The 144,179-nt window shown below is 41.0% G+C and overlaps 1 protein-coding gene across 1 annotated transcript; it reads right to left on the reverse strand.

Annotated features, from left to right (window-relative positions):
* Window positions 1–47,315: 47,315 nt before the first annotated feature.
* PCSK1 (proprotein convertase subtilisin/kexin type 1) lies at window positions 47,316–99,857 on the reverse strand. Its single transcript, XM_069592590.1, has 14 exons — window positions 99,614–99,857; window positions 96,391–96,495; window positions 92,302–92,412; window positions 89,993–90,139; window positions 87,936–88,012; window positions 81,720–81,808; window positions 78,339–78,511; window positions 77,090–77,302; window positions 74,523–74,623; window positions 58,423–58,656; window positions 55,980–56,137; window positions 54,528–54,661; window positions 52,626–52,787; window positions 47,316–50,414 (listed from the first exon to the last, which is right to left on the reverse strand). The coding sequence occupies exons 1-14, from the start codon at window positions 99,791–99,793 to the stop codon at window positions 50,037–50,039; spliced, it is 2,262 nt and encodes a 753-aa protein (XP_069448691.1). The 5' UTR covers window positions 99,794–99,857; the 3' UTR covers window positions 47,316–50,036.
* Between the last annotated feature and the right edge of the window lie 44,322 nt (window positions 99,858–144,179).

The following is a 144,179-nucleotide window of genomic DNA, read 5'->3' on the forward strand; positions in this document are numbered from 1 at the left end:
GAGCTCTGCGTGGTGGGGTCCTAAACTTCATCCCCCCAGACACTTGAAGTCTGGCTTGAACTCATGGCCTTTCAACCAGAAAAGCATTACAGAAAGACCTTATGACAACAGGCTGGGGAACGGAGAAGATGACAGGGTGAGACTTTGTGAGCAGTCAGTATGAGGAGAAAGAAGGAGATTCAGCCAAGTATTATCTTTATTGTTTGCTCCAAGGTTATTTTTTGCAACACATAATGACAACAGTTAAATAAGGACACAATATTATCTAATTTGTGCTGCTGTCTCCCAGGACCTGGAACATATTCTGCAGGAGCCCACTTTTATCTCGAGGGTCCTCTGGCTAACAGTTCCCTTTCAACTCAGGTCTCTGTGTGGAAGGAGCTTGATGCCGAAAACCACTGGTTCCTTTTGCCCTCACCTCCCCCTGGTGGTTACCATGGTTTTCATCTTTGTTCCAATTTATACCAGTCTGGTTCAATTTTTATTTCTGTTAATTTTTAATGGCTTAGTAACTCAATGACCCTGGCTTTGAATCTCTTGAATGTGGATTGTCAGTAATAAGGATTGAATCAGCCTGTTGGCTCCAAATAGACTCTGAAATCCAGTAACACTCATGGTGTGTTTATTTACTCAGGTGGCTATTGGATCCCAGAAGGAGAAATGGCCAAAGAGTAGAATCCAGTCAAAGCATCTTTGGTTGCCAAGAGAGTTCTGGTTGCATAAGCTCTGCCCTCATGGAAGCGTTCTCCCTTCCAAGGAGGATGTGACTGTCCTCTTTTCTTATCACTTACTTTATTTTACAGGAAGCTTTCATATCCTCCCAACCAGTAATCATATCAGATTTGGTTCCAAGCTCTACAAAGAAAATGCTATGATGATTTTCTGATTAGAAATTAACTTATATTACAGCTGTAACTCTATATGCTGAGCCTTATGCAGAATAATGGAAATTAACTAAGTAGTCATTAATTCATATCTAAGTGTTACCACATATGCTGAGGGAAGCGTTAGTGAGTGTACTTGCAATGTATGTACATGGAAAAAATCAAAACAGTGTAATAGAGAAATTCTAGCCCTAGGATTAATAAAATCATATTTTGTTAAACTCTACTGCCTAAACTATTACATACAAAAGGATACTTTGTTCATAGCATGTAAATAATCATGATTCTCAGTGGGAATTATTTGCATTTTAATTGTCACCAGTAATGAAGAGTTTGTATCTTACTCATCCCCTTGTCATTGGAAAAGATACGTTACCATAATTCACATTTTTATCATAAGAATGTTATCCTAAAAATTTTGGTTACAGTCTCCTTTTGTAGAATGATTTTCTATCTGACTCTGTTTTGTTTTGTTTGTTTGTTTAAATCAACTGTTGTAACAGTTGATTAAGCTCAACGTGGCTTTTCTGAAAGCCAGCCTGAAGGTTGAATTAGGGATAACAACTTTCACTTTGAGGAGAGGAGCTGAGTTTGAGTCCTCATTAGTGTAAGCGCCAGAATAACAACCCACGGTCTTCCTTAATATAGTGGTTCCATTTACATACCATATCCTCAGACTACCTCTACTGTGACTTTCTTAATGTTGTTCTTTAAAATGATGCATCTCTCACTTAAATAAACTTTCCTTAAGTGGAACTTTTAGATAATGACTTCAGATGAAAAACCAGAGTTCCCTGCCACGATAGAAGGTAACCATGAAAAGAAATAATGGTGAAAACAAGAAAATATTATTGAGTTCCAGCTAGAAACAGGAGCCTACCAAGGCACTTGAGCCTAAGGATTTCTATCTTTTGGTCTCTCTTTTATGTGGAGAGTTAAGGACACTAAACAGAGACTTTCTTTAGATGTAACGAAGAGTATAGAACAGCTGAGAAGAGTATAGGAAAACATTGTCACAATGTGCTTGAGTGGTGTTAATGCTGAAGCTCCAATACTTTGGCCACCTGGTGGGAATAACTGACTCATTGGAAAAGACCCTGATGCTGGGAAAGATTGAAGGCAGGAGGAGAAGGGGGCTGCAGAGAATGAGATGGTTAGATGGCATCACTGACTTCAACGGACATGCGTTTAAGCAAACTCTGGGAAATAGGAAAGGGCAGGGAAGCCTGGTGTGCTGTGGTCCATTGGGTCACAAAGTCAGACACGACTGAGCGACGGCGGAACAACAATACCTTCCCCTGGCCCTAAGTCATTTTCAGCTTAGAAAACAATACCTCGGTAAAAATGAATTAAACCCTATTAAAACCCCTATGTTTAACAACTGGGGGTTCAGTTCAGTTCAGTTTAGTCACTCAGTCGTGTCTGACTCTTTGCGACCCCATGGACCACAGCACTCCAGGCCTCCCTGTCCATCACCAACTCCTGGAGTTTATTCAAATTCATGTCCATTGAGTTGGTGATGCCATCCAACCATCTCATCCTCTGTCATCCCCTTCTCCCGCCTTCAATCTTTCCCAGCATTGGTGGTGTACAACTCTCCAAGTGAGATCATGTTGAACCTATGGCTCTTGTTCTCCAGAAGTCTCCTTCCTCTTGGGGATTCTCACTGCTGCTGCCATTGCCACCAAGGTGGCCTCGGGATGTGCCCCCTGGACATCTTGGCTCAAGTAGGAACAGAGCCTTCCTCCTTCACTCCTCTGGGGACATCTCAGAAGAGACTGGACATTTACATAAAACCACAAACCCATGGGATAACTGAAAGGAAATAAGCAGGATAACTTCCTTTGCCTTTTTATCTTTGGAGTTCCCTTGAGGCAGTGGTTCTCAAATTTTGCTTGCATGGAAATCACCTGGAGGGCTTGTTGAACCAACTGGAGGGCTTGTTGAACCAACAGCATGCGGGGCCCATCCCAACATCTTCTGATTCAGCAGGTCTGTGCTGGGATGTGAGACGCTCACCAGAGGCCCGAGGCTGCAGGTCTGGCGATCGCACTGGGATGAACCCCTGTCCAGAGGAGAGGAGACACTGTGTCCACCTGCCTTCAGCCCAGGCCACTGTTAGAGGTTATGTGGGCATGGATCCCAGTTCCAAAGTGGAGAGGCAGCCTGTCTCATAAATGAGTTTGAATCTAATTCTCTGTCTCAAGCTAGAACAGCTCTTCCCTCCTGGCTGCCCACACACCTCCCTTGCACTGAGGTCAGGCCGCCGTGTTTCTCAAGCCTAAGGTGCGCATTTCCCTCATTTTTGCGTTTCTGAAACTGACATGTATTTCACAGGCATTGTCGGTCACAGTGCAAATCCGGTCTTAGTTGTTCAAGTTATTTGCATGTATTTTGGTACTGCCTGAGTGGATTTCATTGTGGCTTAAAATGTTTTTAAAATGATGGTCCTGTGACTGAGTACCTAGTGGTTGTGTATGAAGAAAAGCATGGGAACAGGACACTGGGTCCTACGCTTGGTGCTGAAGCAAATATTTTCTCATGAGAAGAATGATAGCAGGTCTGTACTTCTAAAAAGCTATGATATTAAGATACTTTTAACTTAAAATAGTAACATTTATAAACAGCCATTTAAATGATGGTGAAAATGTTACTCTCAAAAAAAAATTCCTTTAGGGGAATACATAAGCAAAAAAAAAAAAAAATTGAAGACCTCAGTTTTACATTGCAGTTCTCTAAATGGTCCTCACAGAACCAACATCTGGCCAAAATGAATTCTTGATCCATGGAAAAATGTGAAAGTAAGGACAGTTTATTCATTTAAAAAGAGATGAAGCTTTTCAGTTAAAAGTTCTGAATTCTGAATCAGGTCCTTTCTACATTTTTTGGATTTAGAGGGAGTTAAAATATTCTTTAGTTTCAAAATAGTGATGTTAATACAGAACAGCTCCCCCCTTTTTCATATTTCCTTTTAAAGCAACAACCATGGGCTTCATAGAGCCTGTATGAAGAGGCTGTATGAATAAAACCAGATTTCATTTTGCTACTGTGACACACAAGTATGACCATAACTTGAAAAGTGTTGCAGTTGAAAGCAGAAAAAATTGCAAGATCCCTGAGAGTACATGGATAAATGTCCGCATCATGAGATGACTGTTTCAGGCATCGCAGCACAGCTCAGCAGACATGACTTTTCTTAGTGGGTCAGATGGAGAAGGCAATGGCACCCCACTCCAGCACTCTTGCCTGGAAAATCCCATGGATGGAGGAGCCTGGAAGGCTGCAGTCCATAGGGTCGCTGAGGGTCGGACATGACTGAGCGACTTCACTTTCACCTTTCACTTTCATGCATTGGAGAAGGAAATGGCAACCCACTCCAGTGTTCTTGCCTGGAGAATCCCAGGGACGGGGGAGCCTGGTGGGCTACTGTCTATGGGGTCGCACAGAGTCAGACACGACTGAAGCGACTTAGCAGCAGCAATGGTCAGAAAACAGTGGTGTGGCACACAGGTGATGATGCTTAAGGTTTGATCAGTCATCCCAGCACCTGGATGAACCCCGGTTCAATACATATGTGCTGAATGAATTGATCACTGAAGAACTTGGATTAAAGCTCCTACATGGATTATCACTTTGTATTTACCCTTGTGAACTTGATAGAGCTAATGTTGTTCAGTCACCATTTCCTCCTCCAGGGGCTCTTCCCATCCCAGGGATCGAACCCATGTCTCCTGCATTGGCAGGTGGATTCTTTACTCCTTGAGGCACGTGGGAAGCGCCTCTTCCTGTATAGCATGGTATATAGTTAGTGTTAAAATGTGTTGAATATATGAGCAATATGGAACAGTTGAAAATTTCTCCCAGTACGAATTTTTTTTCTCATTAGCTAATAGTTTAGCTTTTTTGAGTATTAATCTCATTATTCATCCAGGGCCAAACCTGAGTATCAATCAAACAGTGTGAGAAGGAAATCCCTTATTAACTATGAAAGCAAGCAGTGGTTCATATGCCATGAAGAGAATTCAGATTAGAGTGAATGAGAATCAGGTAGACAGCATTAATATTCTGACAACTGGACCATGATCTAATGAGAAATTAAACATAGTCTCCTTTTCCTTTATGTCCTCATTTATTTTTGTTGGGGAATATGCTGGCTTAATTTGCTTTTGTTGAGTGTATTTTTCTCGGGACTGGAATAAGTGACTAATACCTGGAAAGTGGATGGCAGGCACGCTGAAGTGAGAGGCAGAGCAGACAGAATTTCTGTGTCAAGCGCAGTTTCTCAGGCTGGATTATATTTGAGATTTGTTTGTATTGGTTCTTTCCTTTTCTCTTAACACAAACCTCTGAAAAACCACATCAAGTGGTTAAGCGTGGAATCACAGGATGCAACGTCTCTTCGACACAAGAGGTCAGCATTTCAACACAGATGAATGGGGTGAGGGTTTGCCTTCAGTTTGCTGCTTTTCATGGGCTTGATGTGCGAGGGTGTAATTTGTCTTTTGCACACCGCTTTCATTTCCAGTTTAGAATGTAGACGGCTCCCTTTTAATCAGTCTGCTAGTGCTGTGGGAAATGGTGTCTAACAGCGAGTCTTCCCAGTGTTACTGCCCCCCCGCCCCGTCATGGTTTCAGAAAGCTTCAGTCACCTCTTGATTTATATTAATTTTCCTTTCCCTAAAAGAGGTCCTTAAACTGAGAAGTCTTTAATCCGTGCTTGCTTAATAAATGTCTTGGATGATTTCCTAGACTGCACTATTTTATTGATGCCAATTTGCCAAGAAAAAGGGCTGTGGGATGAGTGAGACTGTATATTGATTCTGGGTTTATTTGGGACTTTTGACTTAGCATTGGGTTTCATGATCATGGCTCTTTTTTAAAAAAATTGAAGTACAGTTGGTTTACAGCACTGTGTTTCAAATGTACCGCAAAATAATTAAGTTATATATATGTGTATGTAGAAATGGCAACCCACTCCAGCGTTCTTGCCTGGAGAATCCCAGGGACGGGGGGAGCCTGGTGGGCTGCCGTCTATGGGGTCGTACAGGGTCGGACACGACTGAAGCGACTTAGCAGCAGCAGCAGCATATTTACTTTTTCAGATTATTTTCCATTACAGGTTATTATTAGGTATTAAATATAGTTCCTTATGCTATACAATAGATTCTTACTGATTATATGTTTTATATATAGTAGTGTGTATCTGAGAATGTTAAACCCCTAATTTATCCCTCTTGGCCTTTCCCCTTTGATAACCATAAGTTTGTTTTCCATGTCTGTAAGTCTATTTCTGCTTTGCAGATAAGTTCATTTGTATCGTTTTTTAAGATTCCACTTATAGGTGATACCAGATGCTATTTGTTCCAGTTCCTTCACTTAGTATAATAATCTCTAGGTCCTTCCATGTTGCTGTGAAATAGCGCTATTGCATTCTTTTTATGGCTGAGTAATATTCCATTGTGGACTTCCCAGGTAACTTGGTAGTAAAGAACCCACCTTTCAAAGCAGAAGACTTAAGTTCAATCCTTGGGTCAGGAAGATCCCCTGGAGGAGGAAATGCAGCCCACTCTTGTATTAAGGAAATCCTGGGAAATCCCATGAGCAGGGGAGCCTGGCAGGAAGGGGTTGCAAAGAGTTGACACAACTTAGTGACTAAGTAATGGAAAAGGCAATGGCACCCCGCTCCAGTGCTCTTGCCTGGAAAATCCCATGGACGGAGGAGCCTGGTGGGCTGCAGTACATGGGGTCGTGAAGAGTTGGACATGACTGAGCGACTTCACTTTCACTTTTCACTTTCATGCATTGGAGAAGGACATGGCAACCCGCTCCAGTGTTCTTGCCTGGAGAGTCCCAGGGACCGGGGAGCCTGGCTGGAGGCCATCTATGGGGTCGCACAGAGTCGGACACGACTGAAGCGACTTAGCAGCAGCAGCGGCAGCAGTGACTAAGTAGCAGCAGCACATGCAATATTCCATTCTGTGTGTGTGTGTGTGCGTGTGTGTGTGTGTGTGTGTGTGTGTGTGCATGTGTGCCCGCTTCCCGGGTAGCTCAGCTGGTAAAGAATCCGCCTGCAATGCAGGAGACACTGGTTTGATTCCTGGGTCAGGAAGTTCCCCTGGAGAAGGGAACAGCTACCCATTCCAGTATTCTGGCCTAGAGAATTTCATGGACAGTGGAGCCCGGCAGGCTGCAGTCCATAGGGTCACAAGGAGTCAGACACGACTGAGTGCCTTTCACATGTATATGTGGGTGTGTACCCACATCTTCTTTATCCATTCATCTGTCGATGGACAATTAGGTACCTTTCCTGTCTTGGCTCTTATGAATAGTGCTGCTATGAATGTTAGGGTGCATGTATCTTTTCAAATTAGAGTTTTCATTTTTTGCTAGGTATATGCCCAGGAGTGGGATTGCTGGATCGTATGATAACTCCATTTTTAGGTTTTTAAAGAACTTTCAGACTGTTGTGCACAGTGGATGCACCAATTTACATTCCCACCAATGGTGTAGGAGGGTTACCTTTTCTCCACATCCTCTAACATTTATTATTTGTAGACTTTTTGATGATGACCATTCTGATGGGGTGAAGTGATACCTCATTGTAGTTTTGATCTGCATTTCTTTAATAGCAATCTGAGCGTCTTTTCATGTACATATACGAGCATCTGTATGTCTTCTTGGAGAAATGTCTATTTAGGTCTTTTGTTCATTTTTTAGGACTGGGTTGTTTGTTTTTTAATATTGAGCTGAATGGCTGTTTATATATTTTGGAAATTAATCCCATTTTGGTCACATCATTTGCAAATATTTTCTCCCCTTCCGCGGATTGTCTTTAATTTTGTTTATGGTTTCCTTTATGCAAAAGCTTTTAAGTTTAATTAGATCCCATTTGTTTTTATTTCCATTACTCTAGGAGATGTATTCAAAAAATATTGCTGCAATTTATGTTAAAGAGTATTTGCCTATGTTTTCCTCTAGGAGTTTTATAGTATCCAGTTTTACATTTAGGTCTTTGATCCAATTTGAGTTTATTTTCGTGTATAGTTTTAGAGTGTTCTAATTCTTTCTTTTACATGTGGTGTCCAGTTTTCCCAACACCACTTTATTGAAAAGACGGTCTCTTCTCTCTTTATATTCTTGCCTCCTTTGTTGTAGATCAGTTGACCACAAGGTTCTGGGTTTATTTCTAGGCTGTCTATCCTGTTCCATTGGTCTGTGTATCTGTTTGTGTGTGTGTGTGTGTGTGTGTGTGTGTGTGTGTGTGTGTGTGTGTGTGTGCCAGGACCATACTATTTGATTACTATATGGTAATCAAGTCAAACTTTGTAATCCATTATGAAGTCATGGACTATGATTCCTCCAGCTCTGTTCTTTTTCAAGATTGTTTGACTATTTGAGGTCTTCTGTGGTTGCATACATATTTTAGTTATGTGAAAAATAGAGTTGATAATTTGATAGGCATTGCATTGAATCTATAGATTGCCTTGGGTAGCATAGTCATTTTAACAACATGGATTCTTCCAGTCCAAGGATGTGGAAGATTCTTCCATCTCTTTATGTTATCTTCAGTTTCTTTCATCATTGTCCTAATCGTTTTCAGAGAACAGCTGTTTTGCCTCTTTGGACAGGCTTATTCCTCAGATGATCATTGCTTTTGGATCTGCCCTTTCACTGCCGTTTCTAACTCAGTGTAAATGCTTGCTGCAGTATGTCTTGGGACATGCTATATGTTCCTCATAATTTAAAAAGAAATTGCAGTAGAGTTCACTCCATTTGGTGAAAATTTACATTAATTTTGACAAGTGAATAGTCATGTAGTGAAAGTGAAAGTAACAGTTAGAACTGGACATGGAACAACAGACTGGTTCCAAATAGGAAAAGGAGTACGTCAAGGCTGTATATTGTCACCCTGCTTATTTAACTTATATGCAGAGTACATCATGAGAAATGCTGGGCTGGAGGAAGCACAAGCTGGAATCAAGATTGCCGGGAGAAATATCAATCACCTCAGATATGCAGATGACACCACCCTTATGGCAGAAAGTGAAGAGGAACTAAAAAGCCTCTTGATGAAAGTGGAAGAGGAGAGTGAAAAAGTTGGCTTAAAGCTCAACATTCAGGAAACAAAGATCATGGCATCTGGTCCCATCACTTCATGGGAAATAGATGGGGAAACATTGGAAACAGTGTCAGACTTTATTTTTTGAGCTCCAAAATCACTGCAGATGGTGATTGCAGCCATGAAATTAAAAGACGCTTACTCCTTGGAAGAAAAGTTATGACCAACCTAGATAGCATATTCAAAAGCAGAGATATTACTTTGCCAACAAAGGTCCATCTAGTCAAGACTATGGTTTTTCCAGTAGTCATGTATGGATGAGAGTTGGACTGTGAAGAAAGCTGAGTGCTGAAGAATTGATGCTTTTGAACTGTGGTATTGGAGAAGACTCTTAAGAGTCCCTTGGACTGCAAGGAGATCCAACCAGTCCATCCTAAAGGAGATCAGTCCTGGGTGTTCACTGGAAGGACTGATGCTAAAGCTGAAACTCTAATACTTTGGCCATCTCATGGGAAGAGTTGACTCATTGGAAAAGACCCTGATTCTGGGAGGGATTGGGGGCAGGAGGAGAAGGGGACGACAGAGGATGAGATGGCTGGATGGCATCACTGACTCAATGGATGCGAGTCTGAGTGAACTCCGGGAGTTGGTGATGGACAGGGAGGCCTGGCGTGCTGCGATTCATGGGGTCGCAAAGAGTCAGACACGACTGAGAGACTGAACTGAACTGAGGCTTGTATAATGCTTTTAGTTCATTAAAAGAATTGTTACTTTTGTCATAACCTGTTCCTCCCTAGTTTTTCCCATCTTGGTTACCAACACCACCATTCATCCAATTACTCAGGCAAGAAACTTCATTACTGTCTCTGTTCTCAGCTTAGAAAATTTCCCATCACAAAGCAGACATTCAATAAACATTTGTGGAGAAAAAGAGCACTTGGACAAACATATACGCTTGAATGTCTGAAATCTGATTGGTCCGCACTGCTTTCACATCACAGGTTGTAAAGGCTTTCTCATGAACAGTCAGCCTCAGACATTTGGCACGTAAAGCTCGGCATGCTTTTTGCTTTGCTTCCTCGTGTTTAAGGTGGTTTGAAATAATCGACCATATTTTGTCATGCTGTGAGATGATTTATTTTTCTCAATTCGTGTGTCCATTGCTTCCCTTCACGAATAATCGATTTATGAGGTTGTTGTCATGTACCAAACCCTGTGTGAGCCCTGGTGATGAGGATGTGAATGATGGAGTTATCTTCTCTACCCTCAGGGCGTTTGCAGTTTGGCAGGAGAGGCAGACAGAACAAATAATGACAAATGTCCCTTGTCATGTTGGTGTGATGTATTAAGGGAACGTGTCACGGGCAACGCTCGACTTAGCCTGAGGTGGAATCAGTAAAGCCTTCTGGGGCAGGCGACGTCTGAGGCGATCTGAGAGCAGGGTGGCAGTGGGCAGGCGAAGAACAGGGGTGCGTGTTTCAGACGGAGGGAACAGCGTACCGAAGGGAGGAAGAAACGTTGCTTGTTAAAGACAAAACAGCAACAACCCCAACAATCTGGAAGAAGGCCTGAGGGGTTGGATCAGGGTGAGTGGATGGGAAAAGGGATGTGAAATGAGACCAAAAAAAAAGCCACCTAGAACCAGATCACAGGGGCCTCAAAGAGCAGAGTAAAGATTTTTGGCCTTAATCCCAACAGCAATAGGCAATTTGAGGGTTTATAAAGAAAGCAACACAATTGTAGGTTTCACTTGTAAAGTGAGACTTTGGCTTCAGTGGGGAGATTGATTAGAGAAGGTAACGATAAATGCACAGGTGGACACCAGTAAGATGACTGTGTTCAACCTGTTGAAAGTGAAAGTCGCTCAGTCATGTCAGACTCTTTGCAACCCCATGGACTATACAGTCCATGGAATTCTCCAGGCCAGAATACTGGAGTGGGTAGCCATTCCCTTCTCCAGGGGATCTTCCCAACCCAGGCATCGAACCCAGATCTCCTGCATTGCAGGCGGATACTTTACTAGCTGAGCCACAAGGGAAGCTCAAGAATACTGGAGTGGGTAGCCTATCCCTTCTCCAGGGGCTCTTCCCGACCGAGGAATCCAACCAGGGTCTCCTGCATTGCAGACAGATTCTTTACCAACTGAGTTACTGTTACCACATCATAAATCCCTCCAAAGCTTAGCAGCTTACAGCAAACACCCTCATCATTCATGATTTGGGACCCTGGCTTGGTTTGCCTAGAGACACTGGTTGAGACCTTACAGGGCTACAGCCCAGGTGTCTGCCAGGACGATGCCACGTCTCAGGCCCACGGGAGGGAGGGCCACATCCATGCTCACTCATGTGGCTGTTGACCAGAATCAGTTCCTCTGGGACTACTGGACTGGGGACTTCTGGTCCTTGTGTGATAGTTGTTGTTGGAGGCTTCTGTTCGGTTCTGTGCCATCCGGGTCTCCACGGGGCGGCTCTCAGCATGGCGGCAGCTGGATTCCTTCAGAACCAGCAAGTGAGAGAATGAGAAGGAAATGAAAGCTCGAGTAATCTTGTCACCCTCTCAGCAGTCGCATCCCATCGTGTTCACTGTGTTCTATTAGAGGTGGAGGGTGAGAGGGCCATACCACAGTGTGAATAGCAGTGGGTGGACGTCGCTGAGGGCCATCGTAGAGGCTGCCACCATGTGGCTGTTCTGATTATCTGACTCAGAAAGATGCAGTTTGACCTCAGGGGGTAGGAGATAGAATTGGCAAAACTTGATAGTTGCTTTGGATATGGTGGATAAAGGAATGAGAGATTTTAAAGACTGCAGATTTCAGGCTCAAGCACCTGAGGTGATGCCAGCACTGTTCACTTGCAGTGACATCCTGCAGGAACGGAGAGATAAGTTCAGTTTTGGGCATATTAGGTTTCAGGTGACTCTGCAGTATCTAATTTGAACATCAGGCAGGTGGTTCTGTATTCAGATTTGGAGCTCATGAGAAAGCTATGGGTCAGATGATTGTTGTTTAGTAGCTCAGTCATGTCCAGCTCTTTGTGGCCCCACGAACTTCAGCACGCCAGGCTTCCCTGCCCTTCACTATCTCCTGGAGTCTGCTCAGACTCATGTCCATTGAGTCAGTGATGCCATCCAACCATCTCATCCTCTGTTGCTCCCTTCTCCTCCTGCCCTCAGTCTTTCCCAACATCAGGGTCTTTTTCAGTGAGTCAGCTCTTCACATCAGGTGGCCTAAATATTGGAGCTTCAGCTTTAGCATCAGTCCTTTCAGTGAATATTCAGGATTTATTTCCTTTAGGATTGACTGGTTTGATCTCCTTGCAGTCTAAGGGACTCTCAGGTCTTCTCCAGCACCAGTGTGAAAGCATCAATTCTTCAGTGCTTAGCCTTCTTTATGGTCCAACTGTCACATCCATACATGACTACTGGAAAGATCATAGCTTTGACTATATGGACCTTTATCAGGAAAATGATGTCTCTGCTTTTTAATATGCTGTCTAGGCTTGTCATAGCTTTCTTCCAAGGAGCAAGCGTCTTTTAATTTCATAGCTGCAGTCACCATCCACAGTGACTGGAACCCAAGAAAATAAAATATGCCCCTGTTTCCACATCTATTTGCCATGAAGTGATAGGACCAGATGCCATGATCTTAGTTTTGGGATGTTGAGTTTTAAGCCAATTTTTTCACTCTTGTCTTTCACTCTCATCAAGAGGTTCTTTGGTTCTTCTCTTTCTGCCATTAGAGTGGTATCCTCTGCATTTCTGAGGTTGTTGATATTTCTCCCAGCAATCTTGATTCGAATGATAGAACTTGCATTTGTCAGCATGGGGATGGTAATTAAAGTCTGTCTGGGTCCCTGGAAGCACAAATTTTCCAAGAGACAAGAGGTCACTGGGAATGGGGTGAGTAGACTCTAATTCTACCCTGGTTCCTGGATTCATCCATTCTACATATTGGAGACAGAATAACACATAATGAACATTGGCATAAGGTACATGTTACATCCTGAAAGCAACACCCTGACCTCACTGGGTGTCATCTCCAGGCTGTAACCTTAGTTGTCCCTTCATGAAGCTATTCCAGCCTGTTTCAGGACAGTAGTGTCTGCATTATGCAGAACGTGAGAGACTAGCAGCAGTCTGTGTTTAGTTTGTACCAGTGTACCAAGCTGACCCACCTATGAACCAGACCTAGCTACTTTCTTCCTCCATCATTAGATGGGTTCTCGGGTATTATATAACAGGGCCATTCCAAAATGCCCACATCTTGGAGCCTTTAGATCTTCTCCTTGGAACTCTAATGAGACTGTCCTGGCATCGTCACCTCATTTAACATGAAGCAGTGTCTTTGACACTTATGTCCTAAGAGTCATCTCAGAAATGCATTAGAATCAGCTCCAAAGCTTGAAGGAAACTGGAGGTGCCACTGAAAGGAAAAAGACCCCAAACCAAGGGAAAGGCACACAGACTGGTGAAAGTGATTTGAGGGGACCAGCAGACCACCCTTGATGTCTACGGCAAAGTCATAGGGGCGGATGATGTGAAGAGAGTGTAGAGAGAGAAGAGCAAGGATTTCAGATAAAGCCCTCCCAACATTACCCCAGTAGTCAATGGTTAAGAAGAGATTGCCAACACATGAGACAGGAACAAAGCTGCATAAGAGATGATGCTCAGGTAGAAAAAAAGGATCATTCCATTGAATTGGCAGGTGCTAAGTCATTAATTTAGCTGAGAGCTCAGATACCTTCAATGGATGTAGCGTCAAGCGATAATGATGACCTTGGTGAGAGCAAGTGAGACAGTGAGCCCAGGAACCAGATTTCGAATGAAGAGGGGAAGAGAAGAAAATGAAGCCAAATTAAAAGAAAATAACACCAGAAGGAAGGAAATAGGGTGGTGGGTGGAAAGACTATGGGGTTATCTAGGGTTTTATTCTGTATTTGATTTTTAAAGAAAAAAATTTGCAGAGACATGAGCATGGCTAAATGCTAGTGGGAAGGAGCTAGGAGACACAGAGGGAGAGGGGGATGGTGGGGTAGGAGGGAGAGAGAGAGGCAAACTGAGATTCTTTTGTACAAAATTTTGGGGAAGAAAAATCTAGAAGAGAAGAATTTAAGCCTGGATGGAGAGATTGATTTTCATGGGAAGAGGCAACCTCTGCTTTGAAACAGGAGGGAGGAGGATGGGAGAATTTAGGAATTTGGTGTGAGAAGCTGAAATTATATAATTTCAACCTGATGACTTATTCTCCTTGAGTAGGAGTTAAGGCCCTTTGAGAAGAGTCTCAGAGTCAGAGGAAGTAGGAGGTGTGAGGTTGGTGGACAGTGTCTAAAAGGAAGCTCAGCTAGTGTGCAGAAGGTGGACAGATGACTTCAGCCATGAGAATTAGAGAATGGTCTTGCCAGGTAACACGCAGCTCACCAGGTTCAGGGTCAGCTCAGCAGGTCCAGGGTTGGCAGAGAGTAGATGATACATGTCTAAAGCATGGACATGCTGCCAACCCTGAGATACTTGGTAAACTAGAAAATAAGCAACTTTTATTAGAAGGGAAGTGGTATTAGCTTTAGTTAGAGGAAGATTAGAGGTTAGGTTAGAGGAAGTTGGGTTTAGTTATGAGCAGAAAGTAGAAAAGTGCTAAGTTTGAGGTTGTGGAGTTGTTTGTTGTAGAGCTGGGCCTTCTAGAGGGAAAACCCAAAGGGAGCAAAGATTAGAGCACATATAAGGTCAGGGGGAGGGCTTCCCTAGTGGCTCAGAAGGTAAAGAATCTCCCTGCAATGCAGGAGACCCAGGTTCTATCCCTGGGTCAGAAAGATCCCCTGGAGAAGGGAATAGGAATCCACTCCAGTATTCTTGCCTACAAAATCCCATGGACAGAAGAGCCTGGTGGGCTAAAGTCCATGGGGTTGCAAAGAGTCAGACACAACTGGGGCACTGATACCCAAGGTCAGGGAGAAGAAAGCAGAGCACTATACAAATAAGCTAACAAACAAAATACTTTAATTTTTTTTTTCTGGTGTCTTTTAACCAGTGAAGACACCGTTGTTTTCTATTCAACAGTATAACCTGTTTCTTAGCCAGTGTAACCAATTGGGATGATTTGAAAAATTGAATTAAATCTTACCAGGAACTGGAGTTAATAGTTGCTCAGGTCTAAACTAAGCTATTGGTTTTAAGGCTACATTCATGTTTGGGTATTAAAATACACCATTTTTGCTGTGATGATAACCAAGTATAATCATTTCTTCTTTCTATCCTTGACTTTATTCTGATATGACTGTTTTAAGATATTTTTTGTGATCTACTTTTTATTTTTAAATGCAACATATATAACTGTTCATCCAAAACTGGCTGCAGATATTCCATTTCTATCTGGAGGCCTGTTATCATGAGTCTTTCAAAGACCATTTGGGTCAGTGAAAAGTGAAAGTCACTCAGTTAAGTCCCACTCTTTGCGACCCTCTGGGCTGCAGCCTGCCAGGTTCCTCTGTCCATGGAGTTCTCCAGGCAAGAATACTGGAGTGTGTTGCCTTTTCTTCTTCAGGGGATCTTCTCAACCCTGGATTGAACCCAGAGAGACATACAAATTTATAGAGAAGAGCAGCTATACCTTTATCTTTCAAAATCAGGGCATGTTTGCAGCTGAGAAGTGTTCACTATTGTCAATTTCATACTGCATGAAACCTGAGTATTTTGGAAAATAAAGAATGAAAAGTAGGTTGGATTGGAACTGTTGGTAGAATGCTGTGCTTAGGGTCTCTGTAAGTAACTCTGCATTGCATTCTGTAAGCAAGAAGGTGCCACTAAACTCCTTGCTGATGGTGACTTTTACCATCAGAACTGAACTCCAGTAGGATAACTCTTGGCTGCTTTGTGGAAGTTGGAGTGAAAAGCGAAAGGCAGAGAGACTAGAGGCAAAAGAAAAGTGACATAGTCTAGGTAACAAAGATCGAATTGAGTCTATACAAATGACCACTATACAAAGTGGTTGGCAGGCAAGCGTTTTTTACCACCAGTGCCACCTGGGAAGATACCAAACAAAGATGGTAAAAGAACCAAACTCTTTTCTGTTTCTCCTCTAAACATTTCTGACACCAAGTGTCTTTTTTTTCCCCAACACCAACTAATTTTCCAACTTCCTGGACACCAATCAGATAGGTGCCCTACAACTCAGTTATAACACTGTCTGGAATCAGCTTAGACTCCGCAAGTTAAGAGCTCAGTCCCCAAAGGCTGCCCTCCCCGGAGGGTCAGACATCAGTCACAGCTCCATGCTGTCATCTGCGCTCTGGCTGACCAGCTATGAATCAAAGGTTTCTGTGACCCCCACTCCCCTTCAGTTTGACAGTGTGCTGGAACGGCTCACAGGACAGGACTCAGAAACAACAATTTATTTACTATATATCTATCTGTATATCTACTATATACTATTCAGTTCAGTTCAGTCGCTCAGTCATGTCCGACTCTTTGTGACCCTATGAATCGCAGCACACCAGGCCTCCCTGTCCATCACCAACTCCCGGAGTTCACTCAGACTTGCATCCATTGAGTCAGTGATGCCATCCAGCCATCTCATCCTCTGTCGTCCCCTTCTCCTCCTGCCCCCAATCCCTCCCAGCATCGGAGTCTTTTCCAATGAGTCAACTCTTTGCATGAGGTGGCCAAAGTATTAGAGTTTCAGCTTTAGCCTCATTCCTTCCAAAGAAATTCCAGGGCTGATCTCCTTCAGAATGGACTGGTTGGATCCTATTTATTTACTATATATTTATATATAATATTAATTAATAATTAATTGTTATTTATATATTTATATATTATATATTTACTATATCCTTTTATTATAAAAGGATATAACTCAGATGCAAGAAGGCACAAGGCAAGGTATGGGGAAAGGGAGGGGAGCTTCCATGTCCTCTCCAAGGGCACTGCCTTCCAAGTACCTCCATGCATTCACCAGCCAAGAAGTTCTCTGAGCCCCTTTGGTTGTTAGGATTTTCACGCAGGCTGTGTTACATTGGCACGATTGATCAGGTCCTTGGTGATTAACTCAGCCTCCAGCCATGTAAAGGGCAAGGACTGAAAATTTCAACGCTCTCAAGGCTGAGCCCTCTTGCATCCAGCCCAGCCATCCAGCAGTTACCACATTAGCATCAACACAGGTATGGTTGAAAGGGGCCTCTCATGAATAACAAAAGCTGCTCCTCTTTCCCTGCCGCTTAAGAAATTTCAAGGGTTTTAGGAGTGCTGTGCCAAGAACTGGCGACAAGAGCAAAATATTTCTTATTGTATCACAATACCACAGATGGGGATGGAGTAAGCTGTGGATGTACAACCCACACTTGATTGGCAACTGGGTAAACTGCCTGATTCATCCAATTATACTAGAAAGGTCATGATTCCTGAACTTCACTGCTCCTACTTCAATTAAATCCTTCCCCACATGCACCCAAATATCTCCCTGAGCCATGTAGACTCTGTCAGAAAGAACAGCACGTTTCCTGACACCCATAACATTAGGGAGAAGGGAGGGAAAACAGTTGCATAATTACTGCTGCACAATTGCAATTGAAACTGATTCTGCCAGCCTGAAATTGGCTCCTGGTCTCCCCTGCTGACATTTCAGACCTTCATTATAAGTGAAGAACCTTGGTAACCGTGTCACACATTTTCCTGTGGTCTGAAACATACTCATTTAATGAGATAATGACCTTTATTTATCTACAGAATGTGACACCATTAGCCAAACACACAGAGTGTGTTAGCCAAACACACAGAGTGACGTTGAGACAATGATTTGGAACTCACAATTTAGATGTTTTTCTGAAAAATATCTGGGCAAAAATGAACAGAAATGTCCTCTATTACTAGGGATTGTGATTTAAGATCAGATGCACTGTAACTCGGGTGTAGGGTGTGAATAATAGGGTGTATAACTCTTTACTCATATTCAATGCCCCTTTTGAAAAAACGTTAATGCTTATCTGACCCTTTGAAATGAGGTTTGGTCACATGACTTGCTTTGTTTGAAGAAATGTGATGGCAGTGATGCGCATGTCCTTTCCAGATGGACGTTTAAGAACCAGTGCATTTTTTTTCAGGGCTGCCCTTCTCTTCTGCCTTGGCAGCTGATAGTTGTAGCGTCTCCGGCTGGATCACTGGGTGAGGACGCAGTGGCATGGAGCTAGCATGTAAAGGGAATGTATTATGAGCGAGAGAAACCTTTGCTGCGTTAAGCCACTGGGATTTGGAGTTGTTTGTCACCAAAACGTAGTCAACCTATCTTGACTGATAAAAGGTGTGTATTTCTACTGCACACCTCTATTATATATATGGAGTCATTTTTATAAGAAAGAAACATTGGGGGGGAAAGGCAGTGTGGGTGTAACAAGAAAATTTGGTAGAAAATAGTCTTTAAATTGTCACTAGAAATTGGTGAAAATAACCTACTTGTTCTTTCATGTTTAACTATATACTGCTATAAAAATGATCAAATATTTTGTTTCAAGTGCTTAGGGGTAGAGAAGGAGGTGGAGGAGTTGGAACTTGAAAATAATAAATGTACAAAGAAATGGAAAGTTCTCCAGATTTTCTAAAAAGGATCAAAGAAGTGTGAACTAATAGAAATGTCTGTAACCGCAGAGAGCCAAAAAAAAAAAAAAAATGTTGGCTGCGTGTTTTTCTGACTCCTCATCTAGAATTAGCCTGTGAATGTCAACCCACTCTGCTTGGCTCATCTTAGAGGATCATTCCAATGCTTGGAATATTGAAGGGATCTATCAGATCTGCCCCTGACACATGAGGTAGGTCAAGTACGGCAGCCAAAAACTAGTCAGAACTCAAGAAAAGTCTTCAAAGAGCCTTTCTGTAATTGCTTAAGACCTTATCAGGTCAATATGTTTGTTTTCTTGTTTCAAAAGGATTTCTTTATGTCTCTTAAGAGTGTTTCTCAGAGTGAAATGTGAATTGAAAAGTCAGATGAGACGCATTTACGTTTCGCAATATGATTACCACCATAGCAGGGCTTCCCTGATCGTTCAGTTGGTAAAGAATCTGCCTGCAATTCAGGAGACCCTGGTTTGATTCCCGGGTTGGGAAGATCCGCTGGAGAAGGGATAGGCTATCCGCTCCAGTATTCTAGCCTAGAGAATTCCATGGACTATACCCATGGGGTCGCAAAGAGTCGGATATGACTGAGTGACTTTCATTCACCACTATAGCATTAGCTAACACCTCTGTTATATCACATAGTTTTTTTTGTGTGTGTTAAACAAAATATAATATGGAGAACAGTTAAGGTATAATCTCTTAGCAACTCTGAAGTTTATGGTATGGTTTTGTTGACTATAATCATATATGAATGTATCAAATCAACATGTTGCACATGTCAACTACAGCTCAAAAAAAGTCTGAAAAGATAAAAGCAGGACCGGACTATAGTGATCTTTGAAGAAAGTAAGCTTGAGTTGCTTCATCTGACTTGATGTAGTTATCTTTAATTGCTTTGCAGGGTGTGTATGTGTGTGTGTGTGGAGGGAGTGCCAAGAAATTAGACATGATATTATTGACCAGTCAGCTGTTCGCAGGGGATTCAAGCAGTTACTTAAGAGATGTGGCATCCATCATTCAATGCAGTAAGGAGCCCTGGTTTTAGATCTTTCTCCAAGCAGGAAGCATCCACTTTCACAAACAGGATTTACAGCATCCCTTTAAACACAATACCTAGAGTAGAATGATTCTGCCTAAAAGAACCAAAGTCTAAGTGAAACATGCTTACGTTTACTGGACAGGTATGCTGTCTTACTTGGCCGTAAGGTGCATTTGCTGAAAATGCCTGGCTGCGGTGGGGGTGCACAAGTGTGACGGTGGTGGCGGCGGCGGCGCACAAGTGCGGCCTAGAGGAGCTACCCCACACCCAAGTTCAGGGGCAGCCGTGAAGAGATACCCCACGTCCAAGGTAAGGGAAACCAAGTACGAAGATAAGCACTGAGAGAGGGCATCAGAGGGCAGACACACTGAAACCACAGTCACAGACAACCAGCCAATGTAGTCACATGGACCATAGTCTTGGCTAACTCAATGAAATTAAGCCATGCAGTGTGGGGCCACCCAAGATGGATAGATTATGGTGGAGAGGTCTGACAGAATGTGGTCCACTGGAGAAGGGAATGGCAAACCACTTCAGTATTCTTGCCTTGAGAACCCCATGAACAGTATGAAAGGCAAAATGATAGGATACTGAAAGAGGAACTCCCCAGGTCGGTAGGTGTCCCATATGCTACTGGAGATCAGTGGAGAAATCACTCCAGAAAGAATGAAAGGATGGAGCCAAAGCAAAAACAACACCCAGTTGTGGATGTGACTGGTGATAGAAGCAAGGTCTGATGCTGTAAAGAGCAATATTGCACAGGAACCTGGAATGTCAGGTCCATGAATCAAGGCAAATTGTAAGTGGTCAAACAAGAGATAGCAAGAGTGAACATTGATGTTCTAGGAACCAGCAAACTAAAATGGACTGGAATGGGTGAATTTAACTCAGATGACCATTGTATCTACTGCTACGGGCAGGAATCCCTTAGAAGAAATGGAGTAGCCATGATAGTCAACAAAAGAGTCTGAAATGCAGTACTTGGATGAAATCTAAAAAACAACAGAATGACTTCTGTTCAAGGCAGACCATTCAGAGTCATGGTAATCCAAGTCTATGCCCCGACCAGTAATGCTGAAGAAGCTGAAGTTGAACAGTTCTATGAAGACCTACAAGACCTTCTAGAACTAACACTCCCAAAAGATGTCCTTTTCATTATAGGGGACTGGAATGCAAAAGTAGGAAGTCAAAAAACACCTGGAGTAACAGGCAAAGTTGGCCTTGGAGTACAGAATGAAGCAGGGCAAAGGCTAATAGAGTTCTGCCAAGAGAATGCACTGGTCATAGCAAACACCCTCTTCCAATAACACAAGAGAAGACTCTACACATGGCCATCACCAGATGGTCAACACCGAAATCAGATTGATTATATTCTTTGCAACCAAAGATGGAGAAGCTCTATACAGTCGGCAAAAATAAGACTGGGAGCTGACTGTGGCTCAGATCATGAACTCCTTGTTGTCAAATTCAGACTGAAATTCAAGAAACTGGAGAAAACCACTAGATCATTCAGGTATGACCTAAATCAAATCCCTTATGACTACACAGTGGAAGTGAAAAACAGATTTAAGGGACTAGATATGATAGACAGAGTGCCTGATGAACTATGGATGGAGGTTCATGACACTGTACAGGAGACAGGAATCAAGACCACCCCAAGAAAAAGAAATGCAAAAAAGCAAAATGGCTGTCTGAGGATGCCTTACAAATAGCTGTGAAAAGAAGGGAAGCAAAAAGCAAAGGAGAAAAGGAAAGATATAAGCATCTGAATGCAGAGTTCCAAAGAATAGCAAGGAGAGATAAGAAAGCCTTCCTCAGCGATCAATGCAAAGAAATAGAAGAAAACAACAGAATGGGAAAGACTAGAGATCTCTTCAAGAAAATTAGAGATACCAAGGGAACATTTCATGCAAAGATGGTCTCAATAAAGGACAGAAATGGTAGGGACCCAACAGAAGCAAAGATGTTAAGAAGAGGTGGCAAGAATACACAGAAGAACTGAACAAAAAATATCTTCATGACCCAGGTAATCACAATGGTTTGATCACTCACCTAGAGCCAGACATCCTGGAATGTGAAGTCAAGTGGGCCTTAGAAAGCATCACTATGAACAAAGCTAGTGGAGGTGATGGAATTTCAGTTGAGCTATTTCAAATCCTGGAAGATGATGCTGTGAAAGGGCTGCACTCAATATGCCAGCAAATTTGGAAAACTCAGCAGTGGCCGCAGGACTGGAAAAGGTCAGTTTTCATTCCAATCCCAAAGAAAGGCAATGCCAAAGCATGCTCAGACTACCACACAATTAAACTCATCTCACACACTAGTAAAGTAATGCTCAAAAATCTCCAAGCCAGGCTTCAGCAATACATGAACAGTGAACTTCCTGATGTTCAAGCTGGTTTTAGCAAAGGCAGAGGAACCAGAGATCAAATTGCCAACATCTGCTGGATCATCAAAAAAGCAAGAGAGTTCCAGAAAAACATCTATTTCTGCTTTATTGACTATGCCAAAGCCTTTGACTGTGTGGATCACAATCAACTGTGGAAAATTCTGAGAGAGATGGGCATACCAGACACCTGACTTGCCTCTTGAGAAATCTGTATGCAGGTCAGGAAGCAATAGTTAGAACTGGACATGGAACAACAGACTGGTTCCAATAGGAAAACGAGTACATCAAGGCTGTATATTGTCACCCTGCTTATTTAACTTATATGCAGAGTACATCATGAGAAATGCTGGGCTGGAGGAAGCACAGCAGGAATCAAGACTGCTGGGAGAAATATCAATAACCTCAGATATGCAGATTACACTACCTTTATGGCAGAAAGGGAAGAAGAATTATAGAGCCTCTTGATGAAAGTGAAAGAGGAGAGTAAAAAAGCTGGCTTAAAGCTCAACATTCAGAAAACGAAGATCATGGCATCTGGTCCCATCACTTCGTGGCAAATAAATGGGGAAACGGTGGAAACAGTGAGAGACTTTATTTTCTTGGGCTCCAAAATCACTGCAGATGGTGATTGTAGCCATGAAATTAAAAGATGCTTACTCCTTGGAAGGAAAGTTATGACCAACCTAGACAGCATATTAAATGGCAGAGACATTACTTTGCCAACAAAGGTCCATCTAGTCAAGGCTATGGTTTTTCCAGTGGTCATGTATGGATGTGAGAGTTGAACTATAAAGAAAGCTGAGCACCAAAGAATTGGTGCTTTTGAAGTGCGGTGTTGGAGAAGACTCTTGAGAGTCCCTTGGACTGCAAGGAGATCCAACCAGTCCATCCTAAAAGAGATCAGTCCTGGGTTTTCACTGTAAGGACTGATGTTGAAGCTGAAACTCCAGCACTTTGGCCACCTGATGCAAAGAGCTGACTCATTGGAAAAGACCCTGATGCTGGGAGGGATTGGGGGCAGGAGGAGACGGGGACGACAGAGGATGAGATGGCTGGATGTCATCCCCCACTCGATGGACATGGGTTTGGGTGAACTCTGGGAGTTGGTGATGGACAGGGAGGCCTGGCATTCTGTGGTTCATGGGGTCACAAAGAGTCAGACACGACTGAGTGACTGAACTGAACTGAATCAGTAGATAAAAAAGAAAATTTTACTTTTGTTTGAGTATGTGTGCAAACAAAAACTAAAGGCTTACTTTATTACTATCTATAAAAGCAGGCAAAAAATTACCCTACTGTTAAAGGGGGAGATAGCAACATGAAGAAACAAAGCTACACTTTACCTTCGGTGTAGCTGGAACAGAGCTCCAGGTTTAGGCAGTCTGCCTGCCAACCATGCTCACTGGGCATCTAATGAGAGCCTGATGTGTCCTGCCTGCACTCCTGATGCTTTCCTCCTTTAACCTGCTTTCCCTGCAGACTTTGCATTTCTGGAAATGGAAACTTCGTTTTTCTGGCTGCTCAGCCTGAACACTTTGAGTTACATTTGACTTTCCTCTTTCTTTCACTCTGAATCCATGGGAAGATTTGAGCAGCTTTATTTTAAATATATATCCTGTATCTGGCCACTTATCACCACCTCCATTGTTTTCAGTCTAGTCCAAGCCATCACCCTCTGAACTTCTAACAAGCTCCTACTCATCTCCTTCTTCCCAGTCTTGTCCTCTTAGGGACACTTCTCCACAAGGCGGTTGAAGGAATTCTTTTTAACATATACTTTTTAAAATAATGTATGAAAAGAGTGAAAGTTTTTTTTCCCCTCAGTCCTATCTGACTCTTTGTGACCCCATGAACTGTGGCCTGCAAGGCTCCTCTGTCCATGGGATTCTCCAGGCAAGAATCCTGGAGTGGGTTGCCATTTCCTCCTCCAAGGAATCTTCTTGACCCAGGGATTGAACCATTGCCTACATCACTGCAGGCAGATTCTTTACCATCAGAGCCAACAGAGAAAATAATGTATACCTGGACATAATTTAGAGAGTTAGTTTCAAAAGTTTGTTACTTAAACAGTAGTTTCTTTCGCCCTCCCTCCCAATAACTGCTTCCCAGAGGCAGGCAGCCAGCCTTCGTCTGATTTTAATATTGGCCTCATTTCATTTAGTCACTAATGCCTATGATTATATGATGCTATAAAAGCTGCCAGTTACACTGTGTTACACCATGGGTTGAGACATATCCTGATTATGGATATGTTGAAATGCAAAAAGATGTCTCAGAATTGAAGAAATATGGTACTTTCATTTCTTTGAATAATATGGGGATATATACATATATTTTATTTCTTCTAAGGTTGTTCAGTCCTGTCCAACTCTTTGAGACCCCATGGACTATATAGTCCATGGGATTCTCCAGGCCAGAATACTGGAGTGGGTAGCCTTTTCCTTCAGGGATCTTCCCAACCCAGGCATCAAATCCAGGTCTCCTGCATTGTAGGCAGATTCTTTACCAGCTGAGCCATAAGGGAAGCCCAAGAATATAGGAGTGGGTAGCCTATCCCTTCTCCAGCGGATCTTCCCAACCCAGGAATTGAACTGGGGTCTGCTGCATTGCAGATGGATTCTTCACCAACTGAGCAATTAGGGAAGCCCCATATAAATATACATGTAATATATATTGGGTTTCCAGGCGGTGCTAGTGGTAAAAAAAAAAACCCTGCCAATGCAGGAGATGCAAGAGGCTCAGGTTGGATCCCTGGGTAGGGAAGATCCCTTGGAAGAGAATGGCTACCCACTCCAGTATTCTTGCCTGGAAAATGCCATGGTCAGAGGAGCCTGGTGGGCTACAGTCCATGGTGTCACAAAGTGTCGGGCACGACTGAATGACTGAGCAGCAGCATGATTATCTATATTCCTAATTCTTGGGTTTAGCCATTAAGCACTGACTTCCCACTATGGAAAGTGAAGGTCTATTATGCTTTTACACCTTCTCTCCCACTGTCATACCCCTCATCCACAGTAAGACAGCATTTGGTTATACTAGTCCCATATCTTCATAGTATGACTATACAATCATTTTCATAGCTGGACCGTATAATGCTCTTTAATTATCTTGTCTCTTTCCTCCCCATTCCTTTCTGTTTGCCACTGGAGTTTTTAATCATCTTTTTAAAACTTTCAGTTATTTACATAATTTTTTTAAGTCACTCAGTCATGTCTGACTCTTTGAGACCCCATAGTCCATGGAATTCTCCAGGCCAGAATACTGGAGTGGGTGGCCTCTCCCTCTGCAGGGGATCTTCCCAACCCAGGGATCGAACCCAGGTCTCCCGCATTACAGGCAGATTCTTTACCAGCTGAGCCACAAAGGAAGCTGAAGACTGGAGTGGGTAGCCTATCCCTTCTCCATGGGATTCTCCCAACCGAGCAGTCAAACTGGGGTCTCCCGCATTTCAGATTCTTTACCAACTGAGCTATTATATTTACTTATATTTCTGTGTAATTATGCTCAAGCTCACTCTCCTGTGTGTAAATCTCAGGCACTCAGGTGTCCATCCTAGAGTCTTCTGAGTTCTCTAGCCAGGTTGCAGAGTTGTGAGCTTGGCATTTCTTTTCACCACCTCCCTGGGATTCTTCTTCCCTCTGTCAACAAGCTCCTGTTCTTGGATCCTTTGTAAGCTTTCTTGTTTTGCTCCTTTGCATGGAACGTCTATTGTATTACTTTTCTGAGTAAGTTTTAAAGTAATGTTTTGAAACCTTGCATGTCTAAAAATAATTTTATTTGACTCCTGCGTTTAATTGCCTGGGTACGAAATTTCAAGCTTGAAAGAATTTCTCCCAGTCTGGAGAAAGTATTGCTTCATTTTCCCCAGTATAGTCCAGGATCATTGTGTGAAACCTGTCTTCTCCCCTTTCTGAAAATGCTCCTTTCTTTGTGCCCAGGGTTCTGAAACTTCACAATGATTTTGGCAACTCCTTGAATTATTTAAATGAAAATTTCATTCCCTCCTCCCCAATATTCTCTTCTCTCTATTTTAAAACTTTCATTATTTGAATATTGACCTTGTGGATGATTGTCTATTTTTTAACCTATATTTTTTTTTCCTATTTTTGATTTTTAGTTATTTTCTAGGAGATTTGTAACCACCTCACTGAGTTTTTCCTTCATCTCCAATATAGATTTGTTTATTTCTTAGAATTATTTTATTTTCCAAATTTTTCTTTAAACAATTATGTATCCATTTCTTCTCTCCTCTCTCTGAAGACATCAAAGAACTTTGACCTTTTCTTTTTGTGAAGTTTTGTTTCCTCTAAGTTACTATTGGTTGGCTTTGTCTCCTGACCTTAAGATGAGCAGTTATCCTCAAACATCTGTAAGCTCTTAAACATATTTAAGAGTTGTTGTTCAGTCACCCAGTCATGTCTAACTCTTTGCAACCCTGTGTACTGCAGCATGCCAGGCTTCCCTGTCCCTCACCATCTCCTGAAGTTTGCCCAAGTTCATATCTTTTGCATCAGTGATGCCATCCAGCCATCTCACCCTCTGTTGTTACCTTCTCCTTCTGCCCTCGATCTTTCCCAGCATCAGGGTATTTTCCATTGAGTCAGCTGTTCACATCAGGTGACCAAAATACTGGAGTTTCAGCTGTAGCATCAGTCCTTCCAATGAGTATTCGGGGTTGATTTCCTTTAAGATTTACTGGTTTGATCTCTTTGCTGTCCAAAGGACTCTCAGGAGTCTTCTCCAACACCACAGTTCAAAGGCATCAATTCTTTGGTGCTCTGCCTTCTTTACGGTCCAGCTATCCAAACCATATGTGACCACTGGGAAGACCATAGTCTTGACTATATGGATCTTTTTAGCAGAGTAATGTCTCTGCTTTTCAACACACTGTCTAAGTTTGTCATACTCTCCTGCCAAGAAGCAGTTCTCTTCTGATTTCATGGCTGTAGTCTCTATCTGCAGTGATTTTAGAGCTCAAGAAGAGGAAACTTGTCACTACTTCCACATTTTCCCCTTCTGTTTGCCATGAAATAATGGGACTGGATGCCATGATCTTAGTTTTGTCAGTATTTAGTTTTAAGCCAGCTTTTTCACTCTCCTCCTTCACCCTCATCAAGAGATTCTTTAGTTCCTCTTCACTTTCTGCCATTAGAGTGGTATCCGCATATCCGAGGTTGTTGGTATTTCTCCCATCTATCTTGATTCCAGCTTGTAACTTATCCAGCCCAGCGTTTCTGATGATGTGTTCAGTGTATAGGTTGAATAAACAGAGTGACAACAAATAGACCTGTAATATTCCTTTCTCAATCCTACAAATAAGTTGTTCCATACAGGGTTCTAACTGTTGCTTCTTGACCCACATACAGGTTTCTCAGGAGACAGGTAAGATGGTCTGGTATTCCCACTCTTTAAGAGCTTTCCATAGTTTCTTATGATCGACACAGTCAAAGGCTTTAGTGTAGTCGATGAAACAGAAGTAGATATTTTTCTGGAATTCCCTTGCTTTCTCTATGATCTAGAGAATGTTGGCAACTTGATCTCTGGTTCCTCTGTCTATTTTAAACCCAGCTTGGATGTCTGGCAATTCTTGGTTCATGTAATGCTGAAGCCTAGCATGCAAGATTTTAAGCATGACCTTACTAGCATGGGCGATGAGTGCAATTGTCCTGTGGTTTGAACATTCTTTAGCATTATCCTTCCTGCAAACGGTTGAGGATTGACCTTTTCCAGTCCTGTGGACACTGCTGGGTCTTCCAGATTTGCTGACATATTGAGTGCAACACTTTGATAGCATCATCTATTAGGGTTTTGAATAGCTCTACTGGAATTCCATTGCATCCACTAGCTTTATTGACAGCAGTGTTTCCTAAGGCCCACCTGACTTCACCCTTCATGGAACACTGCCTTGTCCTAGTGAAGGGGCTTGCATGACTCAATGAAACTATGAGCCATGTCAGGCCACCCAAAATGGTTGGGTCATAGTGGAGAGTTCTGACAAAATGTGATTCACTGGAGGAGGGAATGGACAACCACCCCAGTATACTTGCTGTGAGAACCTCATGAACTGGCTGCCCAGCAGTGTAGTGCTCCTGTTTTCCTATCTCATTGTGAAGAGTCGCTGCCAGCTGGGCACTCGTGTTTGGGTTGTCACGCAAGTTACGAATACATGAGCCCAGAGCAGCTGGCTGGCATTAATAAGTACAAGTACTGTGCTGTGGATACCAATCCACTCTCTCTGTATGTCATGCACCCATTTTGGAACACTGTAGTAAAGGTATTTCCTACTTGGCTGGCTCCAAATCTGATCACCTTCTCTGGCTTTCTGCTGGCTGTGTTCAATTTTCTACTTATGGCATACTTTGATCCTGACTTTTATGCTTCAGCACCAGGTCACAAGCATGTACCCGACTGGGTCTGGATTGTAGTGGGCATCCTCAGCTTCATGGCCTACACACTAGATGGTGCGGACAGAAAGCAAGCCCGCAGAACCAATTCCAGCACTCTGCTGGGGGAGCTTTTTGCCCATGGCCTGGACAGCTGGTCATGCGTTTACTTTTTGTCACGTGAGTTCCATTTCTGGATGAGGATAATCTGGTTTCAGTGTTTCTGTTCTTATCTCCTGCAATAGGTAGTTTGGTTTTCTTTCATCCTGTCCCACTGGGAAAAGTGTAACACAGGGATTCTTTTCCTGCCGTGGGGATATGACATGAGCCGGGTGACTATTTCTTTTGTCTACAGAGTGACTGCGGTTGTGGGAGTTGAGGCCTGGTAGGAACCTTCCCTGTTTAATTTCTTGTATAGAGACCTATTCACCGCCATGATCATTGGCTGTGCACTGTGTGTGACTCTTCCAATGAGTTTGTTAAATTTTTTCAGAAGCTATAAAAATAACACGCTGAAACACAATTCAGTCTATGAAGCTGTGGTTCCCGTCTTTTCTCCACGTCTGCTATTCATTTTGCCTACAGCATGGATCCTCCTGTCAGCTTCAGATGCTTAGAGTTACACCCTAGAGTGTTCTACTTAATGGCTGGAACAGCCTTTGCCGGCAGCACATGTCAGCTGATTGTTTGTCAGGTGAGCAGTACCCGGTGCCCAACTTTGAATCGGTTGCTGCTTCCTCTTTTTGTGATTGTCACGGTGGTGAAAGTAGGAGTAGCCCCTTAGGTTGAGAGCTAAATGTTCTGATGCTCGTGTTGACGGCTGCTTTCACGCTGGCCCACGTCCACCATGGAGTACGAGTGGTAAAGCAGCTGAGCAACCGTTTTCACATTTACCCCTTCTCACTGAGAAAACCAAACTCGGATTGACTAGGAGTGGAAGAAACGAATATTGGCCTGTAGTCTACAGAAAGAAGTACTGTAAATAAGATGCTTGTAAATATTCATCCATCATTGCTGAACTAAACTGATCTGCTTAACAGACATGGGAACTCAGTATGTGTGTGGTACTTGGGCAGCAGGAATGATACATATCTGAACTTGTGGAATATTGGACCTATTAACTCCCAGCTTACTTTATTTTTATGAAACCATGTGTTGTTTTGGTTAAACATAATAGCCCAGCAAAATGTTCCTTGTAGTTTGCTGCTGCTACTGCTGCTAAGTCACTTCAGTTGTGTCCGACTCTCTGCGACCCCATAGACGGCAGCCCACCACGCTCCCCCGTCCCTGGGATTCTCCAGGCAAGAACACTGGAGCGGGTTGCCATTTCCTTCTCCAGTGCATGAAAGTGAAAAGCGAGAGTGAAGTCGCTCAGTCGTATCTGACTCTTAGTGACCTCATGGACTGCAGCCTACCAGGCTCCTCCGTCCATGGGATTTTCCAGGCAAGAGTACTGGAGTGGGGTTCCATGCTCTTAAGTAATTCTCTGCCTCTTTATCCTATTTTATTTTCCTTCTTGGTGCCCTTCACTGCATGACTCATGATATATTCATTTGTTTGTTTAATCTTTGTCTTCTCCAAGTAGAATGTAAGGCCAGTGTCTCTTTTTGTTTATTACTGAATAACCAATATCTGACAACCAAATGTTGTATGTAGGAGGAGATCAATAAAAATTCATGTAATGAGATAGGCTAAATCATATGAAATTTCTGCTATTCAGCTGTTTTTGACCTTCAAAATGCAACTTCATATAGTTCAAATGAAATAAAAGAGCATCCTCATGGCTAAGAGTTCTTAGTGATTGGGAAGCGATTATAGGAGATGTTGAATATCTTTTATATAGTGTACTGTATGAAAGTAATTAATAAGTAGTAAGTGAGGAAACTCAAGCCCAGAAAAGTTAAATGACTTGCTCAAGACCACACTGTATCAGGCAGTGTGGAACCAAGACCAGAATCTTATATGTACCAGCCACCGTTGGAGGCTCTGGGGACAAAGCACTGACTGAAGTAGACATGGTCTCTGCTGGGTGTTTCTGGGAGTGAGAGAGGCAAATGCCAAGCACACAAGCATACAAGGATATTGAGTGGAATTGTTCTCAGTATCTTGTGATTTCAGCTAAAGGCCCCAAGCAATAGACCATGTGAGCCCTCATAAACTAAGAAAAGCAATGTGGAGCTGTCACATGCTCCTCCAGGGCCAGACTGGTCCTTCAGCTCTCACCCTGACAGCCGCAACCAGCCTGGACACTCAGAATGCAGAATACAGGGAAAGGGCCCCGGATGACGGTAAAGGATAGTTCTCAGAATCAAAAGCACTGTGGCTTTATCTGTACTGTCTCTGTATTCAGACTGGGGATATGGTAAGGAGTGCCCAGGCTGAATGCTTCTACAAGGGGGTGCAATTATGACTCCAGAGAGATTTAATGTGCTGAAATTATGAATGTATATGAACACTAAGTGTTTAAGCAAAATGACAGAATAAAAGTACATATCATTCCTGTTTCTCCCGGAGAAGATCAATGAGAAATCTTGAGGTGCTGAGTTAAAGATTCCCCCGTTCACGACGTAAATCAAATAGGAGGGCTCTCCAACCATCTGGGCCTGAAAGAAGCAAGGTTGATGTCCGTCACACTTCCAATTCTTGGTATCTGTCTGCATGTTGAAAGGAAATGAAAACCATTCAGTGAGCAGATGGCAGTCTGCATCAGGCCCTACTAAGTACACCTGTGTGTCGCAGGCCACAGTTACAATGGAAACAGCTGTTGACCTGGGCCAGCATGTGTTAGTTTTCCATTAGCTCACCTTGTTCGCCAGGCCATTTGTAGCTCAGAGCTAAGTAAATGGAGTCATATTGCCATGACTGGCTTATTTCCATAGGTCGTTATGTAGAAAAACTGATAAAGCATGATTGCTTCAGAGCGGGGGCAAAACCTGCTCAGAGATTCTGGCAGAGTTTCCTGGAAGTTCATCATTAACAAGGCTATTCGGTAAACGCCCCGCCACCTGCAGGTACTTTACTGATCCCATGGCAGCTGGTGGGGGAGGGGAAGTCCATTTGGATTGCTGTCAAATGTCAATGAAGTATGGGCCAGAAGCTTAGCATATCCAAGTTTATGTTATTTTTCAATGGTGCACTTCCTCCTCTCTCTCCCTTCCTTTTCCCTTCCTTCTTTCAGGAATATTCTGGCCAGTAATGTGGGAATGAAGTGTTTTATAAGGTGAATGGACTCTCAAGGGGTGAAACAACACTTTTCTTTACTTATCTTACAATAGGAATCTCTGTGTCCCTTTTACCTGTTGAAATATACTTTCCAGGAAGGAAGGAACCATTCTGAGTATCAGATCCTCATTGCCTGCCGTAGTGCCTAACATATAGTAGGTGCTCAATAATACCCACTGGTCGGAAGTATGGATGAACTGTGTATGTATGTTGGGAGGAATTTTGGTCATGAGCCTAGATGGCCAATCTATGGGAGTCTTTAAATAGCACACTAGACATATAGCCATGGGCTGAAAATGGAATAAAAAATAAAGACAAGCAGGAAAAACCCCTAAACACAACAGGATTTGTAACCAATATGGAGGCAAATGGCACTTGATAATCTAATACTTAGGAAGTAATTTGTTATTTGGCTGCCTTTGTTATCACTGATAGAAATTCCCTAGCTCACTTTCTGGTTTTCCTTCTAATATATTGACTTTGATTAAGATTCTTTTCTTGAAATTTACATTTATTAATTACAGATACTCTGCCAGGAATGCTTCATCTTTGTTTTGTCCTGTAAATTACAGGAAGCGGAATCTATCACTATTTTTGAGATAAAGAAATTGAGGCTCTGAGAGTTTAAGTAATTCTTCCCACAGGTCATAAATAGAATCGCTAAGATTTGAACCCAGGCTTGCTTGACGGCTATATCTCACTGTCTATTAAACATCAAAAGGCCCCTTTAGGGCTCCCTAGGCATACCTCATCCCCTTGAATTCTATCTAGGATAGAATTTCCTGACAGCTTTGTTCTTCAGTCTTGCATTTGTTTCTTTGACCCATGAATTTGATGACCCTGAAGATGCACCCATGACCTTTAGAATTTGACCTGACTTGGGGTAGAGTTGGCTGTTCTAGCCAGTGAGCCCTGTGGTAGCTGCCTTCAGAAGCCATGAGAAACTAACCCTTAGGGAAGATTAACTCCACTTGCTCAAAGACACACCAGGAAGCGTGGCATTGGTCACAAATGTGGATATCATGGACTTGGGTAGAAGATGAACCAGTCAGATGCCAAGGTGAAGGGTGAACTGGGAGGTCCTATTTCCAGATTTAAATGTTGCTCTTGCCTCTACAAAAGCAACACACCCTGCTGGGGCTTCCTTCACTCCATCCTGGCTGAAGTCTGCCATCTCTCTGCCTTTCCTGGGGCTGTTCTTGGGAACCATTCTCTCATTTCCTCTCTCTTTTGTGGTCTTTCTTCCTTGCTTCATGGATGCCCGCCCCAGACCCCATCAGTGCACACTAAAGAGAGCACCTTCGTTGCCTTAGAAGATTAGCTCCTAGATGTCTTTTCATCAGTTTATACTGTAGCCCAAAGAAACAGAGCTTCACTGACTTCCTGACAGCCTGTCTCTGCCCAGCATTTGGAACAGGCACGGAGCCACACCACCATTTCTGAAAGGCAGGGTTGCTTTCTGGTCCTCACATCACTGACACCTTGCTTTCAGCCTGTCCCTCTCTCTGTTCTTCCTGATTGGGCTCCCAAGCTGAACTGCAGCAGTTCTTTTCTCAGGGGCTTTGGAATTTCTTTAGTGCAGAAGTTGTTTATGAATTAGGACCTGCAGCCCCTCTGTTTTGAGTTGCTCCTCCATTTTCTTTGCTTGCTTTCTATGAGAGAATCTGTAGCATCTGCTTGAATGCAGGCAGGCCTATCTTTCCACTGTGATACTTGCTCTTCATTTGACAGGCAGGCCTGTCTTAAGGCAGAGCTGAACACTCTGACAGCTGATAATGTTAGATGCCTTTTAAAATTTTGTTCCTTAAAGAGCGTTGGATGACAGTGATGATGACCTATGGAAAGCAATTAAGGCTTCAGGATCATTTCTACCTGTGAGCTGGGAATGAGATGGCAGGGATCACCAAGGGACTCTTCATAATGAGTAATAGCTTCTCTGGGTAAGGTAGCTTCTGTAACAGTGAGGTTTTTTTTTCCTGCTAAAATAGGTAGATAAATGCACCTGAACTCTCAGATGCTGGTAGATCAACTTAATCTTCTCTATTTTGCCAAAATATTCTACAGAGACTGTAGCCACTTCCCTCTCACCCCGCCCCCAGGAACACCAAATTTTCCTCTCTTATTAAGGCTTTCAGAAAATTGCTTATTATCCCAGAAGATTTATAGCCCTGTAGAAGCTTCCCTAGGGAATAAAAGCAGCTACTGCTTTGAAGACTTGTGAATAGCTTCACATCTAAGAGTGGAACTGTAGTGTTCAAAGGCACAGCGTGAGCAGTTTTGTCATTGATGAGGCTGGTTTTTCTGGATATGGAGCATGTGATTTCCTGCTGGTAGAACCTGAGTTGTTGGAGCAATGGAAAGTCTTGTCATTCTTTGAGTCACTGGCAGAAGCACCTTGCCAAACTATTGGCAGGAAGAAACCTGATTGAGATTTCTCAGTCTACCAGGAATCCAAAAATCTTTGGGCTTCCCTGGTGGCTCTGACAGTAAAGAATCTGCCTGCAATGCAGGAGACCAGGGTTTGATCCCTGGGTTGGGAAGATCCCCCGGAGTGGGGGCATGGCAACCCACTCCAGTGTTCTTGCGTGGAGAATCCCATGGACAGAGGATAGCCTTGTGTGCTATCTTAAACTGGTTGTTTTTGCTGAAAAAAGTTGACATTTTGCCTATTACGAATGTGGGCAGTAGGACTTGCTGTTGTTCATTTAGCATTTGAAGTTGATGTAAAACATGTGTAAAAACATTAAGATTGGGCACCTTGTGTAGAGAACCTCTTTTGCACCACTGAAAATTGGATAATTGCCGGCTATTTAGATATACTTGGTGGAGAACAGATGTTTCCATGGCACTGAAGCAATGTCTGCCTGAACCATATGTTTTCCAATACAAATACAAGGTTTTTGTTTTTCTTTAATTCAGAATGTTCTCATTCTTTATTGGAGTTTTGCTATTATGACAAATTAAAAGACAGCAGGAAATGTTTAGGACCGTGTAACACAGATCCATTTCCAGAAAACAGGTCAGTCCTTTAGGAAAGGACATTCCAGAAAAAAAATCTGTTCTATGCCCATAGTAAGTTTCAGAATAGATTAAGCACTTTGGACATAGAGAAGGTATAGTAGAAAGCATTGTGGACTGTAATAATTTGATTTCCATTCTCCAGGCTCAGGTTGAGGGAGGTGGGAATGCTAGACAATGAGAATACCATCCCGAGTCGTCTTTGTGGCTCAGCGTATTATCAACTCCAATCTGAATAATTATGTGTCTGTGGGTACAGTGGGCACCTATGGCTGTTTAACGTGTTTTGAAAATACTCTTGTTTGTCTTGATCATGTCCCCATTTTGTTGTTGTTGTTGTTGTTCTGCCTGTTGAGATGTGATGCAGAAGTCTGCACCAGAATCCCTTGCTGCTTCAGATACAAAAAGAGCTCATAACCTAGATTTCCTCATGTGGACACACCTGCACCAGAGACAGCTGAGGAAGGGACAGGGCTGGGATGTGTTCCCACATGGACTCGTCTCCTGGCAAGCGAGGTGGCAGGCGGGTTCTTGCTCGTCTGACGCCTGGGCCCAGGTATGCTCAGTGCTGGGCACTGGGGGTGGCAGCAGTGGTATCTTCATTAGGATGCTTCCCCATGGGTGGATGGGTGCTGTTCTCGGGCACTTGATGACTCACTGATTCTCCCTGTACGTCTAATTCTCTGCTCTCCTTGAGATTCTGGACACAAAACACAGTAACAGAGAAGTCGTTTCACTTCAGCAGAAATAGATTAGAAGTGCTTCGGAAAGGAAGAGTCAAAACGTCCATAGAATAGGGAGGTGGGAGGGAGGTTCAGAATGGGGAACACATGTACACCCGTGGTGGATTCATGTCAATGTATGCCAAAACCAATACAATATTGTAAAGTAATTAGCCTCCAATTAAAAGAAATAAATTTATATTAAAAAAGATGGTGAGAAAAATAAAAAACCTGGGCAGGTGGATTTCATCTGCCTTCAAATTTGAAGGTTCTTTTCTTAATTAGGTATGAGATTTTCTCCTTTAACTTTTCCCATAGCTGTACAAAGAAAGGCACTACAAAAAAAGATCTTGAGTATTTTCAAGGGCTTGTAAAATAGAATGAAGGAAATAAAAATTCTCTAAATTCATCATTTGGGATAATTTATCATTAGCTTTTTTTTTATGCTACAGGTTTATTGAGATATAGCTGACTTACAATGTTGTAAAAGTTTAAGGTGAATAGCTGATGATCTGATACATGTTATCTTAACATATCCATCACTTCATAGGTATCTTTGTGTGTGTGTGTGTGTGTGTGTGTGTGTGTATGTACAGTGAGAACTTTTAAGATCTACTACCTTAGCAAGTTTCACATATAAAAATACAGTATTGCTAACTGTAGTTGCCATGTTGGATATTAGATCCTCAGAACTTATTCATCTTGTAGTTGGAAATTTGTACTATTTGTTCGCTTTTATCCGTTCCCTGCTGCCCGCCCCTGCCTCTACCTTATTTCAGTTAACATAGTGCTCTCAAAGTTCATTCATATTGTCACAGATGGCAGACTTTCCTTTTTATGGGTGAATAATATTCTATCTTTCATCTATATTATCTATCTATCTCACCTTTTTGCTATTCATCTGTCAGTGGACACTCAGCTAACTTCTCTTGGTTATTAAAATAATCCTGCAGTGAATGTGAGGATACAGATATCTTTTTGAGATAGTGGTTTCATTTCCTTCAGATATATACCCAGAAGTAGAAATACTAGATTATGTTATAGTTCTGTTCTTAATTTTTTTAGGAACCTCCATACTGTTTTCCATTGTGCCTATACCAATTTACATTTGCAGTAACAATGCACAAGTATTTCCTTTTCTCCACATCCTCAACAGCACTTGTTATTGTTTGTCTTTCTGATAATAGCCACTGCCATTTAAATAGGAATGAGGTGATACTTAACAATGGCATTGATTTGCAATTCCCTGAGATTAGTGATGCTGAGCACCTTATCATGGATCTGTTGGCCATTTGTATATCTTTGGGAAAATGTCTGTTCAGTTTCTTTGTCTATTTCTTAACTGGATTATTTGGTTTTTGTTTGTTTTTGCTATTGAGTTGTGTGAGTTTCTTATGTATATTGGATATGAACCTCTTATCAGGTATAGGATTTGTAAATATTTTCTCCCATTACATAGTTTGCCTTTTCCTTTGGTTGATCATTTCTTTTCCTATGCAGAAGCTTTTTAGTTTGACATAGTCTCACTGGACATTTTTTTTTTAAACTTTTGTTGCTTATGTTTTTGGTGTCATATCCAAAAATTTATTGCCAAGACCAATAGCAAGAAGATTTTTTCCCCTGTGTTTTCTTGGGAATTTTTTAGCTTCAAATCTTACATTTTAAGTCTTTAATCCATTTTGTTTTAATGTTTGTGAGTGGTATATGATAGGAGTCCAGTTTCTTTCTGTTGCATGTGAACATTCCTTTTCCAACATCATTTTTTGAAGAGGCAGTCTTTTCCGCTGGAGTATTCTTGGTCCTCTTGTCAAATATTAGCTGACTGTATATGTGTGGGTTTATTTCTGAGCTCTCAATTCTGTTCTGTTGGCCTATGTAAATGTTTTGATGCCAGTATCATACTGTTTTGTTTATTAGAGCTTTGCATATAGTTTGAAATCAGAAAGTATGATACTGCCAGTTTTGTAGTACAGTTTGAACTCAGGAAGTGTGATACTGCTAGAATTTCAGTAAAATACTAGCAAGCCAAATTCAACAGTGCGTTAAAATGAGCATATACTATGATCAAGTGGAATTCATTCCTGAGGATGCAAGGCTGGTTAAACCTATGCAAGTCAATAAATATATGAAGCATCACATTAATAGATGGAAAATCAAAGATCAAAATTAGATGATCATCTCAATTGATGCAGAAAAAGCACTTGATAAAATCAACATCCTTTCATGATAAAGGCTCTCAACAAATTTGGTGTAGAGGGCAATGTACTTCAACATCATAAAGACTGTATATGACAAGTCTACATCTAACATGATACTTAGTGGTGAAAGGTTGAAAGCTTTTCCTCTAAAGTCGGGTTCGCACCAATTTGTCATAGTGCTGGAAGGCCTAGAGGTCTTTTTAAAGTATAGTCCACCGACCTTTGGAGGCTCCCAAACCCTGGAAACCCTATAAGGGTGTCTGCAAAGACAAAACTATTTTCGTAATAGTCCTGACATCATTTGTCTTTTTCCCTTTAACATTTGCACTAATGGTGCAAAAGCAATGAATAATAATTGCTCATTATTGCTAAATAATTCAGCTTATTTAGGCTGAATTCATCTGGATAGACCTGCTTCAAACTGTGAGTTGACTGGATTTGGTTCCAGAATGTGAATCTGCTCCATATACATTTGTTTTGGAAACAGGCTGAAGGGGCTGTAGCTCCCAGGAGCATACTCTTCTCATAGCACTGACACACTGAAAAGCAAGAGCCAAGCCAAACTGTGGGAACAGATTTAAGACCTTGATTGTATCATGTCCACTGATAGACCAAAGCAGATCAAACTTAGCACCCATAGGCCATGAAAGTACACTGTCCACTGGGGCAGAGAGAGTAGCATGAATACTAATGATCAGCAGTGGCACCAGCTACATCACTAGTCGTTATATTCTTCACCATCATGAACTCTTGGGTAAGAAAACCCCCTAAATCCCATGACACTCAAGACTACCTTCAGTGGAGCACTTTGCTGTGTACCTCATAATCATGGTTATCTTGTGGAAGAGCATTTGTGAAGTTTGAGTTGCACATTGAATGAGCTGTTTAGTTTTTTTTTTTTTTCATGACATATCATCTTTACTTAAAAAAGAGTGACTGGAAGACGAGCTAGATATTCTGAATTGGATATTTGGCAGAAATTTATTGATAATGAATAAAGTGAGCCTGCTACTTCATGGCAAACCCCACTGGCAGTATTTGTGGCAAATGATACAATTTTAGCTTTCTGGTGAAATTAAAATTTTGAAAAATTTGTATCTACCGTCATGAGCTTGACAACTTCTTAATACTTAAAGACTTTTATGAGTTTGTAATCATAATAGCAAATGTGCTTTTAAGAAATATTATATGATAAAAATGTGTCAACAGTTGAAAGGTGTATATGACTCATTGAATCAATATTTTCCAAATAACAGCGCATGGTCTTAGAAAATTATGTGTGGGTGAAAATTCTACTTAAAGTTTAAGATAGACCAATGGATTTTAGCCTTAGAGAGTGCAAAAAGTTGGATACAGTTTCAGAGTCTACTTGCTTCTACTCTTTAAGAAGCTGCTGGTTGGGTTTTGAAGCAGCATCAAAGAAGAATATCCATAAGTATATTTCTTCCTTTCTTCCATTTTCATGTATATTTCTGTGAGACTACATTTTCTTTATATTCTTCAAGCAAAACATAATTTTGTAGCAGGCAGAATGCTGAAGTAGGTAACAGAATCCAACCTTCTATTAAGACAGTAAAGAGATTTGCAGAGGTATAAAACAATGGCATTCTCACTAACTTTTTGTTTTGGAAATAGTTATTATTTTTTAAAAATATGTCATTTATGTTAGTATACAATGACTTTATTATTGTAATTCTGGCATTAACAGCTTAAACGTTTTTTAATTTAAAAAAGTTTCAGTGGATATCACCCACATTAACAAAAGCTATTTGAGGTCCTTAGTAATATTGAGTATAAAATAGATTTGGTTCCAAAAATTTTTTTAATTGCTACCTTAATAAATCATTCTTGGGGAATTTTGCATTTCAGTTTTATGAGGCTATACCAAGCAAGTTATATAGTCAGCAGTAGATTAGGATGACCTCCCAATTTGGATAGGAAACAGAGAATAACAATCAGTATCAGTCACATAAATAATTAAGTCCAAAAGAAAAACAAAGCTTTAAAAAGCCTGACACTTTGTTCACACGCACTAAAGACCGATGACCTTGGTTACTGACACAAGATGGTAAATGCAGCTCTTGGTCTCCTAGGGAAGCTCTTTGCTTTGCCACGTCATATACATGCTCTTTTGATCTCAGATACTGGTTTTCTGTCTGCTTTCTTTGTGTTTAATACCTCCAACATATGGCTTGTTTCTCTGACTACCTTTTATAATGTCATTTCACTGAGAGCTTTGAGACTAGTATGAGGAATAATCAGAAGACTACAGTTTTAAGTGGGTTTCCTTATCAAAAATACATAGCATTATATGACATTCTTAGGATTCAGGATGGCATATAATACAGAGTTGAATAAAACTATTCAGTTCGACATAGTCAAGTGTATTATTACCTGATTTAGACCATAAAAACAGAAGAGGGAAAGCAGCTGGGTGAAAATAGCCAGAGAAAGAAAAGAAAGATGTTTTCCTGCTGCTTTTCTGATGTCAGCACTTCTTTTTCTGAGCTTTGAATGTATCTCTTCATTTCCTGTCTCCCTGGGACTCTGGCTTCTCAGCTAGAGTCTGATAGAACTTGAAGCGTGCCGTCGGTACAGTGAAGTCACCTGTGCGCAAATGTGTCCTCGCCGCTTATTAGCTATGTGACCTTGATCAAGTGACTTCGCCTGTCCGTGCTCTAGTTCCCTTTCTCTATGATGGAGATAATAATTGAGTCTACATCACTGAATGAAGATTAAGTGACACAATCCATGTGCCTGCTGCCAGTGAGTCCTCCATGGGTATCAGTAATGACTCTTGTTTCCTCATTGGTGCTTTTATCTCAACTGTACTTTAGATGAGTAGGAAAAACAAAAGAACTATATTAGATACTTCAACAAATGCATGTTAAATTAATATATACCAGGCATTGTTCTAGAGTTAGGAGATACAAGATGAATGAAAACAGTGTTCAGAAGGGCAGACGCCTTGTCCAGGTAGCATGTTATTTTATTCCTAGCCCCTATCCAGCTGTCTGACATAGAGTAGGTATTTTAAAAATGGGTGCCAAAATCAAATAATCAGCCTATGAAGTAACTATAATTACTCTTATCATTTTGCAGGTAAACTAAAAGGTAGGAAGATTCATTTATTCTGTGTCACCTAGCTAGTAAGTGACAATCAGAACTGAAATCGTCTCAGCTTGACTCAGCTTGGAGTTGGTATGCTGCGTCTCTAGGAAGGCAACGCTAACACTGGCTATCATAATGCTTGAGAGGTATGCATTGGGATCCTTAATTTCTAGTTTCTAAAGAGGGTCATCACCCTGCAGGTAATCCAGCTGTTCCAAAAAACATATCCTAAGTATTTACTGAGTATTCACCTTTGCTAATAGGACACTGTACTAATGTTTGCAGACCTATCAGTTGACATGAAAGATGTTAGTAAAACTTATACCCCATCCAGGGGGACAGCTGCTAATTAATTAATTATGTGATTTGCCTTTGTGATGAATGCTGTATGCAACTGTTTATCAAAAGTTCTAACTTAATCTGCTCGAGTGACCAGAAAGTCTATCCCAGTGAAGGGATTTTCAAATTGAGCTCTGAAGGGCAAATAGAAAATAATTAACTAGACAATAAATTGAGAACCTTTCTGGCAGAATAGTAGGAACCCAACACGGACTCAGGACATTGCAGTAGGGAAGAAGGCCAGTGTGCTACACCCAGGGGGTGAGAAAGGCAGTAAGACGCATGAAGCTGTAGAGACAGGATACGGCCAGGTTATCCAGAACTTCAGAACCAGGTTAAGCATTTTGGTCTTCCCCTAACTTCAGCAGGATTTATAGAAAAGTGTGTTGTGACAAGATGCACAGTTTAGAAAAATCACAGTGTGAAAGGACTCACAGGTGAACTCTGTTGAAAGATGGCACTGTAGACCAGGATAATAGACTGGAGGTGGAGAAAAGTGGGTAGATTTGAAAGATATACCTGTGGGATAGACTTTATAGACTCAGTAACATAGATCAGGTAGATGAGAAGGAGGCTGACCCTATTTTGTGGGACCTGAAGCTTATGGAACTGGGAAGATCCTCCAGAAATTGATTTTCTGTAAAAAGGGAGGTCCAGAGACCTTGCATGCAGAACTCAATGAGGTCGAGATGATTAAGGGAAGGGGCTTCCTTTCCTGCAGCTCATTTTATTGAGGGACAACCCTTTCCCCAGAATCTTTTGCAGCATTTCTCTCAAGCGTAGGAGGTTGGATAGAAAAATAGATGATCCATTTCAATTTCAAGACTCTCTGACTGTGGCGGGTAGAAAACAATTTCGGCAGGCGCATTATCTGTGAGACAAGAAGGCAATCCACACCCATGCTCTGGTAGCAAAATACAATTATTTAACAAGATATTTTTGAAAGAATAATTTATGCTTGGACAACAGAGATAAACTGAGTGGTATTCAACAAACTGGGACAACGACCACTCTGTCTATTATGGACGGGAGTGGCTGGGTGGGTACCCTCTTTTCTCTTCCTTCTCAGTTGTCGCCCCTCATGGAGATGAGTTCCAGCTCTTCCTGGGATCACTGTGGGTGGACTCTGACTCATCCCCTTGTTGGTAACGGTTGGCACCTGTTTTCTGTCAGCTAATGTGTGCTGCAGCATTTTGTACGGAGGCAAGGAGGAGGCACGAGCTGTACACGCTCAGAAATAATCAGGCATGTGCTGGTTGTAAGCCTTACTTGTGATAGAACCCAGAATCATGCTGGGAAAGTATTAACTGGAGATGGTTTGCTGGAGGATCACATCTCTCCACATGAGCTGAGAGAACACTAATCCTGGAAGATGGTCCAGGAAACAGGGATTATGTCTGGAGAAATGAACATCCCTCTTGAAGAGTGAGGATGCAAAGCATTGTTTTGAGAGGACTTCTGAGAACTCCTATACAGTAAAGGAATACAAAAACTCACTTGCTCATTCACTTTTTCACTGCTGTGCGTGACCAGGGAGTCCCTTTTTAAGACACCTACCCACACACACACACACACCACAGATTAAGAATACACTTTGGGGGATAAAAAGATACATTAGCATCAAGGCAGGATGGAGGAGCCTGGTGGGCTGCAGTCCATGAGGTTGCTAAGAGTCGGACATGACTGAGCGACTTCACTTTCACTTTTCACTTTCATGCACTGGAGAAGGAAATGGCAACCCACTCCAGCGTTTTTGCCTGGAGAATCCCAGGGACAGGGGAGCCTGGTGGGCTGCCGCCTATGGGGTCACACAGAGTCGGACACGACTGAAGTGACTTAGTAGCAGCAGGAAGGGCAAGGAATGCGGAGAAAAATTAAATGGCCCACCATAGTAGAAAATGCCTAGAGTTTATGCCCAGACTAGCGACATCCTGGTTTTCAATCTGTTTTGGTAGCCCTTGGGCTGGACTACACATAAATTCATGTGGAGCTGATTCTTGATCCAAAGGATGCTAGTGGGTTTGTCTCTTGGTCCTTTAAGAAAAGGGCTTTGGTTCATTTCAAAATAGGTCAAAGTGATTATTGAGAAGGACAACTGCCTCTCTCATTTTTCAGTATATTCAGATTTGAAATTTTGAGTAAAGAAGCAGCATAAAACTATCTAGCTGTTCCTGGAAGAGTAAGATTGTCTATTAAGGTATCAGTTTGAAAAGTTTGGAGCTACAACTGAAAAGTCAAAGAGGATGACATGGTGAAGAGTTAGGGTCAGACAGACCAGTTTTAAAATTCTGCTTGGCTCTGTGATCTTGGACCAGTGACCTCACCTCTCTGAATCTCATCTTCAGTATCTGTGAAAACATTTCCCTTGTAGCATAATGCAAGGATTAGAAATAATACATCCATTCTCATGAATTATCTCATCACTGACAAAATATAGAACCCATATGCTTAATATGCAATAAATGTTCACTTAATAAAAAGCTATTTCTAGTCATTCTAATAGCAGAAAAGAACTGATAGTATAAGACACATTGTATTCATTTGATTCCCATGCTATAAATGTTTTCTAAAATGTACGTCCTCTTTTTGTCTTGCTAATGTAAGGCAATAGCCTGAAATTTCTGCCAAGTTAAAAATCTCATTTCTACTGCTTGTTATCTATGTGACCTTGAACAAATCAGAGCAGGTCTCTCTGCCTCAATTCTCTAATCTAAAAATAGGGACATATATTATTTATCTCCTATTTCTTTTGCAATTCCTGGGTGCCTTCAGCTGAGCAATGCACTGTGCTGCTGATACAATTAAGGACTCGTTATTTTTAACATCAACATTTCTCAATATTTTATAAAATGCTTGCATTTGAAAATTCCCAACTCATTGCACACACACAAAATGATTGGCCATGAGACAAACTTAGCTCACTATTTCCTTTCTTCTTCGACTCCTTTCTCTTCAGTTGTCACCTCTAGCTTTCCTTGGCTTTGAGTAGCTCTTCTTTGATACTTCCGTTTCATTGTGGTCTAGTCTTCACTGACTACAATTAAATAGTCTCCAGTGTGACCCTAGGGGAAATTTCCCATTGGAATGACAATTCTCAAGGCACCATCACTTTGACCAGCAATAATTTATGGTATTTCCATCTTCTTTATTGATTCTAATTTTTTTTCTTAAATTTGTAGATAAGAACTACAAATTCACATCTATTTGACTCTCTTTTCACAGCACCATGATAATAATATGAGCAGTAGTTTCACTAATAATAAAAACTAACATTTATTGAAAATGTATTAGGCATAGGAACCATACTAAATAATTTACCTGCATTATCTTATTTAATCTTATGAGTGGTAGACTTCATTGTCATAAATGAAGAAGCAGAACCGAGAAAGGTAAAGTAACCTTCTCAAGGGCACACAGCTAGAATACAGTAGAGTCAGAATTCACATTCACTTGCGGCTGATGGAAGAACCTACACCTTTAGCCACTTTGTGTTGCTGTTGCATTTTCAGACTTTTTTTTTCCCTTGAATAATAATGATGCAAGAAGTAAGTGTCAAGGATATAAGGCAGAACCAGACATAGAGGCTACTCTCCTCACATCAAAACGTCATCTAGAATTATAAGTCATCTGTTGCTGGGGCTGCAAGAGACAGGGGTAGAGATAACAGTAGAAGGGAACAGTCACAACAGCCTTGGAGGAACAGATCTGAGGTTGTTTCCCCCTATCTTCTCCTATGAACAAGAACCCTTTTTGAGCCTGTGGGCCCTTCCCCAGGTAGGTAAATGTTCAACGAAGATACCTACAACATAGGCTTCTATGGAGGTGGAGGGTATGTGGCTGTGGATGAGAGTGAAAGTGCTTTGTGGAGTTTCAGGCAAACTGTTTGGAATACAGTGGAGGCCGGTTTTAGAAACCAGGAAGTGATTTTTGCCTCCTTTGTACATGCCTTGGGAATGGTGGACACATAATGGCCATAGTCACCTTTTTGTCATGCACTGATGATAAGAGTATGTGTGTTAGTCACTCAGTGGTCTGACTCTTTGTGATCCCATGGACTGTAGACTGCCAGGCTCCTCTGTCCACGGGATTTCCCAGGCAGGAATACTGGAGTGGATTGCCATTTCCTGCTCCAGGGGATCGTCCTGATCCAGGGATCAAACCCAGGTCTCCTGCACTGAGGACAGGTTCTTTACCACTGGTGCCCCTAGGGAAGCCAAGAATAATGCTCACTTAGGAGAAGGCAATGGTGACCCACTCCAGTACTCTTGCCTGGAAAATCCCATGGACGGAGGAGCCTGGTAGGCTGCAGTTCATGGGGTCCCGAAGAGTCAGACACGACTGAGCGACTTCACTTTCACTTTTCACTTTCCTGCATTGGAGAAGGAAATGGCAACCCACTCCAGTGTTCTTGCTTGGAGAATCCCAGGGACGGCAGAACCTGGTGGGCTGCCGTCTGTGGGGTCACACAAAGTCAGACATGACTGAAGTGACTTAGCAGCAGCAGCAGCAGCAATATACAAGCAATACAAATTATACAAGTGTACAAATTGCAGGCTAAAACCGAAGTGAGCAAAAGCTTCTTCATTATTTTGTAACAGAACTTTATTTCTGCTAAAAGTTGCTTTTCTAATAAGTGGTATGAGCTTGATCTCAGCCAGTCATGTTTTCTTTCCTTACTCTGGGGTTTCATCTAGCTTCTGAGAGAGGCTGGTGGACTGTGACAGTATTGGATGAGGGAGAGAGGGTAGCATGGATGTCTGCTCTGAGCATCCATTCTAGTCTTTGGGAAGTCTCATGCTGATGATAAGTGTGGCTTCATTGTGTGACTCCTTGCAGGTATGTGAGAGTCATTTTTTTCTCTCTGCTTTTGTTTACCTCCTAAATAAACTGCCTGTACCCAGTCATTCATTGTCTAAGGCTCTGCTTTTAGGAGGAGCTGAACCAAGACAGATCTTTAAAGATGAAAATTTCAGAGCTTGGGCAGGGTCTCTGCTTATCCTTGGGATCAGTATTAAGAGGTTTATGGCTTAATATTGGCTCTTTTTTTGTACTCTAGGCTCAGGAAGGCACAGTTTGAAAGGGATAGAATTGGTAGTGGAATGAACACATGGAACTTTTTCTTTCATTATTTTGTGATACACTCAGGCTGTGTAACCAACTACTCGGAGACTGTTGTCAAGGTGACAAGTTCAGTTTATTTAGGCTGCACTCATCTGGACAGCTCTGCTTCAGACTGTGAGTTGCCTGGATTTAGTTCCAGAATGTGAGTTTGCCTCGTATACATTTGTTCTGGAAACAGGCAGAAGGGGCTTAGCTCCCAGAAACATGCTCTTCTCATAGCAGTGATGCACTGAAAAGCAAGATTTAAGATCCTTGATCAGCTCCTGTCTGCTAATATTTCAGCCAATGACCAAAGCAGATCAAGCTTAGCATCCATAGGCCACAAAAGTACACTGTCCACCAGGGCAGAGAGAGTAGCGTGAATAATAATCACCATCATGTGTATTAGTGCTATAGCCTTGCAAAATTATCATCAGGCGGTTAGGGAATGCTCTTCCTTCTTCTGGGTTTAAATTTATATTTAGGAATTAATGTCTGTCCTTGGGACATGTGTGTGTATTTGTGTTTATACTTGCAGCCTGCGCATGGTTAATCCAGGACTTACTAAGTAGACATTCCAAAGAAATCAAACTATCTTTAATCCCCCTGGTGGAAAGACTTTGAAGATGGCTAGATGTGGAGAACAAAAACCAGTTGAACAGTTCTTCTGGAATTCTTGAGAAATCGTTTTGGTTTTACTGAGTATTTATAACTTAGGAAGGGGTAATGTAGTCTGGGGGGAAACCAACCTCTGCATAGGAAGGCGTCACATTCTGAAATGGTGGGTGGAAAATCCTGGAATAAGGGTTTGGAGCAGGAGAGAAAATGGGCTGAGAATAGGAAGTCAGAATTAGAAATTGGGGGGCTTCTGACAAGGGGCCCCTGGGAAGAATTTAATGCTGAGTTGCTGTAATCCGGCCGATAAACAAAGTCACAATTAGTAGACTGTTGCAAATGACTGCTCTCACATGCTGTCCCTGTAGGTTTTTTTTTTTTTTCCTCAGCACTTCAGCTAATGCTCAGTCACACAACTTTGTGTGTTGTCACCAAAAAAAAAAAAAAAAAAAAAAAAAAAAAAGTGAAAGACTGGCCTATAAAGCAAGGTGAAATATACCTATTAAAGTAGATTCTTAAATTGTCTTTAAGAAAGCCCATTGAACTTAATGTAAACCTTCGCCTTTTAGTTTTTACAGTTCATTTAGGAAATATAATAAGAGAAGGAGATCCTGTTTTTGTTGGAAACATAAGCTTCTATTTTCTTTTTGACTTAGTGAGGAACCATTTATTCTTCAGATTTATAAGCATATTGTACATATTCTGGTTAATACATCAAGCGTATAATGTGGGAGTTCCTTTAAAAATGCTAAGACCACACATGTTAAACTCAGCTACACATTATATTAGGTTATGAGACAAATGTCATTTTTAATACCACAACATAAACATATTACACCTTTTATTTTTCTCACTGACAGAGGAACATGCTTTTCAAAAATATTTTATTGGATGAAATGTTCTTACTCTCAGGAAAATTTTGGTTTTTAATATAATTTATTATGCCTTTTAAAATTCTTTTGATAAAAGCATTTGGTAAAGCATTACAAATACCTGTAAAGAAAATATAGTTTAAAATTCTGAGGGAAATATTATATAAGTTTCCTCTTTTTACATTTTCACAAAAATCCACACAGGCACTAAGAAAGACTGACGAAAATATTTCAAGTCTGAACAATATGTTCCAGGTTGGAAACATTCAAACATGACTTTATTTAACTATTAAAGCTTCTCTTGATTGAACCTTTGGCTATGGTCCAATGGTTGGTTGGGGTTTTAACCAGAAAAAGATACTGTTAGAAGGATGAAAAAGAAAGCTTCATACAAATTAGCACTAGTTTGGGAGTTTTCATCTGTTATTTTTTTATTGCCCTCTCTGGGCTTTAGCTATATTTTTTCATTGGTTTATTTTTAACTCATTGAAAACTTAGTTATTTTTTTATAGTAACTCTCTGATGCTTTTCAGCTTCATGCAATACCTTTGGATGTGCTGCAATTTTCCAAAATTCTATTTAACACTGTGAATCATACAACATCTAATACCTCCATGATAGAGAGATACTGCTATTCCTTCAGGGGGACATACTCAATACATCGTGCGTATTGCTCTCGAAATACCCTCATTCTGCACAATCGGGGGTGAAAGTCTGTCTTACCAAATTCACTTTAAAGCAAGTGACAGACGCTAGGGCTCTCCTGATCTAGTTCAATGGAGTTCTCTTCCTGGTCCAGCGGCCTAAGGAAGTTCAGACTTCATGGAAGGATCGCAAACAGCCGACTGAGTGGGAGAATGCAGGTACTGTCAGTGACTGGAGCCTTTGTGAGAGCGGGAAGCTAGGGGCTTGGCAATTTGTGAATTAGAATAAGTGAGCATCTGGGTGAGGTGAGATAAAACATGTACGTCAAACAAGATTTCAGAGGTATTTTCAAGGGTCTAAAATACCTTTTCTTTTTTGGCCAATAAATTAGATCGTGACAAATTCTTGTAATTATTATCACACAGTTCCTATCTGAAAGAAGTTGGGGATATTTTTTTCCTGATGCTTTTACACTGTGCATGTTCATTTAGTGCAGGAATAGGCAAAATCAAATGCCTATTGAACGCGCGCCGGTCAGGTGGCCGTGATAAGAAGCATGGGTGAGGAGGGCACCATGGGGATGTGCGTCCAAGTCTGTAACTGCTAGGCAGCTGCTACTCAGCTCCGGCCAGCTGTTGCTGAGAGGGAAGATGCACTAACAGTCAGGTTTTATGTGAAATCCCATAGTTTCAATAATCACTCCCATTTTTAAAACATTTAACTTGACAAACAAAATCTAGCTGAGGGTCAGATGCTGCCTGTGGGTGGCCAGCCTGTGTCCTCCGAGTTGAAGCTTGGAAACAATTTGAGAATTTGGAGACTATTATCCGTAAGACTGGAGAAGCGCCTTCGGTGTCAAGGAAACTCAAAGATCCAAAAAAAAACTGCTCCAATGAATGCAGTTTAAAACACAACAAAACCTTCCATTGGCTCTCCCTGGGATCAACACGTTCCTGTTATTACATTCCTTTTCCATGTCAGGAGTGGTGGTTTCCTGTTATGACTATTTAAAAAAAAAATTATGATTAGAAATTGGCCAAGTCCCTAATCAAGTTTGTTCTAAGAAAGCGGTATCAATAGCTCTCTCAGTATTTAGTTTGTGGCTGAGAAAGGAGAAGGCAGGGGGGAAGAGAGGAAGGCCAGTGCTCACAGCCTGAGTCGCAGTCACCTTCAGATCCATGGAGGCCTCTCCATGGTACACCAAGCAAAGAATATTCTGAAACTGCTCACACCAGCCAGTGCAGGGTTTGAGGCCTGTTTCTGGATCTGAATAACCCAGCCTTTCCCCAAAATGACCTAACGGCCTCTTCCTGAATGAGCAGCACTTGGGAGCAGAAAAGCCTGGGATATGAATCTAATTAAGAGCTCCTTCATTAGAGGCTTTCCAAGCCCTTCTTTGGCATCAAAATTTGAAGAACTGTATGGCAAAGACAGGGAACAAGCTATCAGAAACTGTCTTCCTTCCTCTAATTTTTTTTGCAGGTTGCTTTTTCAAAGTAATCTATTGCCCTGTGTACCTTTTATTTTGAGACATGAAATAGGAGGCCTGAATAGGCGTTCTCGTGTGGTATGAGAACCAGGTGTGAACTGTGGCCCCAGAAAGAACAAAACATTTGACTTGTGCAAGCAGGGAAGACGAGCTTTGTGCAATCAATTCAGGAAGTTGGATTTACTGCATGAGCTCCTAGCTTTCAAATATCCAGTTTAGGGAGAAAAAGAAAAAGTACTGCAAAGGATATTAGAAGCAGAAGAATCAAGGACAAAACACCCACTTCAGACACAGGCAAAATCTAAGGGGGGAGGAAGAAGCGTGACTATCTCCAGCTTTGGACCAGCACATATTTTAATTTTCCTCCCTCAGAAGGTCCACCAGGGCTTGGAGCAGCCGGTCGTCCCTGTGCTTATAAGGTTTCGTGTTGTAGAAGCCATCGACATAGTCGTTATACAGACTGTCCTCAGAGTCTTTAAGCTGGGAAGGTTTGTTCAGCCTTTCCAGGGCTTCATAGAAATTTTCGTAAGGGATGTTGGGCTTCGCACTTGGGGGCTTCTTTGGTGATTGCTTTGAGGGTGAGTTTTTGCTGAAAGCGCTCTGCAGGAGTCTCAGCATGGCCTCAGAAGGCGCGCCCTCTGCCAACTCATCCCTTCTGCCCCCGACTCTACTGCCGCTGGGGCTTTGGGATGCCTGAGCGTTCTCATTCGGGCCCTCTTGTGTAGGCTGCTCCTGAAACACAGAAAGCCACCAGGCAGGGGGAGAAAGCTCATTATTTAGGAGCCAGCAAGGCAGCTACAACACACATCCACTGCCTGTGTCTCGCAAGGCCATCTGGGGAATAGAGAGGGTGCAAAGCTTGGACTCACACTAACTGGGGTTTCAGTCTGCATTTTCCCATTCACTAATGCATCTTTGAAGTGAAGTGAAGTGGAAGTCACTCAGTCGTGTCCAACTCTTTGTGACCCCATGGACTATCCAGTCTATGGAATTCTCCAGGTCAGCATACTGGAGTGGGTGGCCTTTCCCTTCTCCAGGGGCTTTGGCACCTTTTTAATCTCCCTGAACTTCCCCCGTCATATGGCAGGAAGAATTCCTCCGTTTCTTGTGGGTTTTGAAGCCTGAATGGAATGATGTATGTGAGTGCACACACCTGTTGGTTTCCTTTGCTTTTCAGCCTGCTATAGTAGAATGCATGTTAGGAAATTTGATAACGTTGAATTCATTCACTTTAATGTCTTAAGTTCTGGATGGAAAAGTTAATTGTAAAAGATAGTATGGTCTTATCCTATGGAAAATCCACAGTTTGCCACTTCCTTTCCTCCCGTCCGTGTTTTGGGAAGGAGCTGCTGATAAGACAGGCAGGAACTTCCTGCAGAGGCATCAGTAATGCTGTCGTGTGGCAGCTCTCTGGAGGCCTCTTGCTCTGTTAGGAGCTGCCCTTTCAGCCGCTGAATTGTCAGAAAGGGTCTGGGAAGAGACTTGGGCAGTGGTCCAGGAAAGGGAGACACTGGAGAGATCAGAGAAATGTTTCTTGGTCACCTGTTGTGGAAGTATTTCACTATTTTAACAATCAAAAGAAAAGTGAAAGTGAAGTCGCTCAGTTGTGTCCGACTCTCTGTGACCCCATGGACTATAGCCCACCAGGCTCCTCCGTCCATGGGATTTTCCAGGCAAGAGTACTGGAGTGGGTTGCCATTTCCTTCTCCAGGGGATCTTCCTGACCCAGGGATTGAACCCAGGTCTCCTGCAGACATTTTACCATCTGAACCACCAGGGAAGTCCTAAACAATCAAAGGGTTCTGTTAATACCCCTTAGGGAATCTTGGAGGAAAAAGTTCTGCAGGGCGCCCCCTGCCTCCAGGACTGTGCCGAGGAGGCCTCCGGGATAGGGCCCCAGCGGAAGCTATTTTGCAGAATGTAAACGGGGCCAGAATATGAGCTGAGGCCGTCACACAGCTAGTTTATACATTTCTTGAATAAAGAATGTCTTTGTATCTTCCAAAACACCCGTCACAGAGCCAGGCCTGTTCAGGGAAGGTTGTCCTGGAAACTCTGATAACCTACCTGCTACAATCTGAGGCACAGTGCCAGAGGCCTGGGGGACACATAGATAAAGAAAATGTGTTTTCTGCCCACCATCTGATAAGGGAAAAGCCAGTGGCTTCTGGCTGAGACCCGGGAATGTAACTGACTGACTTCAGCTTTCCTCAGCAAGTTTCTGAGAAAAACCGAGATTCTGTAGCTCCCCTTGGAGTTGCCAAGAAGCATCAGTTAAGGAATTAGTAAAGAGAAGCATGCATGATTTGGTCACTTGACCTTTGGTCTTCTTTCTGTAAAATGGACATACTGAGATCTATCCTTTTTAGGTTATAAGCATTATAAGTTAAATGAGACAGTGTAGAAAATCCTTTAAAGCTAGGTGCAATACAAACATTAGGTATATGTGAGCATACAAAAAGATAGCTTTCTTTAAAATTTGATACTGTTGTAAATGGAGAAAATTCATGTTCGAGAATTGAATAATATTGAATTCATTCATTTTAATTTCTAAATTTTGGATAAAAGAGGAGGTGAGACAATTTTCTATCAAAAGTAAAGTTCACTTCTACTCCCTTTCCTCCCAACCCATTTTTTAACTCACGTCCTGCCTAAAAGTTAGAGGCAGGTTCACCCACTACACTGTGATTGTGTGTGTATATTAAGTCGCTTCAGTCATGTCCAAGTCTTTGTGACCCTATGGACCGTAGCCCACCAGGCTCCTCTGTCCATGGGATTCTCCAGGCAAGAATCCTAGAGTGGGTTGCCCTGCCTTCCTCCAGGGGATCTTCCTGACCCAGGGATTGAACCCACTGCACTGGCAGGCAGGTCCTTTACCACCAGCGCCACCTGGGAAGCCCAGTTCAGAGAAGAGCATGCCAGGAAGAACAGAGCCACACAGACCTCCCTGGGATCCACCACCTTCTCCACCCCTCTTCGGTCATTCTGCACAGTGTTATAGGACGTGTACACCCGGGGCTCTTTCATGTGCTCTGGCTGGGAAGAGGTCCCGTGCAGGATCAGCTTCCAGTTCACGATTCTTCCTTCGTTTTGCATTCTTCCAGACTAACGAATAAGCATATATAATGTTAGTGTGTGTTCTGAGCAGTATAAAACACACGGCTTCAAGATAGCTGAGAGATTTTATAGTGAAAATCTAATTTTCAAATTCTGTGCATTCCGTGTGTAGAGCTCTGTGTACAAAGACGTAAATCACTAGACTCACTCTTGCTATGAAAATGAGTAGTTGACAGGTTCAGAGATTTACAAACTGGTTGTTTTTAATTTGAAAAGGAGAACTCTCTGTGTGAACCTTCTTTTCTATATTGGGTGTGTTCTTGAAAAGTTGACAGTCCCTTATATAATTCCCTTATATTGGAATTATATTTACCAATTATCAACTTGTAGAAACATTCCATTGTAATGAAAGTCTGGAATATTATAAATAGCCTTCAACACTGAGCAGTCCTTAGGAACTGTATATTTGTGGGAATAATAATTTTTACAGGCTCAACAATTATGTTAAAAATAATATGCTAAAATCTAAAATATTTTTTAAAAAACTACTCTAAAACAGTAGTCAGATTTTGCAAACTTGATATAAAACAGTCCCATCTTGGTTAACAGATTTTCTTAGTTTCCTTGTGGTGACGTTGAGTTAAAGAATGGAGGCCAACTTCAGGAACAGAACCATCAACTAAAAACGTTTTCTTCTTCCCCCTGTGAGAGCAGAAATTTTTACCACTTCCATAGCTAAATCACAATTTTAACAGTCTTTAGGTGAAAGCTGTTCTCAGAGAAAAAAGTAAAAATGACTGTAGAATTTGTATTAATTTAATTGACATCTTCAAGGATTTAAAATCATTTATTTTTGAAAAGTTATCTAGACATTAAATCTGGTGCTACTAATCTTTATAACACTGCTAGCTCTGGAGAGCTTGAACCCGAAACACCATTCATCTATATGCTCACCTATAGAAAATGCTGGAGAAATGATACAAAAATAAATGAGTCAACTGAATTTGAATTTTGCTCCGAAACTATTTTTAGGGACTGTGTTACAATTATAGAAGAATATCAGAGTGTTAGCAAACAAAGAAAACTGAGAAATACTTTTGCTTTTTCATAACTGAAATAAAACAAAAAAATCATATTAAATAAAATATTTTGTCTAACAAGTAAACTACTTCTAAATAACCAGTGTAGTAAATATTGTTAAGAGCTTCTTTATATGACCCCAGCAGATATTAGTTGCTCAGTCATAACTCTTTGCAACCTCTTTGCAACCTCATGACCTGTAGCTTCCCAGGCTCCTCTGTCCATGGAATTTTCCAGGCAAGAATACTGGAGTGGGTGGCTACTTTCTACTCCAGGGGAAGCTCCTGACCCAGGAAATGAACCCCCATCTCTTGCATCTCCTGCGCTGATAGGCAGATTCTTTACCACTAGCACCACCTGGGAAGCCTTGACCCCAGCAGAGTATCATAGTAAAGCTGGTGTAGCATTCACAACCACGCTTATGAATATAGCTGATTCTGGTGTCTGAGTAGCTCATGTGGCTGGCTGTGTTCTGACATGTAAACATTTGTCCCACAGTCTGTCATGATGTGTATCAAAATGTTTTTTCTTCCTTCTTACATGGCTGGTGCCTAATTTTTTAAAAAAATTATTATCTTTATAGCCAAGTGGGCATAGCTTAAAACATATATACCTTCTCCTTGAGTGATCAAAGTTCCTTTGGGTCCTTACTGATGCACTAACTTTAAAAGTGAGCTTGTGGTTCAGTATCCTCTCATTCATACTTACCATGTCTGTAATTCTCAAAGTCCAAGTGCCTATGGGATTCTCTCCCCATGTGTGAACAGACATGAAGTCCCAGTTCTTAAAGCCATTGGGAGATGTGTCCCGCTCTCTTTCAGCCAACAGGACGGTGCTGGTTCCTGTTTTCATGCAAGAAACACAAGCTAATGAGTGTCCTGAGAGAACGGATAGCAGGACACACTCCAGTGTTTGATAACTGAAAGTGAGAGGGGGAAGACATAAGCCTTCCTAATTCCCCTTTGAATATAATGCCAGGATGGCAACATGCCCAAGGGAAAAAAAGTTTTATTCACAGTACTTAGTGCATTGCCTGGCATATAATAAGTTTTCAGTAAATATCCTAGAAAAATACATAATGAATGGATATATTGAATAAGGTTTATTTGAATAAGGAGAACTCAGAGAACTATGCTTATGAACTACATGAAAGAAGAGAGTCAGAGACCTAACATACATATTAATGGAACTATCACTTTGAAATTTAAGAGAAAAATTTTAAAATGTAATAGGTTCCTGAGTCTATAATGCAGCATAGACATAACAAAACCATGTATAATTTACTAATATCTTTTGATATAAAAATTCCCAGTAAGAGTTACTGTAAATTTTCACATCCAAGTTCTCTATAGATCAGTAAATAATATTTTCAAGAGAAAATGTCAATGAAAAAGCATTCTACCAGTATTTGGGGCCAGTTTCCAGATATTAAGAAAGCACATTTCCAAAATTAACAGAGCCAGCTCCAAACCTCTAGTAAGTTCATATTCTAGAAGGATGTTATAGAGATAGCTCATCTTTTTCATACATCATTTATGGGAATTGAATTTAGTCAGTTGAATCCTATTAAAGTATAAAAAAGGATTGGGACAGCTTCTCCTAGTTGGATTGTAGCTTATATTTCACAAACTCTTTACCACCCATGATCTTGTTTGATTTAGTAACCTTTCAGGAAAGGACAAATGTCAATATATCATACCATATACCCTTAATCATGTAATTGTGGAAAATTTCTGTAGTCTTCTCAACTCTCATAGATCAGAATTCTTGGTTTTTTAATTAATTCCTTGGATGTGTCTGATGTATCTGTCAGTTTAATTATTAGACTAACTTTCACTAATGAGAGAAATGAATGATATAGATCAGTGACTTGGGAAAATGAACACAGTTTGAAAATGCATAACTCAGAGGGTTTATTAATTGGTATTATTTGAGTAAACGTCATTCTTTGCTTATCTAAGGATCAGTTGAAATAAACAAAGTAGATAGAGTTCTGATGCCCAAAAAATAAAGCATATTTTTTAAGACCTGAAAGTATTTATTGAAAGACTTAGGCCTATATAGAAGCAAATATCAATCATTGATTTGAAATCATTTAATTTATGCTTAAAATTTTAAACACATAGTTTAGAATAAATTGAATTTTTTTTTTAAACTTACCAGCAGCCGAAGTGAGGGTGACATGAAGGTCTCCTCTGCGGGAATATTCAATTGTTGCTTCAAATTGCACATGTTCCAGTGACTTGATAGCATTTTCTTGACCTTCACAAGCTCTTGTTGGAATTTCTATGATGACTTCTCCATTAGCTTTCAGGGCTCTAAATACATTAAAGAATCATCAGTGAACAAAGTTGTATCTCTTCCTTACATTTTATGGAAATGTATACACAGCACTCTTAAGTAGATACTCAGCTAGGCGTGTTACCTCTGTTATGAGAAGAACCCCATGAAGACAGGCTGATAAATCCCTGGAGGAGGAAATGGCAAGCCATTCCAGTAATCTTGCCTGGAAAAGTCCAAGGACAGAGGAGCCTGGCGAGCTATAGTCCATAGGGTCTCAAAGAGCCAGGACTGGCATGCAAGCACGCATACATACAGATAAACAGAACAGAGTGGAAACCCAGAAATAAACCCACCCATTAGACCTGAAACTGCAAAACTTCTAGAAGAAAACATAGGGGGAAAGTTTCATGACATTGGTCTTGGCAGTGATTTAATGGATATGACAATCAAAGCACAGGAAGCAAAAGATAAATAAAAATAAGCAAGCAGGACCACATGAAAGGAAACAAACTGAAAAGGCAATCTAAGAACAGTAGACAATATGTGAGAAACGGTTAATCTCTAAAATACATAAGAACTCCTATAACTTAATAGCAAAAATCCTAACAATCTGATTCGAAACAATGAGCTGAGGACCTGAATAGACGTTTCTCCAAAGAAGACATACAAGTGGCCAATTGATATATGGGGGGTGGGGACGAAGTTCACCATAATTAATCATCAGGGAAGTTCAAATCAAGACCCAAATCAAGATACCCATCAAGATCAGGATGACTATTACTTTAAAAAAAAATAAAGATAAAAAAGATAAGAAAAGACAAGTGTTGGTGAGGATGTGGAGAAATTGGAGCTCTTGCACAATTGGTGGGAATGCAAAATGGCGCAGCCAGTATATAAAACAATATAAAACTTCCTTAGAAAATGAAACTACCATATGATCCAGCAATGTCACTTCTGGATATTTATTCAAAACAATTGAAATTGGGGTCTCAAAGAGTTACCAGCATCCCCGTGTTCATTGCAGTATTATTCTTAACAGCCAAGATAGGGGGACAACCTAGGTATTCCTCAATAGATGAATGGATAAGGAAAATATGATATTTATATACAATGGAACTTTAGCTTTAAAAAAGAAGGAAATTCTGCTATATGTGACAGTATGGATACAATGGGAAGACATTATGATGGGCAAATGAACCAGTCACAGGTAGATAAATATTGCATAATTCTATTCATACAAGATGTCTAAAATAGTCGAATTCATAGACTCAGACAGTGGAATGTTGGTTTTCTTGGGCTTGTTGGGGTGGGAGATGGAGAGTTACTAGTCAGTGAGCATCAAGTTTCAGTTAAGCAAGATGAGTAAGTTCTAAAGATCAGCTATACATTGTAGCAATAGTTAACAGTTATGTATTGTACACTTAACAATTTAAGGGGGTAGATCTCATGTTGAGTTCTGAACATAAGGGGAGAAAAGCAAATGGTAAGGAACACACACACAGATATTTGAATGCAATAAACCATTTGTTATGGCATCAAATTCAAACAGGTTTGTCTTATATTACTCCAAAAATGGTCCATTACTGAAACATAACTTTTTCAGAAATGATTTTATCTCCCTAATGCATGCCCTCCAAGCCTCCCACCCCTGGATATTTTGTGTGAGTGTGCCTTCAGTATAGTTGTGGTTGTCTTGATACCAGATTCTGCTTCTGCACCTAGATGTAGTGGGACAAGTATATTCTAAATGAAAACCTTAGGGCATAAAGCAGGGTTCTTTTGGAAGTCGGTTTTGGGTAACACTGGTTGGCAAGTGCTGCATCTCATCAATTCGAAGATGCGTTAAAGAAAAACAAACTTAACATCTTTGAATTTGGGATGAATTTTAATAAACTGATGATTTGAAATAGTTTAATTGGCAGTGATTTTTCTTAGTGGTCTATAGGACAGTGGAGCACATTCAGTTCGGTTGCTCAGTCATGTCTGACTCTTTGCGACCCCATGAACTGCAGCATGCCAGGCTTCCCTATCCATCACCAACTCCAGGAGCTTGCTCAAACTCATATCTACCGAGTTGGTGCACATTAGCTTACTGCCATATTATTGGAGATGGGCTATGAAAGGAAAATACAAGTGTGTTGTTAACATGATTTGCAAATCTTTGGTCTCTGTGACCTCTCATGGAGCCATGGGGAACACTGGAAAATGCCATCCCCATCTACTTCAGAAGGGTAGGGGAGAAAAATTAGGCAGAGTGACAAGCATCATTCTCAAATAGTGCCATGGCACACAATTGTTTAAAATTCCTGGAGACACTTACCTGGGCTCAAAGTCATTGTCCTTGACAACACATTCCTTCTTCTCAGGCACACTGCTCCAGGTGCTGGGATCAGCCAAATCCACCAGAGCTTTGGCATTTAGCAGCCCAAATCCAAATCGACTGTTCACCATCAAGCCTGCTCCGTTCTTTTTCCATCCAGGGTTATTGGCCAGTGGGTCATACTCAGAGGTCCATACAACCAAGTGCTGCATATCTCGCCAGGTGAGATTTGGACTGGACAGGAAGTGACCGAAAGAATGTTTAGGGACAAAAAGGAGTTTCCTTGCAAAAGCAAGTGTTAAAAACAAGCATCTCCATTCAGAGATGGCAAGGTGTCTTTTGCAACTGTGCCTCATTATTTTAGTGTGTATCACTATTGGTATATCTTTCATTCAGAATTAAAAATTCAGTCTTATAAATTATTAAATTTTGGTTTTCAGTACTGTAGAAATGTAGGACCAAGTTCTAATGACTTACACTTGACTGGAGCAAAAACTAAAAATGATGACACTTCCTTTGTGCCCTCCATTCTTATGCAGTCCATTAACAACCTTAGAATTTTTGACATTATGAACCCACAGTTGAGGTCTTGACTTCCTTCTTAGGAAGACTCAGATTTAGACATGGACTGGTTACCCACTCCTAAATATTTTTTTGTCTCTTTTTTTTATATGGCAAAAGTGTCAAGAAGCTCTTAGCGACTTGAGCTCATTCTTACAAGGCAACTTGCTGAACAGAGTGGGAATATGCAAGGAGTTCATGTCTTTAAGAAGCTTCAGTCAGTTCAGTTGCTTAGTCGTGTCCAATTCTTTGAGACCCCATGGACTGCAGCACACCCTGCTTCAAATCCAGTAAAAGAACTAAGTCTTTTTAATAACTGTATCTATTGAATCCTGTATTCATACCATAATGTATTGTTGGACTTTGAAGGAGAAATAATTCTTTGGGGATGGAAGGGTTCTAGGGAGGCTCTTCTAGGAGGAAATATTTTGAGATGAACTTTAAAGAATGGGTAGAACATTAAGAAGTGGAGAGCGGGAATGAGAGAGATTAGTCAACGAAACAAAACCTCTGAGCAGGGGAAGTATAGGATATGCCCAGAGTACGGTAACCATCTGGTTTACCGGAGAAAGGAAGAGGGAGGCGAAGAGGAATACTGAGCCAGGTGGTGAGGACCTTGAATGCCAGGAAAAGGAACTTATACTTTATCCTTTGTGCAAGGGGGCGCCATAGAGGATTTTTGAGCAATGAAATGGTATAATCAGAAGTCTTGGTAAAATTAATTTAATAGCAATATAATGATACATCAGAGGTGTGTGGGCGTGTTGGGTCTGTTAATAATGAAGACAAAGCCTTCCCTGATCACCTTAAGATTTCAACTCCCCCATAATACTCCTGTGCTCTCTTATCTTGCTGTACATTGTTTTTCTTTTATACTGCTTATCATCTTCTAACATACTGAGCAACTCATTTGTTTTGTGTGTTATTAGCATCTGTCTCCCGTCCTGGAATCAGCAGTGAAAAGGGCTGAGATTTTTATCCTTCTTGTTCTCTGATGTGCACCAACCACTCAGAAGAATGCCAGGCACAGGGTATATGCTGGGTAAATATTAGCTGGTTGGATGGTTGAACGTGTCTAAGTGTTAACTAGCCTTAAATACAATTTTAAAACTCATTCTAACATGTATACTATCATGTGAATTGAATCGCCAGTCTATGTCTGACGCAGGATGCAGCATGCTTGGGGCTGGTGCATGGGGATGACCCAGAAAGATGTTCTGGGGAGGGAGGTGGGAGGGGGGTTCATGTTTGGGAATGCATGTAAGAATTAAAGATTTTAAAATTTAAAAAATAAAAAACTAAAAATTAAAAAAAAAATAAAACACATGAAAATAAAAAATAAATAAATAAATAAATAAAAAAAATAAAACTTACTACCGTTAGTCATTAGAAGTCTTTCGTGATCTCAGGCCTTTCCTTAGCTCTGAGACCTGCATTGTTCCTATCAGGCCAGTCAAGCCTTATTTACATAAAGAAATGCCTAAGTTGCATCCTCCAGGGTTCTATCTTGCCACTAGGTTGTGAAACAGCCAACAGGGGAGTCTGGCTCAGTTGGGTGTTGTCTCCCCAGAGCTGGTCATGGACTGGTTTAACAATCCCTTAGTGACAACAGGGGGCAGTGCACACTCCTAAACATGGAGGAGTCTGCTCCTTGTTGAAATCCCAGTCCTCACAAGAAGCTTTACAAAGTCTGTAGCTGGTGGCCACATGGGCACGCTGCCCTCTGCATGCCAGCCTGGGTGCCAAGCCCACGCATCACCCTCTCTGAAGGAAGCTGTAGTAGTCAAGGACTCCAGTCCTCCTCTCCCAGCAAGCTCTTTGCATATTTACATTCCTGGGCCTTCTTATCTGAGGTCATGGGCACCTCGGCCAAGGCTTCCTGATGGGTGGAAGAGAGGGAAACCTTGAAAATACCTCTCCCCACTCTGACTCAGTGCCCAGGACTTCTCCACTCCCAGCCTCCCCCCTCACCCCCACCCTATCCCAGAGTCCAGGAAACTATCAGAGGCTTGCATTGGCTCCCTCAACAGAGAGACAACAAGCCCCCATGTCCATACTTTTAACCTGACCTTCAGCTGGTGCACCTTTCCATGGGAGAGGGTGGGGGGAAATGGAACAGGGAAAGTTGGTGTTTTCTCTGGCTTATACCATCGTGGTAAGTGATTGAACGCTTAACTCTTTCATTTTTGGTGTGTTACTTTAAAGCTGCTCTGACACCTAGCAGCTTAATATGCCCTCTCTCTGCTCAGCTGAGCTCCTGGCAAATGGCATGCTTCAACCCAGGGATTGGAAAGACTCTAGTTCAGTGATTCTCCAAGGTTCAAGGCTGCTTGCATCATAATCACCTGGCGCACTTGTAAATAATGAAAATTCTTGAGTCCCACTCTGAACTTACGGAGCCAAAATACCTGAGGGTAGGGAGGGATTTTATATCTGAAAAAGCTGTCTAGCCAGTTTTGTGTTACAGCTATAATAATAGGAGTTGAAAGAAAGAATACAAGTATCTGCCTAATTAAGGTAATTAGAAGTCACTGGGGTCAGAATCATGGCGTCAGAATAGGGAGTAGTAAAAAGCACATTAAATTATATTCTATTACCAAGGACCTGTGTGACCTTAAGCAAGCCACTTCATCTCCCTGGGCCTGAGTGGACTCACCTCTAAGATGAGAGGTCAAGTATGACAGTCTGACGTCCAATCTGCCCAGGATCATATATATTATCCTTCATTGTAGATCTCGTATCCACACTGGCCATTCCACGCTGACGAATAATTAACTAGCTGAGCGGAAATGGCTGTTTTCTCCATGTGGAAACTAATTCTGGCCTATATAGCATGTTATTGAAATTCTTGCTTCCTTCTAGTCTTTTAAAAGGAGTTTTAGGTAAAAGCTTCTTACCAAAGGTGGACACACTGAGGTAGTCTGTGGGCCACATGCCAGTTTACCCCTTGGACTCTCGTGTGTGTGTGTGTGTGTGTGTGTGTGTGTGTGTGTGTGTGTGTTGGGATGAGGGTAGGTACCAAGGAGGTAAAAGTCATGGTCTTGATAATAATTCTAATCAAACACGAAGCAGATTTCTATAGTAAGAGCTTGGTTTTTATTCACTTGCAGGTTTTGTTTTATTTTTGATTATTTTCTTTTACCTATTCTTTGCAAAATATCCAAAGAGGCTTCATTGTCAGGCAGTTAGGAAAATTAAGGCTGTTTCTCTAACAGAGTTATTTTTCATTTGAGTGATTGCATTTCATAACGTGGAAAGGACCTTCTTCTAGCAGCAGTGCATCTCTTTCCTGACAGCCTTCCTCTGTTAATTAGCATCTCGCTCATCAATGGCATCCGCAATAATTAAATTTTTAAAAATCTGCATTGGGTTGCTAATCAAGGATATGTTTACAGAAAATAACGGCTTTGGAATTAAACATTGAAATTAAGCATTGCTTCTAATTAGGAAAATGTAGGTAAAGTATTCTGGAGACAAAATTCTAAAATGAAAAAGTCTTAGAGGCTACCTGGTTTAGCCTCTAATCACAACTAGGTAAGCCTGGCCGTTAAAGATTTTAGTCATTTCTTGGTTACATTTCCCAACCTCTCTAAGCCTCAGTTTCATCCTTAATAAAATGCAATTAATAATTTATATGTCACAAGGATGTTGTAAGAATAAGAGTTAGCATTGTATGTAAGGAGATTAGCACAGGTTATGGCCGATAGTAGTAGCCTGATAAATGCTGAATGCTGTTATTGATGATAAATTTAGCCCAGAGTCGTTCTTCATTCTCCACAGTTGTTACTTAAGGAAGAACACATGGTTAAATGATTCTCCCAATCATGTTTGTCTAGCACTTTTCTAGAAATTCTGGCATTCAGATTTTCTGAAGTAAAATTAGGCATCTGGTATAGACAACTGAATAGAGCAGAGCAAACTGTCCATCTGAGAACAGACATCTCAATATTTGTATGTACTTTGGCAGGAAGTTTATAAATGTTAAGATAGATTATACCCATCTTACTGATGACTGAATCAAAATTAAAGGAATTAAATTCTTATTACATACACCAGGGAGATCATAGACTCTTAATGTCTGTTAAATCATGAGCAGCATAAGAATCTAATGGAACCGCAAACGATTCTCCCCAAAATGCCAGACACACACTCTTAAACATTTCTGCATCTAGTTGCAAAGAAGTTCTTGGACCTCATATGTTTTGTAACAATCTGTGGAGCCCCTGCTTTATAAAGTGATCCATTAGGAATTAGCTGAGATTAATGAGGCTAGATCATCCTTAGATAATTTTCTCTTTATACTGTAAGAGGAGGTTTGAAATTTTAGAAATCAGATATGACAATTTTAAAATTTCAGTTCTTAGTCAAAATAACATTACATCTGTTCAGTTAGATGAATGTTTCTACTATTCTGGTCACTAGACAAGATGGTTAGGTCTGGCTGGCTATATTTGTAAGCATCTGATAGGTGTTGGATAGGGAAGACAAGATTTTTAAGGATAGTTTTGGCTCCCTGGAGCTAAAACTTATATCCTAAAGTCATAAATGACACGATCTTTTTTCACCACCTGTGTAACTACTTGCCTTCATAAGCTCTTACTTCTTCCACTCTGGACCTCTTCCCACCAATCTCAGCAATTCATGTTAGATGATCTGTATAAGCTGACACCTTCAATTTCAAATTGGAGGATCCTTTTAAAAGGAAAAGGCTAGAAAAAGAAAGACCTGATCTGGCCCCTCTATTTTATAAATGATAAATTAAGCACTCAATTGGAGGTTAATTTGCCTAAGGTCACATAGCTAGTGGCATGCCTGGGACTTGAGGCCATGTGTTCCCTGCCCTCTTCACTGCTTAGATGATCTTCCCTTACGTGTGGTTTGGGGCTGCCGATGCTAGTCTTCGCTTGTGCCTGTAGACTTTGCTCCCTGTCCATCCTCTACCTGTTAAAACTGAGCTCAGATTCTGAGCACAGCTTTTCTGCTGGACCCAAGAGCTTCAGATTTGCTTGCTTCTGACTGAGCATCTGGATTTGCTCTTCCCTAATCAGATACCTTTCCAGCTCCTCCAAGTAGGTAGGCTTTGGTACGAGCCTTACTCAGCCTGTCTTGCTTAGCTGCCATGGCATCATAATTGAGATACCAGAGACTAAACCGCAACTCCACAGGTGGTCCCAGGGCTCCTGGAGTGATGCTGGCTCTCTAGCAAGTGCGCATCTTTTCCAGCTATGGCCCAGGCCAAGGCGTTCTGTTCTTCTGCTACCGCGAACCTCATCTACTGAACATGGCTTGAGGGGACTGCTTTGTCTTCTCTGTAGAGAAGATGGATGGTATTCTAGGATAACCTGCTTATTAGGAAGGATAACAGTAATCTGTAAGTTACACTTCCTCTATCACTCAACCATAGCACCCGACTTAACATTTAAAGATTTCTCACCACACAACATCAGAAAGCAGAAATAAGGATGAATAAAAAGGTGTGGGCATACAGTGTGAGACAGACGATTTTTCCTCTGTCTTAAGTATTAGACTATTGAATAACTATTTTGAAGGGGAAATGTTGCTAAATCCCTATTTGGTAGCATACACTAAGATAAATTCCAGGGGGATTTAGAAAATAAATATCTAATAAAAGACACATAAATGTATATTTATATACTTTGGGGTTGCAAGGATTTTCCTGAGCATAAAAAAAGGAAAAAAAAAAAAAAGAACTTAGAGACTTATAATGGTAACTGTATACATAGTAACTTCATTAAATTAAAAATTACATGTAAATAAAATTAAAAGGTAAATGTCAACTAACTGAGCATCAGTAGCTTTTCTAACTAAGACCATAAAACAAAATCAAGGTCATAAACAGCAATCACAGATGATAAATGGCAAAAGAACATAAAATATTGAGCTTCATTAGTAATAAAATAAAAGCATATAAACATGAGATGCCATTTTCACCTATCAAAGTAGCAAACATTTTAAAAGATAATAAATATAGGTTTGATAAGGCTTTAGGAAACTGACACTTTCACATGTATATTGCTGATGGGAATATAAAATGGTACAGTCTTTCTAGACTAACTTGACAATATGTATCAAGATCATTAAAGCATGCATTCCCTTTGACACCAAAATTTCAGTTGTAAATGTTTATCTTAAGGAAATTATCAGAAACAATAACTGATATCAATGGACAAGGGTTTTTAAGCATGAATGGCTTTAGTAAGATTTGCATTTATATAATGGTATATATATGCAGGACAGGAAGCAGCAGTTAGAACTGAACATGGAACAACAGACTGGTTCCAAATAGGAAAAGGAGTACATCAGGGCTGTATATTGTCACCCTGCTTATTTAACTTATATGCAGAGAACATCATGAGAAACGCTGGACTGAAAGAAACACAAGCTGGAATCAAGATTGCTGGGAGAAATATCAATAACCTCAGATATTCAGACGACACCACCCTTATGGCAGAAAGTGAAGAGGAACTAAAAAGCCTCTTGATGAAAGTGAAAGTGGAGAGTGAAAAAGCTGGCTTAAAGCTCAACATTCAGAAAACGAAGATCATGGCATCCGGCCCCATCACTTCGTGGGAAATAGATGGGGAAACAGTGGAAACAGTGTCAGACTATCTTTTTGAGCTCCAAAATCACTGCAGATGGTGACTGCAGCCATGAAATTAAAAGACGCTTACTCCTTGGAAGAAAAGTTATGACCAACTTAGATAGTATATTCAGAAACAGAGACATTACTTTGCTGACTAAGGTCCATCTAGTCAAGGCTATGGTTTTTCCAGTAGTCATGTATGGATGTGAGAGTTGGACTGTGAAGAAGGCTGAGCGCCAAAGAATTGATGCTTTTGAACTGTGTTGTTGGAGAAGACTCTTGAGAGTCCCTTGGACTGCAAGGAGATCCAACCAGTCTATTCTGAAGGAGATCAGCCCTGGGATTTCTTGGAAGGAATGATGCTAAAGCTGAAACTCCAGTACTTTGGCCACCTGATGCAAAGAGTTGACTCATTGGAAAAGACTCTGATGCTGGGAGGGATTGGGGGCAGGAGGAAAAGGGGACGACAGAGGATGAGATGGCTGGATGGCATCACTGACTCGATGGACGTGAGTCTGAGTGAACTCCAGGAGTTGGTGATGGACAGGAAGGCCTGGCGTGCTGTGATTCATGGGGTCACAAAGAGTCGGACACCACTGAGCGACTGAACTGAACTGAACTGAACTGAATGGTATACTACAAAAAAGATAAAAGTCCTGTTTTTAATTCTTATGTCCCCTGATGTGTTTTGTCAGTTCTACGACTGGGCTTATATAACCTAAAAAGAAAAGGGATAGTTTTTAAAACATGTTATTCCTAATACTACCCACAGGAGACTATCTGGACAAAGTCTGTCTCGGTGGGAATAACCAGAAGTGAGAAGGCCTTAAAGCTGAGTGGGAGGAGGGCATGTGTTTCTAAAGGTCAGGGAAGATTGATTTCGATGTGAGAAAGTGCTCTTAATATAGATGGACTAAAAAATTTAGAGCATAGGGGGCGGTCCTAAGATGGCGGAGGAATAGGACGGGGAGACCACTTTCTCCCCCACAAATTCATCAAAAGAACATTTTAATGTGAGTAAATTCCACAAAACAACTTCTGAATGCTGGCAGAGGACATCAGTGACCCAGAAAAGCAGCTCATTGTCTTCAAAAAGAGGTAAGAAAAAATATAAAAGACAAAAAAAAGAGACAAAAGAGGTAGGGAGGGAGCTCTGTCCCAGGAAGGGAGTCTTAAAAAGAGAGAAGTTTCCAAACACCAGGAAACACTTTCACTGCCGAGTCTGTGGTGAGCCTTGGAAGCAAAACGGCAACATAACAGGGAGGAAAAATAAATAAATAATTAAAACCCGCAGATTACAAACCCAGCGGTAACTCCCCCAGCGGAGAAGCAGCGCAGATGCCTGCATCTGCCGCGAGCAAACGGAGGCTGGGCAGGGAAGCTCAGGCTGCATTGCTTTTTAAGGATCGGCCCGAATGCCCCGAGGGTAACCAGAGCGAACTAACTTGGGCTAGCAAACCAGACTGTGGGATAGCTACCACGAAAAGCTCTAACAGAAGACACCACCAGGACCACGCACAGAACAAAGGATGGAACAGAATTAGCCAGCTGCAGATCATCCCCCTCCAGTGACAGGCAGCCAGAGCTGGAAGGGCCGGAAGGGGGCAATCACAGCCCCAGAGAGACATTATCTACCAAACTGCAAGCAGGCTTCTTTGCTAACTAAGACTTCTTGGGGTTTTGGACAGTCATCATCTGCCTGAGAAGTTGCGGCAGTTGTATACCCAGAAAACTGAGCAGCAGGGACGGGAGAGGCAATAAGTCACAGCGACCATGCTCGCCAAACACCTGAGCTACTCGGACCTGGCAAGGGCACAAAACACAGGCCCAGCCGAGTCTGCGCCTCTGAGGGCTACCTGAGTGCCAGAGCCTGAGCGGCTTAGACCTGGGAGGTGCATGCAGCCCAGGGCCAGCCTCAGACAGTTCCCAGAGGAGCAACCTAGAGCCTGAGCTGTGTACACCATGAGCAGGGGCAGGCCCAGCGTGGCTGGGACACTGTGAGCACATGCTAGTGTTATTTGTTTGCAGCATCCCTTCCTCCCCACAGCGCGACTGAATAAGTGAGCCTAAAAAAAAGTGTCCACCACCGCCCCCCTTGTGTCAGGGTGGATATCAGACACTGAACAGACCAGCAAACAGAAGAAGCTAAAACAGAGGGAACCACCTTGGAAGTGACAGGTGCATTAGATTAAAACCCTGTTGTTAGTACCGACTACATAGGAAGGGGCCTATATATCTTGAGAAATATAAGCCGGACCAAGGAACTATCCGAAAATGAACTGACCTCACACTGCCCAAAACACCAGAGAAAGTCCTAGATATATCTTTACTATTTTTACAATCACTTTTTCTCTTTTTTTTAATTAAAAAAAATTTTTAAGTCCTCTATTACTCCTTTAATTTTCATTTTTATAACCTACTGTTACTTTTCAAAAAAAAAGACTATTTTTAAAGCAAACTTCATATATATATATTTTAATAATTCTTGTGACTTTTTTTCCCTTCTTCTTTTCTTTAATATTGTGTTTTTGAAAATCCAACCTCTACTCTAGATTTTTAATCTTTGCTTTTTGGTATTTGTTATCAGTTTTGTACCTTCAAAAACCCAATCTTTAGTACCTATTTTTACTGGAGAGTGAGATTACTGACTTGACTGCTCTCTCCTTTAGACTTTCTGTTTTTTCCCACCAGGTCGCCTCTGTCTCCTCCCCCACTCCGCCGCTTCTCTTCTCTACCCAACTCTGTGAATCTCTGTGTGTTCCAGATGGTGGAGAACACTTAGGGAACTGATTACTGGTTGGATCTGTCTCTCTCCTTTTCATTCCCCCCTTTTACCCTCCTGGCCACCTCTGTCTCCTTCCTCCCTCTTCTCTTCTCTGTATAACTCCATGAACATCTCTGAGTGGTCCAGATTGTGGAGCGCACATAAGGAAGTGATTACTGGCTAGCTTGCTCTCTCCTCTTTTGATTCCACCTCATCTCATTCGGGTCACCTCTAACTCCCTCCTCCCTCTTCTCTTCTCTATGTAACACTGTGAACCTCTCTGGGTGTCCCTCACTGCGGAGAAACTTTTCATCTTTAACCTAGATGTTTTATCAATGGTGCTGTATAGAAGGAGAAGTCTTGAGACTACTGTAAAAATAAGAATGAAAACCAGAAGCAGGAGGCTTAAGTCCAAATCCTGAGAACATCATAGAACTCCTGACTCCAGGGAACATTAATCAATAGGAGTTCATCAAATGCCTCCATACCTACACTGAAACCAAGCACCACCCAAGGGCCAACAAGTTCCAGAGCAAGACATACCATGAAAATTCTCCAGCAACACAGGAACACAACCCTGAGCTTCAATATACAAGCTGCCCAAAGTTACTCCAAAACCATTAACATCTCATAATTCATTACTGGATGCTTCTTTGCACTCCAGAGAGAAGAAATCCAGCTCCACCCACCAGAACACCAACACAAGCTTCCCTAACCAAGAAACCTTGACAAGCCACTGATACAACCCCATCCACAGCAAGGAAACTCCACAATAAAGAGAACTCCACAAACTGCGAGAATACAGAAAGGCCACTCCAAATGCTGCAATATAAACAAGATAAAGAGACAGAGGAATACCCAGCAGGTAAAGGAACAGAATAAATGCCCACCAAACCAAACAAAAGAGGAAGAGATAGGGAATCTACTTGATAAAGAATTCCAAATAATGATAGTGAAAATGATCCAAGATCTTGAAATCAAAATGGAATCACAGATAAATAGCCTGGAGACAAGGATTGAGAAGATGCAAGAAAGATTTAACAAGGACCTAGATGAAATAAAAAAGAGTCAATATATAATGAATAATGCAATAAATGAGATCAAAAACACTCTGGAGGCAACAAATAGTAGAATAACGGAGGCAGAAGATAGGATTAGTTAAGTAGAAGATAGAATCGTAGAAATAAATGAATCAGAGAGGAAAAAAGCAAAACGAATTAAAAGAAATGAGGACAATCTCAGAGACCTCCAGGACAATATGAAACGCTCCAACATTCGAATTATAGGAGTCCCAGAAGAAGAAGACAAAAAGAAAGACCATGAGAAAATACTTGAGGAGATAATAGTTGAAAACTTACCTAAAATGAGGAAGGAGATAAGCACCCAAGTCCAAGAAACCCAGAGAGTCCCAAACAGGATAAACCCAAGGCAAAACACCCCAAGACACATATTAATCAAATTAACAAAGATCAAACACAAAGAACAAATATTAAAAAAGCAGCAAGGGAAAAACAACAAATAACACACAAAGGGATTCCCATAAGGATAACTGCAGATCTTTCAATAGAAACTCTTCAGGCCAGGAGGGAATGGCAAGGCATACTTAAAGTGATGAAAGAAAATAACCTACAGCCCAGATTACTGCACCCAGCAAGGATCTCATTCAAATACAAAGGAGAAATCAAAAGCTTTAGACAAGCAAAAGCTGAGAGAATTCAGCACCAGCAAACCAGCTCTCTCCAACAAATGCTAAATGATATTCTCTAGACAGGAAACACAAAATGGGTGTATAAACCAGAACCCAAAACAATAAAGTAAATGGCAACAGGATCATACTTTTCAATACCTTAAATGTAAATGGGTTGAATGCCCCAACCAAAAGACAAAGACTGGCTGAATGGATACAAAAACAAGACCCCTATATATGTTCTCTACAAGAGACCCACCTCAAAACAAGGGACACATACAGACTGAAAGTGAAGGGCTGGAAAAAGATATTCCACGCAAATAGAGACCAAAAGAAAGCAGGAGTAGCAATACTCGTGTCAGATAAAATAGACTTTAAAACAAAGGCTGTGAAAAGAGACAAAGAAGAATACTACATAATGATCAAAAGATCAATCCAAGAAGATATAACAATTATAAATATATATGCACCCAACATAGGAGCACCGCAATATGTAAGACAAATGCTAACAAGTATGAAAGGGGAAATCAACAATAACACAATAATAGTGGGAGACTTTAATACCCCACTCACACCTATGGATAGATCAACTAAAGAGAAAATTAACAAAGAAACACAAACTTTAAATGATACAATAGACCAGTTAGACCTAATTGATATCTATAGGACATTTCACCCCAAAACAATGAATTTCACCTTTTTCTCAAGTACTCATAGAACCTTCTCCAGGATAGATCACATCCTGGGCCATAAATCTAGCCATGGTAAATTCAAACTTTGAAATCATTCCAAGCATCTTTTCTGACCATAATGCAGTAAGACTAGATCTCAATTACAGGAGAAATACTACTAAAAATCCCAACATATGGAGGCTGAACAACACGCTTCTGAATAACCAAAAAATCACAGAAGAAATAAAAAAAGAAACCAAAATATGCATAGAAATGAATTAAAATGAAAACGCAACAACCCAAAACCTGTGGGGCACTATAAAAGCAGTACTAAGGGGAAAGTTCATAGCAATACAGGCATACCTCAAGACACAAGAAAAAAGTCAAATAAATAACCTAACTCTACACATAAAGCAACTAGAAAAGGAAGAAATGGAGAACCCCAGGGTTAGTAGAAGGAAAGAAATCTTAAAAATTAGGGCAGAAATAAATGCAAAAGAAATAAAAGAGACCACAGCAAAAATCAACAAAGCCAAAAGCTGGTTCTTTGAAAGGATAAATAAAATTGACAAACCATTAGCCAGACTCATCAAGAAAGAAAGGGAGAAAAATCAAATCAATAAAATTAGAAATGAAAATGGAGAGATCACAACAGACAACACAGAAATACAAAGGATCATAAGAGACTACTATCAGCAATTATATACCAATAAAATGGACAATGTGGAAGAAATGGACAAATTCTTAGAAAAGTACAACTTTTCAAAACTGAACCAGGAAGAAATAGAAAATCTTAACAGACCCATCACAAGCACAGAAATTGAAACTGTAATCAGAAATCTTCCAGCAAACAAAAGCCCAGGTCCAGACGGCTTCACAGCTGAATTCTACCAAAAATTTCGAGAAGAGCTAACACCTATCCTCCTCAAACTCTTCCAGAAAATTGCAGAGGAAGGTAAACTTCCAAACTCATTCTATGAGGCCACCATCACCCTAATACCAAAACCTGACAAAGATGCCACAAAAAAGAAAACTATAGGCCAATATCACTGATGAACATAGATGCAAAAATCCTTAACAAAATTCTAGCAATCAGAATCCAACAACACATTAAAAAGATCATACACCATGACCAAGTGGGCTTTATCCCAAGGATGCAAGGATTCTTCAATATCTGCAAATCAATCAATGTAATTCACCACACTAACAAACTGAAAATTAAAAGCCATATGATTATCTCAATAGATGCAGAGAAGGCCTTTGACAAAATTCAACATCCATTTATGATAAACACTCTCCAGAAAGCAGGAATAGAAGGAACATACCTCAACATAATAAAAGCTATATATGACAAACCCACAGCAAACATTATCCTCAATGGTGAAAAATTGAAAGCATTTCTCCTAAAGTCAGGAACAAGACAAGGGTGCCCACTTTCACCACTACTATTCAACATAGTTCTGGAAGTTTTGGCCACAGCAATCAGAGCAGAAAAGGAAATAAAAGGAATCCAAATTGGAAAAGAAGAAGTAAAACTCTGTTTGCAGATGACATGATCCTCTATATAGAAAACCCTAAAGACTCCACCAGAAAATTACTAGAGCTAATCAATGAATATAGTAAAGTTGCAGGATATAAAATCAACACAGAAATCCCTTGCATTCCTATACACTAACAATGAGAAAGTAGACAAAGAAATTAAGGAAACAATTCCATTCACCATTGCAACAAAAAGAATAAAATACTTAGGACTATATCTACCTAAAGAAACTAAAGACCTATATATAGAAAACCATAAAACACTGAAAGAAATCAAAGAGGACACTAATAGATGGAGAAATATACCATGTTCATGGATCGGAAGAATCAATATAGTGAAAATGAGTATACTACCCAAAGCACTCTACAGATTCAATGCAATCCCTATCAAGCTACCAGCGGTATTTTTCACAGAGCTAGAACAAATAATTTCACAATTTGTATGGAAATACAAAAAACCTGGAATAGCCAAAGCAATCTTGAGAAAGAAGAATGGAACGGGAGGAATCAACCTGCCTGACTTCAGGCTCTACTACAAAGCCACAGTCATCAAGACAGTATGGTACTGGCACAAAGGCAGACATACAGATCAATGGAACAAAATAGAAAGCCCAGAGATAAATCCACATGCCTATGGACACCTTATCTTTGACAAAGGAGGCAAGAATATACAATGGATGAAAGACAATCTCTTTAACAAGTGGTGCTGGGAAAACTGGTCAACCACTTGAAAACGAATGAAACTAGAATACTTTCTAACACCATACACAAAAATAAACTCAAAATGAATTAAAAACCTAAATGTAAGACCAGAAACTATAAAACTCCTAGAGGAGAATATAGGCAAAACACGCTCAGACATAAATCACAGCAGGATCCTCTATGACCCACCTCCCAGAATATTGGAAATAAAAGCAAAAATAAACAAATGGTTCCTAATTAAAATTAAAAGCTTCTGCGCAACAAAGGAAACTATAAGCAAGGTGAAAAGACAGCCTTCGGAATGGGAGAAAATAATAGCAAATGAAGCAACTGACAAACAACTAATCTCAAAAATATACAAGCAACTCCTGCAGCTCAATTCCAGAAAAATAAACGACCCAATCAAAAAATGGGCTAAAGAACTAAATAGACATTTCTCCAAAGAAGACATACAGATGGCTAACAAACACATGAAAAGATGTTCAACATCACTCATTATCAGAGAAATGCAAATCGAAACCACAATGAGGTACCATTTCACACCAGTCAGAATGGCTGCAATCCAAAAGTCTACAAGCAATAAATGCTGGAGAGGGTGTGGAGAAAAGGGAACCCTCTTACACTGTTGGTGGGAATGCAAACTAGTACAGCCACTATGGAGAACAGTGTGGAGATTCCTTTAAAAACTGCAAATAGAACTTCCTTATGACCCAGCAATCCTACTGCTGGGCATACACACCGAGGAAACCAGAATTGAAAGAGACACGTGTACCCCCAATGTTCGTCGCAGCACTGTTTATAAAAGCCAGGACATGGAAGCAACCTAGATGTCCATTAGCAGATGAATGGATAAGAAAGCTGTGGTACATATATACAATGGAGTATTACTCAGCCATTAAAAAAATACATTTGAATCAGTTCTAATGAGGTGGATGAAACTGGAGCTGATTATACAGAGTGAAGTAAGCCAGAAAGAAAAACACCAATACAGTATTCTAACACATATATATGGAATTTTTAGAAAGATGGTAATGATAACCCTGTAGGTGAGACAGCAAAAGAGACACAGATGTGTAGAACAGTATTTTGGACTCTGTGGGAGAGGGAGAGGGTGGGATGATTTGGGGAAATGGCATTGAAACATGTATAATATCATATAAGAAATGAATTGCCAGTCTAGGTTCAATTCAGGATACAGGATGCTTGGGGCTGGTGCACTGGGATGACCCAGAGAGATGGTAAGGGGAGGGAGGTAGGAGGGGTGTTCAGGATTGGGAACACATGTACACCCGTGGCAGATGCATGTTGATGTATGGCAAAACCAACACAGTATTGTAAAGTAAAATAAATAAATTTTTAAAAGGCTTTAAAAAAATTTACAGAATAGTGTGTGAATTAAGATCCCAATTTTGTAAGACAAGTGTGCATGAAACCTACCTCGAGATGTTAACTGGAAGAGAACTTATTATTTTTGGTAGTTTTCTTCTATAACCATTATTCAGAAAAGAATATATGCTATTTAAAAAGAAGAAGTAGCTTTTTACAGGTGATTAGAAGCGTTCTGGGCCTTACTTTGCTTCCAGGGCTAGAGCGAAGATGCCCGCGGCCAGGGGTGCAGAGGCTGAGGTGCCCGTGTGGGTCTCCGTGCAGTCGTTGTGCAGGTCAGCGCTCGTCTGGGGGGTATCAGGAGAGAAAGAAACGTGGGAGAACATGTGAGGCGTGTGATCCCGTCCCTGGGGGTTAACCCTACCAAGGGCTGCATCTGCTCTGATCAGGAAGGCCAGCTGATTCGATTCGCTACTTCCTCTTCTGGGCCACAGGCGGATGTTTGCCATCTGCTGATATTTTAGCTCCCTCTCCTCTATATGCAACTTGTCTATAATTCTGGCATCAGAATGCCTTTTCTGGGGATGAAGTCCTCCCACTGTGAATTTTTTTTTTTTTTTTCTCTACTGAGATTCCCAAATGAAATGCTGTCTGTAAAAAAGGGACTGTTTCAGAATCGCTGTGAATCATGCTGGCCCATTAATCATCAGGTCCATTGTGTTTGGCCTGGCATATTTAGAAATTTTGCCTCATGCCCAATTCCCCATTACCTTCAGATTGACATTTGACTGCCTCTTCAGCAAAAGGAAGTTGTGCTGATTTTGGCCACTTGAACTACTTGCACAAAACGTGTTGAGTGTGTTTCGCTTGCACTCACTGTTGATGTCTTCTGATGGCCGGGAGTTAGCATCATGTTTTTACTTTGAAAATGGCGAGTTTTTCAAATGAAAGTGTGCTAGACACAGATCAGGGCTCAAATTCTAAACCTGCCACTCAGCAGATGTGTCCCATGGCAAGTCACTTGGTTGTCCCTGTCTGTCAAGTGAGGTTGACATTTCTTGACTCATATTCTGAAGCTGAAATGAGATCCTGTCTGTGAAAGCAAATTTTCACACAATGGCATTGCACGTAAGGAATTACCCGGGCTAATTTTAGCTTACTGAAGAGGTTGCTGAAACGAAGGGAAGAAACCCAAAAGACTTCCAATTAGTCTTCCTTAAGGACCACAGTATTGTTGGTTGAACCAGCAGTTGGGCCAAAGGATTGCTAGCAAGACACCCACCCAGGCTCTTGCACTGTGATTTTTAGCTAGAGATTTCAATGTGTGGGAGGGAAGTGTAAAAAAATAATTTGTTCCATTATCACCTCCTTTAGCTTCCCACTTGGAGTCACTGAATATCTCCAGTGATAGTGGCTCTGTTCCTCTGAGGGCTACAGAAGCAAGTTTGCCCTTTTCACCTGCTGACGTAAGTAAGCCCCCAGAGATGACTGTGCCGAGGAAAAGGTCTGCGTAAGACAAAGGCTGTGTTACTGCGACTGTCTCAAATAGAAGCCACCAGCTGTCTCTTCTATGGCTGGTGCACCTAAAAAGAGGGATCTTTACGAAGATGCAAATTCTTCCTCCTTCTTCAGAGCAGAGCAGCTCAGATGAGGTCTGTCTATGAAATGGTGACTCTGAAATGGACAAGAGGCCATTTTTTTTGAAAAGCTACTCTGGACACCCTTGGGTTTATTAAGAGCTGGAGGCTGTGCATGCAAGCTGGACACATGTCTCATAGGCTTCTTTCAAAGGGTCTAAGTTATCTCTGCTGTCAAGAGTCCATGGGTAGAATGTCACTGTCTCTCTGAGTAATTGAAACTACCAGAATGAGAGGGAGGCCAGGGCTTCCAAGTTGAGACCCCAGTTTTACTGTCTTAACTAGAGTAGGTTGCAGAGTGATCCTGCATGAAGATCTTAATTCTGACAATTGTGTTGAGATGTCATTAATATGAATTTTACACACATTCCAAAGGCTAATTATTAGGGGGTTGACCCACAGCCTAATTAGATCTTGACCTATTATTTTATTAAGATCTACATGCTTTAGCTAGTTGATTCTTCTCTGTGTCAGGAGTTAAGTTTGAGGCTTTCCATTTTAAAATTAAAAGTGCCTCTCTTTGTTCTCAAAGCCCCCGAATGGCCCTTCATCATCGTGCCCTTGAAGGGAAATCCAATAATTGCCCTTGGCAGTCTGACTCATGGAAGAGAAGGCACAGCCAAGCGTGGGCTGGAGATGCTCTCTGAGCATATAACCTTCCTAAGCTGCTTATTCGGATGCTGAGAAGTTCACCTCAGGGGAAACTTAGGCTGTTATTTTCCTGTAGGTCATCCGTTCTTAGGAGACATAGCTGGTGCATGCTCCATACTTTTATCATCCACTAATGGGCAAGTCAGGCATTCTCCCTGCTATTAAAGCATCAACAAGTACCAGGGTGATAAGCCCCCACAACCCTAAAATCTCCTTTAAGGCTGTTTGCAGGGAGGCATTACACAAGCTGAAGAGCCATTTGGAGTCTCGGTCATTGAATGACAAGTTGGTGGCTTCTCAGGGCTGAGTTTAGACATGACCGAGGGGTAACAGCATCTTAGCAGATGTATCATTATCCCTGAGAGAGAAGACTTCCCAATACACACCCACCCTTCAGGTGAGTAACGTGTGAGTCTCCCCAACTGAGAGAGGAAGCTTAAGCAAATCCATCTGACCCAAGGATCCTTTGGAAGGCGAACCGTGCTCTCCTACCTAAGCAGAGAGAGGCAGACAAAAGCAGCTTACAATTCGCTGGTCAGTGTAGTCCCCGCTGCTGTACGAGGTGGCCAGCGTGGAGGAGCACTTCTCTGCGTACCAGGGGGATAGGCCTTGCTGCGAGGCACTGCTGATGGAGATGGTGTAGATGCTGTCCGTGTACCCATCACAGTCACAGTTGTCTCCCTGACGCCCCCCGTTCCCAGAGGCCCAGACGAAGATAGAGCCCTTTCCTTGTCTGCCCTAAAGGAAAAGCCAAAATTTACCATGTCTGTTATCATCTGCTGAGATCGCTGTCATCTCCTAATAAAATCCCCGAGAAGTATATAAATGCATGCATGAAGTTCTCAGAGACAGAAATTTGTGATCAGTTTCGTCTCCAGGTCCTCCAGCAGGAGGACTCTCCCGAGACTGTGTGTTACAAGCCCCTGGTGGGCTCTGGCGTGCTGGTCCTCCTCCATCCTCCTCTCTGGGATGGTGTGAAGTGAGGACTTTTCTTTTCTTTTTTTTTTTGTTTTCTTTATTATGTGGATTCATAATCTGGCCTTTAGCACTCATTCATTATTATTATTATTATTATTTTTTTTTTTTGGCCATTCCCTTGGCTTATGTCACTCCATTTGAGTCTTTGAACTTCCTCTCTTCATTTCTGGTTGAATCTTCTGGCTGACTGATAGCGTGACAAAATCAGGCATTATTCAGATCTGCTTTGCAGCTGCGTTAAAAGGGACTCTTCAATTGAATGGAACTCGTCAAGGCTACTCTTTCTATGGTTTTTCAATTTGTGCTCTCCGAAGTTTCTACTTTTGTTTCATCCTGTGCAGAACTGGGCCTTAGAATCTTGGCAAGGATGCCCTCAAACCCAGTTTTAGAGCAACACAACCAAGGCACAAGTGTCCACCAGGCACGTGTAGAGAGGGAGGTGGCACGTTCCTGAATTAAAGGGTGCCTTTTCAGAGTATCTGAAAGAAGTCTGGGGAGTAGTTTACCTAGTGTAGACATTCAGAAGCAGCCGGAAAATGAGAAAGGACCTATCCAGAGTACTTTTAAGTAAATATTCTAAGAGGAATGAATATCTGTTGAATGTCAGGCCCAAATGGGGAAAACATTAACTTCCATCCCTCTGAAGAATGATTTGGCCCCTAAATGCAGCTCAAATCATTAACAGCAGCAAGAGATTCACAACCATTTCTTTGCACATAAGCTAAGCGTTCTTCCCTTCTTTTCCTTTTCCAGTGATCAGGTTTCATTTCACTTGGGTCTGTGTTAAGCATCTCACCTGTTTGACACCATATTCAAAAGCCTTCTGGGCCAGTCGGCCAGGCCCCTCCACAGTTTTCCCATCATCGTTAGGGCCCCAGCTCGCACTGTATATATCCACATGCCCAGGATTAAATCCAATTGAGCTGGCTTCAATAGCATCGGTCACAATGCCATCTAGCATTCTTATGCCTGAACAGCAAAACAGACAAATACAAAATATGTTGATGTCAGTGTATGCATGCAGGATGGCACAAGGCTCTTAATATTTTATTCTTCAAAGGACTCTCCAAAGAGTCAAAAACAGGGTAACTATTGTATGTCCCAAATGCCTGTGACCCAGCTGCTAACAGCACCATGGGAAGATACAAGTCACTGCCTCCAAAAGCTTTCTTTATCTGCCCTTTAGAGGTAACTATTTGTGCTATGCAATGGGCACGGTTGTTGTCAATTATAAAAATGTCATAGGCATGTAGACACTGCTGTATTTAAAATGGGTAACCGACAAGGACCTACTGTGTAGCACGGGGAACTCTGCTCAGTGTTATGTGGAAGTCTGGGTGGGAGGGGAGTTTGGGGGAGAGTGGATACATGTATATGTATGGCTGAGTCCCTTTGCTGTTCATCTGAAATGATCACAACATTGTTTGTTAATTGGCTATACCCCAATACAAAATGAAATGTTTTTCAAAAAGCTAAAGTATAATCAATAAGAATAGAGGTTTATTTTTCCACTGGGGAAAAAAAAAAGTCTCCCTTCCCCCTGCTGACCTAATAACCTGAAAATGATGGGATAGTTTTCAGGAAGAGGCATCAAACAACCCTCTGTCAACATGCCTGCTCATGGCTATACCATGAACGGCTGTGGCCCAGCCAGCGCTTTACAAAGGGCTCTGTATGGGAACCCGGGCAGCTTGAGAAGACCTACCTACAAAAGGAGACTAACAAATAGGGAAAGAACTCCTGTTTCTAAGCACTGATTAAAAATAACCCAGAGGCCATTCTTTTATGTGTTTGCTAAGAAACATTTGCAAAGGAACATGCTTCCTTTTCTCCTAAATAATTTCAAGGATGAAATCATTGCCGTGGATTTCACTCCTGAGGGGGAATCGTTTTTCATCAGGAGAAGGCAGATGCAGTGGCTCATTGTGCTTTCCAACAGGCTGTCACCCATCATCAGACTCATGGACGCAAGAGCCAGGAAGGCAAAAGCAGTTTAGACAGATATCGGCAGCTACCTAGTTATTGCTGGCTTCAGGCTAATGATGCGATGGAGTGCACAGCCTTAGGTTTTCACACTACTGTTTACGATGGAGCATGGGTAAAGGAACGTGGAGCTGACATGACTAATAGAAGTCATATTTATTTTTTTTTTAATTGTTTAAAATGCATTTTGGGGGAAAAAAAGTCCCAGCTTTACTCTTTGCTAGCTCTGTGATCTTGGGCAAGCCACTTCTTTGTGCCTCAGTTTCTTCAACTGTAAAATGGGTTTGATCACAATGGCACCCCACTCCAGTACTCTTGCTTGGAAAATCCCATGGATGGAGGAGCCTGGTAGGCTGCAGTCCATGGGGTCGCTAAGAATCGGACACAACTGAGCAATTTCACTTTCACTTTTCACTTTCCTGCATTGGAGAAGGAAATGGCAACCCACTCCAGTGTTCTTGCCTGGAGAATCCCAGGGATGTGGGAGCCCGGTGGGCTGCCATCTATGGGGTCGCACAGAGTCGGACACGACTGAAGCAACTTGGCAGCAGCAGCAACATGTGCATTGAGGATATACTGTATGCAGCTACCATTACACAGGCCTTAAGTGTGTGAACTTATCTATCCATATGAGAACCATTTGAGGTGGATGCTGTAATTTTTCCCAGGGAGAGAGACTGAGGTCAGAGAGGGACGGGGACTTGCCCAAGGCCACATGGCTTGCAACTGGGGAGCTGGGATTTGAAGCCCAGAAATCTGGCACTCAGCTCCATCCTGTTAACTTCCAGGATGTGGATCCTGTCTTGGGAGTTAAATGATGGACACACAGTAGGTGTGTTTTAGTTTCCTTGAGGATCTTGCTTCTGATTCCTCCTCTGTAAAATGAAAGGGTGAGATGATTTTCTCACAGACTATAGCTACTTTGTTCATCACGCCTTAGAATGTGCTTTCTTTTTGTAGGTGATTATGTAATTTGTGCTCCTGCCTTCATTTTCTGTAGATTAACGTGTCACTTTGACAACACTGGCATCAAAGGATTCAGGAAAGACCCCTAAAACCTAGGAGTATGTGCTGTGTTAGTGAGAGATGCATTCTGTATGCTAGGATTTATATTTATTTGATTTCTGAAAAGGATTACAAAACCACATTCAAGGTATGCTCATGTAGAGCTTGAAAGAGTCTCACCTTCCTGGCCATATTCTACAATGAATCTTTTTTGTTGTGGTTTTAGAAAACAAATTAAATGCAAAGTTAATAGTGTATCCATGAGCTCCAGAGAAAGGGCTAGTGTGAAGAGAAGAGGCAAGTGCTTTATTCTCTCTGACCCCCTGCAGATCCAGAGGAACGTGGATGGCAGCAGTGGGCTCCCTTGTCTTCAAGTTGGTGTCTGCCGACTGACACGGCGGCAGGAGGCTGAGGGGTGAGGGGAGAAGGAAGTGCTCCTTTCAGGATCCTCCCTGCCTCGAAGCAGCTCTGCTGTTGTGCTCCAGGCCCCAGCTCTTGTCCTATGGCTGTCTCGTGTGGCCACAGCTTTCTCTTCCCAGTTTCCATGACTACTTCCTCCCATGGCTCCACTAGGTCTGAAGGTGGTAACATCTGCTTACAACAGTCACATGGCTGTTCAGTTCCCTTGAACTCTTGTAAATAGTTCCTTTATCAAATTGTGCTGATGGAACTTACCATATGCTTACCCATAAAAACATTGAAACAACCAGAGATTCTAAATTCTTGCTACTACAGATAACCTTTGTCTTCTTTCTGTAATACATATGCATTCTTTTTATTTATTTTTTGACTGTTCTTTGTTGTGAACTGAAGGACTACAGAACCCAGAGGCAGGGAAAGTCTTTGCCTAAATTTACCTTTTTCCTTCTGTTCTCTTAGCCAGAACTCAGTAACAAGCCCTTCTAAATCAGAACACAGAGAAAATCAGATTTGCTTTGAAAGCGATTCAACATTTCCATCCTCCCCCTCCTCCCCCAAAAGAGATGTATGGGCTTTATCCAGGTATCATTTTCTGAGAACCCAGATCCATTGATTTGCACATTTCAAATCACACTCAAGTTCTGTAGCAAATTTTGCATGGGGTTCACTTCTTCCTCTGGTTGTTGAAAAGTCCCCTCAGCCCACCCCATTTACACCAGTTTACACAAGACTCAAAGCACAAATCTACGGGAACAACCCTCTGCTTTACCTCCAACTTTGGAATTGTATGCAACTCCGACCCCACACTTGTGATTATTTGCTTGCATCGCAATTTCTCCTGCACATCTGGTCCCATGTCTGAGGATGAGAAAATAGAATTTATAAAATGTAAATGAGGGCAAACATTTGTTTTGCATACAAATCAATGGTCCATGGATATACTACTTTTTGTCAGCCTTGTTGCCAATTTTCATCCCATCAGTGTTAGATGACATATAGATAGGTGAAGGGAACAAGTACCTGAGCCCAAGTATATGAGTTTAAATTCTAGCTTCTGCCACTAATTAGGGATATGACCATGGGAAAGTGACTGTTCCTCCAAAAGATGTGGTATCCCATGAAATACTAAGTATGCAGAACACTTAGAACAGTGGCTGGTATACAGAAAGAACCAGGAAGTGTTAGCTATTAATACTTACTATGAGCAGCTCTGACAGTTTCAGAAACCACATGAAGGAAATGCTTTCGGTCCCATGTTTTTGGTGTTGAAGTGACCCCTTCCCTCCCCCCTCACTGGTGACTTCCTTGGATCAGGTTAATCTGGACCAGTCTTAGGGGGATATGTAGAACAGAGCCCCCTCTCAAGCCCTCCTCTCCTCTTCTAACCATACACCAGACTAAAACATCCAAAGGTTTCCTGGTCCCAAGGGGATTTCAAAATTTTTAACAAGGCACTCCAGGCTATTTGGGATGCCAGGGTGCTCCTGCAACTCTAATTGGGACCAGCAGCCTGAACAAGACTAGTTTTGCAACCAGACAATGAGGGTAATTTATGACTTCAGAACATTTGGGGGAAAAGAAAATCCATCTCTTAAACAGACCAAAGTCTACTGTTAAAGTATCATTTCTGAAATTCTAGAGATAGTGATTGTCTTTTCCTGTCACCTTCCTGACCTCAGGAAGGTCAATAAGCTGAGGGAACTTTAATGTGAATTTGGTTGCTTCATGCCTTTATTCCATTGTGAAAGCTCCCAGGAGCAGCATGAAGGCTGTGGACGCCTTTGGAGGAGCCGCTGACCACATATGCTGACACAGAGGGAAAAGAGCAAGGGTTAGGTCTGAGCAAATGTCAGCCAGCTCCTTCTGATTACTACTCTACTGGACATCTATTAATTTAGGCCAGAATGAAATAGAAAAATTCTTAATTGACTGGTCTTTTAAAATAAACCTGTTTCACTTTTCTTTTTTTACCTAAAATACCAAAGATGATTTCCTGGTCTCCTTCCACTGAATGATGGCCTCCTTTATTTTAATACTGAATAGGAGTCCTAAGTCAGAACAATGCAATTCACAGTCTTCCCTGATGAAGCAGGCACCGACTTCTTTTTGGTTTTCCAGCATTTTCCCTTTTGGGGAAGTAACCCTCAGCCACTCATTGTGAGTCTCTATCATGAGATTTGTCCTCCCAGACAGCTTTCAAGAACTGATGCTTTAAGTTCCATGTGAGCCTTGTGGATCTTGCTATGAGGCATTCTCTGTTGAGAATGAAGCTAAGTAGAGGTGAGCAGCACTAGGAGATGGAGATAGAGTAATAGGTGTCCTCAAGGCATATTATTTGAGTTTCTGGATCCTGCCATGCTTGCAGCTGATCATCTCTTGGGTAAAAAATATTTTAAAATCTCCATTTTCAAGTTAGGATTCTCTCACTTGCAACTGAAGCTGTCCTGACCAATATACATTCATTCTCTGCAAAATGCATGCATATTGAACATGAAGAAGGCATCTTATGCTTCTTTGGGGGCTTAGCCCTCTCTACCTTTGTAGAAGGGAAAATTCAGTTGCCATCCTCTGAGAAATATGCTACCAGAAGTCACCACCACCTGCATTTCTGTTCATACAAAATGGAAGACAGGGTCCAAGATAGCAAGGTCTCCAGGTGGATAGATAGAGCTTATAGAATCAGCCTGTGGGCAAACATCTCTAGCACTATACCTCTGTCCTAAAAATGATGCAACATGACACTACCCATTATTTATCTCTCTTTACATGCTAAGGACTATTTTCTTTAAAAAATGTAGGATCATGTACAAATAGGAATTGATATCTTTCCCTCCTCTTATCCTCACTTCTCACCTCCGTACCTTGAGAAAAAGAAGACTTTATCAAAGTGCTTCCATGTCATTCTTTTTAGACATATGGCTTTCTTCCCTTAAATCAGCCTCTGGGGTAAAAGCAATCTCTATTATCTTAGAAGACAATGGTTGTAACTGGCATTTAAACACATTTATTTTTGAAAAATTATTTCAGATGGTAATTTAAAGACTACCATGGCGCTTGTTAAAATATCCTTGCCATATATGTTACATAGCTAGAAAAATAATCTGAAATTTTGGTTGAAATATTGATTACAAATTCATGCTAGATTACTAGTAAGAGTTACCTGCACTTTTAAGATTTTGTTATTTAGTGATGCATCTCTTGATTTGCAGAGAAGAATTCAAATGCAGCTTTTATTAACTTCATTTACATAGTAATAAAGAACAGCAGCAACACAGATAGTTTGGAGAGATAAAGCCCTTGGAACTGGGAGATAATAGGTCTCTAACTGCTATGATAGCCAAAACAAAATGGGGCAATTCATTTTCTAAACCTAAGGGATTTATTTCTGACACTATGCTGGAAGGGTAACTAACTCTATTTTTTATTGTGCCTTTTGATAAATGATGGGGATGTTAGCTTTTTTGTTGATGATCAAGAGGACCCTGAGATATAGTTGCTTTTTGTGTAATTTTCAAATAGCAGATTCTGAATTGGCTCAGAAAATTGACTTGTCTCTGCTTCTGCTCTTATCAGATGATATTATTCTTGTCATGCTTTTTTCCTCACTGAAAGGAGTTCTACCTTAGTTGCTAAATGAGAAGCCTTAATCATTATCATAGTACATGTTTAACTTGTTCTATGTACCAGACACTATGCAAGTGAATTATATATATAAACCTATTTAATCCCCACAAATCCCCAATGAAATAGGTACCATCATTATCTCTTTGGTTGTTTTTCAGTCACTCAGTGGTGTCTGACTCTTTCTGACCCCATGGACTGCAGCACACCAGGCTCCCCTGTCCTTTACCATCTGCAGGAGTTTGCTCAAACTCAAGTCCATTGAGTCGGTGATGCCATCCAATCATCCCGTCCTGTGTCATCCCTTTCTCATCCTGCCTTCAGTCTTTCCCAACCCCAGGTCTTTTCTAATGTGTCAGCTCTTTGCATCAGGTGGCCCAAAGTTTTGGAGCTTCAGTATCAATCCTTCTAGTGAATATTAAGGATTGATTTCCTTTAGGACTGAGTGGTTTGATCTCCTTGCAGTCCAAGGGACTCTCAAGAGTCTTCTCCAACATCATAGTTCAAAAGCATCACTTCTTTGGTGCTCAGCTTTCTTTATGATCCAACTCTCACATCCATACAGGATTACTGGAAAAACCATAGCTTTGACTATACAGACCTTTGTCAGCAAAGTATGCCTTTTAATATGCTGTGTAGGTTGGTTATAACTTTTCTTCCAAGGAGAAAGTGTCTTTTAATATCATGGCTGAAGTCACCATCTGCAGTGATTTTGGAGCCCAAGAAAATAAAAGTCTGTCACAGTAGAAGATAAAACTAGTCGCAAAGAAGTTAAATAATTTGCTCACAGTCACTCAGCTATTAAGCGAAAGATCTAAGAATTGATCTAAATCTAACTGCAAAGTCTGTGCTCTTAAGTGTTTGGCTATGCTACCCTAACCCTATACTATGCGCATGGCCCATAGTCTGCTATGCTCTGGAAGCTCATAGTTTTCAGGCACAAATTAAATAAAATTGTATAGGCTGCTACCTTGGGGCCTTTGAAACTCTGTGAATTGGCTATCATCAGTACCATGAGTTGCAAGTCTCTTTTGTTTGGCAGTGGGAAAGAAGGACATCTGAGTTCCCCTTTTCACAAGTACAAAACTCCAAGAATATCATTTCACCAGGTATTCACCTATCATGCATCTGCCACATGAATCATCACCCACGTTGGATCCTGGACCAGACCCAAGGCACACTGCCTAGGAAAGAGGCTGGCCTGACCCCTCCAGCTAAGTCTCCTCAGCTAAACCCATGTGGGTGGGAGCGGATTTCCCTCTTAGTCTTGACCAAGGGAAAGGAATGAGAGTTGTCACTTCTAGTTCATTCTAGGAAGAATGCCCTTTTCTTCTCAGCACTTATTGCCCATTTCCTTAGGTTGTTTCTTTTAGGAGAGTAGGTAAACAGGGATCTTGTCACCTTGTTTTGAGACCAAAAAAAAAAAAAAATAGAGGCAGAGTGAGGTGAGTGACTTCCTCAAAGCCATCCTCCTTTCTGGTGATTGGCAAAGCTCTCATTACCAGCCAGGCTAACATTGCAAGGTACTGCTGTAAAAGGATAGAAGTTCCTCCCAGTCCCACACTGCTCTCAGTCAGAAATATGGCTGAACATTTTTCTGGGGGAGTCCTGCTCTAAGTTTCTGGGACATCCCACTTTCCTCCAAGCCCCCCCCCCCCACCTCATGGCTCCTATTGTGTTGTTACTGGAATATTCTAGCCTCTAGGGCTGCTTGTGGTTGACCCCTTTAAAAGATAAATGCTAGAAGAAATAAATGGTACTGAAGGAAAGTAAATGGTACCTCCCCAAGCCTCCCCTTTCCCCCGAGGGAAGAAATATCCACCCAGAAGTTGAAGCCAAGTCCTGGAGCTCCAGACTCCCTTCCTGGGGTTTGTTAGCCTTCTGGCGGAGGAAAATCCAATGTAACAGCTTTCGGTCAACAGTACCACACCAGCCACGTGGGAATTCTGAGACAATCAGGGAGAAACTGGGAGTGAAAGTGAAAGCGAGAAAGAGAGAGAGCTGATTGACCCAAGTTGGATACTAATCCAAGAGGGAGGAAGAAAGGACAGGGAAGTACTTTATATGACAGCCACAAAGAGCTTGTCCCTGCCTGCTTTTTTCCCCCACTTGTAGCCGTGCTCATTTTGCCTTGACCTTCTCTCTTGGTGTGAGTTTCTTTTGGGTGAAGCAAATGAAAAGCAAAGAGTGAAATGTCTCTTTCAAGTCTGTGAGAGATGTCTTTATGCATAAAGATGAGTTTTCCCATGGGCATGGACACGGGGCTGTGTGACTAGAGGGTGAAGTTCCTTTGGGGCTAAGAAAAAAGGTTAAAATGTCTCCTGCCTTTGGGTCTTCATTTGCTTTGTTGCTTTGCCAAGTCTGGCTCTTAGCCTCACTCATTACCCAGTGGATACTATGGAGAGTTAGTTTAGGAGTCAGAAGATGTCCTTTGCCTCTTCCTTTTAGCTTTAAAATACCCAGAAGAAACTCTGGAACAGACTAATTAGCCCAATGCCCTGAAGACTGTGATGGATTTGAGTGCCAAGCCTGACGGTATATTTCTCTTGTCTGGTGCCTTGCCATGCTCTTCTGAGGGGACTAGTGAGCATGGTTGTGGCTACCATAGGAAGTCGTAGGGATTTGTTATTTTGGCCATCTGTATTTCTCTTCGTGGCTAGCAACAAGCTTGTTGCTAATAGTGAAAGATTCATAGAGGAACTAGGCGCAATGGTAATGGAGTGAAGATTTTTATTCTTTAATGCTTTGGACTGAAAGCAAATAAAACCAATGAATCCTAAAGGAAATCAGCCCTGAGTATTCATTGGAAGAACTGTTGCTGAAGCTGAGGCTTGAATAAATACTTTTCCACCTGTTGGGCAGCTGACTCTTTGGAAAAGACCCTGATGCTGATAAAGACTGAAGGCAAAAGACTGGGGCAGCAGAGGATGAGATGGTTAGATAGCATCATCAACTCAGCAGATGTGAGTCTGAGGAAGCTCTGGGAGATGATGAACGACAAGGGAGCCTGGTATGTTGCAGTTCATGGGATCTCAGAGCTGAACACGATTTAGCAACTGAACAACAACAATAAATGTCCCAAATATTTCTTCTAAAGCCATAGATATTCAGTAACATTTTGAGGGGAACATTTCATAGTATAAGAAGAAAGTTTAATTGAAATATAGTCCTGTAAGCCAAAAGGAATATAAAAATAGAAGCTTCTGTTTCCTGTTTTAAAAGCAACAAAATGTTGTAGTATGGATGGTGTACATGAGCATTTTCTGAGAGCAAAAATGTGGATCATATTTATAGTGTAATTTTCTCAAATAAGATGAAAGCATTTTAAAGCACTTACCCCACCCCCAAATCCACATTTACTTACTTGTTCTCATTTGTGGGATCATATCGGGGAAATGGATCATGGTCATTATCGTTAAAATCATAGCTGGCCTCCGGATCCTAAAGAGAAAGCAAAAATAACACTGTACCATCAAAAAAAAAAAAAAAAAAAGGCAGTGCTTTCCAAGTCTTCTTCAGTTCAGTTTAGTCTCTCAGTTTGTGTCTGACTCTTTGCGACCCCAATGAACCACAGCATACCAGGCCTCCCTGTCCATCACCAGCTCCCGGAGTCCACCCAAACTCATGTCTATTGAGTATGTGATGCCATCCAACCATCTCATCCTCTGTTGTCCCCTTCTCCTCCTGCCTTCAATCTTTCCCAGCATCAGGGTCTTTTCAAATGAGTCAGCTCTTCGCATCAGGTGGCCAAAGTATTGGAGTTTCAGCTTCAACATCAGTCCTTCCAATCTATTCCCATCCTGGCTGATGGCTTGAGACTCTGCAGTTTAGAGTTTCTGGCCCCATTTTTGATCATTCATCATAGCCAGAAACCAGGCAGAGATGACGTGCACAGAGAAGTGAGCCAACAATTCTCAGTGAATGTTTCCAAACCTATAGAATCTCATAGGCTATTAGAACAGGAGGAGTCAGAGTTTATTTAGTTCAACCATGTCATTTTCCAAATGGGAAAATTGAGATCCAGAGAAGTGGAATGGTTCAACTGGCTGTAGAGCTAGTTAGTAACACTTTGACACTCATCTTTCCTAAGGATACAGGTGCAAAGAGCTGGCTGTGGGGTGGGGCTCAGGTCTACAGTGAGCTCCTTCAGCCACTCCAGTTACACTAAATAGACTTAAAACAGACTGCTATTCTCTGTATTTCTCTGCTGCTGCTGCTTAGTCACTCAGTCACGTCCTACTCTTTGTGACCCCATGGACTGTAGCCTGCCAGGCTCCTCTGTCCATGGGATTCTCCAGGCAAGAATACTGGAGTGGATTGCCATTCCCTCCTCCAATAAAGAAGGCTGAGTGCTGAAGAACTGATGCTTTTGAACTGTGGTGCTGGAGAAGACTCTTAAGAGTCCCTTGGACTGCAAGGAGATCCAACCACCTTTTAATAATTGTGTCACCACTCGGGCTGTTCTTTATGTTTCTCTGTCTTAATAATTGCTAATTGTTTTCGTGTCTTCTTTTCCACCCCATTTCCTTTGTTCTTTAGCTTTGGAACGTTGGTTGAGTAGAAAGGCTGGGATAAAAACAGGAGGTAGTATTCAAGATAAAACACAGATCTGTAAATCAAGACCTGAAATATTTTTAATTCATTAGTTTGCTGGGTTTCAGGTGTGGCTCATTGGGTCTTCGATCTCTGTTGTGGCGTGTAAGAGCTTTTAACTGTGGCCTGTGGAATATTCAGTTGTAGTGTGCGAGCTCTTAGTTGTGGCATGTGGGATCTATTAATAGTTCCTTGACCAGGGATTGAACCCAGGACCCCTGCTTTGGGCGCATGGAGTTTTATCCACTGGACCATCAGGGAATTCCCCTAAAGACCTAAAATATTATGGAGAACTTCATAAACAAGTAAATAATTTACTTACTTCCCATTTTTGGTAAACTTTTCTCAGCTTGTTATTTTTGCACTATGAAGTACATGCTCTGATTTGCATGGATGGAGTCACATTCATATAACTTCACAATGTGAGAGCTATTGACCCACAGGGAATGTGAGGAGGATGACTGTGCAAATGACCTCAGACGTGAGGCTTGATCTGATTGCTTTCATGTCTCTTAGTACTGAGTGGCATAGAATTTGAATGGCTTTTTAATAATCTAGCCGGTGTAAGTGCTTCCTCCAACCACAACACACATAACTTTTGTACAGTTCTGGCTTCAATGAATCCTTTCAAAGTCTAGTGATACAAAAGAAAGAAAGAAAGAAAGAAATTTATGTGCACTGGCAGAGGGGTGAAGGAAGTAACTAAAGCTTGGCTCATCAACCCCAGGGCTCACTCAGAGCACCTCCTGCTTAAGGGAAGTGAAGCCCTAACTGTATGTCTGTGTAGACAGCTCCCTAAGCTGCAGCAATAGGAGGGCTTAGACTCACATAGTTGGCATAGATGTCTGTGTGGTTCCACTCCAAGCCATCATCCAGTACAGTGATAACAACGCCTTTGCCTGTGATGCCTTTTTGCCAAACAGGTATCACATGGAGATCCAGCTTGGGCAGGGTTGCAGTCATCCTTGTATCTTGCTGGTAAAAAAGAACAAAGAAGCGTTGGTAAAATCATAATTTGTTTGCTGCACAATGAGAACTGAAGCTCCAGTCTTGAGACCCATCTTTCTTTTTCCTGGGGTCATTCTATTCTTTAGAAGCAGACAATTAGGTGAAATAAAAGACAAAGTTGAGGGGAGGACCAAGTGAATCATCACAGTTCTGCTCTTTTTCCAGTTGTTCCAATGGAAAATCACTCGAAAAGATGAATCACCCTGTGCCCCTTGTCTTTGAGCTGTGTGGCTTTGAAGAAGTTTATCCCTAAGTTGCTTTCATTTATAATTACATGCTCAAGCTTTTCATCTACTGAAGCTTTATATGCTGCCCTAAGTTTCTGTCTCCCCCAAATCCTAAACCTTCACTGCCACATTGAACATACTTTATTTTGTCTGGTTCACAGTTACTCGTGGATTTTTTTATATATATATAAATTTCTAAAAGAAAAAACAGAACCTGGAATGCCCGCGAAGCTGTGGTCTTACCAGGACTTGGAATTGAACTGCCTGTTTCCAAATATGAGTGATTTAGGGAGTCAGTATCTGTGAGAGGTGATTTAGGATTTTTTTTTCCAGGTAACTTTTCTGAGAGTTACAGTATGTGGGGCTGTAGGGAAGAGAAATTGGACAGCAAAGGAATACAGATATGAGCACATCCCCAAGCATTCAAGAGAGATGCATTAGAAGAGAGCCAGGCTTTTAGTGAAGGGATCAACAGGAAACTTACAAATGACAGCAATCAAAAGTATCAGTGAATGCATTGCCCCCTGGCTGATGCCCATCAGAAAGAAGAGGAGCAAAACCAGAATTTTCTAGGCCAACATGAAGCCAAGTCCCGGGAGGCTGGAACTGCACACGGATTGTTGGCCAAAGCCAGAGAAGGACTCTCTGTCAGTGGGAGGAACAATCAAAGACTGTGGCTGTTAAGAGTATGGTCTCTGGAGCTATGAACTATGGTCCCACCACAAGAATCATGTGATTTGGGGCAAGTTATTCAACTTGCCAATGTCTCTGTTTCTTCCTCTGTTAAAAGGGAATACTTATTATATGAACAACAAAATGTTGCGTGAGAACTAAATGAGTTAATTCGTGTCAAACAGGATAGTATTAATATTTGGCACATGGTAGATGCACGGGTGTTAATGAGTGTCTTCTGCAGTGAGCAAGTGTCGCTTAGGTTAGGAGAGTTTCAAGAGGAATTGATCTCCTTTCCTGTCAGTTCTGCAACAAGGATGTCTAGCCCTCAGCTTATGGCTCTCATGAAATTTTATCTTTTACAATATTCTCGACAATAAGCACATCTATTCCCATGTGTTACTACAGTAGAGGCTTAATGTGAAAACAGAAGGGAGAGCACTCTGCAGGCAGGCAGGCAGGAGCATGGGCAGTTTCTCCACTCACTGCCCACATTCCTGCAAGGATTTGGTAAACGGTCTTCAAGGTAGACTAAGTGTGTGTTAGTTGCTCAGTCGTGTTTGACTCTCTGCGACCCCATGGATTGTAGCTTGCAAGGCTTCTCTGTCCATGGAATTCTCCAGGCAAGAATACTGGAGTGCGTTGCCATTTCCTTCTCCAGGGGATCTTCCCGACCCGGGGATCGAACACATCTGCACTGCAGGCAGATTTTTTACCGTCTGAACCACCAGGGAAGCCCCTTGAGGTAGAACTGGTTTGTAAGTCTAGACATTCACAGATAGATGCCTTTTGCCTTTCCTCATGTTCCTTCCTTTAGCCTAGTTCAGAGATTCTCACCTGGGAGCATGTAAGAATTATCATTCAGGGCTATATATACTGAATCACGTTCACTGTCCTCTTCGGGTAATTTAAAGGGTTCTCAGGAGTAACCTTGAGCAGGTCTGATTTTTGCCATGAATGCTGTTTTGCAACCCTACCCTTACAAGACCCGATTCTTCCGTACTTATTCCAGATAAATATAAGGAGACTTCCTCTTGTAGAAGCTAAAGATCTGTGTTTTCAGACGTTCTCACACAGAGCCAAACAGAAGATCCAGATCATGGAAGGTCCCATTCACCCTGATCTCTGGGTAACACAGCCCTGTACTGAATTATCTGTTACTTAAAAATATCTATTGTTCAGAGATAACAAGTAGCCCAGGGCCTATGCAGTCCTCATGCAAGTACTTACCAAGTACCACTGCTGATTCCACATCGGATCGTTGAAGAGATCTAGTGCTGAGTCTCTTAGAACTGAACGTTTACTTCTTTCTTTTTCATACTGTTGTTCTGCCCATATCACCTACCAGGAATTTCATAGCAAGAAAATCAACAGTTAAACAGCCACCTCTGGTATAATCATCTTCCCTCTAACTAGCTCTAGTATTCTCTCCATCAGTGTTTTCACCTGACTGCAGATCACACTGGCAGCTCAGTGAGAACAAGGGCTTGCCCTCTGCGGAGATCACCATTTCCTCTATTATGGTAAAGTGTGCCTTTACGAGGAGGAGAAGTAGTCAGTGAAGTGATGGTTCCCTCAAATTATTGACACTGTGATTCCAGTGGAAGTAAAAGTTCAGCCTGCTTTCATCAGCAAATGGACCATAATACCCGTTTTTATATTGAGGTTCCAGGGTTCCATAGCTGAACATTTGTCCATTTGCACAGAATGAGTCAACAAGCTAAGAGATCTCAGAGACTGCTGTTATGTTGCTCTTACAGCCTAATTTCTTTCTTTATTCACAAAAATAGAAATTGCAGATGTGACAAAAGACGAGAAAGGTGCTGTGTCTTTGCCGATTCAAAATTCTGGCTCCCCTGTGCTTCAGCCTTCTGCTTAAGAATATTTAATATGAGAAACAGATCTGGGATGATGGATGAGCCCTGCTGACCATGCACACTTATCATTAATTTCATTTCATGTATTATGCAAGGAGATCTGACAATACAAAAATTACCTTTCCAACATTTATAGCTTAATCCTATTACACTTGAGGCCCCAAGAGGTGAGGGACTGCCTTGTGGTTATATTCATTATGAGATGCTACCGTGCTCTGAGTCTGCTGAGCAACATGACTGTTTTCTACCCAAAACATATCCTCTCTTTCGTACACATGATGATAGTCCAGTGTGTGAGAGGATATTGCTAATGTGAGAATACTAATGAGTCAGATCCAAAAATAAAAACTGAGAAATAAGTTGCAGCTAAAGGATAAAACTGTCCAGTAAGACCATCCTGAATTTCCAATTAGAAAACATACTGCAAAACTATTATAAACATTGGGAGGGACTTGAGGGTTGAAAATTAGTCATTATAATTTATTTTTAAAGTGCCTGTATTTTCAAGCTTAATTTTTTTGGCTCAAAATACCTCAATGCTTGGAATATACTGCCTGCCATCTGAGTTGGTTTTTGGAAGCTGGCTGCTAGAGAATAAGTACTAATCTTTGAGGGAAAGAGTCACTTACAGTTAGAGGTTTCATTAACAGACTTACGGATAGTGTATTGGTACACTTCAGAGTGCTAATTTGGAAGAATATTATCCCTATCAAAAAAAAGAGCAATAAAATGAAAATCAAGAGCATTTTTTAAAAAGTGGAAAAATAGAAGAGGCACTCTGCCATCTGATCAGGTAAACAACCAATTGGTGGAAACAGAGTTATGATTAATGTCATTAACCCCAAGTCTCATATTAGTCTCTGTAAGAGCAGACCAAATGGAAGAGAGCAAATTGTATATATAGTAAGTATCATGTACTTACGGAGAAGGCAATGGCACCCCACTCCAGTACTCTTGCCTGGAAAATCCCATGGATGGAGGAGCCTGGTGGGCTGCAGTCCATGGGGTCGCTAAGGGTCGTACATGACTGAGCGACTTCACTTTCACTTTTCACTTTCATACACTGGAGAAGGAAATGGCAACCCACTCCAGTGTTCTTGCCTGGAGAATCCCAGGGATGAGGGAGCCTGGTGGGCTGCCGTCTATGGGGTCACACAGAGTTGGACACAACTGAAGTGACTTAGCAGCATCATGTACTTAATGGTAAATAATCTTTTGGGGACTTAATGCCCTTTGAAAAGGTCATTAAAAAGCATCTAGTCCACCTTCCACTTCAAGCTTCAATGGGTTCTAGAATTTTTCCTGAAGTTAAATTATTCTGGGGATAACTTTCATAGGATTATATAGACTCCCTTCTAATGAAGTTATGCTAGAGAGTAAATTCTTAGCTCTTCTTCATTGTTTTGCGATTTCTCCCCCAAGTCAATTACTAAGGAATTACAAATCAATTATCTAAAGAATAGAACTGGGCCATCTGTTCATTTTAGTGAGATACTTTGAATAATAACAGTTATATCTGCTTCACTCTATCCAGTTCTCTCCTGTGAAGATGAGAAGGGAGCTCAGTTTGACTTCCTTGTACATTGATGTCAGGCATGGATTTAGGCAGACAAGGAAATAGTTCTTGTTTTTTTGTCCAAAGACTAAGCCTAGCTAGAGTACTGGAAGTTGTCATACTTTCAGAGTCCATATACAAGTAACCATCTGCCCTGGGACAGTGAAGGGAAGATTTTATTGGACAAGAAACTTTAAAAGTGATGTTAAGGGCCTCTGCTTAGGTCTGTCCCTTCTAATCCATTCACTTGAGTAGAAGCCAGCAATGGTTGTTTCTGAGCTGCAGGTTGCTGCCCATGGTCCTGATACAACGTTCTTGGTCTGGGTTAGGTTGCTGCTTTCATGTTGGGACACTGGTAACCCAGGCCCAGTCATTTCCTACTCTCATAATTTGTCTTCCTTTTCCTCTTTTTTAAAAAATTCTATCAGATGCAAAACAAAGTAGCAAATTATTTTACAGCGATTGTGAATTCCATGAACTTTCAACAATTTTAGCCCTGTTTTGTCACTTTTACTTTTCTTTATGGGAAGTTGAACATGTATGTTTTATCTCTCACAAAGCTTTCATAATTCTTGAGAATGTCCTAAGCAACAGAAATCATGTATGTAGATATCAGGCTTCCCAGGATAAATTTTCATCAGTATGTCATATTATTGGGAAAAGGCAAATTTTTCTCAAATTTTACTTCAAATTTTTATTTCATATCAGCCTTTCTATTGATGTTTATGACCTCAAAAACAGACTTCAAAAAGACCCTGAGGGATGGGATGGGGAGGGATGTGGGAGGGGGGGTTTAGGATGGGGACCACATGCACACCCGTGGCTGATTCATGTCAATGTATGGCAAAAGCCACTGCTGCTGCTGCTGCTGCTAAGTCGCTTCAGTCGTGTCTGACTCTGTGCGACCCCATAGACGGCAGCCCACCAGGCTCCCCCGTCCCTGGGATTCTCCAGGCAAGAATACTGGAGTGGGTTGCCATTTCCTTCTCCAATGCAAGAAAGTGAAAAGTGAAAGTGAAGACGCTCAGTCCTATCCGACGCTTAGCGACCCCGTGGACTGCAGCCTACCAGGCTCCTCCATCCATGGGATTTTCCAGGCAAGAGTACTGGAGTGGGTTGCCACTACAATAGTGTAATTAGCCTCCAATTAAAATAAATTAATTAATTAAAAAAAATCAAAGGTACATTAGATATACATGAAATTAGCCCCACAATTTACCTGTGTTCATTCTAGACTTTCCCTGCTGGTGCCAAATCATTGAATATGTATACAAACCAGAATAAAAGGAGATCAAATACTCTGGGTCAGATAATACAATACTTATGGAAACATTTGCCTATTGAAGATATCGATTTAAAACTCTCTCAAAAACACTAGTTCCCTATCTAACCAAATCAGATAGAAACAGCAGAATGTATTTTCAGATAACACTGAAATGTTATTAAGAATGGAGTTTCTGTATTATATTTGTTTGGCATCATTACATTGGATATCAAAATGCTTGGTACATAGATAGCCATATAATAAAAGGATGTTGATTGATTGTATTGCCAAACAGTTCATTAGTGCTGCCACTTGATTCTCAGGATTCATTTTCCTGCTCTTAGACTGAATTTGTGAACTGGTATTATGTAGTTCATATATATGTGTGTGTATGTGTGTCTGTATGTGTCTGTACGTATATACACGCATATACCACAGCCAACCAATTAGATTCAGTTATTATTAGGTGCATTTATAACCCTATGGAAATGATAAGAAACATTACAGATAAATAATTGTGAGAACAAGAAAAAAGAATAATACTCGCTTTTGTTCTTGTTAGCAAGCACAAAGAAAGCAGATAAGTCAGATTACTGGCTTGAAGACAAATGTACAACACTTACACGATCGTCGTCAGACAATCTCTTAGTGATGTGAAGGGCACTCCTTCGAGACCTCTGAGGGTGGTTTCTGTGTTTGAATAAGTAGTGATTTTCAAGTGATCCAATCTATAAAAGAAAAAATTAAAATAAACATCCTCTTTCCAAAATAAGTGTGTATAGGTCAGATTGAAACCCAGCTAAGTTGCAAACAGGCAATTTTTATTAAGTGCATTTCTTGTACTTGAAGATAACCTTTTTCTTTATGAGGAAGACAGTGTTAGAAGCCTTCCCTTTCTTCTTAGTCTGTTCAGTGAGATGAGCTTCCCAATATTATCACTTGGGGTCACAGCATTCTTAAGGGCTGATGATGCTTCTGTCTTTCATATGTCAGAGAAACCACATTTTCTTTTCTAGGTGATGTTATTGTGTAGAAAGACATTTCTAAAAAATATATTCACTTTATAAAATGTATCCTGTCAGAGAACGATACTGTGTAGAAAGCAGGAAAACTCTTCGGTACTATACATGTGTAATGCCACACTCAGCTAGAACAATTTGTTGTTATAAAATACAGCGATTGAATCCATAGTGATGATTGTTATAAGCTACTAGTAATGACTACTTGACTTTCCAGTAGTTCAAAGCTTTGAGCTACATTTAGGACAGGTATTCCATCTTAGAGTGTGTAAATTTCTCTAGATGACTATTAATACATTTGGTATCAATACAAATGGTCCATTTAGAGTTAAGTTCATTATTCTTTTAAGATAATTTCCCTTTATTCCAAATAGTATTTAATTTGAACCTACTAAATTCTGTAGATGCCCTGTATTTTTTTTTAAATCGAAACAAGCAATTGACAATGGGTTATTTCAGAATTACTTTCTTTAAATTAATGTTTCTCATCACCTAGAGACTTTTTTCATGAGATGCTTAGGTCCTGCTCCAAGCCTGAATCTCTGGGAGTGAATCTGCTATAAGCTTTACGTGGAGTTGGGGAGAGAGAACAGCAGCCTTAAGAAAGATCACCAGTGCTTAGCTCTGTTTCTACTATCAGTTGGTTTTGCCTTTTGTCATCCCCTCCCTATCCTAGCTTTATCTTGAGGCCTTAAGAAGTTCAAGATGGTGATGCATCTAAGTGTAAACAAAGGAAGAAATAAACAGAACCAGGAAAACACCATCGGTCTTTTATAAGGAATTATTATTTTAAGAACATTTAATAGTAATGTCATTTAACTGGAAATATGTGTATACAAGTCATATGCAATTTTAGGTAGATTTTCTCACTCTTTTCTAAAGTTTCTTGTAACTATGCCACCCCTTCCTTGAAGATCCTACCAACAGTACTGATTTATTATTATTTATTTGTTTATTGGGACTTGTGATTTTAAAAAGCAGTTCCCACAATGAATGGTCTGGGTTTTGATGAATGTCTGAGGCTAATAGGTAAGAAAAGGAAGAGGGAGTTATTTTTTGCTCTCTCCTCCAGTCTCCTTCCACAGTTACCAATGTTATTTAGCTTCAGCCCAAAGGATTAAGTTCCCAGGTTTATTTTTCCCTTCATAGAACACGTAAGATGTCCATGGTGCCCACAGTACACACCAGTACAATTCTACCCACCACTCACTCTCTTTTTAGACTCCAAGAATTCCTTGCAGTTTCCTGACTTCTAAATAAGTCAGTTTCTTTGTATCTCCCTGGTTTCCCACAAGCTGTTTTCTATGCCTTGAGTGCCTTCCCCAATCTCATAGTATTCCCACCTTTGACTCTTCTTCCTAAACCCTGTGCAAATGTTTCCTCCTTGGATTGTCTTCTTTCCCCTCTTCCCAATTCCCTTTCATCTTCAATCTTTCAATCAAGACTCCAGGAACAGTTTCTGTTGCTATACCAATTACTTGCAATTGCAATCATTTATTTTTAAATCAGTCTCTAGACTCTTGGTTCCTTGAAGGTTTGTTTTCCTCCTATTATTCCTTAGCCCCCAACACGGAGCCTAGCACAGAATAAGGACTTGGCAAAAGCAAGACTATTGGTCTGCTACTGGTACACAGAGAAGAGAAGTCAATATGGGCATTGACTTTCGTGCTGGGCATTTCAGGCAGTTTGGCTCATAAAGTTGGAGCATGAAGCCTCTGGCAAGGGAAGCGCATTCTCCAGAGGATTTGAATCTATGGAATCGCAACGCCCACACCGATTACTCATCCCTGACTTCAGCTGCATCTCTACCACCACCTCTAGAAAAAACGCGCCAAAATGTTTTACAACTCCCTCCTCCCTCATTTCAGCGGAACAACTTACAAGGCAAGAAACAAGGGCTTGATTCTGAGCCAAGGGAAAGGAAAGCTTCCATGAGAACTCACAGCCCCCTACATAATGGCTCAATGCCCGTACCTCCCAGATATTTATTAACCCAGTCCTCACTTGAGCAGGCAACAGTTTCTTTCCCCCCATCCCCCCAAATGGAAACCCCTGGGAAGCTAAAATACATTTGGCTGAGGAACAGAAAGAAATCCTTTCCCCACCGTCACTTCGGCAGCCTGACCCTTCAGGTAAACTGACCGACCGAAGTTGTGAGGCTCGGACTTTGCAAGTTTCCAGTGAGAGCCCGGAGCTTGCAGTAGAGGGCTGGAGAGTTGGTCCCATCCCTCTCACCCACCTCATCTACCACTCCGAAACCCCCAGCCCCGGGTTGTGAGTCGAGGCCACTGGCACTCTCCAGAGAGAGCTGAGCCGTGGGCGTATCTGAGAAGGCTGCAGCGAACATCTCCAAGCCTACTTGGCCCCTTGCAGCAGGACTTGGATCTGATGCTGCCATATTGAAAAGAAGGAAACAGCCGGCTCCTGACGCAGACCTGCTGAGACCCAGGGGGACTGAGCGCACTGCCTCTCCCAGTCCTGGTGCTGGTTGGTACGAGCCTGCACGCATCTCAAGTTGCGTGAATGACAGTGGAGGGATTTTTCTTCCAAACTGCGCGGGAAACGGATTTCAGTTCCAGAACGGACAACAGCCAAGACTAAGCTGTACCCAGCTGCAGCGGCTGGGTTCTGCCTGGCTGCGCCCAGCCCAAACAATAAATAATGCAAGGCTTCTGCAAGCGCGCCAGGGGCGAGAGCCGGAAAAGCTCCTGCTCTTTGCCACTGGGCTCAGGAGAGTGCAATCTGGGACTCCCACTTGGGAGATGGCGCTCCAGTCCCTCCAGTCCCTTCGGGCCCCAGAAAGTTTCTTGAAAGTGCAAACTCTTACCTGACCCAAAAGGTCATAGCCTAGCTCCTGGGCTATCGCCGAGGCTGCCTCAGGTCCCCCGGGGATCTCCGCCGCCCATTCATTCACAAACTGCCTCTTCGCTTTTACACTGTTCATTGCACACCAAGCGCAAAAGAGAGTGAAAGCAGTGCACTGCAGAGTCCAGGCTCTTCGCCCCATGGCTCTCACACCAGCTCGCACCCAAGTGGGGAGGGAGGGGAGCGAGAAGAAAGCCAGAGAAGCCAGAAATGACCACCCCTTCCACTTCGGGGCTCGGGACCACTTTAGCCCGGGCTTGCTCTGCGATGAGATAAGAGACGCGCTGGAGACGCTGGGCGGTGGCGAGCGCTCAGCGCAGCGTTTCGGTCTCCCTGCCGAGTGGAGCCCCAGCCCTTCCGAGGAGGAATGGAAATGAGTGTTTACACGTCAAATCTACGAAAGCCATCTCTTGACGTCAGATCTACCTGGACTGAGATCTGGATGGTATTCCCGGCGGGGTGGAGAAGCTGCTAAAATAAGCAGCGAGGGATTAAGAAAAGGAAGAAACATTTGCCGGTATTGGTTAAGTCGGCTCTCTTTCCGACTGTAAATTTTGCAGCCGCGAGAAACACCTTCACTTCTCTTTGAGAAGTGCCCCTCATTTGAATATAACCACCAAGAATCAAAGACCTGGAGCGCAGCACACTTTCCTTCCCTTTTGTCCCTTTTGTCCCTTTTCTTGACCTTTGCTTGATTATCTCCTGTGTGGGGGAAGGGAGAGAGGAGGATTTTTATAACGACCCTGTCGATATCAGCACCTGCTATGAGGAACAGGGCCTTTCCGTCTTTCAAATGGGACAGTGGCTGGGAAGGCAGAGACCAGAAGGGAAGCTTCTGACCTAATTTGCCCAAGAGAATGAACAGCTCTGGGAAGACAATGTTAAAGCAACATTTTAAAGAACATATTTTTAACCATTCAAGACACCTTAGTTAACAAGTTTACATCCTTCTCCCCTCTGTTTCTTAACCTCAGTAAAACAATATCTAAAATTCTGTCTCAGATATTGCAGCACCCACTACCACCCACTTTACAGTCTTTATCAGAAAAAAAGATTAATCACATTATTTTAAATTTTTATTTATTTTTATCATACAATTTTTTAAAAAAAATTCCTTTATTTATTAACAAGGAAGTGTACCCAAGTAGTATTGTGTTAATTCAGAGAGAGAGGAAGAGTAGGTTTCATTGACTCTGAAATTTCCATTCTTCCTTCAGGAGACCTTTTCACTTTGGTGTTGAACTGAAACTCTGCCATTACTTTCCCGTAAGAGGCACAGTTTCTTTTGGTGGATGAGTGTTTTCTTATGTAAAGAGAATAAGAAGATGTCTAAATGGTCCTCTATCCCAGAAAAGGGAAGTGGGTGCAGTGTCCTGTGGCTGAACCTTTTCTGATCCTGAGAAGTTGAGCCTGGTGGTAAATGCTAGGGTCTCTCTGCATTCAGCACCAAGGAGTGGACAGCGCCACCAGCTCTTGCCTGCGGGAGCTCGGCTTCTGAGTTCCAAGAATCGCCGTCTCCCCAAGAATCAAAATATTTCCGTTTGACTGGTACCATCCCCCTCTTTAAAAAGGAAAAACAGGAACTTGACCACAAGGGGAAAGTATGGTTAGGTCATGATCGTGACTAAATTGCACTGGAATTCTCGGGAACACAATGCACTCAGCCCCAAAATAAAATTGCAGGGGATTCAAAGTCTTGCCCGAGAAAGGTTTTTTCTTTCTTGTTTTTCTTTTTAAAGCTCCCAACCGCTGGGGGGCGCAGCCTATTCTAGAGAAAAGAGAAAAGTATTAAGAGTGGGAGAAAGCATATGCGCTTGTGGAGAAAGGAAGCAAGAAATAACTCTTGACAGAAAGCAAATGAAATGGAGGCTTGGTGGAGGATAAGGTTAATAATGATTTTTCATTTGCCTCCATGTTTTCAGAAATGTGGAGGAGATCAATACTTTCTTTAAACATAAAGCTTCTTAATGAGAACTAATGCCAATGTTAATAAACCATGTGATGCAGTTAAGTCTATTACAATAATGTAACTCTCACATGAAGTGCTGTAGAATGGACTCAGATTGATAGTTTTTCTGTTGGCACTGTAAATTCACATGTGTGAGTATTGATGGCTAGGTGAGCTGTCTTTTCATATCTCAGCTGAGTTGTGGACTCAAGCTGTCTAGGGTATTTCATTCTTACAGCAGACAGATGCTAACTGTGTGCTAGCAAAACATGAGAAATTTGTTGCAAATGTTTAATAATGGTAGGAATAGTTAGAGCAGGAACATGTTTGCCCTTATTATTCTTCAAGTAAATCAGTTGGAAGTTCAAGCAAATCATTAAGGAGGCCAGTGTCTCATTAATGAATCATTTATCTTAAATGGAGCAACCTATGCACCTGGAATAAACATTCGGTTGATATACTTAAAAGTGCATACTAAATTCTCACAGTAGAAAGATAATATCCATCCAAATATACATATATATATATATATCAGTAATTTATTTTGAAATTCTCTGAATTTTATCTGATGGACCTTAATTGCCACAGTTTCTGGGATGCAGAAGGGATGAAAGTTTGTTGAGGCTAGGGGTGCAAATATAGATGCAGGAGTCATCTTAAATTTGTCATATCAAGGGCTAACCCTGTCCTGCTATATAGATCATAGTGATAACCTTCAAGCCTATCACTGTCATATTTTATATCATGAATTAGAAGTCTCAATTATCACCCTTAAGTTGGTTTTAGTAGCATTTGGTTCATCTGATTAATTTATGTAGGAAACAGGATAATTCAGAAACTGCAAAGGACTGTTTCTATTATGAATTATCAAGTCTCATGCCTTTCATGACTGCTCCCAACTGCCCAGTGATACAGTTAATCATTTATTAGGTATTCTTGGAGGGTGGTAAGGTATTATAAACAGGAGGTAAAAGATGTTCAGAGATCTGTAGATCACCATATCTCTTTAGTATTAGAAAATAAAAACTTCAAACCTTTTGTTACAGTGAAATAAAGTAGGTATACTAGAGTATACAAAACCATGTACCCAATGATTTATCACAAAGTGAACACCATATAACCATTCAGGTCAAGAAAAAGAGTATTGCCAGCCCTTCAGAGTAATTTTTCAGTTGTTTTTTTTTTTTCAAGAAGCATAGTGGAAGGAGTGAGGAAATAACTTAGGTCTAACATTTTCCAATTGTTATGTAGACTTATATGTTTTCTTTGGGTAAATTTCCAGTTTTTAAAGGAATCACCACAGTGTTCTCCATAGTGGCTGTACTAGTTTGCATTCCCAACAGTGTAAGAGGGTTCTCTTTTCTCCACACCCTCTCCAGCATTTATTGCTTGTAGACTTTTAGATAGCAGCCATTCTGACTGGTGTGAAATGGTACCTTAAATTTGCATTTCTCTGACAATGAGTGATGTTGAGCATCTTTTCACGTATTTGTTAGCCACATGTATGTCTTCTTTGGAGAAATGTCTGTTTAGTTCTTTGGCCCATTTTTTGATTGGGTCGTTTATTTTTCTGGAATTGAGCTGCAGGTGTTGCTTATATGTTTTTGAGATTAATTCTTTGTCAGTTGCTTCACGTACTATTATTTTCTCCCTTTCTGAAGGCTGTCTTTTCACCTTGCTTATAGTTTCCTTTATTGTACAGAAGCTTTTAATTTTAATTAGGTCCCATTTGTTTATTTTTGTTTTTATTTCCCATATTCTGGGAGGTGGGTTATAGAGGATCCTGCTGTGGTTTATGTCGGAGAGTGTTTTGCCTATGTTCTCCTCTAGGAGTTTTATAGTTTCTGGTCTTACATTTAGATCTTTAATCCATTTTGAGTTTATTTTTGTGTGTGGTGTTAAAAAGTGCTCTAGTTTCATTCTTTTACAAGTGGTTGACCAGTTTTCCCAGCACCACTTGTTAAAGAGACTGTCTTTTTTCCATTGTATATTCTTGTCTCCTTTGTCAAAGATAAGGTGTCCATAGGTGCTTGGGTTTATCTCTGGGTTTTCTATTTTGTTCCATTGATCTATGTTTCTGCCTTTGTGCCAGTACCATACCATCTTGATGACTGTGGCTTTGTAGTAGAGCCTGAAGTCAGGCAGGTTGATTCCTCCTGTTCCATTCTTCTTTCTCAAGATTGCTTTGGCTGTTTCAGGTTTTTTGTATTTCCATACAAATTGTGAAATTATTTGTTCTAGCTCTGTGAAAAATACCGTTGGTAGCTTGATAGGGATTGCATTTGAATCTATAGATTGCTTTGGGTAGTATACTCTTTTTCACTATATTGATTCTTCTGATCTATGAACACGGTATATTTCTCCATCTATTTGTATCCTGTTTGATTTCTTTCACCGGTGTTTTATAGTTTTCTATATATAGGTCTTTAGTTTCTTTAGGTAGATATAGTCCTAAGTATTTTATTCTTTTTGTTGCAATGGTGAATGGAATTGTTTCCTTAATTTCTTTGTCTACTTTCTCATTGTTAGTGTATAGGAATGCAAGGGATTTCTGTGTGTTGATTTTATATCCTGCAACTTTACTATATTCATTGATTAGCTCTAGTAATTTTCTGGTGGAGTCTTTAGGGTTTTCTATGTAGAGGATCATGTCATCTGCAAACAGTGAGAGTTTTACTTCTTCATTTCCAATTTGGATTCCTTTTATTTCTTTTTCTGCTCTGATTGCTGTGGCCAAAACTTCCAGAACTATGTTGAATGGTTCACTTGTGAAAGTGGGCACCCTTGTCTTGTTCCTGACTTTAGGGGAAATGCTTTCAATTTTTCACCATTGAGGATAATGTTTGCTGTGGGTTTGTCATATAGTATGTTCCTTCTATTCCTGTTTTCTGGGGGGTTATTTATATCATAAATGGGTGTTGAATTTTGTCAAAGGCTTTCTCTGCATCTATTGAGAGAATCATATTTTTTTCAATATGTTAATGTGGTGTGTTACATTGATTGATTTGCAGATATTGAAAAATCTTTGCATCCCTGGGATAAAGCCCACTTGGTCATGGTGTATGATCTTTTTAATATGTTGTTGGATTCTGTTTGCTAGAATTTTGTTAAGGATTTTTGCATTTCTGTTCATCAGTGATATTGGCCTGTAATTTTCTTTTTTTGTGGCATCTTTGTCAGGTTTTGGTATTAGGGTGATGGTGGCCTCATAGAATGAGTTTGGAAGTTTACCTTCCTCTGCAGTTTTCTGGAAGAGTTTGAGGAGGATAGGTGTTAGCTCTTCTCTAAATTTTTGGTGGAATTCAGCTTTGAAGCCATCTGGTCCTGGGCTTTTATTTGCTGGAAGATTTCTGATTACAGTTTCAATTTCCATGCTTGTGATGGGTGTTGGAGAAGACTCTTGAGAGTACCTTGGACTGCAAGGAGATCCAACCAGTCCATTCGAAAGGAGATCAGCCCTGGGTGTTCTTTGGAAGGAATGATGCTAATGCTGAAACTCCAGTACTTTGGCCACCTCATACGAAGAGTTGACTCATTGGAAAAGACTCTGATGCTGGGAGGGATTGGGAGCAGGAGGAAAAGAGGATGACAGAGGATGAGATGGCTGGATGGCATCACTGACTTGATGGACATGAGTTTGAGTGAACTCTGGGGGTTGGTGATGGATAGGGAGGCCAAAGAGTCAGACACGACTGAGCCACTGAACTGAACTGAACCGAACTGATGGGTCTGTTAAGATTTTCTATTTCTTCCTGGTTCAGTTTTGGAAAGTTGTACTTTTCTAAGAGTTTGTCTACTTCTTCCAAGTTGTCCATTTTATTGGCATATGGTTGCTGATAGTAGTCTCTTATGATCCTTTGCATTTCTGTGTTGTCTATTGTGATATCTCCGCTTTCAATTCTAATTTTATTGATTTGATTTCTCTCCCTTTGTTTCTTGATGAGTCTGGCTAATGGTTTGTCAGTTTTATTTATCTTCTCAAAGAACCAGCTTTTGGCTTTGTTGATTTTTGCTATGGTCTCTTTTGTTTCCTTTGCATTTATTTCTGCCCTAATTTTTAAGATTTCTTTCCTTCTACTAACCCTGGGGTTCTTCTGCCATATGACCCAGCAATCCCACTGCTAGGCATACACGCCGAGGAAACCAGAATTGAAAGAGAAAAGTGTACCCCAATGTTCATCACAGCACTGTTTGTAATAGCCAGGACATGGAAGCAACCTAGATGTCCATCAGCAGATGAATGGATAAGAAAGCTGTGGTACATATACACAATGGAGTATTACTCAGCCATTAAAAAGAATACATTTGAATCAGTTCTAATGAGGTGGATAAAACTGGAGCCTATTATACAGAGTGAAGTAAGCCAGAAAGAAAAACATCAATACAGTATAATAATGCATATATATGGAATTTAGAAAGATGGCAAAAGAGACACAGATGTATAGAACAGTCTTTTGGACTCTGTGGGAGAGAGCAAGGATGGGATGATTTGGGAGAATGGCATTGAAACATGTATATTATCATATGTGAGATGAATCACCAGTCCAGGTTTAATGCATGATACAGGGTGCTCGGGGCTGGTGCACTGGGATGACCCAGAGGGATAGGATGGGGAGGGAGGTGGGAGGGGGATTCAGGATGGGGAACACATGTACACCCATGGCGGATTCATGTTGATGTATGGCGAAACCAATACAATATTGTAAAGTAATCAGCCTCCAATTAAAATAAATAAATTTATATTTTAAAAAGAAAAAAATAGTATCTATATACTAAGATAAGTATGTGATTAATTAGTCTGTAATTATACTAGAGATATTTGGTAACAGAACATATTATAGAGGGAAATCTACCTATAGCAGTATTTTTGCCCCAAATAGAAAATTATAATATTTTCATGACACACGGGGTAAGCTGGAAGACATTTGGGAATATCTGTACAGCACTTACTAAAGCTATTTTTTGCATTTTTAAAAATGTGATGCAGTTTTGACAAGAAAATACAATATAATATTTGGAGCAATATATTAAAATTGAATATAAATAACATTAAATTAAAAACTGTAAATGTACTTCCACCAGTGTAACCATTTAATCTCAGATTTTATGCTTGAAAGGCTATATCATTTCTAATCAAAACATTCCAGTGTCAGTCTTTTTGAATTGTTTATGGCTGCTGTCAGTTAAAAAAAATTTTGTAGAAGAGAATAAAAATTTTGAAACAACTTTTACAATCATTAAAAATTTGCAACATTTGATCTTAAATATAGCAATTCTTCCCCTTAGCTCCTTGCTAAATTTACCTTAGGAATTTCATAAGAGGTTGCTGTAAATTTAGAATTCACCTAAATTTTATAAAGTATTACAAAATCACTTTTCTAAATTGAAAAATACATGTACCTTTTGGAAATGTTACCATGAACCTACTTTGCCACAAATGGATAAAGGTATTTAATGCATGGGAAGACTGATATTGGTGCCATTGCCTAAAGATATACCTGCCAAAATCTTCTTTCTCATTGTCTAACCTCCCATGGCCAAATTTTGGTGGGGCTGCTATGCTAATTAAGCACTTAGGACATGAACTTCTCCAACAGATCCATAGTTCCTTCTCCTAAGATAAAAACAGACGTGCTTGCAGCAAGTTGCTGAAGGTGATAACAAGATAGACGTTCAGTTTGGTTGAGCTTACTCTCTTGAGGCCAGACCGATGAGTGCTATGTGTCACTCACTAATCATGATTGACTAATTGCCGACCTGGCTGAATCTTCTCTCCAGGAGTCCAGGATCAGGCTGCTTGCCTGGCCCTCCCAAAGGATGAAAAGACCAAATATCTTGAAGCACATCTATAATCCTACAGGCTAGGAAGTTCTATCTACAGGAATGAAGGTAAGAGGGTAATAAAGCAAAGTCTGTACACTGAAAGGCTCCAGAGAGGATGAGTAATTATAAAGCACTTATTGAGTGAACTGGACAAAGTACTGAATTTAATACAAAGTTGAATTAGCTGGTGCATGGGGATGACCCAGAGAGATGTTATGGGGAGGGAGGTGGGAGGGGGGTTCATGTTTGGGAACGCATGTAAGAATTAAAGATTTTAAAATTTAAAAAATAAAAAACAAAAAAAAAAATTGAAAAAATGAGTGCTATTAATTCCAATTATTGAACATGACTTGTCACTTCTAGTGAAAGTAGATAATTAAATGTAGTCATGTACAAATATTTATTAATACTTCTTTTTTTACTTTAGAATGGGGTCCTTAAAAATTTGCATTTACTGAGAAAGTTTTGAATTCCAGGCAGTACTCTTGCTTCCTCTGTGCTCTCAAACACTACCATTTTCATATGGAAAACACAGAATATAATTGCTTTTGCTGTTCCTGAAGTGTATTTTTTTTTATTTTTTAGTGAAAATTATAGACTGTCAGTATCAAAAAGTAACCTTAACAGTTATCTGGTTCCTTGCTTCTCAGAGTGTGGTTCACATACTACATGATAGGCATCACTTTGGAGCTTTTTAGAAATTCATTTGGTCTATCAACCCCCACACCAACACTACTGAATCAGAACTGTTTTTTCTGAGTCCATGTTGATTCATATACAATTAAAGTTTGAGAAGCATTGATCTAGTTAACACATTCTTAAATATATGAAACTCTAAGGAATATTCCTTTTTACCATTGAGAATGACATTAACAATGGCTTTGTCATATATGACATTTTTTGTGTTGGGATAAGTTTCTTCTATTCTCACTTTTCGGAGAGCTTTTTATCACGAATCGGTATTGAATTTTGTCAAAAGCGTTTTGTGCATCTGTTGAGATGATCATATGGTTTTCATTCTTCACTTTGTTAATGTGGTGTTTCACATTGATTGATTTGTGGATATTAAGGAATTCTTGCATCCCTGAGATAAATCCCACTTGATTGTGGTATATGATCCTTTTAGTGTATTGTTGGATTTGGTTTTGTTGAGTATTTTTGCATCTATGTTCATCAGTGATACTGGCCTATAATTTTATTCTTTGTGTGTTATCTTTGGTTTTGGTATCAAGGTAATGGTGGCCTCATAGAATGAGCTTGAGTTTTCCTTCCTCTGTGATTTTTGGAAGTTTTAGAAGGGTAGGAGTTAACTTTTCTCTAAATGTTTAATAGAATTCACCTGTGAAGCTATCTTATCCTGGACTTTTGTTTGTTGGAAGTTTTAAAATCATGCTAATTTTTCCCTACTGCACCACACTGGTAGGCATTAAGCTCTTTTTTTGTGTGACAGCTTTTCTGATGTGGAAGACAGATTTATTATGTCTTGTCTAAGTTTTCTTACTTTAGGTTAAACATTCTCAATCTGTTTTAATGATTTAGCATTCTGGTTACTCTTGTCTGAACAGGATCTTTTAAAGATACTTTTAAAAATATGGCATGCAGAATTAAATTTAATATAGTCAGCCAAACCTGTGTTGATTAGAGCAAGAATTTCATCTCTTTCTCGAAACTATCCCTCTGCCACGATAGCATAAAACTGAGTTAGCTTTACTTTTTCCTTGTTGAACAAATAGTTTACAATAATCTCTATTTATAGTCACATGTGCTATTAAGCCACATTTCCACCCTGATTTGCACAGTTTTTGTGTTCTTGTTATCTGTGTATATGGATGCAGGATGTTTGGAATCTTGATTTTATCATCCATTGATTTGCATGAGCTTTATGGTATATACAAATGAAGTCAGCTTTCTATTAGTAGCTTTGTTCAGGTTATTAATAAAAAGATTTCAGTTAGTTAATTTATTGAAAGAGAAAAGATAGAACTACTAGAAACTTCCTTACAAGTTAATTTAATAATAGTATACTTTAGAAGCAATTTCAACTTTCCCTCACCAGTGACTGTTCCAAAGAGTAGCAGAGGGCATTGTTACATGTTATGTAGAGGTCTAGATATACAGTTTCTATAGGATTGACTCTCTCTATGTCATGCTGCGTATCAGTGATCAAAATTTATTGTGTGAGTAATTCAAACCAAAACTTTAATAACTTGGAATTGATGATTGCCCATTGATCTAGTTCATAAAACTTACTTTCTTTTCATTCTTGGAACTGAGAATTTTTGACCAGTTCATCTTTCAGCACTGATCTTTATTCTGCCTTCTAATATTCCTCAGTGATCTTTGACGCTGGTTCAGGTGTCTCCCTTTTATAACGAATTTATTCTTCATTGACATTTACCCATATTATCTGTCCCCTCCCCTTGAATTAGTCCCAGGTAATAGTGGTATACAACAGAAGTCATCTTGGATGAATCAAAATTGTTTTGGTTTCAAAAGACAAATAGCTGTGTCCTAACTAAAACTAGCTTAAGCACGAGAAGGGAAATATATTGGGTTATGTTATTAAAGCATGAAAAATGAAATATAGAACTGGCCCAAGGGACTGGAATCAGAGACTTAAGTAGCTTTTATCAAGTGCCCTCCGCATCCCCTCTCTCATTTCTCAGCTTCTACATCGTCATAGTTCTCATTTCTCAGGCTTTTCCACAGGGTGACACATGTGACCATTGCCACTTCTGAGATCACAGCTTTTGAGTTCATAATATAAGGGGGAAAAGAGGATTTCCTTTCAGTCCTCAGTGTGAAAGTCCCAGGGCAAAACTATGGGTGCTAGGCTTCACTGATACTGATACCTTCACCCTGGGCCAGTCAGTGTGTTCTGATTGGCTAGATGTAGACCATGTGACCAACACTGTATTTGAAAGTGTAAGGAGGGTATTAGTTTTAGTATGACTTGTAGTTACATCATTATTTCAGTGGTTTCAGTAAGGAAAGAGCAATTCCCCAAAGAAAGGGTGAAGTGGAGGTTTGTGTAATAAAGAAAGGAAAAGTGTTTAGAAACAAAAGGAAGTTCCCATAATTAAAAGAGAAAAAAAAAGTCTAGGAACATAAACAATCACCATGCCCTTCAGCAGACAGAAAGTAAGTAAAAAATAGTCATTGACAATCCATATTTTCCCATTCTGTGGTATTATCTCTCCTGTGGTTCATGCATTTAAGCATCGTTCAACATTTAAAAGCAAATACTGATGTAGAATTAGTTAATTTAGACAATATAAATATAGCATGTAGTAGATTTAAATCCTTGTAAATTGTTTAAAAAAAGACTTAGGAGTGAGGTTATAAAAACAAAATATTTTCTAGCTTTTCATCTTGAAGTAATTTTAGATTTACAAAAAGTTGTAAAGACAGTATATACGGCTCATTTATCTTTCACTCAGCTTTTCCACATCATATATCTGTAGTACTAGTTAGCTAAACCAAGACATTACCATTGGTATACTACTATTAGATATTCTAAAGAGCTTCTTCAATTTTCTCATGATTAGGTTAGAATTATGCTTTTTTTTTTTTTTCAGTAGGAAGTGATGGTATGTCATTTTCACTGCTGGTGTCAGGAGGTACCGATATCTACATGTCTAAATTACTAGAGATGCTGTTTCTGATCACTTGAATAAAGTGGCATTGTCCAGATTATTCTCCACTACAAAATTACTGTTTGAGAAAAAAATATTTCAGTACAAAAATAATTGTTTAAGTCATGATGAAAAGAACCAAAGTATATTAATAATATCCAATTTGAGAAAACAAAAATAATTTCACTTCCACAGGCCCTTGTATCTTGTGATCCTCGTTATTTATTATTCCACAAGCCAGGAGATGGCTTTTCAGTCTTACTGAGTGTATTTCTTACTTGTCATATCTGGGATCAGGGTTGGTCCACTCTTAGAACCACAGTTAGAAACAATTGTTTGAGGCCTGCTTTTTCTTGCCTGTTTACAACAGCTTCAGTCCAGTCCTTCAAGGATTACGTTTATTTAAACAACAGGCAGATTAATCCCAGCGTTCACTGGAAGGAGATGAGAAACAAAGGAAAAGTTCAGTTCAGTTCCGTTATTTCAGTTGCTCAGTCGTGTCCGACTCTTTGCGACCCCATGAATTGTAGCACGCCAAGCCTCCCTGTCCATCACCAACTCCCGGAGTTCACTCAGACTCACGTCCATCGAGTCGGTGATGCCATCCAGCCATCTCATCCTTTGTCGTCCCCTTCTCCTCCTGCCCCCAATCCCTCCCAGCATCAGGGTCTTTTCCAATGAGTCAACTCTTCACATGAGGTGGCCAAAGTATTGGAGTTTCAGCTTTAGCATCAGTCCTTCCAAAGAACAGCCAGGACTGATCTCCTTCAGAATGGACTGGTTGGATCTCCTTGCAGTCCAAGGGACTCTCAAGAGTCTTCTCCAACACCACAGTTCAAAAGCATCAATTCTTTGGCACTCAGCTTTCTTCACAGTCCAACTCTCATATCCATACCTGACCACTGGAAAAACCATAGCCTTGACTAGACAGACCTTTTTTGGCAAAGTAATGTCTCTGCTTTTGAATATGCTATCTAGGTTGGTCATAACTTTTCTTCCAAGGAGCAAGCGTCTTTTAATTTCACGGCTGCAATCACCATCTGCAGTGATTTTGGAGCCCCCTAAAATAAAGTCTGCCACTGTTTCCACTGTTTCCCCATCCATTTCCCATGAAGTGATGGGACCAGATGCCACGATATTCATTTTTTGAATGTTGAGCTTTAAGCCAAATTTTTCACTCTCCTCTTTAAGTTAGGTTCAATCTATTACTGTTGTTTATCCCTCAGTGGTCCTGCTAGAAATAGAACCTGAAGATGACCAATCCTACAACTGACGCTGGGGGGGTTCTTAGATTGCTTCCCACCCTGGCACAGATGTCTCAGTCCTCAATTGCCTTCCCAGGCCTCTTTGAGCACCACTAACTCACTGCAAAGGGCAAACAGGTCTGTGAAAGTAGAATCGGTCCACCACACATTACTTTAAAATTCTGAGTTGATTTCTGACACTTAAACTTGGGAGTTGTTTAATGCAAATCTGGTTTTCTGGCTTCTTAAAAAAGACATTAAAAAAAAAAAAAAAAACTAAGAAATACAGGTCTGAATTCCCACCATTATCAGACACTGAGACAAAGGGCAAATTTCTGCAATTATGTTGACCTCTGCTTTTTTTTTTTCTTATGATAAAGTTCAGGTATCCTTGACTCTATCAAACGTAGGAAAACAAAGCATAGCGGGAGTCAGAGATTTAAAGAAAACTTTGTCTTAAGCTTGACTTACACAATCAGTTGTGGTATCTGCCTGTCTCCTCTGAGCATTTGTGTCTGTACCCTTTTCCCTGAAGCCTCATGCAGACTCTTTCCTGCGTTGTCCAAACCCAGTCACACTGCAGCCATGGCTGTTTACTCACAACAAGGAAGAGGACAACAGGTCCAATATCTTAAGCAAACGTGTGTTGGCCAGGTCTGGGTTGTTACATCCCAGGGAGAAAGTTATATCCCAGGAAGTAATGGTATGTCATTTTCATTGCTGGTATCAGGAGGTACAGATATCCACATGTCTAAATTACTAGAGATGCTATCTCTGATCACTTAAGTGGCATTGTCCAGATTATTCTCCACTACAAAATTACTATTTGAGAAAGTATATTTTGGTGCAAAAATAATTGTGGCCAAGAGTTCCTTCCCAGCCCACAAATTTGGGAAAGAGATGGACTTGTGTGTGTGGGGGGGGGCGGGGGTGGTGGTGGTGGTGGTGGTAGGGAAGATGGAACAGATGTTAGCAAGGTGAAGGAGTCAGTTTAGGCTATTGACTCAGCTTCAGTCCAGGTTAATCAGGATTCTGGGGTGGGGCCACACCTATACTTGGGGAAATATGGGGCTTTGTCACTGGGAAAGCTTGGGGAAAATAGCTTTGAGAAAGTGGTTTGTGGAGGGTGGTGGCTGGTGATCCAGTTTCTTCTTTCCTGGTGCTTTATCACTAGAAAAAGCAGAAGCAGTGCCTTTAATTTTATTTGCAAGGTGAACTGAGAGTTGATTGGAAAAATGACAGCATTTGACAAACGGATCCCAAACTCTACATGGACACTCTTTTGAGAAGCAATAAGTGCAGAGGCAAGAGCAGGCTCTGGAGCCAGACTGCCCAGGGCAGAATCCCAGTTCTGCCACTTTTATTGGTTTTGACCCTTGTGTGCTTTCGTTTCTTCATATGTAAAAAGGGCTGTAATGGTAACTTACCTGATGCAGTTATATGATATACCTAGTGCAAGTTAATAAGTTACTTTTACTGAGAAAATAGCACCTTTAGTTATGCCACAGTTTGCTGTCAAAGCGTTTTTCCAGTGGGGAGGATGTGGTACCGTTTTGGAGGCACATTGGTTGTGTGATTCCCAAGCTTAAACCTGACTGGCTCTGGTATCCAATCCACACATTATTCTCTTCTCTTCTACTCCAATATGCTCCCCTTCCTCTTTTCTTTCGACCATAGTCTTGAATATTCTCAGTAAAATTTCCCCGTAATCCTGCTGAGAGAAGCCAGCCAGGGTTGATGGGCTCCAGTGCGCTGAAATGCAGAAGAGTGAAGTGAGTTAGCTGTGGCTCATGCAGCTGGTGTGACCAGGGTACCAGCTCCTTTCTCTTTGAGCTCTTGGCATTTGATTTCATGGTGGAAGATAGTCACTGAGTTTTGGCTAATGGGAAGAACTAGAAAGACTAGAAAGTTGCTCCTCCAAACACAGTCTCTAAAAATGGCGCTTTAAAAAAATTAGGTACTATGTTGAGTTGATGTGTGAAATATGATGGAAATGTATTGTGAAAGCTATAGTGGATCCTACAGTCAGTATCAAGAGTGGCAGTCAGACCCTGAGGCACACATAGACAACCGTCAAAGGAGCACCTTTTAGGAAACTTGACTTCACCCCTGCATTTTGCCCTCCTGCTATTAGAACCTGTCTGTGATTCTACTTGTGTGATTGAACAGGAACACAGTCACTTCATTTCTATTTCTTTACTTCATCTGGGAAGGTTTAGATCTGGCCCATGTGCACCATGATTACAGGAATATAATGATAACTGGCACTTATACCGTACTGTATGCTCTTCATAAGGAGTTAACATTTACTAGCTTCTCACTACACTAGTACCACCAATTCCATTCTGCAGACACGTAACCTAAGTCATAGGCTGAGTCCACCAGAGTTTGCCTAATTGATCTGATAGAGCTAAAAGGAGAACTCAGGCTTGCAGTACTTCTATCTTCATTTGCATGGAATATTTTGATGTTTAGTAGTTTAAGCAGTTGAGGGTATGAGTCCCCTCTGCCCCTTACAAGCACTGTTGTTTTAACCTGAAACTTCAGCTTCCTTATCTGTGCACTAGGGGAAATAAAACTGGTGACTCTTCATAAGAACTGGAGGTGACTCAGTCATGTAGATCTTTTAGAACAGGGCTTGCCACATGCTCAGTAAAGGCCAACTGTTGCCTCTTTGTCTTCCCTGGTCATTTTCTTGGAGTTACAGCAAAGAGAACTGTCCATGGTTTGAGATTAATCCTAGAAACACCATGCTCCTGAGTTTATATTACCTGAAAAAGTGATTAGCCTTTGTTGCTCTGGCAAGACTGGGAGCTCAAAAAATAAATTGATTAAATTGAACAGCATCCCTGACCATTGGCACTAGGCATATCTTGAGGCCAGTAATTTTCAAACAATTTATTTTGCATAAAGCTCATCTCGGATGCTTGTCTAAAATGCAAATTGCTAGGTGTCCCTCTTCCCATTCTGATTCTTGAATGACATGGGGCCTAGGAATCTGCAAACTTTAACCAATACCCTTGGAGGACATAGGAAACTTGGGAAGCCCTGCAGCTAGTGTTGGCTCCTCTCCTGCTGTAGCTTCTCCTACTCCTTTTCCCTCTGTTCCTCTTTTTTTGGTGTTGTTTTTGCCATCGTGACCATTGCCCTCTTCATCACCTGTCTTCTCTGTCTTCTCATTGCTTGCTTCTTCTCCCCACTCCCAGCCCCCCACCCCTGCCTTTCACATAGACTGCCTGTTATTTTCCACTATTATGCTAACTCTATTATTATCTCTCTAGAGAAAATGCCACTGAACCTGGGGGAAAAATACAGAGTAATTACTCAAAGGGGAAATATGTATATATATAAAACTTCCCTGGATCCAATTAGGAAGACAATCATTAAGTTGAAGTGATCATTTTGCCCTCACATCACTGTAAGACTCTGGCCCTCTCACAAAGAGTAAAATAGCCCATGTTTGTTTCCTGAGCTTGTCAATGTTAGACCCCAATTTAATGCCCCTGACAGTAAATTTTAAAGTCTTTCCCATTAAGATGCAACTAAGCACACCCACACAGGTATAGGATTGTTATCCAGACAATCCAATAGAAATCTTACTTATATTGCTATTTTGCTTTGAATCATCCAGGCATCCCAAGAAAGCTATTCTGGGTTCCTGTCTCCCCATTCCAACCCCCAGCTTATTGCACCTTATTGCTGAGAAACTAGAGAATACAGCCAGGTGCTAGCTATGAAACCACTTTAACAAAGGATGATCACCTATCTGGACACTATATCTAGATAGCTTCAGAGTAAGTAGATATTTAGCAATTACCAGCTTTGAAAGAAATATAAATAGCTTATCCAAAGCATGAGTTTCCAAGTGATTTTAGCCCAAATTATAGATGTGATTATCAGTGGTTTTCAGTTCTTTCTGTCCATTAGGGTCATTTAAGTAGCTTTTAGACAATATTAATGCCATGGCCTTACACCTAGAGATTGTGATTGAATTAGTGTGTCACAGAGCATGCTACTGATGCCACTGTTGTTCAGTTGCTAAGTCGTGTCTGACTCTCTGGGATCTCATGGACTGAAGCATACCAGGCTCCTCTGTCCTCCGCTATCTCCCAGAGTTTGCTCAAATTCATGTTCATTGACTCGGTGGTGCTATCATCTAACCATCTCATCCTCTGCTGCCCCCTTCTCCTTTTACCTTCAATCTTTCCCAGCATCAGGGTCTTTCCCAATGAGCCAGCTCTTTGAATCAGGTGGCCAGAGTATTGGACTTTCAGTTTCAGCATCATTTTTTTTTTCAGTGAATATTCAGGGTTGATTTCCTTTAGGATTGCCTGGTTTGATCTCCTTGCAGTCCAAGGGACTCTGATGAGTGTTCTCCAGCACTACAGTTTGAAAACATCAGTTCTTTGGTGCTCAGCCTTCTTTATAGTCCAGCTCTTACATTCATACATGACTTGGAAAAACCATACCTTTGACTATATGGATCTTTGTTAACAAAGTGATGTCTCTGCTTTATAATATGCTATCTAGGTTTGTCATAGCTTTCGTTCCAAGAAGCAAGTGTCTTCGAATTTCATGGCTATAGTCACTGTCTGCAGCAATGTTGGAGCCCAAGAAAACCAAATCTGTTATTGCTTCCACTTTTTCCCGTTTGATTTGCCATGAAGTGATGGGACCGGATGCCATGATTTTATGAGCATGGATGGCATGGCTCATTGAATTATGCAAGCCTGGCGTGCTGTGATTCATGGGGTCGCAAAGAGTCGGACACGACTGAGCGACTGAACTGAACTGAACTGAACTTCGCCAGGACGAGGCCATGGTCTGTGAAGGGGAAGCCAGTGATAGGGACAGAGTAAAGGGACAAAGTAAGTGGCTAAATAGTTAATCTCACTAGGGGATTGTCAGTAAAAAAAAAAAAAAAAAAAATTATGGGAAGCCCCTGTAAGTTAATGATTACTCAAAAAAAGCAGGTTTGCTTAACTGCAAAACCAAGCAGGCTTACTTAGCTACAAAACAGTTTAATGGAAACAAGAAATATCTCTAAACAATGGAACAATGCTGGTATGAGACTCACATCCTATCCAGTGAGCTCAGTAAATTAATGAGTCCTAGGACATTCTCCTCTGTGTGCACTAAAAACAAAAATATAAGCAAAAGGTAACAGTATACTAAAACCTGAGATGATTTACCGTTTATAGCATGTGTTTTGGCTTTTTGGCTCATTTCCATTGCACCATGACAGTCCCAACTTGACCATGTAAGGACAAGAAAACCCCCCTGTCCAATGTGGAAGAGGAACTGATGCTGGAATCATGATGTCTACTCAAAAATGAGGAAGAAGATGACCTTTTCCCTCCCCATTTTTCCTTTGATTATAAAGCTGCAGCCACCTAAGTTCTCAGGGTAAGGGACCCTCTCATATGTCTGCTTGTAATCCTCACAAGAATCCTATTCTATCTAGTAAATCACTTCTTTTTTTTTTTTTTTTTTGGAATAAAGATAAACTTTTATTCATTATCACTTCTATTTATCTCTCATGCATCAATTTTATTTTTTTTTTAGTTTTTTATTTTTTAAATTTTAAAATCTTTAATTCTTACATGCATTTCCCAAACATGAACCCCCCTCCCACCTCCCTCCCCATAACATCTTTCTGGGTCATCCCCATGCACCAGCCCCAAGCATGCTGCATCCTGCGTCAGATATAGACTGGCGATTCAATTCACATGATAGTATACATGTTAGAATGTCATTCTCCCAAATCATCCCACCCTCTCCCTCTCCCTCTGAGTCCAAAAGTCCGTTGTACACATCTGTGTCTCTTTCCCTGTCTTGCATACAGGGTCGTCATTGCTATCTTCCTAAATTCCATATATATGTGTTAGTATACTGTATTGGTGTTTTTCTTTCTGGCTTACTTCACTCTGTATAATCGGTTCCAGTTTCATCCATCTCATCAGAACTGATTCAAATGAATTCTTTTTAATGGCTGAGTAATACTCCATTGTGTATATGTACCACAAGTAAATCACTTCTTATCTATCACTTTGCCTCTTGCTGAATTCTTTCTGCACTGAAACATAACAACAAAAAAAAAAAAACCCAGAGCTCCTTGGAGCCACCCCCCCCCAAATACCACGTAGCAATTTCACTAGGAATTCTCCTGAGCACCGAGGGGTGGTTATTAATATATCTGTGTCAGATTTACTTGACAGTTTCCGCTTTCCACCTCCTTCTGCAAGGCTGAGGACAGATTAAGATTAGAAATAAACTAAAGCAGAGAATTTTAAGAACATTTTACCCTCAATTCCTGTATATTTTAGGGAAAGTGAAATACTTGGTCTAGGATTTCTTCTTAATTGCCACAATTTTCTGTTTCATTTTGCTAGGGTGTACTTGATCTTGTCAAAATACTCTGAACACCTAACAGTATGTGGAATCACAAGGACATTCCATGTGAATCTTAGCAATACAAAGAATAAAGGTAAAAGGCAAGTTACATCTGCTGGTCAATAATTTCTCATGGCTGAATCCACGTAGTCCTAGAAGCAGCCACAGGAGTTGAGAGTTCATTTATTCCACCTCACCCTTTCTAGAGCTTGTGAAGATTAGCTGGAAGGATTTACATAAAGAGGCTGTTCTTTGCCCTTGTCTCATTTTTGGCTTAGGCCTTTTAAGCTCTCATTGAAAATAGGTGCATTGAAATCATGATTTGCCAATGTAAAAGATTTTTAACTTTGCAGGTGGTAGGCATTAAATTTACTTAATTTAGAAATATCGCTAATTGAGTTCCAGTACTTGCTGTCTACGTAGATGTTCTGGCACTTGAGAATAAACTTTTCCTGTTTTCTGTATTTTAAAGGTCCAAAACCTTTTAGGAATTGAATTCTTTTCTGATTTTATCCAACACTACAAAATCTGTTGGCTTATATAGTTTAAAATCTTTCTTTCAAATATTTCCACCAAATAATTTTTGTAATAAATTTTAAAAAATCCTTTCTCATTTACAATTTTTTTTTTTTTTTTGGCTACTAGTTCTGGAAATTTTTCTTATATCCCAGCTCTTCCACTGAGTTCTTTGTTTTCATTTTTACCATCATGCTGTTAATTTCTAAGAGATTCTTTTTGTTTTATGAATGTTCCTTTTTATTTGTCCTTGTTCTCTCATCACTGCAAAATGTTCTCATGCCTTTGAGAATATTCATGCCAGTTTTTTTTGCTTTCAAGACGTTTCCTCCCCCGTGCAGCCCACCAAGTTGTTGTTTTCTATTTCTGCTCTGTCAGAGCAAAGGCATTCTTCAGATCTCCGGCAATCCTTGATTGCCAGACCTTGTTTAAGAATGAGTCAAGAAAAGGGTGGTTGGAAGCTGTGGTCCTTGCGGAGGGAACTGGCGACCCTGACCTTTGCCGTTGGATGGCCTAGCAGACAGTTGAGGCGAGAAAGCTCTGATGCCGGGTCTTTAAGTCTTTCCTCTTGGGTTGTTCAGGTGCCACAGAGAAGATTCTAACCTCCAGCCTTCAGTCTGGGGGGAGCAGGGCTGGCTGCAGAGGGAAAAGTATCCTGGGGAACTTAGCATCCCTTTGCCTCACTCAATTCCATACGAAAACCCCCCCTTTAGTTGTGCCTGTGTCCTGGTGAATCCCTGTTTCACTCTCTCTCGGGAAGAATCCTGCAGTCTTTGGCTGAGGTAGCAAATGAGTGGTTTTCTGAGAGTGATGAAGGGATCTGGGAGTATAGTTGCTTCTGAAACAGACTTGCGAGTAATCCATTTTATTTTTGCGAGTCTTTCCCTCTCAGCTTCCAGAGCTATTTGGTGCCACCAATTCCCAAGCCTTAGGGGAATTCTGAGATGTAGAAAGGCTTAGTCCTTAGCTTTCCCTTCTGCTGACTGAAGGCTCCATCTTCTTGGGTGTGCTAATTATTTGTTTTTCTGCTTTCATAATTCTATTGCTAGCGCTTCCACTCCTGTTTTCATTCCAATGAATTTATGCCTTAAAAAAAAAATCCCTCCCCTCTAGTTTTTGAGAGGTTTGGGGAGGGAGTGCATATAGATACATATATTTAATCAGCTAACTTTACCTAAAAGGATAATAGACAAATGAACACAGTCTAAATGACCCTAATATTTGACTAGTTAAATGAACCAAGCACATGTGCACGCTCAGTCACTTTAGTTGTGGTCGCCTCTTTGCAACCTGATGAACTGCAGCCCACCAGGCCCCTCTGTCCAAAGGGGGCTCTCATAAACAGGAAGGCGATTCATAATCATTAAAGGATTATCCCAACGAATAGTTATTGACATAGTAACCTACCAAATTCCATGTGGAAAACGACAGGTTAATAGTATTAATAATAGTACCTAACAAAGCACTTTCTCTGGCCTCACCCTTTGCTAAGTCCCCAAAATTTCTAGGGAAGCTATCTTTATTATCCATTTTATAGATGAAATAGAGGCTTGGAAAAATGAAGCAATCTGCCAGAAATCACAGGGTCTTTGGCCCAGATTTGGGATGGCATGACAGAAATACACACGGACACGTAGGAAAAGGGGAGGGTGGGTCACGCTGAGAGAGCGGCTTTCACGGGCACACACAGGCGGGGGCGGTTCAGTCGCTCAGCCGAGCCAGACTCTGTGCGGCCCGTGGGCTATAGCCCGCCAGGCCCCTCTGTCCGTGGGGTTCTCCAGGCAGGAATACTGGAGTGGGCTGCCATTCCCTTCTCCAGGGGATCTTCCCGACCCAGGGATTCAACCCGGGTCTCTTGCATTGCAGGCGGATTCTTTACCGACTGAGCTATGAGGGCAGCCCCGCTAGGTCACTAGTGGGAAGCTGCTATACAGCGCAAGGAGCTCGGCTCCATACAGAGGGTGGGAGGGAGACCCGGAGGGAGGGGACATGTGTCATACATAGAGCCGACTCACACTGTTGTACCGCAGAAACTAACGCAACATTGCAAAGCAATTATACACATTTTTTTTTTTTTTTACAAAAATGAAAGAGAAGTCACAGGCAACAATGAGTTCTATTTACAACTGTGTCCAGCATCAAAAGGGTATGAGGACAGTGTTGACTAGGATCCCCCTGACCAAGCATAGCCTCTAGTGTTCCTCTTCTTCCTCCAGGGACAAGGCAGTGATCAGCAGCTTGAGCAGGTGAGAAATCTGACAAGTCTGAGAGGCCCAGGGCAAAGAGTGGTCAGGCTTGCTTCCTTTTATGCTTCCAAGTCATTTCATTGCCTCTTCTACTGTGTAAGGTAATGTTTAGCAATATTACCACCTGGCTCTGTCCAGGTTCTAGGTCCAGAGATGCTTATGATGACACACGTTTGTGATCTGCTTGATTCTACACCTTCACTGCGGGAGTCTTCCACTTATGTGTATTCAGTGGTTCTCCATAGGTAGGTCTAGTCACAGCCTGTTTTATAAATTAATAAGCAGAATGTGTAATATATGAGTCAGTTTCCATAAAATTAAAAGAAACATGCTGGGTTCTGAGAAAAACTGAATCCAGTTCTCATTATTCTGTGTGATATCAGGGTACAATGTCAAGGGTGCTGGGATTCCATTTGGAATTGCAAAATAATTTTGTGTCTGAAAAACATCAGATTCCCTCCCTGCCAGAACCCTTCATTGAGTCTGTATAAGAAAGCCATCCTTCTGTGGTTAACTTGACTCTTTACTATGGTGCAGGAACCGTTTACTCATGACCCTGAGTTACATTATAAACTTCTCTACTGTTAACATGACTTCGAAGGGTACCATGGCCAGTTGCTTCTCTCTGATTTCTTGGCCTTCTTTTGTATTTGAAAAAAGAAAGGACTGGATAGGCCCATCACTCTTACTGGTGTGGCAGGATCAAATTTTGAGATATTATCCAGGGTCCAACCTCCTCTCTGGGGCTCCCCTGGTGGCTCAGACAGTAAAGAATCTGCCTGCAGTGCAGGAGACCTAGGTTTGAGCCTCGAGTTGGGGAAATCCCCTGGAGAAGGGAATGACTACCCACTCTAGTATTCTTGTCTGGAGAATTCCATGGACAGAGGAGACTGGAGGGCTACAGTCCATGGGGTCACAAAGAGTCAGACACAGCTGAGCAGCTAACACTACTACTGGTGACTTCCTGTCCTTTCCAGTCAGTAACAAGCATTGCTTCAGAGAAGATGCAGGATTTTATACCAAGAAGACAAAAAGAGAGTAAGCAGTCAATGCTTAATTTTGAATCTCTAAAAATAAAACCTCAACCTCACTGCAAAGAGAGTAATCTGTAAAGACAAGGGTATTAATATTCAAGTTTCCTTTGAGCTGCAAGAGGCCAAGTCCCAAAGGAATTTGGACATAAAGTTTGTGCTGTAAACAATAGAAAGGAAAGAAATTGGGGATGAGTCACAGTGCCCTATCCTAGGGACTAGATAAAGGTTATCTAGGCTAGGGGATCAGTCCTGGGTGTTCATTGGAAGGACGGATGCTGAAGCTGAAACTAATACTTTGGCCACCTGATGTAAAGAGCTGACTCATTTGAAAAGACCCTGATGCTGGGAAAGATTGAAGGTGGGAGGAGAAGGGGACGACAGAGGATGAGATGGCTGGATGGCATCACCCACTCAATGGACATGAGTTTGGGTAAACTCTGGGAGTTGGTGATGGACAGGGAAACCTGGCATGCTGTAGTCCATGGTGTCACAAAGAGTCAGACACGAATGAGAAACTGAACTGAACTGAGGCTAGGGGAAATAGTTACCTTGAAGAAAAAGCAACAGTGGGATATGGACATGAGACTTCAGCTTCAGTCCCAATATCTAGGAGAGAAAAGAGGTGACTGAGCTTTCTGTCATTTCAGAGATTTGAGAGTAAAGTCATCATTCTAGGTTTTTAACAACCAGAATAGCACAAGATTGGCCAATTAGAAAAGACAGCCAATCAGAGCCACTGATCATTCTGGTGTGTGTTGGCTAAATAACAGACCTGGACAGAATGCAGTGATGCCTGATTTCCACTTGAGGACTCATGGTGGCAGAAGCCTTGTGTATGTGTTTTACCATACAGTGGCAAGAGAGGAATGAAATAAATGAGCTAAACGTGAGAAGGCATAAGACACCCTTTGAGTTTCCCTCAGGCTTCCAGTCATGTGACAGCTGAAAGTGTGCAGCCCCAAGAGGGCTTGGATGTGGCTGAGAGCATCAGTGAACTCTAAGAAGCTTGAACCTATGTTAGGATCACAGGCAGTAGCAGAAGTCGTGGGCATAACGTCCAATTTCCAAAGGGTTCAGTTCAGTTCAGTCGCTCAGTCGTGTCTGACTCTTTGCAACCCCATGAATCGCAGCACGCCAGGCCTCCCTGCCCATCACCAACTCCCGGAGTTCCCTCAGATCCACGTTCATCAAGTCGGTGATGCCATCCAGCCATCTCATCCTCTGTCGCCCCCTTCTCCTCCTGCCCCCAATCCCTCCCAACATTAGGGTCTTTTCCAATGAGTCAACTCTTCGCATGAGGTGGCCAAAGTACTGATGTTTCAGCTTTAGCACCATTCCTTCCAAAGAAATCCCAGGGCTGATCTCCTTTAGAATAGAGTGGTTGGATCTCCTTGCAGTCCAAGGCACTCTCAAGAGTCTTCTCCAACACCACAGTTCAAAAGCATCAATTCTTTGGCACTCAGCTTTCTTCACAGTCCAACTCTCGCATCCATACATGACTACTGGAAAAACCATAGCCTTGACTAGACGGACCTTAGTTGGCAAAGTAGTGTCTCTGCTTTTGAATATGCTATCTAGGTTGATCATAACTTTTCTCCCAAGGAAAAGGGTAGGCAAGACAATTTAAATAGCTGATGCCAGCAGAGAATAGAGAGTGCCTATTGACCACACACATGCACACCCTTGTCAAGCCCTCTTTGGAATTTCCGTGTCATTCAGGGAAGAACATAGAGTAAGGCAGAGTCTTATAATTGCCCAAGTTTGGACTTAAAATAGCTGAGCAATAGTTTTACTATGTTCTTGGGAACAAGTACAAAGTACTTGTATTTGATCAGGTTTTGTGCATTTAGACAGCAATGTGGATTTGTGATAAACATTACATTTATTCACTGATAAATAAGAATGTACTTTACCCACTGGGTGCCTAATCAGGTGTGCGTGTGCGCCAGTACTTACGCACTTGTTTATAAAACCCAGGTGTCAGCTGAGGAGCCGACATCTCTTTGAGGTTCTAATTAAATCTGCTCCCATGCTGCCCACTGTGTGGTGAGACTGCATTTCTGTCTCAGCCTCTCCGGAAAACACACAAGAAGTAGGACGCCGCTCTGCTAGAGCAGCACATTTCTGCATCGGTGGTTTCAGACATTGGAAGTGGTAGAGATGTCCTGTGGGATGGAACTCTCATATGTAAAAAATGGTAAAAGCAGGGTCGCCCTGACTAAGCGGAGAGGAGGGACCGGGAAGCAGCTTGGGGGCATCTGTCGAGTATTTTCATGGAATAAAGGTGCCTCTGTAAAGAACACCATTTTGAAAACCATTGCTCTATTTGTGCCGCTGGGTATGTTACAGAGAGTGTATTGATGGGCGGGGGTGCTATCAATCTTAAAGGCCTAGGTTTAATTCCAAATTGAATGCGAAATTTGTGCAGAAAATGTTTCTAATTATGTCCCTTGGGCTTATAATTTCACCCGAGTCCTTCCCTTGCTGGATTTAAAGGAGAAGTGAAAGTTTTACCCTGGCATATGTAGTCCATCCTGTCGGCTCTCTCAGAAGAGCTTGCTATATTTCACTCATTCATGTATTGGTATACTCATTCACTCATGCAACATATGTTTATTATGCTTTCACCAAGTACCAGGCATAGTGCTTAGAAACAGTTTCCCTGCTCCCTCTTGACCATGACATTCTTACACAAATCCTTGGGACTATAAATGCTTTTGCCTTTTCAAGATCAGAACAAGCTGGGAATGTTTGGATATGTTTCTGTTGTTCAGTTGCTAAGTCATGTCTGACTCTGTGTGATCCCATGGGTTGCAACATGCCAGGCTTCTCTGTCCTCCTCTGTCTCCTGGAGTTTGCTTAAATTCATGTCCACTGAGTCAGTGATGCATGCGAAGGGGCTTGTGTAAATCAGTGAAGCTATAAGCCATGCTTTGCAGGGCCACCTGAGAATGATGGGTCATAGTGGAGAGTTCTGACAGAATGTGGTCCACTGGAGGAGGAAATGGCAAACTGCTCCAGTATTCTTGCTGCAAGAACCCCATGAACAGTATGAAAAGGCAAAAAGCAGATGTGCTTCTAACAGTGTTTAAATTCTTGAAGCTCTTAGTGCATTTAGTCCCTTTTGGAAAGATAAACCCAGAAACTCAGAATATCTAGAGCTTGTCCTGGTTTTTCTTTAACCACCATTGCACTCCAGCCATGTACAGTAATTTCTGTCTCTTTACACAGGTTATATCACAACCCTGCTTAGACACCTATTCAGTGTTTACATGATTAGCTTATGTAAAGTCTTTTCGCCTTTGAGGCATGTTCTCTACTATGATGACTTTCCCCTTCTTTTGCACTCTGTCCTGTGTGTTCTTTCCTTAGTTTTCTGTGTGTTTCTCACCAGTTTATCTCAAAATTCTCCCTGATTTATCTAAATCTCCTCCTCTCTTGTTATGTTCAAATGTATCAATGTATCTGTCTGTCTCATCTTCCTGGGGATGTTCTTCCAGAGCCCTCCTGGTCTGTCCTGTTGGGACAAGACTTTCTTTGTACCTAATGCATCTGGGACACCTTCTTCATCATCAGAAGTTCTCTTCACCATCCTTTTAAGTTGGAGCCAATTTCTTGGATTCTATCTCTTCTCTCTTCCTGTTATTTTCCCTTTTGTTTATAGAATACTGTTTAAAATGTAGTCCTGAAAAGGGGCATATATCTAAAAATACCTCAGATCTACCCTCACATTTCAGTAAGAATTTAATTGGATATATAATTTCACATTGGAAAAAATAATTTTCCTTGGAAAACTGTAAACATTTCTCTAATGTCATACTACTGGCAAAAGTTTTGTCGAGAAGTTCAGAGTTATTTATGATTCCTGTTGTTTGTTCTTTTTTCTTTCTGGAGGTCTTATGTTTTCTTTTGAAAATTATCCCCAGTATTCTGAAAGTTCACAGTGAAGAAACTTGGTGTCCATTTTACTGGGACACCAGTAAATCTAAAAACTCATGTCCATCAGGAAATCTGAAGGACAATCTGGAAACTGATTTCATTCCCATCAATATTCCTGGTTCTCTCTTTATAAGACTTCTGTCTATCTATTATTTGGATGCTAGACCTCCTGGACTGGTCATTTTTATGCTCTGGTATTATTTTTCATTCATGTTTTTATCTCTCAGAGTCCCAAATATCTTATCCTTAGCAGTTGCTCTGCAAATGATGGTTCAATCAGACAAAACTGAAGGAGTTCGCATTAAGAAGATTCTCTCCTGCTGGGATGCCCTCCGTCTGTACTTCTGTATAATACTTCTGACACTCTGACATTCTGCCTTTCCTCTGAATCTGAGCTGTGTCCTCTCTTCTGATTCTTCTTCTCTTTCCTCACAGTACTGCAATACATCCATTATTTACTTATGTGGTATATATTTTAGTGCTTATATGAAATCTATATAAGCTTAGATTGCAAACTCTTGAAAGGCAGGGACCTAGTCATATATCTTTGTGTACCACTTACTGCCCACACATTACCTCAAAAATTTAACTCAGTGCTTACCACTGCCTAGTTCTTAATAAATGTCTGTTGAATGAATATATAAATGAAAGAATGTGAGGAAATGATGTATTTTTATAAATCATGTCACAGAAATTCCAGGTAGCTAAGGAATGACTTCAGCCAGTGAACAACCATGACCCCCCAAAACTATAGGTTTAAAAAAACAACAACTTTAATTTCAATTGGGAAAGAATGCAGAAAAATAGCCCAGTAAAATATGATGAAAGATAGGGCCTCAAAGTTATTGTTTCTGAGTCTCAAAACACAGCAGAAACAGCTATTTTAAAAAGCCAGTTGAAAACTTAACTAAGAAGGTAAAAGACCTGTACTGTGAAAACTATAAAACACTGAAGAAGAAAATGGAAGATTATACAGATAAGTGGAATGATATCTCATGATCCTGGATTGGAAGAATAAGTATTGTTAAAACATCAATACTACCCAAAACAATCTAGATTTAATACAATCTCTACTAAAATACTCATTACATTTTTCACAGAACTAGAATAAATAATCCTAAAATTTACATGGACTCGCAGAAAACCCTGAATACCTGAAGCAGTCTTGAGAAAAAGAAATGGAACTGGAGGTAACTTGCTCCCTGACTTTAGACTAAACTACAAAGCCACAGAAATTAAAGCAGTTTGGAAGGACAAGTTACTGAATGAAAGAAAATATTTGCAAATGATATGATCAGTAAGGGATTAATATCCAAAATATATATATAAAAGTTTACACAACTCAATATTTAAAAAACAAAACTCAATTGAAAACAAGCAGAAGACCCAAACAGATATTTTTCCAATGAAGGCATTCAAATGGTTAACAGGCACATGAACAGATGCTCAATATTGTTGATTATTCAGTTCGGTTGCTCAGTCATGTCTGACTCTTTGTGACCCCATGAACCGCAGCACACCAGACCTTCCTGTCCATCACCAACTCCCAGAGTTCACCCAAACTCACGTCCATTGAGTCAGTGATGCCATCCAGCCATCTCATCCTCTGTCATCCCCTTCTCCTCCTGCCCCCAATCCCTCCCAGCATCAGGGTCATTTCTAATGAGTCAACTCTTCACATGAGGTGGCCAAAGATTTGGAGTTTCAGCCTCAGCATCAGTCCTTCCAATGAACATCAGGACTGATTTCCTTTAGGATGGACTGGTTGGATCTCCTTGCAGTCCAAGGAACTCTCAAGAGCCTTCTCTAACACACAGTTCAAAAGCATCAATTCTTCGGCACTCAGCTTTTTTCACAGTCTAACTCTCACATGCATACATGACCACTGGAAAAACCATAGCCTTGACCCAACAGACCTTTGTGGGCAAAGTAATGTCTCTACTTTTTAATATGTTATCTAGGCTGGTCATAACTTTCCTTCCAAGGAGTAAGCGTCTTTTAATTTCATGGCTGCAGTCACCATCTGCAGTGATTTTGGAGCCCCAAAAGATAGTCTGACACTGTTTCCACTGTTTCCCCATCTGTTTCCCATGAAGTGATGGGACCAGATGCCATGATCTTCGTTTTCTGAATGTTGAGCTTTAAGCCAACTTTTTCACTCTCCTCTTTCACTTTCATCAAGAAGCTTTTTAGTTCCTTTTCACTTTCTGCCATAAGGGTGGTGTCATCTGCATATCTGAGGTGACTGATATTTCTCCTGGCAATCTTGATTCCAGCTTGTACTTCTTCCAGCCCAGCGTTTCTCATGATGTACTCTGCATATAAGTTAAATAAGCATGGTGACAATATACGGCCTTGACGTACTTTTCCTATTTGGAACCAGTGTATTGTCCCATGTCTAGTTCTAACTGTTGCTTCCTGACCTGCATACAGGTTTCTCAAGAGGCAAGTCAGGTGGTCCGGTATTCCCATCTCTTTCAGAACTTTCCACAGTTTATTGTGATCCATACAATCAAAGGCTTTGGCATAGTCAAAAGCAGAAATAGATGTTTTTCTGGAAATCTCTTGCTTTTTCGATGATCCAGTGGATGTTGGCAATTTGATCTCTGGTTCCTCTGCCTTTTCTAAAACCAGCTTGAACATCAGGAAGTTCACAGTTCACGTATTGCTGAAGCCTGGCTTGGAGAATTTTGAGCATTACTTCACTAGCGTGTGAGATGAGTGCAATTGTGTGGTAGTTTGAGCATTCTTTGGCATTGCCTTTGTTTGGGATTGGAATGAAAACTGACCTTTTCCAGTCCTGTGGCCACTGCTGAGTTGTAGAGAAACACAAATCAAAACCACAATGAGATATCACCTCACACCTGCCAAAACATCAGAAAGTCTACAGAAAACAAATGTTGAAAAGGATGTGGAGAAGAGGGAATCTTTGTACACTGTTGGTGGGAATGTAAATTGCTACAGCCACAATGGAAAGCATTATAGAGATTTCTCGAAAAAACAACATAGAACTACCATATGATTCAATAATCCTACTTCTGGGTTTATAGACCAAAAAAAAAAAAAAAACAACAACAACAACTAAAAACACTTAAGTTGAAAAGATATAGGCACCCCAATGTTCAAAGCGGCATGTCAAGATGTGAAAGTAACCCAACTGTCCATCAACAGATGAATGGATAAAGATGACGTGGTATATATACACAACGGAATACTATTCAACCATAAAAGAGAATGAAATTCTGTGATTTCCAGCAACATGGATGGACCTGGAGGTCCATGTGAAATATGCCTAGTGAAATAAGTTAGGCAGATAAGGATAAATACTCTAGGTCATCACTTATGTCGGATCTAAAAAAAAGTAGCACAAATGAATATATATGACAAAATATAAACAGAGTCACAGATATAGAGAACAAACCACTGGCTACCAGAGAAGAAAGGGAAGGCATGAGGAGCATGATAAGGATATGGGATTAAGTGATATAATTACTCTATATAAAATAAATAACTGCTGCTGCTGCTAAGTCACCTCAGTTGTGCCCGACTCTGTGCGACCCCACAGACAGCAGCCCACCCAGCTCCCCCATCCCTGGGGTTCCCCAGGCAAGAACACTGGAGTGGGTTGCCATTTCCTTCTCCAGTGCATGAAAGTGAAAAGTGAAAGGGAAGTCGCTCAGTCGTGACCGACTGTTCGCGACCCCATGGACTGCAGCCCACCAGGCTCCTCCATCCATGGGATTTCCCAGGCAAGAGTACTGGAGTGGGGTGCCATCGCCTTCTCCAAAATAAATAACTGCCATATATAAAATAAATAAGCAACAAGATTATATTATGCAGCATAGGGAAGTATAGCTAGTTGCTCAGTCATGTCCGACTCTTTGTGATCCCATGGACTATAGTCTACCAGGCTTCTCTGTCTATGGGATTTTCCAGGCAAGAGTACTGGAGTGGGTTGCCATTTCCTTCTCCAGGGGATCTTCCTGACCCAGGGATCGAACCCAGGTCTCCTGCATTGCAGGCAGACTCTTTACCCTCTGAGCTACCAGGGAAGCCTATTGTTTTATACTAACTTTAAATGGAATATTTCTGTAAAAATTTTGAATCACTATGCTACACACCTGAGACTAATATCAGACTGTAAATCAACTATATTTCAATTAAAACATTAAATGCCAGTTGAATAATTATGTTATTTTTTCCCACCATGTATATACATAAATCCAATTTTAATCCTATTTGTCATTGATTCAGGCAGAGATATTGATTGTATTTGAGGAGAACATATAATCAGTAAGGTTTATAATTAGTCTGCAAAATGATTTTCCAGTCACTTTATTTCGTCATTATCTATGTATGGTAAACTTTAACAGAGTTCTTCTAGAGAGGGCTGTAAGTAAACTGTGAATCTTAATTTTATTTAAGGGAATAGAATTGCTTTAGGAAATCACGGATGGAACAGTGTGAAAAGGAAAGGGCTATCCTGGCTCCATCACAGTGCTCTGTCAGTGTGTCTACAGGGGGTATTTTGGGCATCACCATAAAGCACTGTTGAGGGAGATCCAAGTGTGATTTTTCCGCTGACTATGACAGGCTTCTCTAGTGGCTCAGACAGCAGAGAGTCTGCCTGCAATACAGGAGACCTGGCTTCTATCCCTGGGTCAGGAAGATCCCCTGGAGAAGGCGATGGCACCCCACTCCAGTACCCTTGCCTGGAAAATCCCATGGATGGAGGAGCCTGGTAGGCTACAGTCCATGGGGTTGCAAAGAGTCTGACACAACTGATCAACTTCACTTTATGACAGTGTGAGCTGAGGTCTGAATGTGTAATTTTTTCCAGAATGTACAGGGGGTGTGATTCATTGACCTTTCAGCTAACTAGACATAATCAAAAGTGGTATATTGATTTAATCAGAAGAAAGACTTTGTCAGCAAGCAAAAGCCTTCAATCTAAAAATAATTCTTAAGTATGCAAAAACATCCCTGAAACACAAATGGGCAGAGCACTGCATCTGGTGGTCCACATCAGAACTGCGTCCTTGCTGCCCAAGGGAGAATTCAGGAAATCAGCAAGGCGAAGCAAGTCAGTAAAAAAACAAACAACAACAAAAAAATGCAAACTGGCTTGCCTTAGGTTCTGCTGAGTGGGATTTCTTATCTGAAATGCCTACATAATTTCTTCAAGATTTATCTCTAATTTGTATCCATAGAAATGCTTTTGTGACTTTGTCTAATTCTTCAGATATAATTTTTTCTTGCTTAGCTATTATATAAGGCCTTGGAGCCTTTGAAGCCTATCCATCTGGTATCCTAAAAATAGCTCCATATTGTTGCAACCCTACTATGTGACAGCCATCATATGTGTATACCTCATTAGTCCTGATAACATCTCTAAGAGAAAGATTTTTTCAGACCCATATGACAGACAAGGAAAGCCAAGCCAGAGAGATTAAATAACCTGGCCAAGGTCATGAAACGAGTGAGTTCCTAAGTAAATATTGGAATGTGGGCCCAAAGTCAATCCCTTTAAAATGCTATATTGCTACATTCACATCATTATAAAACAAAAAAGGTGTGGGTTATTGGTTTACTGTCAACTGATGCAGCATTGTGATTTTATTATCCAGGAGATCAGCCATTTTGCTGTGCCCAAATTTTTGCAACCAAAAGATGCAATGTTGTGGATATCTGGCAGAGGCAGGGATACAGCTCTGGTGGTCAAGTTGGCAGGTATGGGATTTATGACCCACTCCCTGCGTGCTGAGCCTACTGGGACACACAACACTGAAACACCCAGCCCTCTTCCTTGGAAACTAAACAGACATTGTTTCTCTGACAAATCCCCTTGTTTCCCAAGCATTTCACCAGTGGCAGCTGAAATGATTTTAGGTAGGCCACTGACCCCTGAATTAAACAATACTGAATCTCAAAGAGAGATGCATTCCCTTTTCTATCTTTCCAGGGACCATCAAGAAGAATGGCTCAGCCTGATGCTAGTGTGCTTTTAAAACTCCTGCTAATCTCTTTTGCCAATAAAGTGAAACCAGGCATTTGATTCAGAGGCTTTGGCAAACAACAGAGCATTTATTTTATTAGTAGCTTCTATTTATGACAGTTGATGTTGTGACAGTGATATAAATTGTCCTTTCTAAATGAATTTAGGCTAAAAAGTGAGTCAACTGAAGTAACGAAATTTTACAAAATAATAATATAGACACATGGCGATAATACATGTTAAAAAATAGTACAGTTATATGGCAAAATAGCCAATAGGCAATAGAAGCTGAGTGACTGAAATACAACGTGAAGAGAATAGGCAGGGTCTCAGATAGACAGTCCATCCTGCAGCAGGTCCTGAATTAGACTCTGCTCCAGCTCAGTTGCAGGGAGATGTCCCCAACTTCTTCTACAAAGATGAACAAGTAGGAAGTTCTTTATTACAGGAGAGAAACTGTGCATTAAAAAAAAATCATGTATGCCTTGCTCGCAATAATTAGGTGCTGTCATAAATAGAGTGACCAATTGGTGACTTTTGTTCTAGGTAAACTATAAACAACCTCTGGAAATGAGATGAAGTTGTTTATAAAAAGATAACAAGTAATGAACCTTGACTTCAAAGTTCTACTAATTAAGAGCTTCATTTGAAGGGATGAAACCAGAATATGAAGGTAATACATGCTGTCACAAGAAGCAGCCTGCCAATGCAGGAGACACAGGTTTGATCCTTAAGTTGGGAAGATCCTCTGGAGCAGGAAATAGCTAGCCACTCCAGTATTCTTGCCTGGAAAATTCCACGGACAGAGGAGTCTGGCAAGCTACAGTTTATGGGGTTGCAAAGAGTCATACATGACTGAGCAACTGAGCACACACACAACCAAGCAACTGAGCATGTTGTCACAACTAAAGAACGTCTTGCTTCCTGTACAAATTCTCTCCTTAGGATGTAAACTTAATGATGGCCCTCCTACCCAGCATTAGCTGAGAATGTACACGCCGTGTAAAGCAAACATCCTAGATCCAAACTTGGTGATTTGATCCCGTCATCTGGCTTTAAACACCTTCTCCATGTTGATGCTCCTATGTCAGCTCCATCAGGGTGAGATGCTGTCTTTTTGCCACTAGAACATGTGGTAAACAGTCCTGAATATGTGCTGATTGAATCAATGCAGCCTGCCACTTAAGCTCCTGATTTTCTATAATCATTCCAGGAAGAAATTGTCCTACAATGTTTTTCACTCTTCCCCAGTCTCTAAAGTAGACTCTCCATAGCACGACATGACGTTACCTCCATGTGCCAAGGTTGTCACTAGGAGAATTGAATAACTAAGGCCTAGCAACACAAACACTGGCTTCCTCAGGTGCTGTGAGCCTCATGAAGCTGGTTCCCTCACTAAGCAGCCCATGTTGATAAACCTTCCAGACTCTTGCCACTGCCTTTTAATATTTTTCTTTCTCTATCATTATTATAAGACTGACAGGTATCATTATTTTTCACTGTCATAGTACCTGACTTCAGCAGCCATCTTTAAAACTTCTAGAATGGCTGCTTCTAGATAACTAAGCTTGTTAGAATTCTGGGATATGTAACTATTCAATATAAATAAATAAAAAAATGACCGCAGCCATGAAATGAAAAAAGACACTTGCTCCTTGGAAAGAAAGCTGTAAGAAACCTGAAAGTGAGCGAAAGTCGCTCAGTCGTGTCTGACTCTTTGTGACCCCATGGACTGTGTAGTCCATGGGATTCTCCAGACCAGAATACTGGAGTGGGTAGCCTTTCCCTTCTCCAGGGCATCTTCCCAACCCAGAGATCAAACCCAGGTCTCCCTCACTGCAGGCGGATTCTTTACCAGCTGAGCTATGAGGGAAGCCTATAACAAACCTAGACAGCATATTAAAAAGCAGAGAAATCCTTTGGCTAAGAAAGATCCATAGTCAAAACTATGGTTTTTCCAGTAGTCCTGTATTGATGTGAGAGCTGGACAATGAAAAAGGCTGAGCACCTAAGCACTGATGCTTTTGAACTTTTGTGTTGGAAAAGACTCTTGAGAGTCCCTGGGACTGCAAGGAGATCCAACCAGTCCATCCTAAAGGAAATCAGTCCTGAATATTCATTGGAAGGACTGATGCTGAAGCTGAAATTCCAGTACTTTGGCCACCTGATGAGAAGAACTGACTCATCTGAAACGACCCTGATGTTGGGAAAGATTGAAGGTGGGAGGAGAAGGGGACAACAGAGGATGAGCTGGTTGGATGGCATCACGGACTCAATGGGCATGAGTTTGAGCAAGCTCCGGAAGATGGTGAAGGCAGGGAAGCCTACTGTGCTGCAGTCCATGGGGTACAGAGAGTCAGACACAACTTAGTGACTGAACAACACAATATGTATATGAGCGCACACATATATACATATATATTTCTTCTGGTTGGACTGCAGTGCTCTGGAGAAGCAGGGGGAAGCTTTATCATGATATGATTAGTAGAGTGTGGCATGAACTTAATATGTGGGTTTTGTGACATTTGTTTTAGCTGCTGAGAACCATTTTCTTTTCTTCTTCATTCCCTGTTGTGATCAGTCTAGTTGGAGTTTCCAGATAAATAACTGCTGAATAAGTAGGGCGCTGGTATAAACATTAATAAGTATAGCCTAACAATATTTTGAAGCTCTTTCATTTTTTTACAGCTTGAATTTAAGCCTGTGCCAAGTAATTTCCCAAGGTAAAAAGTGAAAGTGTTAGTCGCTCAGTCATGTCCAGCTCTTTGCCACCCCGTGGACTGTAGCCCATCAGGCTCCACTGTCCATGGGATTCTCCAGACAAGAATACTGGAGTGGGTTTCCATGCCCTTCTCCAGGGGATCTTCCCGACCCAGGGATCAAACCCAAGTCTCCTGCATTGCAGACAGTTTTCCCAAGGTCAGATCTGTTTTACCCAAGGGACATCCTTTCAGAGGTAATGAGGTCTTCACGTTCCAGTCTCCATGAGCTCTGCTGATTCATTTCAGTGTGCCACAGATCATTTATTCTATCAATTAAAAGTTTTGTTTACTATTAAAATATAAATCCACCTCCACCAAGAAAGGTAACATTAACTCCCACTAGTGAGTATAGTTTAACAGAAAAACATTCCATATCCCTCCTTGAAAGCAAGTTTTGATGATGATTATGGGCCTATTACTTGCCACGTGGGCCTCAGGGCTTTTGATCTTATTCCATCCACCTGCCACAGTCTTCTCCCAGATGTCCACATGAGTTGTTCCCTCACCTTTCTTCTGGTTTTTGCTCAGATGTCACTTTGTCAGTGAGGCCTTCCCTGAACACTTCACAGGAGGAGCACTCAGCCCCCTTATCCTACTCTATCTTTTCCCATAACATTTGTCACTATCTTCCTACTTACTTACTTGTTTATTAACTTAATACCTGACTCCTTTACTAGAATTTAAACTCCAGGAGAACTGAGACTTAATTTTGTAAACTTTTATATTGCCAGTACCCAGAATAGTATTTGGCACTGTAGGTTCTCAATAAATGTCTGTGAATGGATGAAGATACAGAAAGATACAGGATGCTCTAGAAATACCTCACCCAGACTTGGTGCATCATGGAAAGCTTCTTGGAAGAGGCCATATTTAATGTTGGCTCTGAAGGACAACTAAGAGATGTTGGGCTGTAGAGGGATGATGAGTGTGTGTGTAAACACCCAGAGGCAAATGAGAGCATGATAGCTTCAAAGATCTGAGAGAAGTTTCTATAGGGTTGTATTAAAAAATGAATGAAATGAGACAGAAATGACTCAGTAAGAATTGGAACTCTGGGATATTGAGTTATTCATATTAAGATCATAGGAATGTTGGGGTAGTATTGGCAGATCTTCTAATTTTTCAAGAGAAACTGAATTTTGAAAGATTGCCTCGAATTTATAAAATGCTATAGAGACTAAATAAAGCATCCATATATTAGGTATAGCTCCTGACAATTCCTTTTAACCTCTGCTCTCCACAGTAACATACATATTTCTAGCCCTCCTTAAGCTTTCCTCTAGCCATGCTTGCAAATGTATATTTAATTCTTCCTGAACCCAAATCCCAGCCTATGACTTATACATTGTCTTTCAAACTCAACATGTGTTCCTACCCGCACAACTTTGTACAAGCGAGTCCCTTAGAATTCCTGACTCTCCTATCTTTCACATTTCCTTTATGGGACCAGAAGTTTCCTCATTCCCCTGAACTCAGAAAGGATCAGTTACTGTCCTCCATTTGGAAGCCACCCCTCCCAGTAAAGCTATTCTGCTGGGACACGCACCTGACGAAGGCCACCTAGGAAGGAAGCCGGACTTCTTCTCACTGATGCAGCTTTCAGCTGGGCTTTTTAAAACTTTATACATTTCTTCTTTCTTATATTGCTGACTTTGCTCTGGAAAATAGATTTTAAATCATATATATGTATATATTTACATGAAAATAGATTGTCAAGATAAGTCATGTTCCCTGTTTTCATGAACTAACAGCTTGTCCAGCCTCCTGTCACAGAATTATGGACCAAGGGCCAAATCTGCCCAGTTATCTATTCGTATACAGTCTGAGAGCTAAGGATGGTCATTGCATTTTTAAATAGTTGAAACATCAAAAGAATAATGGTATTTTTGTGGCACATGAAAAGTTTATGAAATTCACATTTGTGTCCATTAGCAAGCAGCTACATTTACTTGATTAGGTGTTGTCTGGGACTGCTTTTACACTACAGTAACAGAGTTGAGTAATTGCAAAAGACTGCAAGGAGATCCAACCAGTCCATCCTAAAGGAAATCAGTCCTGAATATTCATTGGAAGGACTCATGCTGAAGCTGAAACTCCAATAGTGTGGTCACCTAATGTTAAGAACTGACTCATTTGAAAAGACCCTAATGCTGGGAAAGACTGAAGGCGGGAGGAGAAGGGGGCGACAGAGGATGAGCTGGTTGGATGGCATCACCGACTTGGTGGACATGAGTCTGAGTAAACGCTGGGAGCTGGTGATGGACAGGGAGGTCTGGTGTGCTGCAGCCCATGGGGTCACAAAGAGTCAGACACGACTGAGTGACTGAACTGAATTGCAAAAGAAACCATATGGCCTACAAAACCTAAAATATTTACTATCTAGCCCTTTTCAAAAGTTTAAATCTAGAGAAATAATTACTAGACTTTGGGATTTCCTGGATCAATAAAATTAAAGAATAGGAGGGGAGAGGAAACAAGCACAGGGCTTGCCAACATTTAGTTTCTTACCAAGTGGAGACAAGCAAATGTTGCTGTCATCACCAGAATCTAACAAAAGAAAGTGTATTGTAGCACGAAGAAATGAGAATGAACATACTCATAGAGCAAAGATAATATTGGGCATTTCAGAGCATGGGACCTTAGAATTAAACCTAACTGGCTTGAGTCCAAGGTCCAGTTTCCTATATCTGTGGAAAATAGGTCTCATTACTTAGCCCTTTTTATCTTTAATTTCCTTAATTTAAAGGATGTCATAAAAATTTCAAGACAATCTTTTTAGTGTTATCTCAATAAAATGAAAGGTTTCTAGGACATCATGTTATTTTCAGCCAGCTCACATCCTCAGATCTCACCATACTGAGCATGCCCATAGCATGGGGATATGTCCCATGTTTTGGCATTTATTTTTCATCACCTTTATTTGTACATTCCAGTACCAAATTAGTCTTAACATCCTCAAAGGCAAAGACCACAATTTGTCATTTTTGCACCATTGTGGTGCCTAATATGACACCAAAAACACAGTGAGTTCTCCTATACCATGTACAGTTAGTCCCCTTGATGTAGCAGATTCCTGGCTCTCAATGTCTCTTCTGCATTATCCAGAGAAAATACTGAGGTTGAGAAACCAATGCAATCATAAGTCTTTTCTATTTACTAGAAATAAATGCTCTCCAGGCCTGCTCAGCATGGTCCAGTGTTGGCAACACAAACATGGCAGAATACTTCCTTTTACTTCTTATTATGTAATTCACTTCTCTTGTGGTCAGATAACTGAGCAGTTCCAGATGTTCAAGCTGGAGTTAGAAAAGGCAGAGAAACCAGAGATCAAATTGCCAACCTCTGTTGGATCATCGAAAAAGGAGGAGAACTCCAGAAAAACATGTGCTTTCACTTAATTGACTATGCCAAAGCCTTTGCCTGTGTGGATCACAACAAACTGTGGAAAATTCTTAAAGAGATGGAAATATCAGACTACCTGACCTGCCTCCTGAGAAATCTGTATGCAGGTCAAGATGCTACAGTTCGAACTGGACATGGAACAATGGACAGGTTCCAAACTGGGACAGGATTCGTCAAGGCTGTATATAATATTGTCACCCTGCTTATTTAACTTATATACAGAGTACATCATACAATATGCCACACTGGAAGAAGCACAAGCTGGAACCAAGATTGCAGGGAGAATTATCAATAGCCTCAGATACGCAGATGGCACCACCTTTATGGCAGAAAGAGAAGAGAAACTAAAGAGCCTCTTGATGAAAGTGAAAGAGGAGAGTAAAAAAGCTGGCTTAATACCAAACATTTAAAAAACTAAGATCATGGCATCCAGTCCCATCACTTCATGGCATATATATGGGGAAACAATGGAAACACTGACAGACTTTATTTTCTTGGGCTCCAAAATCACTACAGATGGTGACTGCAGCCAAGAAATTACAAGACACTTGCTCCTTGGAGGAAAAGCTATGACCAACCTAGATAGCATATTAAAAAGCAGAGACATTACTTTACCGACAAAGGTCCATATAGTCAAAGCTATGGTTTTACCAGTAGCCGTGTATGAATGTGAGAACTGGACCATAAAGAAAGCTGAGTGCCAAAGAACTGACGCTTTTGAACTGTGGGGTTGGAGAAGACTCTTGAGAGTCCCTTGGACTGCAAGGAGATCCAACCTGTCCATCCTAAAGGAAATCAATCCTGAATATTCATTGGAAGGACTGATGCTGAAGCTCCAATATTTTGGCCACCTGATGTGAAGAACTGACTCATCTGAAAAGACCCAGATGCTGGGAAAGATTGAAGGCAGGAGGAGAAGGGGACAACAGAGGATGAGTTGGTTGGATGGCATCACCAACTTGATGGACATGAATTTGAGGAAGTTCTGGGAGTTGGTAATGGACAGGGAGGCCTGGCATGCTGCAGTCCATGGGGTTACAAAGAGTTGGACATGACTGAGGGACTGAACTGAAACTGAATGGTCAGATGCTATAATATAGATCACAAGTTAAGGGACGTTGCATATCAACCCACGTTGATGGCACTAATTGAGGTTCCTATCAAAATGGGTAACTGAGTTAATAAAGCCTATGATTATTGAGAGGAAAACTAATATAGTAGTTGAAATATATAATCACTGGCTAGGGAAAAATGGGCCATGATGGCTCTTTAAAAAAAAAAAAAAAAGAATTATAGGATTCAGCTGCTTAAGCTTTAATTCGGCAGAGGACCAAAGAGCCCTCAGACTCCTGCGGAGCTTTCTCTCTCCCTCTCTGCTGGAGCTAACCCTTTGACATAATTAAGAAATAATTTCAGAGTAGCCACACATGTAGGCAATCAGACCCAATATAAGAAACACCTGTTTTTACTTCAATTCTGGCCCGCTTACTAATAGGGCATATTTGTCTTGGGACATTGTGTTTGCTTGTGTAATTGTGCATAGCACATTTTCAGATTTGACCACAGAGGAGTTATGGAAGCAGCTCTGAGTGAGTGTATCTGAGTAAGCAAGGCACAAAAAGCTTTCCTCATCTTCTGTACACATGACGTAAGCATGAAGAGGCCATGTGCTACCCTCTGCCCACATCATGCCGGGCAAACAGGAAGCTGTCCTTGAACTGCTTTGGTCTCTCCAGACTTAGCAACCAGCCTCCTTTTGTTTGGTTAACAATTCCAGACCCATCCAAGCAAAAGGGGTGGAAAATACACAGCAACGGTTAAACATTGAAAGTGCTGACAATGGCCCGGATATCAGACAAGTGGAAGAGGCTCTCTGATCCAGTAGGAGGACACGTTTCAAGTGTTTGGAGTTTCAATATCGGGCACTTTAGCTACACTCTGACAAGCATTCTCATGACCTAGCTAGGAAGAAGGATGTTCTGAAAGTCGCAGAAGAAGGGGAAGAGTTGCTTGAGGACATGGGGAACACAGAGATGGTAGAATTGCAAAAAGGACATGACCAGAGGAGAAATAAAGCTCAGGTCCAAAGAGCCAGAGCAGAATGAAAAGTGGTGTCCAGTCACCTTGTTTATGCCAATGAATGGAAATGAAGTGGAGAAAAAAGGCAATGGGATGGAAAAAGTCATGCTTGCAAAAAGTAGCTGCATAGTCACGGTAAAAAGTATTTTTAGGCTTGAATGATCTCACATTTTTGTCAATTTTATACTTTGTTTTGTGGGCAGAAATATATAAAAATATAAGCTAATTTCAGGACTTTTGTATAAACTATATGTTGTTAGACATAGTTTCTTAGAAGTTTATAGAGTTTATAGAGTATAATTCATACTGTAAAATGTATCCTTTGAAAGTATACAGTTCAGTGGGGCTTTTTCATATATTCTCAGAGCTGTACGACTCTCACCACTACCTAATTTTAGAACATTTCATCTCTCACCCCCCCAAATTCCATGTCAGTAGGAGTCACTCTCCATTTCTGCCCCCAACCTCTTCAGCCACTAACCTGATTTCTGTCTCTATGGATTTGCCTGTTGTAGACTTTTAATAGAGATAGAATCATACAATATGTAACCTTTTGTGTCTAGTTTCTTTGACCCATTATGATGTTTTCAAGATTCCTCCATGTTGTAGCATAAACCATTACATTGGGCCTAAATAATATTCTAGCATATGAATATCTCATTTTATTTCTCTGTTCATCAGTTGACTGATGTTTGGATTGTTTCCATTTTTTTTGGCTATTATATAGTACTACTTTGGGCATCCTTGTGCAAGCTTTTGTGTGGATATACATCTTCAGTTATCTTGGGTATATAGAAGTGGAATTATTTGATCATGTGGTGACTACCCATTTAGCTCTTTGAGAAACTACCCTCTCTCTGAGATATCAACTTCTTAATAAAAATGTAAGAAGTCTGAACGAGCATCTCCCTAACATGCTTCCCAGGGGCAATATTCTGATAGTATGTTTGTTAACATGATAACCCCTACCCATTGTGGTTCTGAATATTTCATTTCTGGGGAGGATGGTATGGTTGAGCATGTATGTAGGAGCTTGATAACAATGAAAACACCCAGTTTCATTCATGGAGACAAAATTCCATTTGACAACTGATATTTTTCTCTAAATTCATTTGTGATTTGAAACTCAGCTTTATTTTCCTCTTGTATGTGGATGATACACAGTGAAATACTAGAATGAGCTGAGAAAAGTTTAAGAAAATGTCAAGTGTCCTTTTTGGTGAAATCAAAATCTTGTGGGTTGGTCGCTTTTTGATTTAGGAAAGGTTATTATCATTGATTTTATCAAAGTCCCAAAGTGACTTTCAGAACACATTGCTCCTTGGGGAAACCACGTGGTAGGACGAATACCAGTCCTTTCTGTGAGTCTCTGATCTTACCCAAGAGAGAAATCCAGTAATAATTCCTGTTCTTCTGGAAGTATTTTCTTGAAAATAACAAACTTCCACTTAGAGAAAAGCTGTTACTCTGATTCTGTTCATTCATACTGATACTGATTTATGTTAAAGGGGCATCCATACGGCTTCATCAGTCATAAATACATTCATGGAACATAGGTAATAATGCCTCAATTGAGCCTCATAGGCAAATTGCACTCCCGCAATCTTTGGGTTTCTCTTCCTCTTTCACCTCCCCTATCCAAATCTGAATTTTCTATCTCACTTCTCTTTTATTTTTCTTTATTTAACTTTCTACGATCACTTGACTTTGTTTCACCTCTGTCTCTTCTTCTTTTTCAAACCTTTTGACTCTTTAACCATTCTATTTTAACATGAGGACTCAGAAAATGAGAGTGAGAAAAGGGAGGAAAAAGTAGAATGAGAAGGAAAATCTGGAGGAGGTTGTAGAAGCAAAGATAACTGGGATTGGGGAGCATAAGGTGAAAGGACAAGCTACTCAGCACTTAGAGAAACATTTGATAATGTGCTATCATGTAAAAACGTGATGCATTTTCTGGGAAGGCAAGACTAGAGTGTTTAAAGAAAAAGTACCCAGGCTAGACAACAGCACACTTTTCCCAACATTGCAAAAGAACTGCAGAAACATGCTATCTGACTTTTTAATAAGCTCACTGCCTCTTTGAAATAGACAACTGTAAACAAAGTATTTTTCTGGGCTATTTCTCTCCCATTATTATTTTGGAACTCTTTTTGCTCAGCCAAAAATGACAGTACATACATACTGTCTCTGATGTATTTGTAGGGGTTCATGTAAGGAGTAGTTATTTAATTGAATTCAAGTACCAGGCTTCCCAGAACCCACTTGCCAATGCAGGAGACAATAAGAGACACAGGTTCAATCCCTGGGTTGGGAAGATCCCCTGGAGGAGGAAATGAAAACCCACTCCAGTATCCTTGCCTGGAGAATCCCATGGACAGAGTAACTTGGCGGACTACAGTCCATAGAGTCACAAAGAGTCAGACATCATGTCTATACCTTGTGTGTGTGTGTGTCTTTTGGTAGAAGTCCTAGGTTTTACATAGTCATTTATTACATATTAACGTCCGTATACTTGAGATTTCCATAGCTGATTCCATGTAGGTCAAAGAGCATTTAATCAAAATAGCATTGAGCAAGTCACATATTATATTGCTTTGAGCCATTTGCAATCCAAATACTTAATACCCACTAATTAATATTGATTGTAATGACAGAAAGAGAAAAAACCTTTTAAAAAACATATTTCTTTGTCAAATAACCCTTTTATTATGAAACATAGCACAGTTGAAATCTATTCCATAATAAAGTGAGTAAACCTAAATGTATAGTTTAATGTATATTGTAAATACTTGTATGGTCATGCATGACACAGGTCAAGAAGTAGAACATTGCCAACTCTAGCTTTACAGGAATCTGGACATCTGCTCTGGTCCGAATGTTCGTGTCTCCCTCCCAGATTCATACCCTAGCCCCAAGGATGATGGTGTCGGTCGGTGGGGCTTTGGGAGGGTCGTTAGGTAATGAGAGTAGAGGCCTTGTGAATGGATTAACCGTCCGCCCCTTCTGCCATGTAAGGGGACCCTCACCTGACCATGCTGGAACCCTGATCTCAGACTTCCAGCTTCCAGAACTGTGAGGAAAGGCATTCTCTTTTTTATAAGCTCTCCTGCTGCCCAAATGGACTAAGATAACATATAACAAAGCAAGCCCCCCCAACTGGTCCTTCTGGTGTGGCTTCCTTCTTCACCATTTGTTGCTCCATTTACATTTTAGAAATAGCTTGGCAAGTTCTAACAAAAATCCTGCTGGGGCTTTCATTAGAACTGCACTGGATTTATAGATTGATATGGAGAACAGAGTATATTTTATTATTTATTTAAGCCTTTTTCTTGTAATTTTACAATGATCTCTATAGAAGTCTGGCATATGTTTTGGAAGATTTATTTCAAATTATTTGATCTTACAAAAATTATGTCAAAATTTTATAATTTTATGCACAGAAATCTTGAACACTGATAAAATTTTCCCCAGACATTTGATATTTTATAATACTGTAAATACCATTTCTATTT

The sequence above is a fragment of the Ovis canadensis genome, chromosome 5 (assembly GCF_042477335.2).
Source record: "Ovis canadensis isolate MfBH-ARS-UI-01 breed Bighorn chromosome 5, ARS-UI_OviCan_v2, whole genome shotgun sequence".
Classification (NCBI taxonomy): Eukaryota; Metazoa; Chordata; class Mammalia; order Artiodactyla; family Bovidae; genus Ovis; species Ovis canadensis.

Excerpts from the sequence above, each read along its gene's own strand:
- PCSK1 (XM_069592590.1), bottom strand. The coding sequence starts at position 99,793 with ATGGGGCGAAGAGCCTGGACTCTGCAGTGCACTGCTTTCACTCTCTTT. Across the intron at positions 92,413-96,390 it reads GATTGTCTGACGACGATCGT|GTGATATGGGCAGAACAACA; the intron begins GTAAGTGTTGTA and ends AATTCCTGGTAG. Across the intron at positions 52,788-54,527 it reads CTTTGAGAATTACAGACATG|TCTGGAAGAATGCAAAACGA; the intron begins GTAAGTATGAAT and ends CTTATTCGTTAG.